Genomic DNA, 144179 nt, shown 5'->3' with positions numbered 1-144179 from the left:
GCTTAGAATAAAATAGGCATCACTTAATTCACCTCCCAGTTTAAGAAACAGGACATTACTCTTCAGAATTGCATCTCCCCACCCCCACCTCATAGGAGGAGCTGCTATCCCTATTATTGGGTTATTCATTGTCTTGCTTTTCTTTAGGGCTTTATCATAACTAGGTGTATCCCTACATAATCTCTTAATTTGTTTTGCCTTGAACTTTATATAAATGGGATCCTACTTTATGTATTTTTCTTAGACTTTCTTCTTTTGCTCAAACATTGTTTTTGAGAATTAACTATGTTGGTGCATATAGCTATAGTTCCTTCTTTGTCATCATTCTACAGTGTTCAATTGTCTGAATATACTATGAGCTATTTATAGTATCTGTTGTTCATTGACTAACAGGTTGGTGTCAGAACTTTTCAATAATGACCAATGTTGCTGTAAACTTCCATAAACATGTCTCTTGGTGCATACTTCTCTAGAGCAGTGGTTCTCATAGTGTGGGCCCTGGACCAGTAGCATTAGCTTGCTAGAAATACAAGTTCTTGGGCCCCATCTCAGACCTACTGAATCAGAAACTATAAGGGCAGGCCCAGCAACCTGTGTTTTAACCCGCCCTGACGGTGATTCTGATGCTCACTCAGGTTTGAGAACCACAGATCTAGTGTGATCGTGGCTTTGTCAGTTTCCTCTTGTAGTTCTGTCCATATTTAGTTTATATATTTTGAAGTTACATTATTGGGCTATATGAATTAGAATTGATGTATTTTCCTGGTGAATTGAAACTTTTATGAAAATGTAGTGATTCACTTTATTTCTAGCGATGCTTCCAGCTTAAAATCTATTTTGTCTGATATTAGAACAGTCTTGCTTTCTTTTGCTCTCTGCTTATTGTTTAGTTTTCCATCCTTTGACTTTTACTCTTTTTCTGTACTTAAGTTTTGGTTGAATGTGGACCTTGTAAACAATATATTACCTTTTCAAAATCCAGTCTAATAGTCTTGTAGTTCAGTTTAGTCCACCTATATTAATTACTGGTCTATTTTAATTCCTTTCTACCATCTTATTTTCACATTGTTTGCTCTCACTTTTCCTTTTTCCTTTTTTGCTTCTTTAGATTATTTGAGATTTACTTTTTCCTCATTCTACTTTTTCCTCTGCTTGTTTTATGCTTTTAGTGTTTTTCCTAGAAATAATTTTTAAATGCATATTTAATTTTTAAAGTCTGAATTTAATCAGCATTTCGACTCTGAACAATATAAGAAGCATATGACATTTTAATGTTGAATGGAACTCCTCCTGAAATGTGTTTTCTTAATCGAGGATTTTAATTTTTAAACTTATGTCTTAACTCCATAAACTAGATTTTATTGTTTTATTCCATTGTTCATGTTTATAAACCATGTATTGCTATTTTTGATGCTTACTATTATTCCTTGTAAATTAAGCCTTCTGGGATCCTTTTCTTCATGAAATCTCTCATGAAGTTCCTCTTTTAGAGACGCTCTGGTGGTGGCAAATTCTCTCAGTTTTTGTAATGAAGGGTTCTCTATTTTATCCTACATTTAAATGAAAGTTTCACTGGGTAAACAATTCTACCATGAGAGTTGTTTTATCTTCAGCAGTTTAAAAACAGTATTCTAATATCTTCCCATTTCTGTGTTGTTGAAAAGTCAACTACCTAATTGTTCTTTAGTAGTAAACCTGCCATTCCCTCAAACTGATATTCTTTCTTTACTTTTTTGTTATACTTCTAGTTTCTCTACAGTGTGCCTCAATGAAGATTTCTATGTAATTTTCCTAGGATTTGTTGGGATGTCTGAATCTAAGACTTGGTCTTTTTGTGGAGACAACAATTAATTTATACAATTTTCATGTAACTTAAATTCTGTTAAATTTTCCTATGATCTTTTCTAGCAGTCTGATTACACTGGATCATCTCACCCCTTGCTCAGTACCTCTAGGCCTCTCTTTTATATATTTTCACTCCCTTGCAAATCCTTCTATTTTCTTTTAACTTTATTTATATATGATAATTCCAATATCTCCTGCCTTTGTGGATCTGTTTCTGTAGTTTGTTGTTTTGCTGATTCTTCTTCATGGTGGCTTGTTTCTCCACCTTACTATGATTTGGGAAGTGGAGGTGGAGAGAATGATGATGGCTGATGTTCCTTGGAACTTGACCTGTAAGAATTCATTTGAAGCCTGGATTTAAGGAGAATTTGTGTTGCTTCTGCTAGGTATCTGGGACAATACCAGTTTGGGATCTTTTTAAACTCTGTATAGATATTGGCAATTATGATCTCAAACCCCTGTCATTAGGGGTAACATTTAAAAATATTTAAACATTTAAAAATGTTTTTCTATCCTTGTTTTTTATTTGCATTACACTACATTAGTTGATAGTGTCTTTTACTGCAAACCTTCTTATATCCTCTTGGAGAACACTTTTCAATCATCCCTACAAAATGAAAGGAATAAAGAACATCTAAAGGCTGGTTAATTATAACATTGGATTATTTTAAAATAAAACTTTGTTAGGATCTCAGGCAACACAATCCAATGTATCATGCTTTTAAAGTAAGTTTAGTGCATCGCCTAAGGCAATGATAGAATAAATTGATTTTAAAGAGGGCTTAGGCAGGCTCAAAATATGAATGAGGAAAACATGGAAGTTCCAAGTCAACATTAAATATTTACATGGAAGTTAAGATTCAGAGACTTAGAGATTCAGACCTGGTTTGCTTCCCAATGTGGATAGGCAGGGTGGAGCAGTATGGGCCCTGTGTAAAAGAGAATAATAAAGCTCCAAAATATGCTAGGGAAAACCCATAAGGGTAGAACAGTGTGTATAGTCTGCTGCCTTCCATGTAAAAATAGGAGGGGACGGATATGCATTTGCTTGTGTGTGTGCATGACATACCAAGGGAAGGATACCCAGGGAGTCCAAAATATTGCTTGCCTCTGGAGATAGGAACTGGATTGTGGTGGGGAGAGGTGGGGGACAGAGGTGATACAGACTTTTCTGCGTGTACCATTTTGAACCTCTTGAGTTTTGAGCCATGAAAATATATTATCTATTCAAATAAATGGATATACAGATGCATAGATAGATAAATATAGACAGGAAGTCAATGAGTAAATGACTGAGAGAGTGAGTGAACGTATCCCCTAACTGGATGCACCACGTACTGGCTGTTGTCTGAGCCCTCGGTGCCTTCACTTCCTCATCTGTAAAATGCAGATAATGGCGCCTACCTCACTGGGTTGTTCTGAGAATTAAATAAGACAAGATGTCAGAACAAAGTCTGGCACATAGTAAATACACACACAAAAATGCTAGTATCATTATTTGTTTTGCTATAATCCTTGTGATCTTGAGAACATGGGCTTGCGTTCATCTATACCTCAACCTCTAAGTAGGTTCTCCTACTTCTGTGAGGACTTTTAACTTCTCTTGCCCTCAGTTTCTATAACTGTAAAATATGAATAATAATAATATAACAAAAATGATAATGATTAACTCAAAAAAACACCTCACTGATATTTGTTGATATTAGAAAATAATTGTTAACGTTTTTTCAATGTGGTAATGGTATTGTGTTTATTTGGGGTCCTTATATTTTACAAATACATACTAAAATATTCATGGATGAAAATATCTTATTTTCTTCAAAAAAATACAGAAAGGAATATATGGTAGCATGGATAAAAAAGAGTGACCATGAATTAATGATTGCCATAACTGAGTCATGGGCACATGGGGATCATCAGACAACTCTCTCTGATTTTGTGTATGCTTGGATTTTTCCCTAATAAAAAGCTTTTTCCTAGGAGGCTGTCATTAAGTGAGAAAATACATCCTCCAGTAGCAGGAATGCAGTCATGACTCAGTGAATGGCTCTGGAAGCTGGGTGTAGAGCTGGTGGCTAACAGGAGTTGTAGCATCCTATCTATTTTTATTAGCCTCAGTTAGATGGTCAGGAACAAAAGCTTGCAGCAAACAGTGGATTAACTGATATATGTGAGGAAAACTGTCATATTTTTAAATTCTCCTGATGAAGATCCCAGCTTTCTGACATTTGGGGAAACACCAACCCACCCTCCCACCCCCGTTACAGAAATCTGCAGCATCCTGACACTTAACAGTCACAGCTCTCAGCCAAAAACCAGACCCTGGAAAACGGTAGGATTCTCTTTCCATTGTTAAACGGCAGTAACCATTTTACCTTTATTTTGAGCTCCAATTTTGAGCTTAAATTAAACAGTACCAGACAGGGTGGGTATTTTCTTCTTTTCATGCAAACATACCTTTACAATCAAATACCTTATTTTCAGCCATTTAACCCTGAAGAACAAAGTAAATTTCAGTGTGTGGTCAGTTTTAACATGGACACTCATTAGTATTGGAGGAGTGGGGATTTGGAAATACTGCCTTCAAAAAAAAAGTTTCCCCTTTAACTTATTTTTACCCTTCCCACCTCTGTCTCCATGGAAATGGGGTCAGAGGCCACAGGGAGCTCTCAGGGAGCCAGCAGCTGAGAATGAGAATTCTCACTTAGAGATTTCAGCTGAAAGCTATAAACTCCTTTACAAAGACCAGCTGAGTCTTGGCCACTATGGTCTCTGGTTTTTTACACTGATAAAGAAGGTGGGTTTTTTTTTTCTATGTGGAGGAGGAAGAGATGCTATTAAGTAAAAACCATTTTTGCATTTAAACTTGACTTCTTCTGTGCAGTAAATCAAAGATAGAGACATTCCTTAAGAAATTATTTTCAACTTAAAGGTTTTAAATGGTAGTGTACATTTGGAATTAAGCAATTATCACTAGTTTTATCTCTTTCCTTCTTTCAAGCTTATGATAGTACCGGATATTTGAAGAAAAACATATGTGAACTTATTCATTGCATGCTATCAATTGTAAATGATTCTGTCTAATGGAATATCACCATAGCACAATTCAAAATCACTTGAGTGAAAATAAAAATCTCAAGATTATGGGCAGTCAGTACCATTCCACAGAATGTTTTATGAATTAAAGTATAAACTACTATTGGCTCCTTATTTTTCCTGAACTGTTAACACTATTTCCTTCCTTCTTTCTTTTTATTTTTTTGTACTTTAAGCATTTAGTTTACTTTCTTATAAACCATTTGAAAATATCTGAGAAGGCTGGATACTCAAATATGCCAACTATTTTAAATTATTTTTATATATTACACATTATTCTGTTATTCAGTAGCAGCCAAGTAACTATTGAAACAATATGAAATGTAAATCTGGTTTTGAAAAAGCAGGTCCTGATGAAATTTGGAGCTAAAAAGTCTGTGTTTCAGGCTATTTTTTTTTTAATATTCTTTTTCTCTTCATGCCACACATCTTTATGGTTCAAATTTTATAGATTCGGCATTATTCCCAAGCACTTTTGCAAAATTTCATCATTACTCTGACATAGAACATTCAGTTATTACTTTTAATCATTAATCACACAACTGCTCTGAATTTTCCAGAATTTAGTTTCAGTAAACATCAGAACCACAGCACCTCTCTCGGGGGCTCTAATCAATCTCTCTCTCTCCTCTCTCTCCCCCCGACACACACACACTTTTATGTGGCCAGCAGTCTAAGGATGTTGCCTTTACTCCCTAGCATTTCCTTTGTATCTTAGCCCTCTTGCATGTCTGTGCTGAGCCCTCTCTCTGTCCTGGGTTGCGCCCTTATTCCACTTTCCTTTGCTCGCAGAGTGAACCAGAACACTGTGTTCTGAAGCTGCCCCGGCACACATGCTTCACGATGCTGCCAAGTTTGCAGCTGACCAATTGGCCTACTTTAGAGGGCTTGATTTATAAAATTTACAACCCTTAATTTCCACCACCCCATTCCTCCCTCCCACCCCTGAAAAGAGTGTGCCAAATGTACTGATAAATCAAGAGTCCTTTGGTTTTGTTGCAACAAAATGGGCAGTCATTTCTCTTCCCTTCATTGGCTCTCAGCCTTGCCATTCCCTCCTGAATAGATGGAAAATAGCGGTTGATGTGTTGTAGGAAGACATTTGATAGCGGCTGCCTCTGTATTAATAACTCATTTTAAAAGAAATGTACTAACAAAATGATACGCTCTTCAGTTTCTGGAACTCTGCACTTCTAAAGTAATTCCCATTCCAAAAACCAATTCAGGCAAGTTTGTCTTCTTCCAAATTGGGTCCTTGATTTTTCAGTGAGGTTGGGTCAGGCAGGTCTTTTGTATTTAGATATTTTGAATACTCCTTCTTGGCATTGGACTCTTCTAGGCTTTTTAAATAGATGCAAGACCAAATAGGAGAAGGTGAGGATTTAATGGAGTAAAGAAAAGCTGTGTGAATTGGTTTCTCATGATTTTAGTGATTTCTTATGTTCTTTCTCCTACCCACTTCTTCAGGAAAAAGAGCTCTGTCAGAGTAGATCCAGAAATTTACAAGGCCTGAAACTTCTCAAATATGGAGCCCTCTTTATGAAAGAGAATATGAAACTAGGTTCAAGGTATAGACCTATTTTGAATAAAAAAAAGAAACCATAACAAATTACAAATTCTAAAAAGCATCCCGGAAAATAGCATTATTATCACTATTATTAATTAACAATTTTTGTTACTGTTGCAACTTAACTGCTTGACCCACCTATATAATACATCTTTTCCCTATTTTTGGCTTTATACTCTTTGATCTTTCTTCACATGGTAAAAGTTTTATAGTACCATTTTGTGCAGAGAGTATAGAAAGGTAATTTTGTCTTTCTTCTGGCATAGTAGATAGAAATATTTTTTGTTGTTGTTATTGATGGTTTAGAAAAGTTTCCTTAAGCTTTAGAACTTGTTGGTCATGCCACAGCTCAAACAATTTCTTGCTGTGGAGGTGCCTTGTGTCCTAGGAAAAGCCCTCAGAGGCTGCAGGCCTTTGATATCACTGGAGTGGGCTTCAGCTGGCCATTTGGCCATTGCCTCAAAGGCTGGTCCAACTCAGCCAGTTCTGGCATCTGGTGAGTGGTCCTGGGCAGTGGGAGGGGGACTGCAGGTACAGTGGTGCTCCTGGTGGAGCCTTAGTCTGGCAGGCCCTCAGTAGAGAGGGGAGCAGCATCTTATTCAGAATCTTCCTGATGCCAGAGTTGGGTTCAGGATATTAGGGAGGTCCCACATAATGTAGAATGTCACTGGGGGCCAACCAAAATGAAGGGGTTACTGACAGCCCACTGACCTCACCCACAGATCAGGATATAGAGGCAACCTCCTTGCTGGGGCAGGGTCTTTGTTTCCATGAATCCCAAATCCCTGAGGAGGATACACAGAACCTTAGAAGGGGCCCATGAAAGCATGCAGCCATGAAGCTTAAAGTTCATTAGTTTTACTGAGAATCTAACTCTGTAGCTCAGCATACAGTGGGCGTTCATGTAACTGAAAATAACACTGAATTCCCTGGCCAAAGCGACCCCTAACTTAATATACTTAAAATTGTAGGGTCCACAGGCAGGTTTACAGCTGTATCCTTATCATTTAGAACAGTACCTAGCACATAGTTGGAGCTCAGTAAATATTTGCAAAATGAATGAGAAGTCTTTTTTTCTGAATATTTTTCCATTTACAAGAGGACCAAAATTAGTTACAAATGCCTTTTATTTTCCTGGGTAATGGGTTAAAACAGGCCAGCCAACTGGAAGTCACTGGGTATTGCTCACTTTTAATGTCTTCATCCACCCTTGAGATACTCTTTCTTACATCATCCAAGCTCCTCCCACCAAATGGGTGGCAGGGGGGAACTTTAATGCATAGTTTAAGCAACATGTCATTTTCTTTTCATTTTGAGTACATGCTCTATTGCTGCCCAGATAGTCAAATGTCAAGCCTTTTCGACTGGGATTCTTCCAGTTATGCTATAATGCCCTGAACTTTTTCGGAGTGAAAAAGCTGTTTACCCTTTAAGAAAGAAAATTAGTTAAAATATCGAGAGATTTTTTAAAAATATGAACATGTTTTCTTCTTGTTTCTTGAGAATTCTGAGGTGCTCCTTTTGACCTGTGGGGAGAAAATAACAGTCATCCTGTTTAATGTGGGGATTTTTGTGACCTTTTCATTCCTGAAGCCTGCAAGTCACAATGTAGCCATATCATTATCCAGATAGTGAGTAGTGACAAAAAGAACACATGAAACTCGTAGAAGACATAGAGTCTCATGGTGACGAGTGACCTCATGTATTCTACCTCTTTATTAGTGAAGAAACTGCTGCTCAGAAATGTTAAATGAATTGCCCAAAGCTATAGTCATGACTGGTATTAATCAGAAGTTCTATAAGGGCAGCATAATAAAGCTATTCCTCAAAATAAGTTTTGGAACTTTTCTTATCTTTTATATTCATTTCCCCATCAGCTCTTATCTCTTATACCATAACCCCAGTTAACTGTCTCTGCATCAGTAATGTTTGAAAACCCAGTGTTTTATAAGGCACACTGGGAAACCAAGTGAATCAGAGATGCTGCCTTGGAGGAAATTGACATTGGCATGGTGCTGAGCACCTAGTGAGCATTTGAAAAACACTTACTGAAATAAATTGAATACATTGAATTCTTGTTTCTAATTGCCTATACAATACTGTGAAAATTTATTCAACAAACACCTATTAGACCACTACTCTAAGTCATGCACTTTGCTCACAGGGGCCTGTGTTGATAATTAAGACATGAACCCTGCCTTCCAGGAGATCACTGTTCAATGAAGACAGATGCATACTGTATTAGTTTCTATGGCTGTGTAAGAAATTACACATTTAGCAGCTTAAAACAACACCCATTTATTAGCTCACAGTTCTATAGGTCAGAAGTCTGGGTAGAGCACAAGTGGGTTCTCTGCTCAGGGTCTCACAGGGCTAAAATCAAGGTGTCAGGTAGGCTACATTCTCATCTGGAGCTGGGATCCTACTCCAAGCTCATGTGCTTGTGACAGAAGTCAGTTTCTTGAGGTTGTGGGATTGAAGTTCTTTGCTGGCTATCAGCCGGGGGCTGTCTTCAGATCCTAGAGGCTGCCTGCATTCCTTGCCCTGTGGTCCCCTCCATTTCCAAGCAATACTGGATTATCTCCCTGGTATCAAATCCCTCCTACATTTTAAGTCTCTTTTGAACAGCCTCATCTCTTTTCAAAGCTGACCTGATCAGGTAGGTCAGTCCCACAAAGGGTAATCTTACTATCTTAAGGTCAACCAATTTGGCACATCGGTAAAATCCCTTTTGCCATATAGTGTTACATAATCATGGGAGTAACATCTCACATTCACAGGTCCTCCTCACATGCAATGGGAGGGAATTATACAGGGAGCTCATTGAGGGATCATCTTAGAATTCTTCCTACTGCACATAACAAAAGGTTACAATCCACCAAGGTGAGCGATATGTTGAAACTAGCTACAAAGAGCTATGAGAACCCAGAGGAGTGAACAAATAGCTCTGCCTAGTGAAATGGATAGAGTTAAGGTAAGAGAAAAGGTAAAGTTTAAGCTGATCATGGAGAATGCATAGGGGTGCAACAGATAGATAAAGGGCAGTCTCGTGTGTGTGTGTGTGTGTGTGTGTGTGTGTGTTTTATCTCTTTCTTGAGTCACAGCGCATGCCACCTCTGGGGACTCCGTCCCCTCACCCCCAACATACCAAGTCTGCTCATGGATTCATAAATAAGGTTTAAGAAATAGTTTGATTGATAGACTATCTAATTTATGAGCATTATATAATCTGGAACCTCTCACCTACCTTTTTCTTACCCATCAGAGATTTTTTTAAATATAAAATTTAAAGTCATTATTAAACAGTTGGGGAAATCGGAATGCTGATGTGATATTAAATGATATTAAAGAATTATTTTTAAGTGCCATAATGGTATCATGGATTTTTAAAAAAGAATCTTTATATCAGAAATACATATGGGCACATTTATAAATAAAATGATACAATGTCTTAGAAAAATAAAAATAGTAGTAAACTTTTATTTTGCCAAAGGTTTTAAGATTTTTGGAGATAGGCATGTGTGCATATACACACATGCACACACAGAGAAATATACACCTGATTCTTGGTGACTGACTTCTATTACCTTCTCCCATATTTTTCTCTTTTGCTTAGCCTACCGTTTTATACTAGGAATGTTCAGGCACTTATTAATTAAAGAGATTTTGGTTTTAAGCAACAGAATCTGACTCTACTTAATTCAAGGGAATTAAAAGGGGAAATTACTAGAAGAAGACTGGTTGTCCAATTGCAGTCGCTAGTCTCTAAAGATGGCCCACAATGAACCACACTTCCCAGAGTTTGTGACCTTACATAGGTCCACACTGAATCTGGGCTGCTGCTGTCACTCTTCTTCTTGTTGTTGTTGTTTGTTTGTATTGTTTTGTCCAGTTTTATTAAGATATAATTGACATTTAATATTGTATAAGTTTAAGGTATACAAAATAATGATGTATGTATAGACTGTAAAATGATTACTACAATAAGATTAGTTAAAATCCATCACCTTATGTAGTTATAATTTTTTACTTGTGATGAAAACTTTTAAGTTCTACTCTTTTAACAACTTTCAAATATACAATACAGTATTATTAAATATACTCACCATGCTATACATTACACCCCCAGAACTTATTTATCCTATAACTGGAAGTTTGTACATTTTGACCACTTTCAACTAATGTCCTTGAACCCCCAACCCCGCCCCTGGCAACCAGCAATCTGTTCTCTGTTTCTATGAGTTTGGTTTTTGTTAGAATCCACATATAAGTGAGATCATACAGTATTTATCTTTCTCTGTCAAACTTATTTCACTTAGCATAATGCCTTCGAGTTTCATCTATGGCGTCAAAAATGGCAGATTGTCCTTTTTATGGCTGAATAGTATTCCATTATGTATACATACCACAATTTCTTTTTTTTCCTTTTTAAAAAAATTGAGATATAATTGACATTTAACATTATATTGGTTTAGGGTGTACAATATAAAGATTCGATATATGTCTGTTATTGTACTATGATCACCAAAATAAGTCAACATCCATCAATACACACAGTTACAAACTATTTTCTTATGATGAAAACTTTTTTTTATTAGTTTCTGCTTTATAACAAAGTGAATCAGTCATACATATACATCTGTTCCCACATCCCTTCCTATGATGAAAACTTTTAAGATTTGCTCTCATAGCAATTTTCAAATATGTAATACAGTGCTATTAACTATAGTCACCATACATTACATCCTCAGGATTTATTTCTTTTATAATTGGAAGCTTGTATCTTTTGACCACCTTTACCCATTCTGCCTGCCCCAGTCACCCATCTCTGGCAACCACCAATCTATTCTCTGTATCTATGATTTTGGGTTTTGTTTGCTTGTTTTTAGATTCCACACATAAGTGGGTCAAACATATGGCATTTGTCTCTCTCTGTCTGTCTTATTTCACTTAGCATAATGCCCTCAATGTCTACCCATGTTGTCACAAATGAGAGGATTTCCTTTTTTATGGCTGAAATACATACTACATATATATATATATATATCCTGTTTTCTTTATCCATTCATTCTTCAATGGACACAAATTGTTTCTACATCTTGGCTATTGTAAATAATGATTCAATGAACATGGGGATGCATATACTTTTTGAGTTAGTATTTTCATTTTCTTTGGCTATATTTATTCCCAGAAGTGAAATTGCAGTATTAAATGGTAATTTTATTTTTAATTTTTTGAGGACCCTCCATAATGTTTTCCATAGTAGCTACACCAAGTTACATTCCCACCAACAGTGCACATGTGTTCCCTTTGCCTCACATTCTTACCAACTCTTGTTGGTAAGAGTTACTTCTTGTAACTCTTTTGTCTTGTTACTTCTTGTCTTTTGTATAATAGCCATCATAATAGGTGTGAGGTGTTATCTCATTGTGGTTTTGCTTTACATTTCCCTGATGATTAGTGATGTTGAGCATCTTTTCATGCACCTGTTGGCCATCTGTATGTCTTCTTTGGAGAAATGTCTGTTTAGATTCTCTGCCCATTTTTTTAAAATCAGATTGCTTGTTTTTGTTTTTTCTCTGTTGAGTTGTGTGCATTTCTTATATATTTTGGATATTAACCCCTTATCAAATATATGATTTGCAACGATTTTTTCCCATTCTGTTTTCATTTTGTTGATGGTTTCCTTTGCTGTGCAGAAGCTGTTTAGTTTGGTGTAGTCATATTTGTTTACTTTTGCTTTTATTGCCTTTGCTTTTAGTGTCAAATCCCCCCCAAAAAAGAAAAATCATTGCCAAGACCAATGTCATGGAACCTATGTTTCCTCCTAGGAATTTTATGATTTCAGGTCTCATGTTCAAATCTTTAATCCATTTTGAGTTGAATTTTAAATATGGTGTTGAATGGCTGTCAACACCATATTGACATCCACCATGTGGATGTCATCCACCATGTGGACCATGGTGGTCCACTTTTATTCTTTTGCATGTGGCTGTCCAGTTTTCCCAACACCATTTGTTGAAGAGACTGTCCTTTCCCAATTATGTATTCTTGGTTCCTTCATTGTAAATTAGTAGACTATATATGTGGAGGTTTACTTCTGGGCTCTCTAGTCTGTTCCATTCATCTTTGGGTCTGTTTTTATGTCAGTACTATACTGTTTTGACTACTGTAGCTTTGAAACGTAGTTGAAATCAGGAAGTGTAATGCCTCTAGCTTTGTTCTTTTTTCTCAAGATTGCTTTGGCTATTCAGGGTCTTGTCTGGTTCCATACAAATTTTTAGGATTGTTCTAGTTCTGTGAAAATGCCGTGTGAATTTGAATAAGGGTTGTATTGACTCTGTAGATTGCTTAAGGTAGTATGGACATTTTAACAATATTAATTCTTCCAACCCATGAGCATGGAAGATCTTTTCATTTATTTGTGCCTTCTTTGATTTCTTTCATCAATGTCTTAAAGGTTTCAATGTACAGGTCTTTTACCTCCTTGGTTAAATTTATACCTAGGTATTTTATTCTTTTTGATGCAATTGTAAATGGGATTGTTTTCTTAATTTCTCTTTCTGATAGTTCATTATTAGTATATAGAAATGCAACTGATTTTTGTATATTGATTTTGTATCTTGGAACTTAATTGAATTTGTTTATTAGTTCCAACAGTTTTTTGGTGGAGTCTTTAGGGCTTTCAATATATGATAGGATGTCATCTGCAAATAGTGACAGTTTTACTTCTTTGTGATTTGGGCTTAGTTTGTTTTTTCTTTTTCTATTTCCTGAGGTGTAAAGTTAGGTTGTTTATTTGAGAACTTTCTTGTTTCCTAGTGTGTTTACCATTATGAACTTTCCTCTTAGAACTGTTCTTTCTACAATCCACAAGTTTTGGTATGTTGTATTTCCATTTTCATTTGTTTCAAGATATTTTCTGATTTTTCTTTTGGTTTCTTTGCTGACCCGTTGGTCATTTAGAAGCATGTTGTTTATCTCCACATATTTGTGGATTTTCCAGTTTTCTTCTTTGAATTGATATCTAGTTTCATATCATTGTGGTTAGAAAAGATGTGTGATATGATTTCAAACTCATTAAATTTATTAAGATTTGTTTTGTGGCCTAACATATGATCTGTCCTGGAATATGTTTTGTGTGAGCTTGAGAAGAATGTATATTCTATTGTTTTGGATCAAATGTTCTGTATATGTGTGTTAAATCCATCCGATCAAACGTTATTTAAGGCCAATGTTTCCTTATAGAATTTCTGTCTGGATGCTGTATCCATTGACCAAAATGGACTATTAAAGTCCCCTAGTATTACTGTATTGTTATGTATTTCTCCCTTTAGGTCTTTCCATATTTGCTTTAAATATTTTGGTGCTCCTAGTTGGGTGCACAAATATTTACAAATATTATATACTCTTGTTGGATTGACCCCTTTTATGATGACTTCTGTGTCTCTTATTATAGTCTTTGTTTTAAAGCCTATTTTGTCTGATACAAGTATAGCTACCCTACTTTTCTTTTGGTTCCCATTTGTGTGAAGTATCTTTTTCATTCCTTTACTTTCAGTCTGTGTGTATTCTTACAGATGAAGTGCATCTCTTTTAGGCAGCATATAGATGGGTCATGTTTTTTATTTAATCCATTCAGCAACTCTGTGTCTTTTGATTGAAGAATTTGGTCCTTTTACATTTAAAGTAATTACTGATGGATATGGACTTATTGCCATTTTGTTCATTGTTTTCTGGCAGTTTTGTAATGCCTTTGCTCCTTCTTTTTCTCTTGCTCTCTTCCTTTGTGATTCAATGATTTTCTGTAGACTCTTTTTTCTGTGACTGTTTTCAATTAACAGAATGCAACAGACAGGATATTGTAATAGTTTAGGCCCTAAACCTTAAGAAGATATTTTTATATGGGGAGCCCTGACCACCATGCACTCAGTACTATCACTCAGCTGTTGGAGTAAGCCTCACCTGAAGCTTACATCCTAGTGAACCAGATGGACTTAACAGACATATACAGATAGTAAATTTCTTTTATTACTTAAACCTTTATAAGTTGTGTTTTCTGTTAGTTATGTCTGAAATGATCTTTGTATCAGGGCCATTACCAAACAAGAGAGAATTTTTATGAGCTAGGCAAATACCTCAAGAGGTATCTACAAAAAGGAATGTGACTCCCTTTCACTTAGATCAAGAGCTATCTCATAAGCACAGAAATTTGGAAAAATAGAGGAGGATATGAGGTCACATGGTGTCCCTATTTCCATCACAACTCTGGCTTCTGCGTGTCACCTGTTAGGAAGGGAGAATGATAGAAAAAGTAATTAAAACTAAAACTTACTGAGCCCCTACTATGTGCCAGACACTGGCCTTGGTTCTTTACATATCTTACTGAATCTTCACAAAAACCTTTTGAGTAGCTACTGTTAATACTGCAGATGTAGAAGGGGCAGCTCAGAGAAGGTAACTAACTTGGCAAACATCGTGCTCACATCGCTAAGTATCAGGCAGGTCTTCTCTCTGGCTCCAAAGCTCTTTGTCTTCCCCTCTCCTTTGATCAATCCCAGAGGCACCCTTTCATATCAGTTCTGTTATCACCACCATTATGCATAATTATCAGTGAGGATAAGGAAAGGAAGGCATAAAAGCAACTCTGGGCACATAAAGCCCTGAGGGTGGGATTGGGGGCACAAGATTTACCCTCAGCTTCACTCTGTTGGTTGTACAGGCTGTCAAGTCTCATGGCCATATGCGTTCCATGCAGTATCACTGAATGTTGGAGCAGTAAGAGAAACTTGTGTCATCTACTCTGATCTTTTCCTTTTACAGTTGATGAAGCTGAATCCAGGGAGCTGAAATGACCCGCCCTAAAGTCACACAGCTAGAAACAGTGCTTGAACTAGAAACAGAGTGTGCTTTTAGCTCCACCTCTCTGGTCCATAGCATAGTGTTATTTCAGATTTCCAATATTGGAGCCATACTGCCTGGGTTCAGTGCTTGGCCCTGCCACTTACTGAGTGGGTTGGGCAAGTTATTCCCTCACCTGTTAAATGGGGCAAAATAACAGCACCTCTCTTGGATATAAATAACATAAAACAGTGTCAAGAACATAGTGAGTGCTATGTGTTCCTTATCATTGACCAGCTCACAACACATGGTCTCAGTGGCACTGATTCTTTTCCCATCCTGGCCTCATCTTGAGCACCTCTCAGGAGCCTTGTTATACTCTGGTTACCTTCACTGTGAACTGACGTACAGTCTTTCAGTCATCTGCCTATATCTGCTTTAGAAAAGAACTTTTGATCACTGCACTATGAGGCCAGGGGGACAATAGGACAAGACCCGTAATTTTGGTCTTAATCCATCTAACCTTTAGTTTTCCCTTTTTGCTCTTCCTGAATGTTGGTGGAAATAGAAGGAGGAAGGCTCAGTGTTCTCCTCTTCCCACCCTCTCACTTTTGAAATCTGCTACCAGGAAAGGATCTGATAAGCTTATTCTTTAGTAACATACTGATAAGGCTTAACCAGTAACCTCTGCTTTTAGGGACATTTTGAAGTTTTACAACAGTTTAAAGCCTAAACCAAAGGATCTCTAATGTTAGGGTTTTGGTATCAGTCAGGAGTGGGACAGGTTTACATTTTGGTTTTGTGTTGCCGGTATGGGATTGGGGCGAAACAAAGGGGGGAAACCCATGTCTTTCCCATAAATCCAGGTTCCACCCTCCAGACTGGGAGTGAGCTAACCAGGTGGGCAGATGGGGAAGAAGTATTGCATTTTTTCTAGGACTTTCTGAGGTAGCCCAGCTAGGGTAGGAAATCAGAATTGCCTTCGGGGGAACCAAAGAGTGGTGGTGGAGGGTGGCTCCACCAAGAAACAGGGCCTTTACTGAGAACAAAAAGCATGCATCATATCTAAGAAGCCAGAATAGGACAGAGTGACCCACAAATAACCTCAGAAATGAGCCTGAGCCCAGAGGTCACACCCTTTTTTAATCTGAGTTGGCTCTGTGTCATGGGGCAGGAACAGATTCAAGACCCCAAGACACAGACACTCATTGCTGCCCACTCTTGCTGCTCTCAGGGTTGGTACGCTGTCCAAAGAGTTGTGGATGAAGGAAGCCATTGACCAATGTGACCAAGAGTTACTTGGTCTCTGGAAAAGCACCAGAATTCCAGCCAGGTCAGTCCATCAGCCCATGTGGCGTTCCCTTCTGCATTTCCTTCTCACAAAGTTCTCTGGAGATGAGAGGAGGAAGTGGATCCATAGAAACTGGAAGTCCAGGTGGACCTGTTCATCAAGACAAGAGCTAGGTCAGGTACCTAGTGATGGGCATGGGAGTGGGTGGGGTGTGGGCAGCAGCAGAAATGCATGCTTACCTGATTAGGGGTCCCAGGGGTTATTACAAGGCCTTATGCAGCAAGCACTAGCTACAGACTTAGCAGATAACATGTTTTCACACATATATGCCATTGGTGTTTCAAATGCATATGGAAGCTATAGTGTGGTAATGTGATTAATATCATCCCTAATTTATAATTATTTACTTTGTCAATGAATAGATAGCAAAATACAACTACTCTCATATGGGGGCCCATGAAATTATTTTGACTTTCAAAAGAGATTCTTGTTCTTGAAAAGATTGGAAACACTGGGTTATATCATTGCCTTTTCATTGCCACTGCCATGTGCTTCAATCATAGGTTTATGAATATGATACCTTTGCCCACCACCTTTACCACCAGAGAGTGTGTATTTGGTGTCCTCTTCTGAATACTGTATAAAGTAAATCAAACCAATATGTCTGTTAAAAACTTCCTTTAAAATATCCCTCAGTGTCTTTTCATTGAGGATTGTCATTTCTGTTCTTTTTTAGGGTGAATTTGCTTAATCCATCCTGCCTACAAGCTCCTTATATAGATTTGGGGGCAGATTCTTCTAGAGAAAATTGAACTCTGCTTTCTGAATCTTCCTGCTCACACACACACACACACACACACACACACACACACACAAATGTAGGCAAATGTGACCTACAGGCAAGATATACCAAAGTAATCTGGGACCTTGATAACATGTTAAAAACCTTGCTACTAAGATTACTAGTCAGATGACAGTTCAAGGTCAAAGGCATCCTGTTAACTTTGTTCAGTTTCCTTTCTACTAAAGTAAGTTGACTTTCAGACAATTTTTACTTATATTTCTAACATAATGTTTAACTGTTTCAAAGTTTTTTAATTTACAAAAACATACTGTAAAACATTTAAACCAGACAGAAGTATACAAAGAAAGAGTGTTCTCATTAGTCCAGACAGAGGTGATTAAAATTTGAAATGCTTAGGGAGATAATGATTGTGCTTACATCTGAGGTTATTTTATGGTTGTTTATATTTTCTTTTCTTTTATAAATACTGTCGACATCCAAACAAGTGCTTGTGTATAGAACATTGAAGAAGCGATGCTTCCTCCATCTCAAACTTCTTTCCTCCCTCATCACCTTTCTCCTCCTCCTCAGCAGCATCAAAGAATCAGCTGCCCTTTGTGTTTTGTTGGGAAATCCATGTTTAGAGTAGCTATTTGTTCCTATGTGCAGCCAGCAGACTTTGTTTCCTTGAGTTGAAACACCACCTCTGAGACCTGGTAAAATGTGCTTCACCTCACTAACTCCTCTGTGAAAGATGGGGGCGGGGGACTGTGGCGCTTAGGACATTGATCCTGAAAACACTCTGCCATATGTATGTTATTCAAAATAAAAACAACACTGGTCCCTACAATAAATGTCAGGACACCCAACAAATTTCTGAATATCCCATATGACTCCTTCCTTGCTTTCAGGAAATATTAAATCTGAAATTCTTTCAAGGCGTGTATGTATTTCTGTTTCCTCTGGCTATCTGATAACTCAATCACAAAAGGGCTAGTGCACTTTATACTCTCTGAGCTCTGAAAGTCCATGATTTGATAGTTAAAATTTGGAGAGTGGGAGCAGAGGTGAAGAGATTAATTAACATAATGGTAACAAATCAGGCTAAACAAGAAGAAATCACTTTGAGCAATGGGGGAAAACGAATAAGACTATTTTAAAAGTCAACGAGGCACCCCACTTAGGTGTGGGCTGTGCATAGTGACTTTGAAGGAACACACTATGGAAGAGGGGAAAAAAGGTAACTTTCCAGTGAGAGAATCTGACAAACACTACCTCAGCCAGGTGATCAAGGTCAGCATCAACAGTCATAGGTCATGTTGATAGTATATACCCTTGATATGGTGTGATGGAAATGGCACCTTTCATCTGAGGTCCTCTACCCCAAAACCCATTAAATTAGTCTAATCATGAGAAAAACATCAGACCTATCCCCAAAGAGGGGCATTCTCTTACCTCTTATTGGTACACCTCAAAACCGGCAAGGTCATCAAAACCATCAAAAGCCTGAGAAACTGTCATAGCCAAGAGGAGCTTTAGGAGACCTGACAACTAAATGTGATATGGTGTCCTGGAGGGATCCTGACATTGGAAAAGGACATTAGGTAAAAACCAAGGAAATCTGAATAAACTATGGACTTTAGTTAATAATCTTTCGATATTAGCTCATTGATTATAACAAAGGTGCATTAATTATTAGATGTTAATAATAGTGAAAACTGGGTGCAGGGTATAGGGGAACTCTCTCTGTACTATCGTCTCAATTTCTTCTGCAAACCTTACATTGTTCTAAAAACTGATATCTATTTTTTATTAAAAAATTCAGGAGCAATTATTTAAAATAAGGACAGTGACATTAAATTTTTTCTTTACAGGCTCACCAAGCCCATAGTGGGTTGGGGGAGGAGGGGAGGGTCTTATTCTTTCAGTACTGAGAAGGGATCCTTCTGCCATTCTGCCTAATGATTCTACCTCATCTGAATTTTCCTGAAATTCTCTGTGATGAAAAGAGTATATAAATTATTGACTTACTCTGTATTTCCATGGCCAACTTGCCTTTCCTAGGTCACAGCCACCTGGCACCTTGAATTTAAAATTTACAAGGCATAAGCTATGTTTCCCCCAGAAAGAGTAAAAGTTATTTTATAGTCATACCAAGATTGGATTCCTGGCTGTACCATTTATAAGCTGTGTAACACTATTGAACAAATCACTTAACCTTTCTGAAACTCAGTTTTCTCCTTTGTTTAAAAAAAAAAAAAAAAGAAAAACAGCAAGACCTTGCAGGATTATGGCAAGCAAGACAACATGCAGTACTTAATTCAGTACCCAGCACATAAAAGTTCTCAGTAAACGACAGTTAATAATAAACAGGGTCTGGGCTTCCCTGGTGGCGCAGTGGTTGAGAGTCCGCCTGCCGATGCAGGGGACGCGGGTTCGTGTCCCGGTCCGGGAAGATCCCACATGCCGCGGAGCGGCTGGGCCCGTGAGCCATGGCTGCTGAGCCTGCGCGTCCGGAGCCTGTGCTCTGCAATGGGAGAGGCCACAGCAGTGAGAGGCCCGCGTACCGCAAAAAGAAAAAAATAAATAAATAATAATAATAATAATAATAAACAGGGTCATCAATCCACATCAAGAGGCGAGCATCACCTTTGGTTGTACGGAAATATAACTCAGAGGTTTTCCCTTCCAATCCTCCTTCCCACCCCAGCAGGTCACTCTGCATCGAGCATCTAGAAGGCTCTCTGCCAGCAGCTGCAGTAGTTTGTTATCTAAGTGAGTCTTGGTCACTTAGCAAAGTCAGGGTCTTTGTTATTGTTTGCATCACCGCTACTGAGCAGAGAAAGACCAAGCCACAGGGTACATCTCTGCCTGCCAAGGTCCTGTGTTCCCGAAACAAAAACGCAAAAAAATGGCAGTTAGTGGCAGACACTGAGCCCAGGCTTGGGAGCCGGTGAGGAGGGGCCCCTCCTTCTCCTCTTCCTCAGCACCTGTCAGTGAGACAGGGTGGCCCAGCCCCGGCGGCAGCTCCAGCCCCTCGGCTCCCAGCAACGCCGCCCAGCTCACTCAGCGACTAGAAAGCGCCCATTGAGGGCTTGCAGCTGCCGGTGCCGGTTGCCCAAATACTACATAAAGCCTCAACTTCAGCTCCAGCGAAGAAGTCACTACTGTGTTCTTCCTGAGCCCCAGTCACGGCTATCAAACATTCAAAGTAAACTGGCGATGGTTAAACACGGCATGTGTTTACACCCCGAATCTTGAATCACAATGGGACGGCTTGAGCTGCCAAGGCCCGGCGAGGCCCGGCTTTATCCTGGACACTGGAGTCTGCTCTCTGACCCACCCGACAGCAGTAGAGTTGAGTAAATACCAGATCGCTTTGCTTTTCATAGATGTTTGCTCTCAAGGACTTCAATGGGATTCGTCTCCAGGCGGGGTTGAAGGGCACATACTTGCGGAATCAAGATGCTGTCTCACGTGAGTGGGCGTTCAGAAGCTTTGAGGCTTTGGAAGCCATCCCCAAAGAGAAGACCCAAGCTATATAAAATAAAATATATCCAAACAAATGAAAGGATAACTGGGATCCTTTGAAAAACTGCTTTGAAAGAAAAGTAGGGAGGGGAAATGAAAGCAGGATGGCAGTGTGGTTAATGGGGTTAGCTGCAGGATGGAAGTTTAGGACCTCATAGCACTGTTCTCTACTCCCGAGAAGTTAGACATTTTATTCATTAAAAAAATGCTACGATAAAAAAACCCTTTGCCTCTCTCCTTTATCCAGGCTACAATACAAAACAGATTTTCTTTTAAATGCCCCAGTTTATTCTGTGTTTTTAACTTTTTCAGATTTTTTTTTCTTTAAATAACATGTCAGGATTTTGGTTTTTTCTGGTTATAAAAAAGTACATTATCATTGTGGTAAATTGAGAAATGCAGAAAAGAAGTATAAAGAAGAAAATAGAAGCCCCATATCTTTGAATTAGAACTTGTTAGTATTTCCTTTCAGTCTTTATACACACACACACAGAGAGAGAGAGAGAGAGAGAAAGAGAAAAAAGTAATTTTTAACACACTTTAATGAAATCCAATTCTATTTAGCTTTATACTGTGCTTTTTTATTTTTATTTTTTATTTTTTTACTTCTAATGACCGTTCTCCATACCATTAGTTATTTTTAAAAGAATGACTCGTAATTACTTTGGAATGTTTTCACCCTATGTTTCTCAATGCCAGAAAATGTTCAAAACAGATTTTTATTTATACCATGCCATACTTAAAAAAAAAATAGAACAGGATTTTTATAGCTAGAGGTTATAAGGAAATTTATTTTGCACTAGATACATACCACTTTCTCCAGAATAATTTAAGAATAGCAGCTGGATTCAGCATAGTATTTGGCAAGTACAAATATAATAGTAAGATGAAGTTTTCTCACCTTCAGATGTGCTCCAAAAGGGAAATGAGAAAAAGGAATGGAAATAGAGCACAAGAGTGGGTTGTGGATGTGAGGAGTGAAGCCAGAAATGGGAGACGGTGACTCAGCTCACACACACACACACACACACACACACACACACACGACTTCTGCAGACCGTGCACCAGCTGATGGGACGTCTGTCTCTTATGAACTTTGGAATCAAAACTCAAAAGGATCCAAATAACAAAGATTAAGAGAAAAAGACATATTACATATTAGAAATGCAGAGCAAATGAAGTGACGGCAGGCAGATCCAGGGACTGGCTTTCCAGCATTGTCTGAGCACCTGCTACACATAGAGCCATACGTTGGATACGAATATGAAAGAATAAGCCACAGTCTTTGGCCCTGTGGAGCTCCCACCCTAATGGGGAAGACAGGATATAAGCAAGTCATTTCAGCTCCACATGAGAACTGCATGGACGGAAAATTAAGGCAACCCAGGGGGAGCCCGGGAGCAGAGGGATGAGGATGCACGTGCAATCAGAAGGTCTCAGAGAAGATGCAACCTTGGAGCCAAGCTGAGAAGGATGAGACCTTACAGACCTAGGAGGAAAGGAAAAATCATAGGGCAGTAGTCGAGTTAGCAAAGAAAAACAACTCTATTTTAAAATGTCTTTTTGTCACAGGCTTGGGACTCAGTGTTATTTGATAAAGACTTGCCCTTTTTTTCTGTAATATATGTACAGAATAAATAAATGATATTCTGAAGTATTCCTGAAAAGTTTTGCACAGGTCAAACTTTGATAATTTTAAGCATATTCCAAATAAACAAAGGGACAGCCATTTAAAGAAACCCTACTGAATTTGTTTATCTAGATAACCCCTTATTTGTCTGTTTTTTTTTTTTTTTTTTTTTTTTTTTTGCAGTACGCGGGCCTCTCACTGTTGTGGCCTCTCCCGTTGCGGAGCACAGGCTCCGGACGCGCAGGCTCAGCGGCCATGGCTCACGGACCTAGCCGCTCCGCGGCATGTGGGATCTTCCCGGACCGGGGCACGAACCCGTGTCCCCTGCATCGGCAGGCGGTCTCTCAACCACTGCACCACCAGGGAAGCCCCTGTCTGGGTTTTTTTTAATATGGGGTCTTACACACCACCTGCAGTTAGTGCAATCGTGAAGATAGATGTCTCCCCACTTGTTTCATTCATTAGTTCCAAACCCAAAAGGACCTTGAATGAATTTTATGTTTATCTTCTGACGCCCTTCTCCCACATACATACCCATTTTCTTACTCAACTTATATAGTGCATATTAAAATTCAGATGACAAGAGGCAGGTAACAGCACAGGCAAACGTGGCCAGGGTGAATGCCAGTTTTAAAGATTAACCTCTTTTGAAAAAACAAGTTGAGTTGATTTTGAAAACTACCGCATTTGCAAAGCTGATGTGGTATTTTTAATTCTCAGGCTTTTTTTTTTTCTTTTTTCAGTCAGTTTGCCACCTCCCCCAACCTACGCAGTGACAGTTAAGGTAGGTCAGGACTAGAATTACAACTTGGCAAGTAGAGAAGCCAAAATGAAGAGGCCAGGTTGGCTGTTAGCTGCTCTCCCAGGTAGGCCTTTAAGATTGTCACCCGTTAAATAGAGGTATTTTCTGCAGTGGCTGGAGGATGCATCCTCAGATAAGTTCTAGGTCCGCTGAGTTATGACGCAGTCATTTTTAGGAGGTGGATCATGCCCTGTACGTTAATCAGAGCCCTCAAATCTTGATGGTACTGAAAATAGCTATGAGTTTCTGGTGGGATGGTCAGTTGCCCCACGAACTAGCTGAAGCGAGAGGAGATAGGAGTCTGTTCCCGTCTGCCTGTGTTTTTCCTCTGACCCCCAGGCCAGAGTGTGTTTCACTGCAGTTAGAGTAAATAAAGACTCAGGAGGTGACTTTTTTTTTTTTCACACACACACAAAATTATTTGTCCTGAAGAAGAGCCCTGATAATATAAACGAGGACAACTGTGGTTGTTATTTAAGGTATCATCTTGGTTTCATTTTTCTTAAATTGAATTTTTGTTGTTCACAATATAATGTTCCATGGATACGTTTCTAGTTTGAGGAAACAAACTACTTTTCAAGGCTATACTTTAAAAAAAAATAAGACATTGTAGAACATTGCATGATTGTTTTATGTAGGTTTTAGGTCACTTGTACCACGCTTATCTTTCTCTCCTTGAGCATGCACTATATACTTCTTGGAAAAATTCTTGGAATATAAATGTTTCTATGTTAACTGATTCTGGAGGAATTAAGAATAATTTTGGTGATGATGTTGTTCTGGTTGCTATTGCTGCATTAACACATTACCCTGAAACCAGTAGCTTAAAACCACCCTTTTATTTTGGTCACAGTTTTGTGGGTTGGGAATTCAGAAAGAGCTCAGCGTAGGCAGGTCTTGCTGTGGATTTTTCATTCTGTTGCAGTCAGGTGTTGGCTGGGGCTCCTACCATCAAAGACTCCACTGTGCTCTCTCCTGAGTCCGTGGTTGCAGCATCCCCCTGGGAGCTCAACATGGTTAGTTAACAGAGCACCTACACCAGCATGGCAGTCTTGGGGTACTCAGACTTCCTAGATGGAGCACAACTTTCCCCACAGCCAGCGTCCCAAGAGAACCAGGCAGTAGCCTTTGCCAACCTAACCTCCGACATCACACAGCATCACTGTCACAAAACTCAGCTGGTTACAAGAGAGACACTAAGATTGGGCCCCTCCTGTTGGGAGGAATATCAAAGACACCTTCTTAAACTGCCAGATGTGTGTTTTTGTGTTTTTCTTTAAAAATAACAACTTAGAGTGTATTATCTTAAACTAGCAGCCTGGATCTTCCTCAAGACCCCACAAGTCTGTGAGTTCATTTTGTACTTCTGGAACCTAGCTCAGGCACTGTGTTGTAGTGAAAGCTCCAAAGTACTTGTTAAACTAAACAGAAGGCTGACAAGCTAAAGACCCCCCCCCAGTCCAAACCAAGGACTTCGTGGCTGCCAAATTTTTACCTTTGGTAAGCTGCAAGGCTTATCATGCTGATAAAACCACTCTATATGGAGATAACAGAAAAGCTGGGAGTTTTAAAGGTAAAGAAGTCTCAGAGATCCCGTGGTCCCATCCTCCTCCCTCCCAGCCCTCCTCACCCCACCCCAGTTTTTTCCAGCTGAAGCCCAGAGAAGTTAAGTGACATAACTGAGAGAGATTGAGTCTCTAGCCCTAAGTTCTAGTCATTGCTTCTTTTCCATTATAATACTTTTTGTCAGTCACTGTTTGGGGTTATGACTTTATCAAACTGCAGGGTCCCTGAGGTTTAGATCTTTCTTACATATGAAGGTGAATGAGACTGAGACTCTGCCCACCTGTTGACCTCAGCCTGAGTCCCTTTCCTCCTGGACCTTTCTATCCATTCCACCAGGCAGATAAAGAAAAGTCCCAGAAAGATTTCACCAGGAGGCCCCAGGACTCCAAGTGACTCTCTTCAGACGTAGGTCAGAAAACCTAACTTCCTGACACTTTCCTCCTCTCTTGCAATAAAATCTTGTAGTTTCTGTATCTGGGGAAGTGCTGAGTCTAGAAGGCTTCCTACAATTTACAAAAAGCTGTGAGGTAACTGAGATGCCCCTGAGACTGCCTAAAACCTGTCACAGGGACTGACTGTATTTCTAGGTAGTGACCACAAAGCGTACTGTGATAGTGTGAGACACCATCCTAGCTGTTTGGGGTCTTTGGAGGTAGAAAGTCAAGCCACTTATTTTGCATCACAAAGATGCAGTTTTGTCAGGAAGAACAGTATTTTTAGAATGACCACCCAGTTAATTCACACAAGTAAGGAAATCACATCTTCTCCTTTGAAGCGTCTACAGCTCCCCTTAGCAGGAGAAGGCTCCTGCCTTAGCCTCTGTCAGGGCCATGTTCGAGGCTTGTTCAATTTAATAACTTCCATAGTTATAGGGAAAGGCAAACAATAGAACTGGTGTCTCAGACTTGTTCTTAAACTAATTTCATGGGTCAGTCAGTATTCCTTTAATTCATTACATTGATCTTTGTGAAAGAGACTGGCTCATAGCTAGCACTCAGTACATGTTAACTCCCCTTTTCCACCCCCTCAGGACCGTACAGTGACTGACTCATGGTCACAGTGTTAGTGTTTCTCTAAAATCTTCTGAATCTTTGTTAGCAATGAAATGTCAATAATATTTGGCCTTCTGATCTTACTAAGGCAGAAAAATCTTCTGAGCTCCTTGTATTCGGGTTCCCCAGAGAACCAATAGAAAAAAAAAAATCTCTCTCTCTCTATATATGTACATAGGGAAAGAATTGGTGATTATGGAGGCTGACAAGTCCCAAGATCTGCAGTCAACAAGTTGGAGACCCAGGAAAGCCGATGGTTTAGTTCCAGTCTGAATCCAAAAGCCTAAGAGCAGGAGAACCAATAGTGTAGTTCCAGTCTAAAGTCCAGCAGGCTTTCGACTCAGGAAGAGGTAATATTTTAGTTTGAGTTCCAAGGGAGGAGAAAAAGTCCCAGCTCAAGGAGGAAATACCCTCTCATCTGTGGGAGGGTCAGCCTTTTCTTTCTATTCAGGTCCTCAAATGATTGTATGAGGTTCACCCACATTAGGGAGGGCAATCTGCTTTACTCAGTCTACCTACACACATGTTAATCTCATCTAGAAACACCCTCACTGACACATCCAAAATAATGTTTGACCAAATGTCTGGGTACCCCACGGCCCAGTCCAGTTGACACATGAAACGAACCATCACATTCCTCTTCCAAGGAGCGCTAGCCAAACTGAACTTAGAGATGAAATTTGTATGGTTGTAACACAAATGACTTTCCAGTTAAAATGGTTGTGTTGCCAAGGATGTGTAATGTATCCAATTCTCTGTGTCGTCAGGTGTTACTGTATGCTCAGAACATTTCATTCCAGGGCATGTGATTAAATGGGATGCCCCCCATCCCTGTCCCTGCGAACATATTTACAGGGATAATGCAAGGCCAGACGGAGGAGGATGTCCTATGTAAAGAGTTGCCGCTATCACTATCCCAGGAAGGGATGCTGATGCAAGCTCTCCATCTTCCCTTCAGAAGGTGAGAGACTTGCCTTTAGAGGTGTTACATGGCATGGAGATTATAGCACACTTCACAGACATTCGTGGACAGAAATGACATTTTAGTGCACGTAGTTGGAAGGCAAAATCATCTGCACAATTATGAGTGATCTAAGATTCAGACATTGTAAATGTGCTTTACTTTGGTCTTATTCAGAAACCAGAAGACTTTTCTCATTGGATAGTGGAAAGTTTGCACTGTAGTGGCTGTGGGTGTGGGTTGTAGTGGTTCAGAGCATGCAACTACTGGGACACCTACTACAGATCCGCCAACACAGAAGCAAAAATGGGGAACCTTGCAGAGTTTTAGAGTAGGAATAAAATTATAAAAACAGTAGCTGAAGAAGGCTTGTGTTAGCTAGAATTTGTGCTTGTGTTAGCTAGAATCTGTTGTCTTTGTAATGAATCTCTAAAGAGATTATATCTATATAATGTTATATACCCATTGTGAGGGACACACTCTCATCTTCCCCATGGTACAGTCTGAAAACAGAAACATAGAGAACATAAGTAACTTGTCCTAAAGTCACATAGCAAGTAAGTAGCAGAGCTCCCTGTAGGGGTTTGAAAAGAAAGAGTCCGGCTCCAAGTCTAATCACCAAACTAGATGTCCTGTGGTTGGATGGGTCCTCTCCTTGTAACTCAAAAAACCCCACATTCTGCCCTAGTGACCCCACATGGTTGCTGCCTTGTCCTGCCAAGCCCCACAGGGATTATTGGGCACATGTTCTCCTTTTTTGCTTTCAGGCCATGCCACTTAAGCCACGGGCAGAAGTTTATGGGGATGAAATGGAAGACCAGACCCGGTGGGGTCAGAGACCTTTCCTCCAGACCCTTCACCTGTCCTGAGTCTTTTACACCCCACTCCCTTCATCTGCCATCAACCACATGCCCCTTAAAGTTTTGTACTGCCCATTCCACTCAAGACTTGGGTTTCCCTCTGAAGTTTTTGTTAGTTTTGTAACAAAAATCTTGGTGCTGAATTTTAACTTCTGTAGCAGTAGGGCTGCCCTCAGGAAATATCACCCTCTCCTCCCTTGGTCCTCATAACAAAGAAGGAGGGAGTTCTCTTCCAGAGGTAGACTGGGGACTGGAGACGCAGTGGTGAGCAAAGCAAACATGGCCCCTGCTCACAGAGTTTATAGTCTAATGGGGAACACAAACATGATTCAAAGAATTACACATAAATGTAAAGCCTACTGTGACTGGTGCTATCAAGGAAGGGTTCAGAGTTCGATGGGCACAGAATGGGAAGTTGACCTACTTGGGGAGGTCAAGCAAGTCTTCCCTAAGAAGGTGATACAAAGTGCGGATCTGGAGGAAAAGGAGAGTGTGTCACAGGTAGAAGCTGCTCAGAGGCCCTAGACCCAGGCAGGAAGGAGTGTGGGGATTTTGAGGAACCAAGAAAAGACCAGCATGGCTGGAGAACAGAAGATGGGGATGTGGCAGATGATGAGGGCAGAGAAGGAAGCAGAGGCAAGACCATGGCCGGCCCATGTGAAGGATTTTGGCTTATATACCTTGACCAGTTCTTGCAGCTCTGGCTTTTCATTAGACTCACCTGGGGAGCATTTTAGAACTGCTGATAAGAGGATCCCACTCCAGAGCAATTAAATCTGGATTTCTGGAAGTGAGATCCAGGCATAAGTTTGTTTATTTGCTTGTATGTTTGTTTGTTGTAAAGCTTCCAGGTGATTTTACTGTGAAGCCAGGAATGAGAATCATTGCCCTACAGCAATGAGGAAACCATAAAATGTTTAAAAGAGGATATGTGTATTGTGTGTGTTTGGGGGGAGATGGATGTCATCATCAAATTTACATTTCAAAAAGCATCCTTTGTCTAGAACTGTGGAGTTAGGAGTTAAGAGGTTTCAGAAAGGAGACCAATTAAGTGACAACTAAATGATGCAACTTTGGATTAGGGTAGCGGCAATGGAAATGAAATGGATAAAGATGAGAGATTTCTACTTGGTTAAACCACTGGGACTGGTGGAATGGTGAAATGATGGACTTGGTACAGGAGAAAAGAGAGAGGATGATTACTGGGTTTGGCTTACACAACAGACTGGATAATTGGCTATTTTGTTGAGACAAGGTTAGAGTGAGGGTGGGGCTTCAATTTTAGCCTGTGGAGTATGCTTTCCTTCATCGCATGCTTTACTTCTCTTTTCTCCAGGTCATCAATATGTCACTCACTAGTCCTTGCTATTTATTATTCATTAAAACAAACAACAGAAACAACAACAACAAAAAACTATTGAGCGCTAACTAAGTTTGAGTCATTGGCCTGATTAATCTGCTTTCAAGTGTAACTCGAAGAAGCTTACTATTGAGTAAATAAGCTTTCCTAGTAAATACACATATTTTCCAAGCAAAATTCTATTTCATCTTCTTAAAAATTTTTAATGCTGTGTATTTCTTAATACATTTAGTGCCTGCCAAATGACAGAAGCCCCACTCCAATAAACTTAAGCAGAAAGAACATTTTATTATAAGGATATAAAGGTATCTCATGGATGCAAAGATGAATCTGCAGGAAAAGCTGAAATCGGGAACTCAGGACTTCATGGTAGCTCTCCTCAGTTCCTCTCTCTGCACATCTGCTTTGTTCTTCTTTCTCTCTCCTCATGACGTTTCTTGTCAATATAAAAGGAAACATGGCAACTGACAGCTTCTAAAGTTTAAGTGTTAGAGCTCAGACTAACTCTTTCAACATAAAAATCCAAAATCCTGAGGAAGGAACTCATTGGCTCAGCTGAGCCACATGTCCTCCTTTGGACCAATCAGCCATGGCCAGAAAGTAAAACTTGAGGAAAAAGGGATGGTCATCCCACATTGATTCATATACCCCACTGAACTGTGGTCGAAATGGATGCTCCTGTGATAACCCTTGGGAATTGCGTTGGGACCGGGTTGCAAATCCTGGAGAAGCAGGGGCTAGGCAAATAGTGCAAGTTTACCAATACATCCCAATGAGTAAATTAACATGTGTGAGCCATCAGCTCTAACTGAAAACAGTCCCAAGAAGGCTGATAATTTTACAAAATATTTCCTCTCTCTGGCCTGGTGTTACTATGGCATCTGAAGTTTCCAAAATTTCTAGAATTTCATATTAGATAGTGATGTATGCCAATAAATTTGCATTTGTATATGATTTGGACTATGAAGTTTTGAACGGATTCAACAAAGCAACACACTAGTTATGAAATTATGCTGATTTAAATGTCATTTGCATTTCTGTAGATAGAAAATTATATAACAATTTCTAGCTCTTTTGATTCTCATTAGTATTTGATTAACACTGACTCCCCAAGGCCCTAAAAGAAGGAGCAGGGGTCGTGATTTCAATTGCTTTTGGGAAAATATGTACTTTGTTCCCTTGGAAATGAAGGAGAACATGTTAAGTGACAAGTCATGAAGAAGCTGGTTTTGACAGTATTCTTTTGAAGCTCTAAGATAAAATGAGGGCTTTGCAAATGACTGGTGATGAAATTGAACAGAAATAAAGATCTCAGCTGAGCTTTCTTACGGATGGGTCTTGAAAAATACTAGGAAATAATCAGGTCAGTATTTCCATTCTGACTTCTCAGGGTGGAGCCCTCTTTGCAGACTCTATATACCTCACGTATTCATGACCTTTGGAATTTCCCTCAAGCCATTTACAATCCAGTTAGGACTAAATGAATACATGGTTAATAATGTTTATAAAATCATCTATTTTTGAGTGTCCAGTAGACAGTCTACACTAGTTTAGAGAGAAGTCAAGGGCTAGGAATCCAGTCAGGCTTGAGTGGCCCTGCCCTGGCTGGCCCTCAACAAAATTGTGAAGTAGCTGCCTATGTACACCTTTATCAGCACAGACTGGGTTTTCTCCCTGTTGGCCTCTCTGTACTTACCTTTAACTTCCTTCTCCATCTGCTGGATGGTCCCTCTGATTTGTTCCAGTCTTGCTCTTAACTCATCTTCAACTAATTCCTGCTAAGGCGCTAACTGAAAATTGAGGGGCTGTCTCAAACACAGCAGGACAGTGGGTTGGGGATTTGTATTCTGGACCTGCATCTGCTGTTATCAGTGTCATCTAGGGGTCATTTTTCTCATGTCCCCAGACCTCAGTTTCCTCTCCTTTAAGACAAATGGGAAAGAATTTGATAGATGCTAAACTATCTCCCAGATATTAAATTGTTAGTCTACATAACAACAGCCTTCAGATGTGTTTGTACTTCTAAAAGGTGTGAGAGGGACAGTCTCTCTCCTTCCCCAGTATAATTCAGAGCAAGGGTCAGCAAACCTTTTCTGTAAAGAGCCAGTAAATATTTTAGGCTCTGTGGGCCGTGCGGTCCCTGTTGCAACTACTAACTCTGCCAAGCGAGTGTGAAAGCCACACAGGTAATGGGAGTTATTTATGAAAATAGGTAATGGGCCGGAGTTGGCCTCTAAGGTAGAGTTTGTAAACCCTTGGTTTAGAAGATACTGTCTGGGACCAATTTGCTTCAGTTCAAAACTCAGCTCTACCAGCTACCTAGCCTTTTGGTGCCAGTTTCCTTATCTGTAAAGTGGGAGGAATGGCACTATGGAGACTAAATGAATTCATATATGTGCAGCACTTGGACCAGTGCTTGATTAGGTAATTAGTGTGGTTAACTATTATTCTTCTCCCTCTTTTCAACTTCATTTTGTGTTTCTGCACACTGTTTTTCTGTTCATGAGTATGGCACAACAACTTTTTCTGCAGGGAGATTGTACTAAGGCAAGAGGCACTTGCCTGCCAGGTGAGGACCTGTCCCCGTAGAGAAACTTCTGTCTTCTGAACTTTCTACTGGTGAACAGTCATCAATCTCTCCAAAGCTTCTCTTACTAGAGCAAAAGCATAGGAACTTGGCCTGCCTCAAACTAATGGCTCTTGTGCTCCCTTGTCGGATACTTCTTTGACTCTAAGACAAATGGTCTTGTAGCCTTCTGCAGGGTAGCTCTTGGTAAGCCAAGAAATTTCTGAACCCCCTTCCAAGAAAGGATGAATAAGGAAAAGCTGGGCAAAGCCACTTCTGTCAAAGTATGGAGCTTCATGATGGGTAGAATACTAGGTTTTTAGTATCACACAGGGATTGGTGAGGGAACATTCCCCACATGAGGGGAATATCAGGGCATGCTTTTAATGCGGTCCAACATGGCTTGCAGAAAGGAGGTGGTGGTGGGGGGGTGTGCCGACATTCACGGCCAGGTAAATGGTTTGGGAAACAGGTACATATTCTTTTTTCCCCTCGAATTCAGTGACTGAGAAAATAGCAGGAATTGCCATCTCTTTGCCATGGAACTGGGTGTTAGAGTCTTTTAGAGCATTTCAGGTTTAAAGAAGTTTTGTCCTTAGAGTGCATCATCAGCCTGCATGGTTCCTCCTGTTTTTCATGTGGCACAGTGCCTAAATGACGTACAAGATTATTAATCTTTTACAAAGCCATTGTTGACAGACCCGTAATCATGTATATGCGTCATAAATCTTGTCTTCCATAAGTCAGTGGTGCCTGTTATATTTGGCAAGTGCTTACCAGGCACTAGCTAAACTAGAATCGTACTGTGATGCCACGGGCTAGACCAGTGAGGCCTATGGCCAGATTTAGGAGACGTAGGTTCTTTTCATGATTCTGTCACTAACTGGCTGTGTGACTCGGAGCATCACCTAACTCTGTATCATAGAGACAGTTATCTAACTTCTCTGAGACTCAGCTTCCTTCTCTGAAAAAGACAGAGTTAAACTAGATGAGGCAGGCACTTGCCAACTCTGTGATTTAGGGTTACCCAAGGAGGGAGAGGAGGTGGTCTCAGAGGTCTGAAGTTCTCTGTTGATCAGCCTAGATCCTTTTGGGCCCTTTCGAAGTTTCTCCTGGATTGATAGTGATGATAGATTAGCTGATAATTGCAATAGTTAGACTGAGGGCTTCCCTGGTGGCGCAGTGGTTGAGAGTCCGTCTGCCGATGCGGGGGACATGGGTTCATGCCCCGGTCCGGGAAGATCCCACATGCCACGGAGCGGCTGGGCCCGTGAGCCATGGCCGCTGAGCCTGCGCGTCCAGAGCCTGTGCTCCGCAGCGGGAGAGGCCACAACAGTGAGAGGCCCGCGTACCGCAAAAAAAACAAAAAAAAAAGTTAGACTGAAAGTTGCCTAGAAGTGGCCGATCACAGATTCAGGGTAAGGAGCGCATTAACCGGAAGGGAGGTATCACTGAACAATGAGGCAGCACGTGCTGCAGTCCTAGCGTCAGAAAGCCCCAGCAGACATTTGATTCCACTGCTCTCAGTCTATGAAACCTGGGTCAAATCACATAGCCTTCCCGAGTCTGTTTCTTCATCTGTAAAATGGAAATCAGGATGCAGGCTCTGCCTACGACCCAGGGATGATGCATCAAATAAAAGAATTCATGTCCAAGTCCTCTTGAAGCATTAAAATCTGATACAAAAGCCATCATAAGCACGGCTCCCTTCTTACAACAGAAAACCTAAGATGTATTTTTCAAACATATTCATGGTTAAAGAAACTCATGCCCTACAAAACATCCTAAGTGAGGAGTAGTCATTCCTTCACAATGCATTTTGTTCATAACTGAAGAAAGGAAATCCTTGTTAACATTGTGATACAGTCACCCAACAAAAGATTCTAAGAATCTTAGAAAATTGGTACTGTCAGAAGATAACCTTACCTGATCTAAAGCGTTTTCTTTGCATACACAGCTTGGCAAGACCCAGAGAAAAGGCAGTGTGGTAGGGGCTAGTCTGGAGAGGTTGATGGTAATGGGTTTCCTTTATTCTGCGAGGCTGTCTGAATACTCGGGGCTCAGTTCTGTCAGAAACACTGACAGTTCTGGATCCCCTCCAGTGGAGGGAACAAAGGCTGGGGTTTCTTTTGAAAAATTCTTTCTGAGCAGTGAGATTGTCCAACACAGTTTCCTTGATAAAGGGCTCATTATCTATCGGTGTGACTTTGCCCTTAATTTTTATGTTGGCAGTGCCAACATGAGCATATTTAAGCCAATCCTTTTACCCAGACAGCTGTAACAACACCCTAACAATTTGTGCCAGTGCTCAAAGCTTGGGTGTAGAATATAATCAACTACGGGCGAAATTTCCAGTTAGTTGAATCACCAAGAAATATAATTTATCAGCTTGCTTTTCATCATAGTTACACTTTTTGTCATTTTTTAAATGCAAGCCTACTTTAAATTTAAAAAAATAGTAGAATGTTTCAGAATTGCTTCCTTAGCTTAACTGATACATGCTTATGGATCTAAGTGGGTTGATTTTGTTGGAGAAAGGTGGCTCCAGAACTTTGGGAAAAGGTGACTCTCTGAAAGAGAAATCCATATTAACAATGAACATATGATAAACCAGTCAGAGGGAGAGTCTGTCAATGGTGATGGAGAAAATCTTGTATCACCCAAGTCTAAATGAGGTGATTAAATTTTAGCCTCTAAAACTGGAAGGACTGGAATATGATGTTAGCTCCGGAAGCTGAGAGCTAACTAACCATATACTATAAGCTTTGTAAAAGATTTTTAATCAAAATGAGGAAGCTTCACGGAGCCTACACAAAGGGGAGTCAGAGAGTAAGAGTGAAATAGAACCAGGGGCAACGTTTGTGATGTGGGACTTGTAAACACTCTGCTCGCTAGGGAGGGGCACATTCCAGCGGGTGCCTGGGACACTTCAGTAAGGCTTTCCAAAGCCAGGATGAAACACCCCTCAAGCCTCCCCACCACCATGTACTCTGGATGTTTCTGAGGTTAGAACTCCATGTGTCAGAACTCCATTCCTTTTTAAGGCCGAATAATATTCCATTTCATATCGGTACCACATTTTGTTCATCCATTCATCTGTTCATGAATACTTGTGTAGTTTCCAGCGTTTGGCTATTGTGAACAATGCTGTTATGAACATTGCATACAAGTATCTATTTGCATCCCTTCTTATTGTGGTTTTAATTTGCATTTCCCTAATAACTAAAGTTGTTGAGCTTCTTCTATACATGAGCTTATTTGCCATCCGTTGATATTCTTGGGTAAAGTGTTCAAATCTTTTGTCTATTTTTAAAAACTGTTTTGTTTGCTTTTAAAGAAAATATTGTGTTGTGAGGGTTCCTGACATATTCTAAATACAAGTCCTTTGTTGGATATATATTTTGCAAATATTCTCTCTAAGATGTGTCTTTTTATTTTCATAACAGTGGCTTTTGAGGAGCAAACACTTCTGATTTTGATGAAATTCAATTTACTGGTTTTCTTCCTTTTATAGTTCATGCTTTTTGTGTCCTAATATTTAAGAAATCTTTTCTAAACCTATATTCTCTTTTAGAAGTTTTATAGTTTCAGCTTTTAAAGGTAGGTCTATGATCCATTTCCAGTCAAATTTTTTATATGGTAGGATACCAGGATCAAGGTTCATTTTTCCTTGCACATAGCTTTCCAGTTGCTCCCAGCCTGGTGATGTTTTAGCAGCACTCGTAGACTGGCAGCATTTGTGACCCTGTTGCTCCGTCCTCAAGTCTGGCTCTGACTTAGGCCCTCAGAGGTTCTATCTGAACAACACTTGCATTCTATTGCTTTAACAGTTGCACGTATAAGAATTTCATGTTGAGTTTCTTTGAACCCTCCAGACCATTCTCCTTTACTGAGTGCCCACTAGGTACCAGGAAGTCTATTATTTGCTGGAGTTATACAAAAATAAATGTGGCCCTGGCTTTCAAGAAAATAACTACACAAAATTTTGTTTGTGTGTCTCATATTTTATCAGCTGAGATTACTGTGTTGTAATTTTTTTTTAATCCAGCTTCTTATTACAGGGGACTTTGAGAGTAGAATTAACTGAAACTATCACTAAGGTGGTTCATTTACTTCCATTGCTTGCGGGTTGATTTATTTAGTTTTATTCCCAAAGTATGAGGACTGAAGAGCTGAAAGAGACAAGAATGCCCAGACCACAGATTATGACCAGAGAACTCTGAGTACAGGTGATTATGATCTGACGTGTTCTCTAGGGGGTACAGTCAGGAAGTTGCCTCTCCTTCTAATACCTCAACGTGGTTAACAGCATGTACAAGCTCAGAAATAACAGAATGAGAATTCTAAAACTGTTGGCTTTCTGAATTCTCCCTCTGCTAGGAAGCACTATTCCAGCCAATAATTTTTTTCATGCTTCTCTTAATATGTGTTTAACCTGGTTAGCTCACAAAGAGGGGAAAATTTTAAGCTAAGTAATACAAAGATTGATTTTTCTCCCATTTCAGTTATCAGGGCAGGAGATAGGGAAAATAAAAATATTGGACAAAATTCCAGAGTATTTTGCCCCAGGGTTGCTAGCACTGGTATCTCACCCGTTACCAATTCTCAGCCATTGAAGGCCTGCAATGTTTGGTGTTGTAGAGAACAGAAGACTCAAAATACATGATCCTTGAGATCAACAGTTTGACCTTCCAACAAGCCCGTTCTCTTCTTGGGTGTGCTTCCTGGTTTTTTTTTTTTTTTTTTTTTTTTTTTTTTGGCCCACTTAATTTTATGATGTACAGCATCCTAAAACTATAAACTACTGGTGGTCGTAACGCTTATGTGGCCTAACCCAGGTTTCAAAAAATGTTGAATGAATTGCCATCATTTAATAATTGGGAAATTGCCCATTAAAAATCTGGATTTCCAGCTTCTCTCTGAGAATTGGAAGGCCTGGCAAATCTGGGCTCACATTCCTGCGTGGCCACAGTCAGCTAAACTCTAGTACCAGCTGCTCCCTTTAAGACCAGCCATTTGGGCTCCAGTCTCTCCCCAGCTGGCTTTCCTGATGGCACCTTTCCTACCTGGATTCTTCAAGATGGTGGTTCTTGAACCTGGCTTCAAACTGTCAGGAATCACGTGAGGAACTTTAAAAGCTACTGATGCCTGTGTTGCAGCCCCCAAAGATTTTGATATAATCCATCTGTTGTGTAATCCAGGCGCTGGGATTTTTATAAGCTCCCCCAGGCAATTCCAAAATTGAGGACCCCTGTCTAAGAGCATCTCAAAGTTTAACTTGCATATGAATCACCTGGGGACCTTATTAAACTGCAGATTGCGATTCAGCGTGCATGTCTGGGATTCTGCGTATCTAGCAAGCTCCTAGACGGTGTCAGAGCTGCTGGTCTATGAGAAGTAAGGCTCGAAGGCATTTGTTTTTGTTTTATTTTGATTTTGAACCCTAAACTACAGACTTAGGTTTCAAGTCTAATGGAAGCTTATTCTAGCACTCACATTATTGAAGTAGCTGGAGTGATGGTGGCAAATGAGAATGTACTACTGGTCCTCTTTGGGAGGGTACATCTCAGCTTGCTGTAGCCACTGAAAACCTTTTGGTGTTGGGGGTCCTTGACTCCCATAGGTCTGCCTTCCAAACCACCTTTGCTGTCACCAACTATACATGACAACCCTCTCTCCCTTTGGCAAACTGTACCTCCTCTGACATTTTGAGCTCTTTGATGGTGGCACCGCTGTCATCCACCAGTTCCGCTGTTACTGATTGCACGGTAGTGTTTGAGCCTTTATTTGAGCATTTTATTGCAGTGGTTTCACTTTTTGTTCCCAGATGCCTTAGGCCTGGAGCAATGGTTCTGAAACCCTAGCATGCCCCTTGGAAGGTGTATTAAAACAGATCCATAGGCTCCATCCCCAGTATGTCTGATTCACTGAGGAGAGAATTTGCATTTCCAACAAATTCCCAAGAGGTAATGCCATGGCTGGTCCAAAGACCTAGAGGTGCCCTTGGTCTCACCACATGGCTTCTCATAACAGTTACATTTTTGGAGTCCAGATAAGATTTGATTAAAGGAAAAGGTTATTTTAAAAATTTTTGAATACTGCTGTTTTGGTGACTTTTGCTTTAATTATTTCATAGAAATTAATAGAAAATAAAAATAAATAAAAATTTGAATATTAGTGATATGGCGGGGAGGTATCAATTTAATAAGATGAAACAAAGACTAAACTTATTCAATTATGGAAAGAGAACCATATTGTCCCATCATGGAACACTCTTTGGACTTACACTATGTGTTCAAATATGACAGAAAAACATTAAAGAAAAAACAACATATACTGGAAATAAGTTGTTGAAGTCTGTCTAGAAAAGGAAGCTTGATTAAGGATTTCATACTATTTTTAGGTTTTGGGGGAATAGAACCCCATTATAGCAGTATATAAATGTCTTTCCAGGGATTCATCATGTATAAAAGGAGACAGCTGGTGAGGTTTCTTCAGACGCAAGCCTAAAGGCGATACAGCAAACGTCACAGCAGTTACATCTCAGCTTATTGGGCTGGATCAAAGTAACTCTATCACAGGGTGAGATACCTCATTTCATTTATAAAGCTCAGGCAAACAATATCTGAGGCCCTTCATTTCACAGGATGGGTGGGAATCATGTAGCTTAGTAAACTTCATATTTACTTTTAGATGAAGTGGATTCTTAAACAAGACAAGTATCTGTCTGCTTTTGTATCTCCACTTCAAGAAATATGCTGTCATAACAAAAATGCCAGGGCCTGAAGACTCTAACGTAGAACTAACTTGTCCGTTAGAATGTGAGTCACCTTTAAGAATGATTATAATTCCTTAGGACAGTCAATAAATTTCAGGATATTCTTTACTTCCAACGCCCAGAGGAATAAACCACCAAATTCAAAGTCTGACAAAAGTCTAAGTGCTTGGTTAAAAAAAAAAAAGTAATATTCTTGCAAGGAAATTGGGAAAAGGGCTCTAGGGCAAGTAGGCTGGGCGGGTGCAGGTCTCAAAACCGCAGAAAGAGGAATCTGGGAAGAGCTTTTTAAAAAGCGGACTCAACATGTTTTCACGGGCGAAAGAGGAACAGAGGGTGCTGGCATCCCATCCTACTGTCAGAGGAAGGTTCGAGTCAACGTCAGATTTTTCTTGAGCAAGTAAAATAATGACGACTGGCTGAAGAGTGTGCATTTGAAAATTAACAAATTTAAGGAACCGTACAAGTCACATGAGCTTCCTCCACCGACCCCATGAGCAACCAAGGGGCCACGGTCTGCCTGAGCGACCTACATTTGCTCTGTCATCTCAGGACTGCGAGGGATCAGCCAGCGTGCGCCCTCCTCATAAAACTCTGCCCTGCTGGCGGGCCGGGCCGGCTCCCGGCGGCGGCAGTGCCAGCCAGGCTCCTGGAGTTCTAGGCAGGCTGCGGGCGCTCGTCCCTCCGCTTCACCCTTTCACCCCTCCTTCACCCCCAGGCGCTACGCGGGGTGGCGAGGATTTTCCGCCCACTCCCGAGGCCGCGCTGGCGAGGCCATGAATTGCAGGGCCTCCCGGCTTTGGCGAGCCTGGAATCCGAGTCCTCCCCATCCCAGCCACTCCGCTGGGGCGCTGGGGGCTCGAAAGAGGCTGGGGTTTGTTTCAAGACACTGCGATTAGAGACGCAGCTTCTAAGTCTGAATTTGTCCTCGATCTTCCCCAGACCCCGCCGCCTCCGGTCTCGAAGACGCCCGGCAGCCGGCTCGGCCGCAGGCGGGCAGCAGCCTGGCCGGCCCGGAGGGCGCAAAGCCAGAGCGCTCGGCCCGGCAGCCCAGGGCATCCCCGCAGCTGGGGGCGGAAGGCGAGCCCGGCAGCAGGAAAAGGTTCGCAGGGCCGGAGCTCCACCCGCCTGGCCGCCGGGCTCGGGGGCCCGCAAAGTGAACGGCGGCGGCGGAGGGCGCGGGGCCAGCGGAGAGGGGCGGAGACGCGGGCGCCGGTTGGCGCGGGCTCGGGGGCGGGGCGCGCGGGGCGGGGCCGGAGGCGGGGCCGGCCGCCGGGCGCTGGAGCTGCCGGCGCACGGAAAGGAGTCGTGAGCAGCTGGAGCGGAGTTGGAGGAAGCGGCGGCCGCGGCCGGGGCGGCGGGGAGCGGGTCGGGAGACGGCGAGCTTGGGTCGGGAACGGCCGGCGGGTCGGAGCCTGGTCAGGGGCGCATCGGAGCCGTGCGCGCAAGAGGCTGCCGCTGCAGCCTGGGCCCCGCAGAGGAAGGAAGCCGGCCGGCGGGGGAGGTAGGCGGCAGCAGCGGGTCCGGGTGTGTGCTCGGGAGGGGGAGGCGGTGCGTGCGCGCGCGGCTACCGCCGCTCTCTTCCTGTCACCAGCAGCCGCTTCTCCTGCAGAGCCGAGCCGGGGGAAGCGAGCCGGCCGCCGTCCTCCCTGCCGCCGGCATCTCCCGCCCGCCGTGCAGCCGCGGGCCCTCCTCGCGGCCAGCGTCCTGCGTGCTCCCGGCCACCTCGCGGCTCCCGTTTCCCTAGTCCTCTTCCGAGCGGGTTGTGCGCGCCGCCGGGCGCATTCGTCCCTGGAGTTGCAGGCGAACTCGGGCTTCCGCCACCCCTTCGTCACCTCACGCTTCTGTGGGTCCCCACTGTCGCCTTGCTGCAGTTTTCCGGCGCCTTTCAGCAGAGGAGAGCGCCCTGACCGCTGCCTTTGCGTTAGCGGGAAGGAGCTATGCCTTCCCCCGCGCCCTCCGGCTGCACCCGGGTCGCTGCCCGGGCCCTTCCCCGGGGCGAGCGGGGCGGCGGGGGTCCCCGGAGCTAGCCCCCAGCCCCCGCCCTCCGAAGTTCGCCTCCCTCCTCTTCCGGGGTGGGGGAAGTGCGCCTCGGTGCGGCCGGTCGCTGGGACCCTAACTCGGCGTGTGGTGCCGACCGGGCCTGGGCAGGTTGTTGGAGGCAGACTTAATGGGGTCTTGGAACAGCCCGGAAATCCAGGTTTTTTGTAACGCGGGGCGAGGCTGGAGGGACCGGCCCAGCAATATGGAGCCGGCTAGAGAGAGCGAGAGAGCGTGCAAACCCGAGCTGAAAGATCGTGGGGGAATTGTCTGGAATCCACAGCTCTCACACTCACTTCCCAAGGGCAGAAACTGCCCCGCAGATCACAAGACAAAGAGAACAGGAAAGCTCAGGCCAACCGCTCCAGTGCAGAAATGTACTTTGGTAACCAGAATTCGATCATGAAATGTAAGGGTGTGAGCGGAATGGCTGTTACATGTTGAATGCAGAATGTGTGTGGACTGGATTTGGGGAAATTCTTCTGCTTCTCTAGGCGCAATTAAGATCAGAAAGGTCTCACTTACACCGTTAATCCCTGGTGGAGCTGCAGCACTGTTGGTATCTAAGTATGAGTTTACTCTGTTTGGGGGTTTTGTGACTTTAGAAGTGATAGGGATTTGGGGGGCTTTTTTTTTTTTTTTTTTCAGTTCTTTTCCTCTTTGTCAATGCGAAGTAAGAATGGATAAAGCAGTTCCGGGTTTTGAATGCAGCATAAGATTGTCATTTCAGTGTGATGGGGCTGGAGTTTTAGTTGTTAGGCGGGACATTCACAAAGTAAGTGACCCAGGGGTTATGTGGAATGGTTTTTGTTTGTTTGTTTTTTAATATTTCATTAGCTTGTCTTGCGTTTGGCAGCTTTAAAGATGGTTAGGTATTAGCTAGAAAAGGTCAAAGTAGGAAGACAAGTTTATTTCTGAGACAGGCTATCAGTAATGGGGCAAATCATCAGGAATTTGGTGACTTCTGCACAGAAGGCCACAAACATCTTTTATCGTTGGAAGAGAAAAAAAAAGCACCCTCGTAGCCATAATTTTTTGATAGATTACACTGTCTTGAAATAAACAGGTTTTAAAAAGCATAGATGATAGTTTTCTTAGAAACAAAAGTTCTTAAACTTTGGGAAGCAAGTGTTTTGGTCATTACAAAGAAAATACACTGAGTGATTTTTGGGGGGGATCCTTCTTCAGTTTGGGAAGGTGTGTTTGGTTCAGAATCAGGCTTAAACTGGAAAGGCTGGTGGAGGAGGCTCCCTGCCTTGCAGAAGTGTTGGGTTATGTCACTGCTGGCCTCTTCAGCTTTTATATGACAATTGCAATTAGAGAGTTGTACTTTTTCCATAGAGGTGTATAGATTTTTGTGTTTGGAAGAAAGTTTTATATATCTGATACTGGCTTTCAAAGTGTGATGTGCATTTGCTTTTTAACTTTCATCTTGATTTGGGACCTGTTCTTGTCAGTTGCATAGCAGATAACTTGCATTGTACACACTAGTATCTGCTGTTTTATCTGTTTTTGTAAAATGACGGTATCACTGTGTCTTTTCACCTCTGTGATGCTGATAGCCAACGTGAAAAAGCATTTCACTTACCATTGATTAATTATATTGTTTTTCCATAGCTGTTTCTTTAAATTTCACTTTATTAAGAACAGTAAATCCCCACAACATTAAGTTGGTTTTGGGAAACAGAAGTGGTACAATAAGTCATAGGTGATACGTATTTTGGTTATTGACAGTGATGATGGTAGTACGCATTTCTTTGCTGGAAATGTTAAGTGCGCCTAAGCTGGCTTTGAAGGGTTTTGGTATCTTCAGTGCAAGCCTGCTCCACTTACTCAAATTTTGTATTATTAAGAGTGTTGCCCATATATTTAATTAAAATTTTCCATGAATGCCCCGTAATTCTTAGGCTAATATGTTTGTCAGAATTTCCTTTTTCTCTTAGGTAGTTCAAGGGAGTATTCTAAAAAGGCATCCACTCTGAAAGATTGTCCACACACTCATTAAAACAGAAACAATTCTAGCTCAGCTCTCATTGTGTTTGCATTTTGTCATATGCAAAATGAGTTTTAGTGAATAAAGAGATGGTCAGTGAGCACATTGAAAATAAAATGATTTCATGGTCAGGTAGAATATAGAAAGCTGAGATCATGTTTGCATTTGGTGTTTTGCTTTTAATTCTCCCACAACTGGGGCATACACAATGCAGAAGAAAAAGGGAAGTGCCTTTTTCAGTATATTATACATTTAGACGGGCTCCCCACAGCTCTTCTGTCTTTTGGAGGACACAGGGATTTGCCAGTGAAGGCAAGAGAATGGAGCATCTTACTGAAGCCCCCAGAAAACAAGAAGTTGTTTATCAATGGAAGGAAGGGATTATCACTTCGTTTTTACCTTAGAAGGCATAATATCAATTATATAACGGCTTTTAATAAAAAACTTACGTTGTAATTAATTTTAAAAATATTCATCCTATTTATTGCTTTTTTCCCCCTGTCTCCTCCACCTACACCCTAATGTGATTACCTGCCATGGTTCTGCTAACTCTCTTATTGGAATTACTTGCGTAAGAGAGTGGCAATTAAAGGCCATTTCATGTACGTTATGCCAAAGCAGCTGAAAATAGACTATGTAATTACTCCTAAACTTGTCTGTTGGGGTGATGTTAGGGGTTTTGTCTGTTTATTTATTTGAAAGGATAGAATGAGTGTAGTGTACCTTTTGCTTTAAAAAAAAATCTACTATAAAAACATCTTTGGAGATTGTATCCTCCCAACATTGTTTTCCTTAAAGTAAATCCAATACGTACCCCCAGGCACCTGTAATCAAAATAGTTTTCATGTTAACGATCACCCAGAGAGTACTGTGAGTACTGCGATCACAGGAGTCTAGCAAAAATGAGGGGACTCCAGCAGTGGGTGGAAACAGTGAAGAAAGCAAGGCGCCTGGGCCGGGCTGGAGTGCTTTGCCCCTCTCCTTTTTGGCTGGACCCCCAGCGGCCCAGCCCCGGCGCTCAGCCCCAGGATCTAGGGCTGTAACAGGAGGACGCTGCTGCCTTCCGTCCCTGGAGGACTGCATGAGTGCTGTCACCTTTTCTCTTTGAGGGCAGCTAAGGAGCAGCCACCAAACCCTGCTGGAGAGCAGTGTTATCCCCTAACTCCACCCCCTGTCTCATACCACCCTCTCACACAGCCCTGGCGCCTCCCAGGTCTCCTTTGCCCTGACCTCTATAGAGCCACCCTCTGCCTCAGGACTAGATGGGCAAAGTCCACAAGCAGCCCTTATCTGTCTATCTATTTACTCTGAAAAGGAGTTAAAGAAACAGTGGAGAGGTTTATTTTGGCTAGCTTGAGGATTCTTTCAGTAGAGTTTGCAGCATTTAGAGGCAGGGCAAAAGAAAATTCTTGGCAAATGTTCTGGTTTTAAAATGAATTGTATAAGTGGTAGTAAGTGGCAATCAATATTAATAGTAATGATGGTAGTAACAATAATGCAACTATAGCTGTGGTTTACTAGCCATGGGACTTAAAGCAAATTATTTAACTTCTCTGTGCTTATTTTCCCATCTGTAAAATGGAGATGATAAGCATACCCAGGATGGTCGTAAGGATTCAATGAGTTGACATATGCAAAACTGGAAGAAGTGTGCCTGGCCCCTAATAAGCACTATGTTGGTGTTAATTAAGCTCTAATTATCAAGCATGGAGTGCAGTCTTTGTATAAATAATTTCCTTTAATCTTCATAATAAATAGTGGCACAGAGAGGTTTAAGTAACTTGCCCAAGTTTAAAAATTTAGGCACCAATGGGGACAAGCATCTTTGAGTGTGAAACCCAGTGCTAATACTCACCTTCTTGCTAAGAATTTTACACAGCAGCATTGTATTTTCACAAGAGGGGGACTCGAGATTGTCTGCTGTAGTCCTCCCATTCCATGGCCGCCTCCTCAGGGCTTCTTCCCCGGGATGATGCAGAGAACTAGAATAGTCCATCCCATGGCCCTTTCTGGGTGATGGGATGTGTTTCTCAGGCTCTGGAAGCCACAGCCTCCCTGTGGTGACCACTGAGCCTGAGAACTGCCTCCAGCTGGGCCTGTGTCTCTGCCCCTCGGCAGTGCTCCGCTATCCCATCACTTTGCTTTCTGGAGAGCCCTGTGTCCTTGTTGTTTGACCGGGGCTTGTCCTGTCCCCCCACCCCCATACCCCCAACCCCCAGAGGGCTTGCGGGCAGGACTTGTGCCCTAGGTGCCCTGCTTCCCCACAGTGCAGACCCAGCCCTGAGCGTGGCAGCCTGGGACACATTCTGGTTGGTTTGAAAAATGAATGGAGATACTTGAGGACTGTGGCTTGGGGCTTCCTCCGAGCCCATCATTTTATTTTGTTTTAACTGAGGTAAAATTTACGTCCCATAAAATTTTACCTTGAGCCCATCATTTTAGCTTGAAATTCATTATGTTAGTAGGAAATTTTAACTGTTTAGTTTGATTTTCATGATTTCCAGGACATTATTTGAAAGGTAAAAAGAGTTTTAAATAATGAATTGTGCATTTTGTTTTTTAAAAAGGCTGTGTGAATTTAGTTAGGGAGCTTGCACTCCTCAGAGCTACCACACGGAAGACGGAGAGGTGAATTAGAGGTCTGGGGGGCCAGGAACCTCTCCGTAGCTTTGCAGCTGGATTGAAAGTCCATTTTGTGCTGGGACCCAGGGCCAAACTGCTGGTTTCATGGCAGGATAGAATCACACACTCAGGTTATATTCTTGATTTATTTAAAGTGATTTGAAAATATCCTTTATTCCTGCCTCCCCACCAAGTTTGCTAAATCCCCGTCCTTTGTGAAAGGGGAATGAGTAAGTCAACAAAGTCAGAGGACTTTTCAAAGAATTTTGTTTGGTTCTTTGCCCAAATGCCTGCGGGTTAGAGGGTTTAAATTGAAAATTTACTTTCAAGCAGTTGTACATTAAAAAGTCAGGGATTGCTCCTTGTCGGGCATCAGAAACAACTTTATTCTGAGGAACAGAATGGGAATTGGTTGGTGTTTTAGCAGAGAGAGAAAAATCTGCCTTCCGAGTAATGGTATTGCAGGCAGTCTGTAAAAGGCTTGAAAACCAGGAGCAAAATTTTTCCCGTGAAGGACCTTTTGAACTGTTGCATAGGATGTTCTGTATGAGTAAGTTCATTTGTTCTTTGTTCCTAGGACTCCTTTATACCTTTTGTTACAGTAACTTAGGTTATGCACTGTCTTGGAGCATATGTCATAAAACTGCCTTGGTTATTTGAAAACATTAGATTATCCACATATAAAGATCTTAACTGTGGAAATAATTCTGTTGAAGCTGGCTGGAAACGTTTCAATGAACAGGTGTATGTAGCCAAAGAGGTTGGAGGGGTAAGCTTGTGAATCTGGGCACCATGTAGTTTCGGCCCCACACTGATCACAGGAGAGTGATCTAGGCACGACCAGTGCCCCAGTCTGCTGAGTCTTCTGCTCTGTGGGTGAGAGAGAAATTTGAGGGTGAGAGAAAAGAGAACTTGCCAGTTCTCTAAATGTGATAGCCCTGGTGACTGTGGACGATGCGTCACATACCCCACCCCCCGCCACCAAGGAGGAGCTGAGCTGTTAGAAATTGTGCAGTGAGGGGCCTGGGGTAGCAGCAGGGGGCAAAGATGCCAAGAAGCATGTAGGTAACAGAAGCTGAAGCTTGTAGAGCAGAAATGGGCAGGCTTCCAGAAGAGGGCAGCCTTCCAGAAGTGATGTGCCCAGTATTTGATTCACTAGTTCATGGACTTCTTTGGCAAGGATGCATCTTAATGAAGTCTCTTTGGAAGAAAATCTGTGTGGTCCAAGTTGCTGAGTCTCAGACTGAGGGCACTCCTGCTGAGTTATAATGGCTTCTTTTTGTGCAGGTGTTTCTGTGAAAGAGCCACAAACACTATCGGTAAGGCCACTGTCACAGAGAGCAAAGGCCACTGTCACAGAGAGCAACAAGCAGACCTTCAAGATAAATCTAAGAGGTCAGAGTGTGCAAGCAAGAAATCTGCACCATTGACCCCATGGATATATCTGGGCCGTCCTGGGGCATCCGAGCAAGCTGAGTTTGGGCAGTGGGTTTTTTTTTTTTTTTTTTGCGGTACGCGGGCCTCTCACTGTTGCGGCCTCTCCCGTTGCGGAGCACAGGCTCCGGATGCGCAGGCCCAGCGGCCATGGCTCACAGGCCCAGCCGCTCCGCGGCATGTGGGATCCTCCCGGACCGGGGCACAAACCCGTGTCCCCTGCATCGGCAGGCAGACTCTCAACCACTGCGCCACCAGGGAAGCCCTGGGCAGTAGGTTTTAAGGTGTTAAAAGTGGTGGCTCTGGAGCCAGACTGCCTGGATCTGAACTCTAGTTACACCTCGCCCTTGGTGAGTGTTATCATGGCCAAGATATCGCAGCCAAGACACTAAACTCTCCGCACCTCGGTTTCCTCCTATGTAAAGTGAGAATGTTGATAGTACCCATCTCATGGTTACCTTGAGTATTGAACATGTTAATACACCCATAGCTCCCACTGAATATTCGATGGTGATGATTGAATGGGTTAATACACCTATAGCTTCCAGTATTTAGTGACGACGACAGTGGCAGCCATTAAAATGGGCATGGCCGTCAGGAGAAAGTGTACAGTGTGCAGCAGGGGAGGGCCGCCCTCCTCTAGCCAAGGCCTCTCTGCATCTCCCCATGGGATGCGCTCCACTCACCACCCCATGGCTAGTCAGCGCTCCCTCTTTTTTTTTTTTTTGCGGTACGCGGACCTCTCACTGTTGTGGCCTCTCCCGTTGCGGAGCACAGGCTCCGGACGCGCAGGCTCAGCGGCCATGGCTCACAGGACCAGCCGCTCCGCGGCATGTGGGATCTTCCCAGACCGGGGCACGAACCCGTGTCCCCTGCATCGGCAGGCGGATTCTCAACCACTGCGCCACCAGGGAAGCCCAGCGCTCCCTCTTAATTGGCACTGAATCATGGCTGACCTTGGACTGTTTGGATTGGTCTTCCTGGCCTTGACGGTGGAGTCCCGGAAGATGAGTGGTGTGTGCTGCCTATGGTCCAAGAGTCCTAGAAGATCTGGGCTTCTCTTGGTCAGTTGAGGGCCCAGAGTTCTGCATAGGATTCTTCTGCACAGAAAGTAAGGTGGATCTTACAAACGGTGAGGGAGGGGGACTTTGTAGAGACAGGTAGATCTTTGGCATCTATGGCGGGAATTGTTACTCTAAAGTCTGGTCTTGCTAAAATCTTTGGGTTCCTCAGCGTTCTTTATCTCCTTGCAGGGATTTAGCCTCAGGCCAATGTAAACACAGTTTTTAGGTTTGTTAAACCTTGAGCAGACCTGGATCTTTTCTTACTGCAGTGTCCCCTGGTGAGGGACATGCATAGCTACATAGGTGTGCCGTGAGCAGGGCTTGGCGGTTGCTGAGAGCCGTGTAGCCGGGAGAGGAGGAATTGAGGGGGACAGAGTAGGAGGGAGAGAGGGGAATTATTATATTCCCCGTTCTGTTAAGAATCTCACCAAACTGGCCTCCTGGGCTGTTGAAATAGAGGAAGCCATAGGCAGCAGCTGGCGGAAAGATCTACCCAGCCTACTAGTTGAGGATTTTTTTTTTTTTTCAGAAAAACATACATTGCCAGGAAAAGCTAACAAAAATTTCAAGGCAGATTTGGAGGAATTAAATTATTCTCAGGCATATTGCCTGGTTTCCAGGCATTTAGGGATATGTAAATTTTCATGTTCTGTGTCTCATTTGTAACAGAGTACATTAGTACTAAAAATGGGATTTGCTAGTTCTACATTTTCTTGTGAATTTATGCAGTGAATATTTAATTTGATTCTGGATCTAGCAAAAGGAGAGGCTGTCTTCAAACATAACATAGTTTATTTTTCTCATATGCTCTGCTGGCTGCTTTAATTTTTTTTCCTCTGCCAACTGAAATACAAAGTAGAATACTACTGCAAATTAATATTCTTGCTACACAAAGATCTCCAGTGTTTGTTTTTCCTTCTTTTAATATGTAACTCTCCTAAGAGCGTTATTGTATTACAGCTAAGAGGCTTTAGCCATGTAAAGTTGAATACTTTACACTTCTGAATGCCAGCATAACAATTAATCTGTGATTAGATTTGCTTCTTAAGATGCCTACACCGCAGAGTGCCTATAATAATAAACTTCTAAAGGGCTCCATTCTTGAAAACTTATAAAAGCTCTCTTTGACATGGCACACCGAAATTGTGAGGCTATTGTTTTTATTGCTTTATTGTTCAGCCAGCTTAACTGAAACCTTTAGTTTGCTTTTCCTCTTTCTAACAAAGATAACGTGGAGAAATGAACGGAGCACATAGTGTGTCCCTGTGCACATTGTTCCCTACTGTTCTAGCAGCTATCCAAGCTGCCTTACTGCCTCTAACTTAAAGAGCCTCTGACTCTCTAAGCCCTCTGCCTCTACTAGTTAAAAAAAAAAAAGAAAAAACTTGCATTTCCGTTTCCCCCTCCACTGAGCTATCTTCATAGTGTGATCTGCAGCAGCCATCTCTACTTTCTCTTTATTCCTTAACTCCTTAAACTCTGGTTACTCTCCTCAATACGACTAGACTAGAGTGGGCTTTCTCAAGTCCGTGATGATTCCACTATGGACAAAAGCCCCAGATGACCTAGCGCTGCCTGTTTCCCACTTCCAGAGACCTCTGCAGGATTTAATCTTAGAGATCACCTTTTCCTACCTGAACCCTCTTATCCCTTGTTTCCAGGACATTGCATTGTCTTCAGACCTTGACTTTCCCTCCTCATTGGCATTCATTGAACCTTGATGTTTGGTCCTTGGATCTTTTTTTTTTTTTACTTTTAATATTTTTCCTCTGAGTTCCTTCATTCCATTGAGCTTGGCCTTGCCTTATTTGTGGCTGATTACCAAACCTCAGGTGTGTTTCCTCTCCTGAATCACAGACCAGGTTTTCAAGGATCCACGCTTGCATTTGGATACCCAGCATCACCATTAGCCCATCAGGCCTCCTGGCTTCCCTTTGCCCGATATTGGTAGCAACATTCTTCTTGTGAACTCAGGATCAGGCACCTTTTGCTTCTCTCTTTCTTTCTTTTTCTTCTTCTTTTTTAAAAAATATATATCATTTTTATTGCTTTTTAAGAAAGGAATCAATGTAAAATTAAAACAGTAATCAACTTTGGGATAAAGGAGAAAGTGCGAGAGGGAGAAGTTTTTCCTTTTTATTTTGGTCTTGTATTTTCTGTACAATTTGTACTTTCTATTTTACTTTTTTGCTAGGAAGGTACCAACAAAATGACCTATGCTCTGCTATTATGTACTAAGTTTTGTGTCTTTATTTCTTTGGCTTAAAAATACTAATATGTTGCTAAACAGACACACAAGTCAATGTATCTCTCTGATTATCTCATGTCATGCAGAAATGAATTCTAAAATAACTGGTGGAGTGGCTGATCTTTAAGGTCCAGCTGTCAGCTAGCACCTTGAACCTTGGCTCAGCCCTCCAGCCTGGGAAGAGCCCCTTCCTCTTGGCTTCTCTGCCATCCTCTGTTTCTCATATGCTGCAGTCTGTCCGTCTGCCCAACCAGGATCCAGTACCCAGTACCGTGTGCTTCTCTCTTTCTTGATCCATTTTTCAGCATTGCCATGTCCCACACATGCTTCTTTCTCCCTTACTTCAGTCCTCCCCTTTCCGTACCTTCTGCTGCCACTTTGGTTCATGCCTTCATGGCCACTTGCCCAGATGGCTGCAAAACACCTTTCACGGCTTTCCTCTTCTGTCCCTATGCCAGTCCCTTCCACGCACCAGGATTAGATTGAGGTTCTTCAAGTGCCGCTCTGGTCTTGTTGTTCCCCTCCCTCCAAGCCTTTTTCCAGCTCCCTGTTGTAGATTGCACCACTCATAAACTCGACACGGGCATGTGTGATGTCTGTTATTCAACCCCTGCTTATCTTTCTAACCCGGATGTGATGTTCCTTCTTTGGCTTCACACATACTGGTCTGCCTGTTCTAGCTCTTCCGAGAATACGACATGTGTTTCGTCACATCTGTACCTAAGATCATGCCACGCGTTCTCTTCTGTCCTCAGATGCCTGCAGTGAGATGTGGTCTCTCCCTTGTTTGAACTCCCTAGCATTCAGTCTCTGCTCTCTTATGACATTTACCTAGTGTTAGAGTTCCTTGTGTCCTGTCTTATCTCTGAGATGTTGCCACATGCCAGCATCCCTCCCACCCTGCCGAGTGTTCTTAGAAGGCGGGGACTGCCTGCCTCACTAATCTTTGTTGTGTATACCATGTCAAGCAAAAGCATACTGGCCTGTGTATGTCTGCCAGGTTGATGAAGTACTTGTTGAATGGAAGTCGAAATTCAGATTCACGCAGATGGCCAAGTGTGCCGTTGATTCATAAGTCTTGTTTTCCCTTTGCTAGGTGCAGCTCGCATGTGGTGTGTGCCATAGTCAAATCAGATGACAGATGGACAGTGTGACGAGAGTGTCAGAAAGGATCGGGCCTCGAAGGGAGAGTCAGCCCCGAGTCAATGTGTTGATGAGTTGCTGAAAAGGAAGCCGGTGGGAAGACTGCGGCCACAGAGGAAGTGAGCCCTGACTTCAGTCACACCCTTGATGGAGGACAGATGGACGGCCGGATGGCCAATCACCTCTCCTCTTAAACCTTTGGAGAGTTATCCTTTATCCCCTGCTGGACGTGTATTAGGAATCTTAATACACTCTCTGAATTCATTTTCCATAGAAACGTCAGGTTAGACTGCAGTGTGCAGCCAGCCTCAGCCATCGCATGGTCGCAGGTCTGCAACCATGAGTGCCGAGGGGTACCAGTACAGGGCGCTGTACGACTATAAAAAGGAGCGGGAAGAAGACATTGACTTGCACTTGGGGGACGTACTGACTGTGAATAAAGGGTCCTTAGTAGCTCTTGGATTCAGTGATGGACAAGAAGCCAGGCCTGAAGAAATCGGCTGGTTAAATGGCTATAACGAGACCACGGGGGAGAGAGGAGACTTTCCGGGAACTTACGTAGAATACATTGGAAGGAAAAAGATCTCACCGCCCACACCAAAGCCCCGGCCACCTCGACCCCTTCCTGTTGCACCAGGTTCTTCAAAAACTGAAGCAGACAGTGAGCAACAAGGTCAGTATTGATGAGTGATTGCTTCATGATTCCTTTTTTTTTTTAAAAAAGAAAAGTCTCACATTCGTTGAGCTGGGCTGAAACGCTCTGGGCAGAAGTTGTTTTGGCAACCTTACCTGAATTTATGTATGGTGCATAAAAGTTTGGTCAATCATTGTGTTTGTGGGGTGGAGAGTTGTTATAAAACTAGGGTGATGATATCTGAGAACCTTTTCAGTTAGTGTCTCAAAACACTATTATTAGAGTTGCCATGGAATTAAACACCTTTTGCGTTCTTATTCTTGTAACTGGTATTATATACCTAAATAATCATTTTGGGAAAGTAGAGGGTAAGTCTAATGTAAGTATATTTAACATTAATTTGATCTGCATGGAAAATGGAGAGAGTAATAAAATGACCACAGAACTCAACGGAGAAGAAACCATTGTTTTTGTAACCTGGTGTCTACCTCTTGGTTTCCTCTCCAGGAATACTGGCTGAAGCTGAAACTCTATCCTGTAGTTAGTGTAGATGCACAGGGAGTCCTCTTCCTGCCTGGGTAGTGTCATCTGTAACATTAATGCCAACAGTGTGCTTGGCCTTCATGAGAAAAAAAAAAAAAATCACTGAATATTTTTCTCAAATGGAAAACACCTTGATCCAAAACCCACTCATTGTTCGTTGGAGATGGTCCCCACTTCAGCTCTGAGCACAGCTGTTCCTTAAGGTATTTCTTCTGTTCAGTTTCACACAGAGACAAGCCTTTTACTCCGCTTTGCTGTTAACAGCCTTGTCAAATCATTCATTTCTTCACTGGTAGATCTCAAGCATTGTTCCCCCTGTATAATCTTTTTCCCAGAGAATGAGAAAGCCATGGAAAGATGTGTTTCAAATGGGTGGACTCAACTGCGGTGGTTATGTGTCAAGTAAAACTGACTGTGGGTATCACAGTGTATTTCTGGAAGAGATCCTGTTCCTATTGTGTCTTCTTTAATGTTGACTTATTTTAGCACAAATGAATGAGGTACCAGGAATGAAGAAGCAGAATGCAAGGGTAAATGGAATTGGGAATATTTTATAAATGTCGAAGAACTCACTAAGGATACTTGAAGGGAAGAGCTTTTCTCTTCCCATCCCAACCCAAAAGGGATATTTGTTTTATAAACATTATACTGTACTTTAGAAATAATGTTCAAATGATATGTTTTACTCGACAGTTCAAAAGCAAAAGTTAGGTTTTTTCCTAGATGAATCAAAAAAACTTGACTCTGAAAGTTTTTTGTATATATGTAATATATATACAATTTTGTCATTTTATATATATATATATATATATATATATATATATATAATTATATATAATTTTGCCAACCATTGTGTTTCTTGCATACTTTCACTTAGCTGAGGGGAGGTATATACATAATTGTTTTTTTCCTACCAAACTACATATTTTTAATTTGACTTTTGATTTTTTAAGTTAGATACACTTCCTGGCATGTAGTCTAATTCAAAAGGAAAAATGATATCATTTCTCCTGGCATACAAAAGATTACAGACTTATAAAAATATCTGCGTCAGGTTAGAAAAGATTATTTAAAAGGGGTACCTTGTCAAGATTAGGGACAAAAAGATTTTGTAAAAATAGCTTCTGAACAAAAATTGCATTTGATATTTTCATTTGGATATAGTATACGGAAAAGCAAGTCTTTCCTTAAAAATGATTCTCTCTTTGTAGGATCTAAACTATTTTGTAACGCTTCCTTTCTCACGTAATGTGGTAACAACTGAGATTTTTTTTTTTAAATATTGGCTTGTACACTGTAGATGGGTGAATTGTATGATATGTGAATTATATCTCAGTAAAGTAGGTGTTTTTAAATTTATTTATTTATTTATTTTGGGCTGTGTTGGGTCTTCATTTCTGAGCAAGGGCTTTCTCTAGTTGTGGCAAGTGGGGGCCACTCTTCGTCGCAGTGCGCGGGCCTCTCACTATTGCGGCCTCTCTTGTTGCGGAGCACAGGCTCCAGACGCGCAGGCTCAGTAGTTGTAGCTCATAGGCTTAGTTGCTCCGCGGCATGTGGGATCCTCCCAGACCAGGGCTCGAACCCGTGTCCCCTGCATTAGCAGGCAGATTCTCAGCCACTGCGCCACCAGGGAAGCCCCAACAACTGAGATTTTTAACAGCTTTTTCTTTTTTTTTTTTTTTTTTAAATACATAGAAAGAGTAAAATGAAATATTTTAGCAGAGTTTAAGAAAGAGACCCATGGTAATGTGCATTAAAGTATTAGAGCAGGCCTGAATATAAATGAGAAATTAGGAGCAATTGAAAGGTTGAAAAGACAATATGGGGGGTTGGGTGGGGAGTTGAGGTACTAAATATTAGATTTTCTAGAAATGTTAATCTTGCATTCTCATTTAAATATGATTCCTATGAAATGAGGATTCCACAGCTCCTGCTAATTGCATGTGAAATTGCTATGGAAAGTAGTTGTAAGGACAGACTTAGTTGTTGGAACCTGTGGGGCTTTAATTTCTTTTGCCTGAGGGTGTGTTTGTTTGAAAAGTGTTTGCAGGGACAAATTATATGAAGGTGAGAAAGGATAGTACTTTTCTCTTCTTACTGTAATTGAATTCTTTTGCCTTTTTTTCCTTTTTACTCCCTCACCTTACTTAGCCTGTTTTTCATGTTTGACTGTATTTTATCAAGAAGGTTACCCCGGTGACATGCAGGTCTCTTTTGTGGAGGGAGTGTTATGGGGACAGTGGGCGCGCCCCCGAGATGAGCGTGGGATAAACCTACCTTTATGCCCCTCTCACCACCTTCCCTCTTTGTATTTCAAAGAACGTTGTCTTTAAACTCTGCCCACAAGTAGCATCTGGGTGAGGAGTTCCCCCTGATGACAGAACCCACTTTTTGCTTTTCTTGCATGTCCCTGGAAAGAAAGCTGTGATGTCTCACATTTTGGGGAAAAGAGAGTCAAAAACCCATTTGAAGATCTGATCCCCAGCTCCTCTCAGGAAAATGTACCTTCCACCAATCCAGTTTGCATACAGTTTTCTTAGGAAGCCCTGGCCTAGTTTGGATTGAATTTGTATATTGGATAATCTTGTATTTCTTGGAGTTTAAATCATTCAGTAAATATGAACTGAGCCCCTATCTTGTGCTAGAAAGCAGGGATGAGAGATGAAGTCAGGACCCGAGAGAGACAGCGTGCCCTCTGATGCCCTTTCTGGTTCCTCTCCCACCTCGGGCCTCTGCTTGGACAGCTCTTCCTCAGCCATCCTCTTAGCTGACCCACTCTCCACTCTTTGCTTAAAGCTTTCTTCTCAAGGAGGCTGGCTCTGCTCATCTCGTTTCACGTACAACCTGCCCTTCTGCTTTTGCAAAGCATTTATTATCTAACCTACTCTAGAATTTACTTACCACATTGTTCGTTTATTATCTGTTCGCTCTGGTAGATTGTAAGCCCTGTGAGGGCAGGGGTCTTGGATGTCTCTCCATTATCCCAAGTACCTAGAAGAGCATCGTAGGTGCTTAGCAAGTGGACAGATGCTTGCTGTGGAAACGCATCATCCAGCTGTTTCACATCCCACGTGACTCTGGAAGTGAGCCACGTGCTTGGTATGTCACGTGCAGGCACACGGCTGTAACAGCCCATTCTGTTTTTAAACGTCACGGTTTATTGTTATTCACATCATTCACATCTGAGGAATCTTGACCTGGCCTTGACCATTGCGTGCTGTGTCTCCAAAGCTGTTATTTTTTACCCCATTTCCTAGGACGGGTAGTTCTGCGGGTGGGAAAGCATGTTGAGCTGAGGGTGTACTCTGTCAGCCACTTAAGCAAAGTTAATAGAACACATGTCAAGATCAGCAAGTGTCCTCGGGCACAGATTTTATGCTGTCCCTCCCCCTCTTTTATCTCCTTTTTGCATGGAAGCTAAAATCACAGATATGAGCATCACATTTCATTTTCCCACAACCCAGTAAAGCCCCATTTTACCTTCTTTGGAGAGAACCTCTTCCCCGTCTGGTGCAGGTGAACGGTGTGATGGGGGTGCACAATGGGTGGTACATGCTCCTTAGGGGAGGCGAACTCTTTTTTTTTTTTTTTTTTTTTTTTGTGGTACGCGGGCCTCTCACTGTTGTGGCCTCTCCCGTTGCGGAGCACAGGCTCCGGATGCACAGGCTCAGCAGCCATGGCTCACGGGCCCAGCCGCTCCGCGGCATATGGGATCCTCCCAGACCGGGGCACGAACCCGTATCCCCTGCATCGGCAGGCGGACTCTCAACCACTGCGCCACCAGGGAGGCCCGGGAGGCGAACTCTTGAAAGACCATCTTCCTGCTCTTTCTGCATTCAGCGGTGCTTCCATATTTCCCGACACAAGGAAATGAGTTGATGGAAGTGGGGATTTAGGGATAACAGAATCAAACGGTATTCCTTTCATAAGTAAGCTGTCCAGTGGGGCTATTTCTTGAGACAGTATTTTGGGATCCTTTGATTAAAGTCACACTGATCCAGAATATTTAGACTAGTGAGATTCCATGACCACGTCAGTTTGTATAGGATGTTGAAATCTGCTAGCTTGAGAGATCACTTAGGAATCTGAGCTCATCCCCACTTCCATCCCCCATCTGCACACCCCTCCCCCAGCTCCCACTCTGGACTCTGACAGTGGGTCCCAGCTGGTCCTACATATAAAACATAAAGCACACATTTGGTGTGGGCTGTTTTAAACTTTGATTAAAATTCCTTCTAAACAGAAGAAGAGAAAAGCCTGCAGCTTGTGTTTGGTTTCATGGTCTCCCCAGCCACGTGATTTTTCCATTTTTCACACTCAGCATTTGAGTGTCCCTCCACGGTTGTCACCCCTGTCTAGAAAGCAAGGCTGTAATACATCACATAAATTGACTACACTGTACAGAGGTCACAGAGGATGGTGACCCGATCCCAAATTATACACGTTTGCTGAGCCCCCTGGTCGGAACGTACTGCTGTTACTCACAGAAATAGTACCTGTGAAAGTAGTTTGCTTTGCTTCACGAATTCCTGCCTTTATGAATTCTCTTTTAGTTCAGAAGCTGCCTTGTCATAACTTTCCTCACCTTTCCTCCTGCTTAAGTGAGACTTTGCTGTGAAGCGGGAGGACTGTGGTTAACCGCCCCCAGTGATGGGGTGAGACCTCTGACTTTGGTGCTGACTCCCTGTTTTTCATTGATCACTGTGTTTGGGGGAGCAAGCAGGCCTGGTTGCAGGATATTTGAAGATCAGGGCCTTGGAGTCCTGTCTTTAATTTCTGACCCACCAGAAAAATTAATCAGAACAGTAGAGATTTTTACCCAGGTGTAAACATATACCTGTTTTTTGTTTGTTTGTTTGGGGGGTTTTGTTTGTTTGTTTTTCTTTTTGGCCACACAGGGAGGCTTTCAGGGTCTTAGTTCCCTGACCAGGGATTGAACCCGGGCCCTGGCAGTGAAAGAGCTGAGTCCTAACCACTGGACTGCCGGGAAATTCCCAACATGTAAGTGTTTGCCCTTTGTGTTTTAGTAGGAAGTGACATCTGAAAGATGGCATCAATATAATTGATTAAAGAGAAGGCCTGAAGAAAACAAATGTGGTAATCATTTTTGATAAAATCAGGTGAACCTAACCAATTCTCTTATGACAAACTGTATCACTCAGGCATTTAGTTACATATTATAACAGAGTTCTCCCTCTCAGGAGCACCAGCGTTTCTATTCTTCTTACTAAACTCTTGATTTTTAAGACGTTTTCCCTGTTAATTTTAAATTTAATTATTTTGTTTCTCCAGAAATGTGAAGGAGAAAGTAACCCTAATAAACAATTTCCATATCCACAGTTATTTGAAAAGGAAATTGAGAAGAAGAGAAAGTGTTCTCGCCTTTGCTGCTTTTTAGCAGGAAGGTTCTGCCCTGAGCTGGCCCAGCCATGTTAGAAATTTACAGGGCTCCCAGAGGTGGGATGGGCAGGAAGGTCCCCTTGTCTCCCAGAGAGGAGAGGACTCCTCCCTCCCTCCTCCAGTCTGTTATTAGACAGGAAGGATTTGATTCTCGCCTTCCTGGAACTGCGGTGACAGCTAAGTTCAGGGTTACAGATAAGACATTATTTGAGGAAAAGCTTTTCTGCCAGGCTACCATGGCATGTGTCATTTAGAATCACAGCTGTAGTATGCAAATTATATATATTTTTTTTACTTAAGTGAGATATATGTTCAGAGGCTTTATTTAAGGCTGCTGGCTCTAGAGATTTCATTCTGTGTTCTTTTTTCCAAAATGGGTAAAGGGTCCAATGTCCATGTCTGTATAACCTAAATAAAGCCCTCACACTTCTGATTCGAGCAGGAGCTATGTAAGTGGAGTGATCCTACTTTGTTTACTAGCAACCAAGGTAATGTTGATGTTCTAATACAGTTTTCTTTGTCATGAAAGTAGAATTCTGTATGTTAAAAATGTTTCTAGGGGCTTCCCTGGTGGCGCAGTGGTTGAGAGTCCGCCTGCCGATGCAGGGGACGCGGGTTCGTGCCCCGGTCTGGGAGGATCCCACATGCCGCGGAGCGGCTGGGCCCGTGAGCCGTGGCCGCTGAGCCTGTGCTCCGGAGCCTGTGCTCCGCAAGGGGAGAGGCCACAACAGTGAGAGGCCCGCCTACCGCAAAAAAAAAAAAAAAAAAAAATGTTTCTGTTTTTAACTTTTTAGCTTAGTTGTCAATAGATCCTTTGATAACTTTGAAGTCGGTCTTTCCTTGTTTGTAGGTGAATGCATCTTTGTCTAAAACAGGCAAAATTCTGATTAACAAACACTTCTCCACTAAGTCAGAGTTTGAGAAAATAAATGTTCAAAATTCTGAAATCCAACAACAAATGGCACCTTAAATGCTAAGTAGCTTCCAAAAAGGGGAGAATCTGGTACCTCTGGCAAATAAGAATACCAAGTATTAGATGCCATTTACATATCCATGTTTTTCTTAGTAAAAGAAAGCAGATGTTAGCAGTACAGCTGGCTGTTGCATATTTGTGTCTTTGTTGCTAACAAATTTCCATGAGGAAGGATGTAAAATTGGTTTGAAGGCTAAAATAGGAGAAAATAACTTGGTATTTTAACTAGAAATGAGAAGGATAATTGCATGATGGATTATATCTTAGTTTTTGAGGTCTTGATTGAGTTTATAGCATTCAGTATCAAAACAGTGTTTTCAGTTTCAATAAAATAATCTAAATAGAGGAGGTCAAAGCGAATTAGAAATTGACTGTATTTTAATTACTTGGGTACAGTTTCCCTAAAATATCAAGTTTAACGAAATATTGTCAGAATACTTTCTAAATGCATCATTCCTGCTTACTAATTTATGTAAAAGACCATGATATTTTGCTTCTGCTACAATAATTCCATACACTGTACATTTAAAAAATGTTCTGATGAAATATAACTTTGCAATTAAAAACAAAACAAACAAGCATCAGATCTTTCTGTTTAATTTTGCATGGAGAGCTTTGTCCTAGTGGCTTTATGCCACCTAAAGTATGGCTGTCATTTTCAGGAATACCTTCTCTGTTCTGTTTCTTGCTTGGAGGTGTTTGTATACATCTATTTATCTCTTCTCAGTTGGTAGCTTGTATTGTGCAATGCCTATAGATTCTCCTGTCCTATCACAATTTGATGCATATTGAAGTTCCCACTGTGAGTTTATTACACTGTATTGTAGAAGACTATTTGTAATTTGATGATCAAATCTGATATCCAAGATGGCAAAGATGTAGGCATAAGTGAAATATAAATCCCTGTGGTATATTATTTGAATCAGAAATTCCACTCTGCTTTGCTTTCTGTAAATTCCATAACCCTTCTAATCCCAGTGTTCTCTACTTTTAAAACAAGAAGTAGATGCTATGTCTTCTGAATTCTGGCTGTATTTTTATTTTAACCTCTTACTGACACTTGATCAGTAAAAGTTTCTCCATTCCTACTCATAAGAATTGTTGGAGAAACAAAACCCAGAAAGGGTAAGTTCTCACTAGTAGTGTTTCCCCAGTAGTGCAACCCAGAAGCTAGAAGGGAAAATAATGAAGGAACTCAGAGAAATAAGCAAAGATGGTTGGGCAGATGTGCTTATATGACCTCACTGTAAGATCTGATTGGAGGTTGGTCCTTGGGATGATACAGGATTGTTGCTAATGAAAGCGCCAAATTGGTACCAAGTTTTTGCAAATCTACGTACTGTAGGATTTTAAGATCTGTTTCACCAAGTGTGAGAATTTATGCTCTAACTCTCTTGGTGGGCACTCAGCAGTTGCTGACATCAAAATTGATTTGCGATTCTTCCCGTTTTACACATTGCAGTTTATCAGCGAATTCAAAGACATTGATGGAATGCCTCCCTTGGACTGTGTCTGTGTGGCATAGCTACATTTGTTGACATGATATGTGCTCAGAGTTCCTAGGGATTTTTCTAGTGGGTTTTTTGTTAAATTTTCCAAGGCAGATAGAAGGTGATGTTTTTAACATTTGCCTATTCAGGTTATAAAGATTTGTTTATTCAGACCTCTTCAAATTTATGTGATAGCAGTGTTAAAGTGTGTACCCAAGAGAGAACACATTAGCATAGGCATTATGTGAGTCTTCATTGTAAAGCCAGAGGGACTGTTGGGTGGTCAGTGTTATATTCCAAACTTTACCCTAAGGAGCAAAACTGCCATAGTGCCTTCAGACTGCACGAGGTACCACCGTCACAGCGAGAGACAGTCAGCGTTGGTTCCAACTTGCTACTGGGTTTTGGAAAATGCAATTTTCAAAATGACTTGAGGTTGTTCATAAGATAATCTATTGTGAATCCACATTAAACACGGCTGGCTTTATTTTTTATCCTGTTTAAAAATTTTCTAATGTTTAAGAATGTTGCTTCTTTATCAGTAAATAGTTCATTAGAAATATCTTTCTATTCCTGTTCTTAACTATAGAAACGTAGTTGAATATTTATATCATTATTAATTTATAATTTCCGAGTATTTTACAACATTGCTTACTTAGGTCTTACCATGTTTTTTCGGGGAGCAAAAAGTAAAATTTCCATTTTCAAAGGAGACAGGTTCAAAGAAGTTTGAGCAAGATGTAACTTTATTGCTAAATAATCGTGATTATCTACAAAGTACCAAGGAGTGAGATGTAATGAATTTGGTTAGAACATATCAAAGTATATACTAGAGTCATTGTCCCATGTTTCCCCATGGGTCTATTTATTTAAATATTGAAAATGACTTTTTCCAAATATACCCTAAAAATTTGCTGACTTACTATTTGCCAAGCATTCTGCTCAGCATTTTAAAGACATTTTTCATTTGATCCCTACAGCCACCCTGCAAATATGGCATTATAACCATTTTCCAGATTAAGAAACTAAAGCTCAAATGATTGTGTAAATATTTAAAAAGGAGGGGGCTCCCTAGGAGGAGCATTCGGAGGGTTCAGGAACACTCCAGCAGGCAGTCGTGTGGGTCTTGTTCAGCAGTCCTTTGTGAAGTTATCGGTAGCTGAAGGAACCAGCTATTTTCTGCTTTTTGGGTGGTCTGTAATTATGTGTTTTATCTGTTAAGTTTCATTGGCTGTTACATTCATACCATCACACAAATTATCTTGTTTTACCTACAACTTACAGCATTTTCTTATGTCTGCTAAATATATGAAAGAGTTGAGTTACAAAGAGACTGATAAGGCCATGAACCTGAGACAAAGTTTGGGGTTATATGTGTGTATGTGCAGTTTTTCTCATATACACCTTGATCAGATACTCAAAAGTTATGTACCATTGATAAGTGATTTTCCTTCCATTTCTTTTATCTTTGAAGAAGTTAAGTGTCTGCTTCAAATGTTTCCCTGAGCTTCACATTTTCTTACTTCTGATTTATAATTAAATCATTTTGGTTAAAATTGAGCAGGTTATTACTTGCTTCTTAAAAGCCAAAAGCTGAGGATATCCAGCATAGAAATTATGTGTTTTGGCAGGTGGACAGCAGCTGCTTAAAATCCCTAAGTATAAGAAATCTGAAGTGGATTCACATGAATCTGAAGTCTTGTACCTGAGTTCTGTCAAAATTAGCAGTAAACGCCATTTTTAAAGTTTGGCTAAATGACTAAATTCCTTTGAATGTCAAACTTTATTTCTCAGGAAAGTTAGTCACTGCCAAGTTTATAACATAAACATCATGTTTCTGTTACCTGAATTCCAAGGACAAGGGGGTAGATGAGGGCAAGTGAAAGGCACAGGTGAATTTAATCCTAGGTGTTTAACTTAAAAGGACACTGTGACATTGCATAGAGAGAGTCTCTCCAAGGACACGAGTGCCAGTAAAAATTCTTGGATGCTTTTATTTCTTATTGTTTTTTTTTCCCCCCAGTTAGAAAAGAAACTTATTTAAAAGTTTCCTGATTTAAAAAGGTCTTTGCCTGGTAGCCCTGACACACTTCTCACTAGAGTTTCTAAGAAGGTAGAGAAAAGTCCTTACATTCTAAACAGTTATAAAAACTAGAACTAGCAGGAGAAATGTCTACTGTAAACCAAATGGAACTGGGTTTAAAAACACAGGCAGAAAAAGGTAACATTAAAAAAAAGAAAGATATACTCAAAAAAAAAAAAAAAAAACAAACACAGGCAGAATAAGTTTTGACCACCTAAGAATAGGTAGGCAGAGACATGTCCTCCCCAACTCTGCCTGTAATTCAGAAAGAGCCTAGCAGCTCTCCCTGAATGCTCTTCCCTTCCTCTTTCTAATCTCCCCAACAGTGCCTTTTTATTCAGTGGAAGGTCATAACTCAGAAAATAACCAGGCAGAGCTGGGAGGGTGGGGTAGGGGCTTTATTAATACTGTTACCTCTTGAGAATCTTACTCCACAAAAGTAAAGTGTTGGAGGTGGGGTAGAGTTAGACCTGTATTTCCTGAGGGTTTCAATATTGTTTGAGTCCTCCACCATTCAGAGCCTCAGAAAGCCTGGCAGTAAAGGTAGGAGAAGGTTTGCTTTCAGCAAAACTGTATTGAAATGAAAATCACATTGGAAATTGGCCTGGGAACTGTTCATCTCAACCTGCCTACCAACTCTTTTTTTTTTTTTTTTTTGTGGTACGCGGGCCTCTCACTGCTGTGGCCTTTCCCACTGCGGAGCACAGGCTCCGGATGCGCAGGCCCAGCGGCCATGGCCCATGGGCCCAGCTGCTCCGCGGCATGTGGGATCCTCCCGGACCGGGGGCACGAACCCGCGTCCCCTGCATCCCCTGCAACGGCAGGCGGATTCCCAACCACTGCGCCACCAGGGAAGCCCTGCCTACCAACTCTTGGTCTGAAGCCAGCACCCACGTGGATCAAGAGTAGCTCAGAGCAAACACCAGGTCCGGGCAGATATCTCCCTGTATAGTGATCAATAAACAGGGGAAAAAAAAAAATAGCTGAGCCTACTGAAAAACATTGCTCTGTAAAGGAAAGGAGAGATTGTATCAAAGATTTGAAGGAAGAATAGACCTCCAGCAATGGCCCAAATGAAACAGGGGCAGAAAGTAGATGATTATGAGCGGAAAAGAACTGGATGGGGTGAAATGGGAGTGAAACCATTAAAAAAAAAAAAGATTGTAAAGAAATTAAGAATGCAGTATAGCACATTAAAATCCATAGGAGAGGCAATAAAGAGTAGAATTAACACAGCTGAAAATAAAATTAATGTTGTGGAGGAGAAACTCAGAGCTCTTCCAGAATCGAAAGAGAAAAGAGATAAAAATGAAGGAGAAGATTGTAGATACATAGTAAGAAGGTATAACATGGGGATTTTCAGTGTTGATAAATGAGTAATAAGTCATATCAAATGAAAAAGAACAAACATTATAAAAATAAGCATGCATGCATTTTGTGCAGATTTGAAAGCGTGGTCCACATTGTTTAGATGAAATCAATGAAAGGCCACCTCTAGATATGTTTTGGCAATTTTTTTTTAAATTATAAGAATGCTGTTAAACATCTTTCCAGAATATCTGGTTAACTATCAAGGAGCAAAATTCAGGCTTCCTTCTCTTTTGTAGCAGTAAATGCCAAGAGATGGTGGATGCAGAGTTTTGAGGAAGAAAGAAGGTGACTCAAGACCTTAATGTGTTGCTTCCTTATATATCATGTGGAAGGAATTGAGAGGCGTTCTCTGACAAGCAAGCGCTCAGTGAGATATATTCAACTTCTCATGTCACATGGGCGAACTTCAAAATTGCCATTTCATTGTTAAGCTTTATAATTAGAAAGGCATAGGTTAAAAATGAATTCATTTTGATTAACTTAAAGAATAATTGCCAGAAGAATAAAACTGTAAGTTATATATTTTCCAAATACCTAGAAATACAAGGCATATTCCAAAAAACAGACAACAGAGCGTAAAATTATTATTGACGTGGGGTATGTCAATACTATTGCTATGTATGAAAATTTACAGAAATACATATATTAACATATATATACAGACATAAATATAAAACTGAATTTATACCTACCTATATTTGTGCGTTCAACAAATACTAGTTTTGTGTCAGATGCTATGCTAACATTTTGCTACATTAACTTGTTACTTTTCATTAGAACTGTATGACATTGGCCTTACTGTTATTATACCTGTTGTAAAGATAAAGAGATTAAAGCTTAATTAGATGATGGCCCATGGTCACACAGCTCAGGCAGGAGCTGGGGGTTTGACCCCAACCATGTGACTTTTGACCCAGAATTCTTAAGCAACAGTGTGATACAGTGGAAGGGCCCTTGGGTGGTCATGTTCGTGCTATGCGACACTACTGTATTTCTGGTCACAGTCTGTTAGCCAGGAGGGCAAATCGTCCCCTGGCTTGCCAGTGACCTATGAAGGGGACTGATATGCAAAAAAAAATGAGTTAAACAACCAGATTTTCCCACTCTCAGGCAATAGACCCAAGAAAATCTAAAGAGAACAAAACAGATGCGTGAGTTACTCTTGCTTCCAGCAAAAGAACCTCATCAGAACAGGCTGGGAAGAGGTGATTAGTTTTAAGGGACAGTTCCTTCCCTCGGCAGGTTGGAAGATATGGGGTTTATTAAGTGGTTAAAATATTAACCTTCGAGTTAGCCCTCACTTGGCTAGTGCTTCTCAAAATGCCTATATATATATATATATATATATGAAAACAAATTTATAATATGGTATGACATTAATATAAAGTCATTTATATAAGTTATATAAATGATTATATATTAAATACATTATTATATAAAGTTATATAATTTATATAAAAATGTTTATATATAATAACATTTATATAGATAATGTTTATGTAAACATCTATCTGCTAGTACGGTATATAAGGCAATATAGAAAAGTCATCATTGAGTTAACTGTGGAAATAGAATTGATTTGCTACTTCACTAAAGGAGGCTTGAAAGGATTGAAAGCTAGCTCTAACTTGCTCCTTTACTAGCCATCATTGTTTGTAGTTACATGGTAACTGTCATTTGTGGTCTAATCTTTCCCTGAAGGGGAACTTGAGAAACCTGGTTGGCTTTAACATTTAGAGGAAGTTTAAACATATTGGAACATAAAATTTACAGTTGTTTAGGTTAAAACTCCGTTTCTTGTCAGACCACATCTATCCAGCTCTTCTGTGATTAGAATCATCTAACTTTGGCCTGAATTAAGGAAGATTTTCACAAGATGCACAAAATATTTACTCTTGTTTTCTTTACCAGCTTCCTGAGCCTGTGCAGCGGACTGAGACCTCTTCTTATCTAAAGGCAGTGTGGTCACATAGCCAATTGTCACCAGTTAACTATTTTCATCCCCTGAACTGCTTTTGGTGAATTCCAACCTAGTTATTACATCCCTTTAATATTTTCAGTAATTTATATTCTTTAACTATAAGAGTGAAAATATTTCTGAGTTTATTTTGCGGGGGATGGGGGGTGATTAGTTATAGTCTAGCTGTGAGGCTAGTTGCCTTTCATATACTCTAGAAGAGAAGGATGAGGTCAGTTTCACAATGATCTTTTTCCAAAATACAAGACCACTGTCACTCCCACCTCTCAGGCAACCCCTGCTCAATCTGTTTTCTAGAACAATTTAAAATATAGCCAACGCTTTTGCTTCAGCGTCTCTTGATTCACTGGATCCCTAAGGGACCATCTTTTGCCAGTGTCAGATGCTGTGTTTATTTCACATTTTGAAATGTTCTAAATTTTATATCTTAGCAAATATAGTAGTCTTCAGATTATGCTGTCTCAGATGTATAATTTCCTAAGAAAAGGAAATGGAGAGGGTGGGGGTTAATAGTTAGAGTAATTAAACCTTTTTAAAATGAAGGGGAAAAAAATCTTTTGTTTATAGGAGGTGAAGAGACCATTACTGATTGATGTTAGCCTTTTCCCAGAAATCCATCTCACAGAGTTGATATTGAGTGTTTTAGGCAAAGGTGGTGTAGGCTCTGATGAACTTTGTTACCTTATTCTGGACCTTTTATTTATGGGCCTGTAGCTGAATGATTACATGAATTTTTGATTGCTAAAAAGGTTGTATTTGCAATTTTTAAAATATTACTGTTTTTAGTTCATTGAATCTGAATGCTGCCTTTTTCTTTTCTTAAATACATGTCAGATGAAATGTTTTACCTCTGAGATGAAAATTTTGAAGTTTATTCTTTATTGATATGTTTGCTGGCACGCATGAGCATTTGCTCTGTGCTTTACCTCCATTATCTTATTTAGTGCTATTTATAGGTTGAGGCTTAGAAAAAGCAACCTGCCCAGGGACAAATACTAGTAGATGGTGGACAGCTGAGACTTGCATGCAGACTCTCTGACTTGAGGACGTGTGTTTGCCAACACCACACTGTACCACCCTCAGAGTGAAATGGGGGAGGACGGAACCTCTAGTTAGGATTAACTTCTCCAGAGGTCGTGTCATGTTAAAGCCACCACAGGTTCTGAAAGCAATTAAATAAGTATTAGGAAATAGTGGCCTATAAATTGTAGGCTTTTTAAGTACAGTCTCACATCTTTGTAATTTTTGCCCCATAATTCAGTTACCCTCAAACTAATTGAAAAATCTTAGAGGTATTAAAAATGCTTGATTGACCAATATTTTGTTTCTGTTAAGATCATGTGCTTGAACCATATGTCAAACCAGAGACTTATATTAGACAATTTGTATGAAATCATCAACCTCTCTAACAGTTTTCTTGCAATAAAGAGGGAAGAATATGCAATGTATGAGTTAAAACAGTGACCTCATACCATTCATGCAAAAGTATTGTGCTGGCAGAGCAGTATCAGTGTTTGAACCTAGAGTTGGACTCCTCGATAGCAGTGCCAGTCCAGAAGAATGTTTGTGTTTTAATGGATCATTTAAATGAAAGTTTAATCTTTCCTCAGAGAAGAGAGCAGCTCTGACTGAGAGCATTTGAAGCTAGAACATGGATCAGGGGGCTGAGCCTTTCCATTTGGCCTCTGGTTGAGTCTTGCTCAGGGAACACAGCAGTCAAACTTCAGTTCATGTCACTCATGGTGTAGGAAGCCAAAGGAAAAGTCCTTGGTGCTAGGTGGTTTTGTTAAGTCATCGAGATGGATTTAATGGTTTTATTTGAAGAATTACTTCCAGTGAACCACAGCTGGGGACTCAGAAAGAGAGGTCTTCCAATGGTAGACAGGCCCTCAAATGCTTTCCCAATGTCCACTACTGCAATATGGCTTAGCCCTAAGGCAGAAAAATCCTCCCCTCTTAGAAGTGAGGGTATCCTCTGTAGCTGTGATTGGGGAAAATTCACTCCCATGAAATGGGAGGTATGCTGGGTTGACCAGATAGCCCAAAGCTGAGCCATAGCCAAGGATTTCTCAAATTCACAAGGCCTCTTTCTTGAGCTTGTCTTCATTCAAACTTAACCCTCAGTTTCTGGGTAAGCTGCAATACATCTGTAGGGAAAGCCCCTGGTTTGGGTTTAGTCAAGCTTGCCAGAGAAAACTGGATCTAAGCGGGAATAAAATTTACTGACCCCCGTTCTCAGAGGTTAACATTTTCATTTATGTCTTACATGACTCATTTTAAATTACAGTGCTCTACAGATATAGAAAGAAGCCTTCCTCTTCCCACCCTCCTCCAGACACCACATAATGGAAAAAGCAAGAATTTTCTGCATGAGCAAGGCTTTTTTTTTTTTTTTTTAAACAAAAAGCCAGTCTCTGATGGGACTTTTTTTCCTGCCAGAATTCCCACTGGTCCACTGTCGCAATATTTACAAAAGGCCACGATGAAAGAGGAAGGCCCATTTGAGCCCTTTGCCTCTGTGTTATGTGAAACGTAACTTTTATTTCTGTTCTTGGTATCAGAAGAATTGTTATTTTTGAACTTCTCTGATAGGCTTGTAAACCTACTAGGTCCTCTTAACTCGTGAAGTATAATTTTGATTAAGAAAAGATTTGTCTCTCTGCTCTAACTAGACACATAAAACTTTGAAAGGTTTTGATGTTCTGTTTCCTGTTTTTTTAAAAAAAAATGTATCCTCTCTTATGAACTCCAACTAGATGAGAGGATTTTCCTCAGAGAAAATTCAGCTCTGGGAACACCATCCACGAAGGTCGTAACCTAGAACATTTTTGAAGGGAAGTTTCAGTGAATTAAAAGAGGGCGGGGTTAGGAAGCAGAAAGTTCTGTTCTACCATAGCTGTAGCTAAATAAATCATTTCACTCTGGAGCCTGGGCAGTTCTGTAATTTATAGCCAATTGTCAACAGAGGTCACTGATTACAGTTCATCATGGAGGAGAGAGGTGGTCTGGGTCCCCACTAGGAATTCATATTAATAGTTGTACCTTTCTTTCTTCCCCAGAATGTTCACTGAAGAACATTCTGTTAACCACGGATCCTCAGTGATCTTTTATTTCTACATAAAAACCTTTAACATGGAAATAAGTCGACTTGATTTTTTTCTTTTTTCTTTTAGTTAGGTAGAAGATAAATGAATCAGCTCAAAGCACAATTAAAAAGTGTGTATTGGCTTGGGTGCAGGACTGAGGGATGGAAAGTTCTGTTCTTTCATTCAGTGGGACTCTACAACCAACTTTGGTAAACACATGTATCCCATTGTGCAGCCTTTCTTTTGCTTTAGGGGCAGTTTGATCTGCTGACCAAAAAGAAGCTACATTAAGACTAGCTCCCAGCCCAGGGCTTTAGCAAGTGCTCAATTAATTTCGGTGGCCCAGGGAGAGAAGCCAGTTAGTTTTGGGATCCAGATTCTAAAGAGTCTGCCATTGAACAACCTCATAGACCGGTGACAAGAGACTATTTAATTGAAACTTCATAAAATGGTTCCTTAAACTTAATGGACAATTGAGTAACTTCAGTTTCCTCTCTTTACTCTTGTTTACTTCCTGCTCTTCTAGAAGGTATTCTGGTCTCTTACAATGAGAAGATTAAACAGCTGTAGCTTAACTTCAAGCATTAATTTGGAGTGTTCTGTGGCTGCATTAATTATATCTTTACTAAGATTGCATTCCTGTGGATTTGGCAGAAGCATATAAGCAGCAGTGTGGCTTATCCAGGGCAAACCCAGATCCTGTTAACCACTGAGCCTTGATGGTCTTTTATTATTTCTACATAAAAACCTGTAACACTGGAATAATTCGCCTAGATTTTTTTCCTTCTAGTTAGGTAGAAAAACAAAAGAATCGGCACGGAGCACAGTTGTGAGGAGTGTTTGCATGGGTGCAGGACTGAGGGATGGAAAATTCTGTTTTTCAGTCAATGGGACTTAGCAGGAAGCATGTGTTGAAAGTTTCTCACCTAAACGGGTCATAATTACAGACTTTAGGATTTATTTTTTTGAATTAGAACATGAAGCTCACTCAGCGGTCCTTATGAAAACTTTCCCTCTAACTGCATATTTTATGTCAAATCATAAATTAAATTTCTGTGGTACAAAGAAGAGTTTTTTGCTGTAACCGTATTGTAGCTCATGCTGAATATATCAATGCTACTTTTCACTGAGTAGTTGACTAGTCGGATCCATTGTTAGTTTTAAGTTTTCTTGTTTTCTAAGAATAGTCTTAAGACTGTATGTTTTAGAAAGATGCGCTTGTTCAGAACTTCTCAGATCTAACCTGGCAATCAGTGGGACTAGAGGTAAGAAATAATAGCTTTAACTGAACATCATCTAAAATTCTGTAATATTCCATTGCATGACACATCCCATGTGTCTTATTTCTAAGAATTCAAAGTAGTGTGCAGTTTTATTAACCACCCTGCATCCCTGTAGCACAAGGAATTATTTTTGTTATTGAGCGGACAAAACAGGGGTGAAGTGACTCACAGTTAATTGCCGGATTAAATCAGGCATCCAAGTCACTCTGCTTCGGGTAGATTCTCAGAGACTCAGCTGCTGTCTTCAAAAGGAAGAAATACATTGCAGCATCCGAAAAGAACATAGCGTGCAATATGTGACGGGTCTTGTTAACTATCTCTTGTTTTCTGATCAAAGTAGCCTCTGGGTTGGAGGAAAATTTTGAACTACTGTAGTGCAAATCCTTATTATATTTCATCATTATTTATTGCGTGGTAAATGAATGTATTTAACAGTGCTAGTTTAGGAATTCTTGGTAAGTTTAGGAATTCTAGTCGTTTTTCTTTTTTTTTTTTTAATTTTAAGATGGTTGAATTTTGCATATGCTAAGTTTTGGCCTTTGTGGGTGTGTGTAAGATGCACAGGAGAATGAGTGAGTTAGTGATGTTACAGGAGCACCAAAGCCACCATCACACTTTTGTTCAGTGTCCTTTTTCATTGTTCTTGCTTACGTGGAGCCTTTGTGCACAGGCTGGGCATCTCGGGGCTTTGAACAATGCCCTTGGCCAACCGTTAGTCCTAATTGCTGTGACTAATTTGCTGTGTGACCTAAAGACAGTAACATACTTAACTTTGGTTTTATCATCTGTAAAACAGAATTAATGACACTCTACCAAGCCAAGGATTTCAGTGAGGCATCATCATCACAAGCAAGCCCCTAAAATACTAATTAGAGTATTAAAAAGGAAATATTCTCGGTGAAAACCAAATACTCATGGATGCCAGTCAAAAACATAAAAAACACATTTGCCACACACACATACAAAATTGTTTCTTAGACTTAAGTGATATGTTTAGACCTGAAGGAAATGAAAGGAACTGAGATTGTTTAGCTGCAGGAAATAAAGACCTGGGGCCGATTTAAACAGTTCAAAATTATTTGAAGAAGTGTTTTGTCTCCATAGTAATGAACTCTTTTTTAGCTTCTCTGAGGTTATCCAAAGAAGAAATGAGGTTCAATTACAGCAGAGTTACATAAGCTAGATAGCAACAGTAGTGCTACCAATTCTTTGTAAGACATAAACTTGAACTCACTTCAGTTTCAATGAAAAGAGCAGTGAATTTGCCAAAGAGCTGTGTACGCGTTGCCTCAAAAAGCAAAAAAAAAAAAAAAAACCCACAAAAACACTGGAATAGTGCTTTGAAGATGTTTTCTAGTTAACTCCTGCATTCTTTCTACATTTGTATGTCTTCATTACCTGTACTGTTTGGTTGAGAGCTGATACAGTCTTTAATATGCCATCTGGGTATACTGTGTACTTTCTCTTTGCTGTACTTGGAGGTAATAATACTGCCAAAACCATACTGGGTCAGAAAAAAAAGAAAAGAAAAAGTCATGTTTTTGGTGTGTTTTTCTGTGAGGAGGTTTTCAGGACGTCTTTTTCTCTTATGAAGCCAAAATTACAGTACCTTAGTAAATTACAACTCTTTCACTTTTATAATTGCTGATCATTTAACAAATAGCTCATTAGTTAAAAAAAAAAAACAAAAAAAATTCTGAGCCTTGACAGGAGGAAGGGAAAACAATCTTTCTCAACTGAATCTTGCCTAAATAGTCTTAGCAATAAAGATTGCCACCTATTGGTTAAAGAAAAGAACTAAAACTAAAAAAAGGTTTGCCACTCTTACAGGTAGTGAGTGTGATCAAAACAATTATTTCGATGGTGCTCTGGGCTGAGGTATTTGAAAATGTGTGATTTGATGAGAATCTTTATTCTGTGCTTTGAACTTCGCATCACCAATAGCATCAAATTATAGCAGATATTTCAGGAGAGGAGGTATGCTGCTCTCAGGATCCCTTTTGAAAGCATATTTTTTGAGACTGTCAGAATTCCATTGTAATAGAATATTAAGTGGATAAGTGCATTTTTAATTGGACAAATGTTGGAAGCTTGATTTTGAAAACATTTTTCTAACTCTATTGTTAGTTTGGACTTCCCTTCAGTCCAGGCTTTGAAATCCAGCATTTCCTGTCCAACCGAAATGGGATGGGCTTGGTGACATGGGCCTTTCGTGCCTCTTGGTGGCAGGATCTGTTTTTCCCAGATGACGAGCGCTGTATAGACGATGGTCTCTCCAGTGTCATCAAACATCCTTTTAAGGTACATTTGATAATAATAAAAAAAAAAAAGTTCACATTTTGTTGTTGAAGAGTCTCAAGTGGTTACACACTGGGAAAATGTTCGTTTTAATAATTTTTCCCCAATATTATGTGTATATAAATTCAATTTTTTAGGAATACTTGTGTTTAATTATAAAACAACAGTGCAGCAATTTTTTATTGTTAATAGTATACCATCTTAAATCCACCTTCCCTCTGTGTGTCCTCAATATCTACACATCCTTCACATCGTGAGACTATTAAAATTTACATAGGTAAGTGTTTTATCAGTGATTGTGTGTGTACATATGTATATGTAGGTATATATCCTAACAAATTCAGGATTAAGGCCATCATTGCTCCTGTGTTCTCTCTCTATTTTTTGCTCTTGTGTCTGTCTGTATTTGAAACTTTAAGCGGTTTTATCTTAGGTACTTCCCAAATAATCATTTGATGCCCTTTGTTGGCATTATATATTTGGTTAATTAATCTGACAAAGCCTGTTTACCACCAACACCGCCCTCCCGCCTCCCCCCAACACGCCTGGGAACTAAGTACTCTAACAGCTAAAGAAGAGGTGGTACAAGGAAAATTGGAAGAACCATATGTTATTTGCTTTAATTTGTACATAATACACCTATATATGTGTGAAATATATATATATAAACTGTTACAAAGCAACATATTGATGAATTTTAATGAGTAGGCACAATAAAAACAGAAACCAAACAGAAGAGTGGTTGGAGTGAGGCCATAATAAATCAAGGAATGTCTTTTGAAGGAGGTAAAACATATTTATATTTTCCAGCTGATTCCTGTGGACATCAATAGTAGGCTTATACCTGGTGTTGCTGTATAATTTGAAGAGCTGAGATAGAGGAGAAAAAGGTAGCTTTGTGAACATTGTCAAAGAATTTAAGACCTGAGTGTTTTTATGTAGGAAAGTTGAAATGCATTGTTACAGTCAGTTTGTGTAATTTCCTTCTGTAAAGACCTGCCCATTTACCAGTAATGATACCTTCTTTCTCTTCTATTTTTGTCCCTTCCTTTAGGAAAAGGAATATATGCTTACTCATTATTTAAAATTCAGAGTCATTTTCCTGTTCCAGTTGGTGGGGTTCCTACCATTAAAGTAGAGTGGAATTAGGCACACGTGAAACTCTTCCCTCCTTAACTTGTGCTGTTTCCAGCTATCCAACTTTTATCCCTTTTAAAACTCTACTCTTTCAACCATCAATTCTGTATAGTGGTTACCTCTCCTTGGTCTTTTTTGTAGTTTATTCCCATGAAAGCAGATGTACTGGGCTTTTTCAATGCTGCCCAAATGATCTGCCTTGGCACCAAGAGGTCCTGTCACAGAATCCAGTACTTAAACACACACAATCAAACTAATTAAATTCAAATTCATTTATAAAGAATATTGTATTAGGCAGTTGGACTTCATGACTAAAGTTTCTTTCTCCAAAGGATGTGTTAGTCCAACAGGCCATTCTTAGGAATTCTGCTTCCGCTATAGCTCCTGTTACTGCACTACTACGATACTGATTTAACCTCCCATAAAGCTGCATTTTAATAGGTGTTTATAGGCATCACTTACCAAGCGTTTCAAGTATTCTTTGAATGGAAACTGCTGGGGAAAAAAGTTAACACAGATACTTTCTCAATCAGGCCACCATTTGAACATTCTACATAGAAGGCAGTTGGTAGACGATTTGGTGAGTAAATGAATATAGTCATTTATATTCAGATGGTATTTGTTTACCAATTAATAATATTTATTATTCAGATGGGTAAATGAATACCCAGCTCAGGCCAGTGACTTTCAGTTGTTCCCCCAGAGAACTGGAGGGGATTCCCTGGGTGCCTCTGTTCACAGTCATTTATTACGCGCTTATTATTTTATGCCGAGGACTGGGCTGAATGCTGCGTCACCATAATGAATAAAGCAACCTCACCGCCTGCAGTGAAGCTCCAAAACCTAGTAGAGGGAAGCAAAAAGCATGAGCTTAGTGCCACCCCCGCTGTGTGAACAGTGAACCTCGGAAATGGAAGGAGGTGCCTTCCTTCACCTCTGCCACAAACTCCTCTCCTGCATCACTGCCCTTCTCTCTGGGATATAGGTTGCTTGGGCTGCAGTGCCCCCTCCTCAGATTGTACAAGCAAGAGAAGGGAGTGGGTAGCCTCTCACAGAGTCTGGGGTCTCAGTGACAGTCCCCAGCATGGGAAGAACCCACGTGTTTCTTCCTGGCATTGCCAGGTCTCCTCTGACCCTTGCTTCCCACCCGTTGTAATTCCCCCTGCTCCGTCTCCGCCTGCGCCCCTAACAACATTGACAAAGAGGGGAGGACTGGATTATTCCTATTGCTCTTGAAATACTTAGATACAGAAATTATTATAAGTGGGTTAGGTTTCCATGTTTATTTACTAAAATTTCAATTACCCATGATGCCACTGAAATATGCTCATTTGTAGTTATCACCAATGTAGCTATTGAAAATAACTTGTGAAATAGACTTTGGTGGTCTAATCTGGGGACCTAACCACCTTTTATAACATTTCTGGGGGAAAATGTGTTCCAAGTTTTGCACAACCAACTTACAAATGAGCTTGGGAAACACAATCCATATGTAAGTCGGAGACTTCCTGTATTGACATTCAGCCGCGCTGGGAGAGTTTGGTTTTGCTAGTGCTTGTGTGTCCCCAGCCTTCTGTTGCTAAAAGCAATGCTGCTGGGGATTTTGAATTGACTCTCTGGGATTCTTGAGGTTACACAATTCAAAACCTGCTTACCAGTGCCACCGAGCTAAAGGAAACCTGATTCATATCCGAAAAGGTCCTTTAAATCAGAAGTGTGTGTGTTTACCTTTTATGTATATACCTGCTGCTCCATCAGCTTGTTGCCCTGTGACTCTCCAAGGGACTAGGGAAGCAAGGGGAATGATTAATTTCCTGACACAATAATCACCTCTTGGGTATTAAAGATTTATCTTCAGAACCTCTCGGCATACAATGGGCTACTGCTATTGCTTTCAGATAAGGATCCCATTTAAACTATCCTAGGGTTTGTATTGTTTGTTTGGTTAGGTTTTTTGCCAGGGAGGTTCTTTAAGGTAGGTGATTCTTTAAGGTAGGTTAAAATTCCTGGATTCTAGATTTGATTTTAAAATAGCTATTTAATAAAGTATGGTGGAAAAGTATTCTTGATAAAACCTTTTTGGTAGCCCTGCTGTGCATGAGATGACCCAGAGGTTCTTGGTTCAGCAGATGAAAGGCATAAACAGTGTTTCTGAGTTGATTTTTCAAGGTACCCTGCTATGTTTAAAAAAATTTTTTTTGTAATGAATATGTCTTTCTGAGCCCTACTGGTCCTCGAGGTTTTTACTTATTTGGCTGAACTTAGCGGGCTGGACATTTGTGAGCCGTTGACTGACACTCACAGGAAGTGCATCAGAGTCAGTCTGTAGGTTGAGGTTGGGGTGTGTGGAAAGGCGAGTTCCGGGAGCCCTGGATTCATCCATTCGCCGATTTTGGATGGGAGAACCAGCTGCCAAAAGTAGGAGGCCTTTCTTATGGGCTAGAACAAGCTTTCTTTCAAATCTTCCAGCCTTTTCATTGGTCCGTTTTTCAGACTTTCCAAGTTTGAAAATCGAGTCTTTTCTATCCAGAGAAGGGCACGAAGTTGACAGCATTGATAGAGAGAGAGAGAGAGAGAGAGAGGAGGAAACTCAGTGTCCTCCAAGGAGGGCCTGAGATCCATTGGTCTGCCGGGACCCACCCTGCTGGGGGGTTGGTGGAGCCTTGGCTGTGTGCAGAAGGAATGGCTGACCATGGAGATGTTCCGGTTGGATCATGCGTTTGGGCTTGGAAAGCCCTGCCTCAAGTTCACCGGCAGGAATGAGGCAGAATTCACGATGTGGTGTCTTAAGACCTTAAAGTTTGCCAAGTGTTTGAGCAATGCCTCCCGTCTCCCGTGGATGGGAAGAGCTGTGCCTTGTCCCACAGTAAGTCCAGCAGAGATGAAAAAGGTCGGCCCCTTGCATCTCTCATTTGTTGTTTAGACTAAGACCTAGACCTTGTTAGACCACTCTTGGCACCCTGTCCTGAACCTGAGGATCCTCAGAATTACAGGCCCAATTTCAGGCCGACTTGAGGAGTTGGTGTCTGATGACAGGCAAGTACCTACATGTGTCTTTCATTATTCCGTTGCCTTAGGAGATGCTGTTTAAGTTGGCAGATAGACTTATTGAAAGCAAAGCTTGTCGCTGGTGAGATTACTGACTTCACCAAAAAAAAAAAGAGGGATCAAATGCCAAGGGAGAGGGAGGGGAGTGTGTAGCATTTAAAAGTGTGGTGAAGCCATCAAGTTAACAAGAAAAAGTAGAATAAAATGTGGTTTCAATTTGTTGTACTGGGCTTGGGATGATAATGTTTCAATAGTAAACTGTAGGGGGAGAGAGAGAGAGACAGAGAGTGTTTTCTGAATTTCAAAATCCTAGAAGTTATTTAGAAGGTTTAATTTGTTTCAGTCCCCAGTTCTATACTGTAGTAAATCAGTCTTTTTTGCAGGACTTGCTGATGATGAGAACAAAGGTTAGCAATTCCTAGGACGGAGGCCCCCAGCCTTTTTGTGGAGAGGAGCTACTTTTTATTTCCTGAAGCCTTGGGTTACGGGGCAGAGCGTGTTAGGAGTGGTGAATGACCCATCCTAACTCTTAGCAGTTCTTACCTATGTGACATCCCGCCGCCATCCAGTGGCACCTGCCAGACAGCACGGTAGCTGTAAAAGCGACCTCGTTTTGCTCTCCCTTCCTGAGCGTCCATCTTTCTGCTGCTTCTGGTTTGGGGTCTTTCCCCCAGATAATACCCGACACAGTATTTGATGGGAACACTGGACTATATGTCTCGCTTCAGTAATTCAGGGTGAATGTGCATTTACTTACCTTGTCCCTTCTTCCTAGCAATACTAATTATTTATCTGCCTTGCTGTTTTTCCTCCCCAAATTACTGATAATGTGCATACTTTTTCCTTGAATGTTTTTGCTTCCTTGGCTAAAGAATTATGGCTGGTGGTATTTCTGCTTGTTATAGTTTTAATTCAAAGTGGGTCTTCACTTATATCTTTGTGTTTATGCTTTGAGCTGTGGTTTCCCAGTTCCCAAGTATGTTTCATGACACTTATCCTACATTTCAGACAAAGTTTTATGTGTCCCATAGGATTCGAGCTGGACTCGGAGAAAGAGCCAGCTAGCAAATGGAATTATTCTGTCTTGTGAAAGGTTCCAGCCCTTTTAAAACTCGACTCAGAGAGATAGAAAACAAATATTCTTGGGAAGAAACTGGGTTTGTTAGTACTTGGAGAGAAATTTTCGGAAAGGAAAGAACATTTCCCCTGGCCTCAGGAGCACATTCAATGTGAAATATTACTGTTTTTAAAAGAGTTAAATTTATCTTTGGGTCATTTATCTGACTTGAAAATAAATGGATCTAGTCCTTACTAAAAAAAAAAAAAAAAAAGATTCAGAATCCTGTCTTAAATAAAATGATAGTTCAGTAAATTAGGTGAGATGTTCTCAACATCTGCTCTTCACTGAAAACAGCTGGGACTTACGGAGGTGTTTTCAGAGATCTTCAGGAGTTGGGGGATGGACGAAATGTGGCAGAAGTTAGTTCCAACTGCACGCATTTGCCTTGTCCGAGCTCTTTATGGTAAATGAAGCGCGTGCTTCATACTTACTTGTAGTGTAGTCAGATTCTGTCAGCAATTGACTAAGCAGGTGGAAGGTTTATTTAGTCAGAGGAATGACTGAAAACAATGAAGTGTAAACCCATTGATAGCCATTCCAAAAAAGAGCTATTAATGTCTTCTTTTTATTTTCCCACGAATCCCTTTTTTGGTTTGTTTTCGTGACCCTTCTAGAATCTTGAGTGATTTTGAAACATTTGCCATTTGGTCATAAATGTGGCGAGTGAATGGGAGCCTGCACACTTGGATGTGATATAAAGCAGTTGACCCACCAGCGTTGGGGCGGGATTCTGAGGATGGTTCTGTGAATGCCCTTTCTTCTGGCACCGTCAGCAAGTAGGAAGTGGACCAGGAGAGATTTGCTCTTGACAGAAGAATGATCTGCGTCCTAACTCTAAACGTACACTGTTTAGATGTTGTGGTGTTTGGTATGGTCGGTTCCCTTCTCTTGTCCTCTCCCCTTTTTAATTAGGGTGGAAAATGGAAAGTTTACTCAACAGAATTTTGAGTGGAATTTTAGATTTGAAAAGGACTATAGGGATCATCTAGTCCAAATTGGAAAAAAAAAAAAAAAAAGAAAATCCAAAGAGGATGAAAGATGTTGTGTTGGGATACTGGAATCTCTTCATAAAGCAGGAATCATCATAAGGTGTTTTCATCTTAGACCTGTATCCAAAAGGGTATCTTTACAAAGACTTTGCTTTAGTGAAGTCTTCAATTTAAAAAAATGGCCCTGGGTCAGGAATTCTAAGGACAGGGTTATGGGTATGTTTCCTGAACATGAGTTTAATATTTAAGTCATTCTTACCTTGGTGCTGGTCTGAATAGACTGATAATTGTTTGAGTTAGTCACCATCTGTAACTTACTTTGTACAATTTTAATGTGATTTAAGGGAAGACACCCTTGGAAGTACTTAGCTATGGTTCATACCTATAATCAATCATGTTTCTTTTTGGTCTTAAAACTTCATATAATACAGAAAAGTAGATTGCATAAGTACAGTCTTTGTTTTTCAACAAGGCAAATGAAGCAGTATCTTAAATTAAATCAGGGTTTCCTGAGGTTCCGGAATCTTACTCCTAAATTTTCCACTGGGTAACCTCCAAATCCTTCTCTTGCCTCTGTCCCTAGTTGACACGAGTCAGGCCAGGATTTGTACCACGAATGGATATGATGCTGCTCTGAGGCTGTACTTGCTGGGGAGAGAAATCCTTCAAGGGAAATAAACCTAGAATGGAATGTTAGTCGCTGGGTGGCTCCAGAAGCATTTTAGAGCTTAACTTCTGAGCTTCTAAAGGGGGGTGAAATTTAACAGCATCTAATTTTCTAAAATTACCAAAGGAGAATGGTATCGGCCTCTGATTTGCAAAGTACTCACTTTATAGTACTCTCAACATTTTTGTCGGGTAAAAGCTTTTTCCGTGCCACAGATGTGGAAGGAATAGCCCACTCTTGCTGATAAAGGGAAGCTAGTGTTGAACGGGAACAAACAGTGAATTCAGGGCTTTTCCAGAGTCTTTGGAGGTATTCATTCTTGACCCAGCTATGTGCGAATAGCATCTTTATCCGGGTCAGCCTCTGATTCAGCTTCATCATCTACTTAAGCAATGGAGTAAACAAATGTCACTTGTTAGCTACTTCTTCCTGACCCTAACGGATCAAGCATTAATTTGAAGCCATGCTCCATGAAATAGTCCTTGGGGGAAATGGGTTAGTGATTTTATAATGATATTAGGGTTTGGGGAAAACACCTAAGCTTGCTTATAATGATTGTATGTATCTTCATTTTGATTCTCAGCCTCACTACTTTCATAGTATTCTTTTAGGATCCCAGCCTGACTTGTCCACACTGCGCTGCTTCTTATAACTTGGAAACTGAGGGCGAGAGAGAAACATGCTGGCTGTCAGTGTGAAACAGCTACTCCCCTTCTAGCATTGGTGTCTGTGGTCTTTAATCACTCTTATAATGAAGAGATTATAATACACATGTTCATCAGAGTTCTTATGTCGACTGGAACATTATTTATGCTTTGCACAATTCCCAAGAGTGGTGCTTGGGACTTTGGTCTACAAGACATTTTGCATTAAAATGCAGATAACGTCTTCAAAAACCACAAAGACGTGGGCTTTGCCGGCTTGGTAACTGAGTGCCTTTGTGCTGTGGTTTTATTCTTTTTTCTGAAGTACCTGGTTGCAAGTAGTGGGACACTGAACTCATAGGGATGTATTCACTGAAATCTTTAAAACCAAGTAGCTGTTTATTCCATATAGCACATCGTTCAAAACAACTTTGATGACCCCAACTGGATGTTTTTCTGGTCTTAAATGATAACACCCTGAACTTATTTATTAACCCGGCCTTTCTCTGCCTTTCTTTGCCTTTCTTGACCACTCCCCTCTGCTTTTCTCTTTATCTGGTTTCTCTCTCTCGAGGATCAAAAAAACAAAAAAGAAAAAAGAGAAAAAACATATAAAATCATTTTGTAATCTTTTAAGGGATCTAGAAATCGAAGGCATTATTGTCACACTTCTTTTACTGTTGTGGTGTGAAGTGGATTGTTGTTGAAGCACTAACAGCGAGCATGGTTGGGTGTCTTAAATGATCATCTGGTCTCAGCTTTGCAAAATCCACCATGAACTGGAGCATTTTAATGATCTTAATTAGACCCATTCTCATGGTCCATTCATAGCAAAGTACTAAAGGACCATATATGTGGGTGTATGTTTTCAGAGAAGACTATGCCTGGAATTCTATAGAAGAATTCTGCAAGCAGACCCTATTCAAATTAGCCGTGTCCCTCTGATGTGACACACGAAGCTTTGTCTGTCATTTCCATTTCAGTGTGATTGTTTATCAGACCCTTCCCTTATAAGAGACTGGTTTTTGAGCGGGGGTGGGGGGTGGGGGGGAGTGGGGGAGTGAAGGGGGTGGATGACAAGAGAGACCACGGGGCACTGAGTGGTCTCATGGCTTGGGGAGGAGGCTTAACAAGAGAGTGGGATAATGGAGGAAGGAAAATATTGCCAAGTTGGGAAGAAGGTTTAGGAAGGGAAGATGGAGACATTCAGGACAAGCCTCCTGGTTTTCAACTGTGTCGAGGCCTTGCCCTGTTGAAGAAGGTCAGTGCATCCACCAGGCCACTTGTAGCTTGATGCCCGACCAGGTTGGGGTTGCACTTGTCCTGTGGTAGAGAGCGGCCTCCTCAGGGCGTATCTACACCAGGGAGAAGCAGATGTGGTACGTCGTAGGCCACTGCATAGTTCACAGTCTGAGCTGGGAGCCCCAGAAAGAGATGAGGGCTGCAGGGCCCAGCCAAGCCCGGCTCACCTCCACATCCTGTCTCATCTTTCTCCTCTTCAGTATTTTGAATTATAAGAGCAAGTAAAGGGGTTCATAACTCAAGGAAATGTGATAGATGACAGTAGAAGCTGTCCCCAAAGTTCCGTCTACTTGCACATTTCACCCCTTCTCATCTACCATGCAGACATTACCATGACGGAGTAACCCAATAATACAGGCCTGACCTTTAGTAATTTAATGTTGGTCCTTTCACGCCTTTGGCTTACTGTCTGTGAAAGACCCTAAAAGGGTAGGATGGGGAAGGGGGCTTTCACTGCTCTGTGAAGTTATGATGCTTTTACTTGCATCCTGCAAAACAGCTCCTTCCTTTGTTAGACTATTTTTGCAGAACAGGTTAATTGACATTTTCAAACATTCACTGTATGTGGTGTTACTTAGGGTTTTGCTTGTTTGGTTGGTTTTTTATTTTTTCTAACACCATAACATCTTTTTATTGTTCATCAGTAATCTCTGAGTTATTTATACACCATCTTCAGGTGCTGGGTAAGGAAAGATCTCTTACTTATGGTTGCTAAAATCGTGGTGATACGTTACTTTAGGGTTTATATTCAGTATTGTTAACAGAAATAGATAACACAGCTGCTCAATTATTTTCAAACAGCAAGTTCGGTTCATAACATTGTTCAGAGAGCACTTGAAAAGATCTTAGAAATGATCTTAGAAAAGATCTTAAGCCACTCTGTATAGTTTATGTCTAAGAAAACTGAGGTCCAGAAAGAGTCAACTTAGAGGAGTCCAGCATTCATTCATTAAAAGGTTTTTTGTGTCAGGCACTTGACAAATCACAGGGTCCAGTGACTGACATCCTTGCTCTAGATCCCTGCCTAGAGACACCACCCAGTGGAAAAGAGGCAGAGGTGTCATTTGAACCCGAGTCAAGCTAATCCTAAAGTGATTGCTCTTTCATTGACATTAAGTAAACTGCCTAAGGTCTCTTAATTAAGCACCTCAAATGGATCGTAATCTGTCCTAAGTTTCATCTTCCAGTTGTCCTCTTAGAACAAAAATTCTTGAACATTTGGGGTGAAACGGACCTCTTTATAAATGCATTCAGTCAGTTGATCACATCCTCTGTGTCCTGGTACAATGAGTTTGGAGCACATTCCAGGAGTGACCTCCCAAAGCCTATATTCTCTTGGTGATCTTTAGCCACTTGCTTGAAATATGGGTTTACATCTGAAGTGAAGCTCCTCTGGCTGTATGGACCCAGTTTTACAAACCGCACACTTCCTCCTGAGAGCCAGTTTCCTGGGTATCACCATAAAGTAGCACATTCTACCAGAGTTTCACCTGCAGAGTCAAACCCTAAAACCATTCACATTGACACCTCAAAAGCCATGCTACCTTGACAAACTCTCTGTGTCAACTGCCTTACAAAGGGCAAACTCTTGCAAACCTCTCCTTAGAAGTTCAGGCATCGTGCCCCTCGCTGCCTTCAGGCCTGGAGGCCTTATCCCAGAAGGAGCCCAGAGGTCTCAGCGGGATGGTCACTGCAAATTTCTGTTCTTTTCTCGTCCCCTTTCCTGAATAAGAAGTTTTGATTCAGTGCCTTTTAGCTCTTTCTAATGTTATCACATCATCTGAGTTAGGAGCTTCTTGCCACGTCCAGCCTCTGCCACCCATAAAACATTTCACATTTGGAGAAAACAATAGCAGCTTGACTTTTTAAAGGAAACAGCTTCTCTTCTGGGATCAAACTGAAAGCAGATATCTGAGCTGTGAAACTTTTTTTTTTTTTTTTTAAGAAGTATCTGGAGCTGGATTGAAGCGTTATGTTCCATGTACTTGGACAAAGTCAAGTTTTAGGACTAGATTTAGTACTAGAAGCAAGCAGCATGGGCACCTGCTTCAGGAGAGACAGCCTTTGACAGCACAGGCTTCCTCTTAAGTTTTTCCACCCTTGTCCACAGCCCTGTGTTTTAGCAGAAGTTTGAAGTCCAGAACACACTTACTGTTAAAACCCACACAGTTGACAAATAGTCTCCAAGGTTTTATCAGAATGGATACATTAAATTATATGTTCTGGAAAGAGTGGTTGTATTAGGAACTTTGAACATAAAGATGCTGGGCTGTAAAAAATACCCACATTGGACCATCTTATCAGAAAGAACACTCCCTAAGGTGCCTGCCTGTGCCTGTGAGAGTAGGTAGACATTTTGACCTCCGCCCTTTTATTCTGACTTCTGTTCATTTATCCTGTAGCAAATATCAGGCATGTTAACGATCCCAAATTTTATAAATGAAATTATTGCAGCTCACGCTGTCAGGACGTGAACCTAAGCAGACCTCATATTTTCTGAGTTAATAGCCGGACTGTAGCAGCCTTTCCTTGATAATGGAAGCTTCTGTCAGCTGCAGTCAGCAGCCTGTCTCTAACAGGAGGTACCCAGACACATTGAATGCAATTTTTTTTTTTTTTTTTTTTTTTTTTTTGCGGTACGCGGGCCTCTCACTGTTGCGGCCTCTCCCATTGCGGAGCACAGGCTCCAGATGCGCAGGCTCAGGGGCCATGGCTCACGGGCCCAGCCGCTCTGTGGCATGTGGGATCCTCCCGGACCGGGGCACGAACCCGTGTCCCCTGCATCGGCAGGCGGACTCTAAACCACTGCACCACCAGGGAAGCCCTGAATGCAAATTTTAAGGGTAACCAGTAACAGATGGAGAGCCACCAGACGAAGCAGTTTTACTAATCATGGCAGTTCTGAAGAACCGACTTATAGGTCTGCCTAATGTCCTGACTCCAGGCCAGGCACTGTGATGGACACCAGGCCTCTGCTGCCTAGTCTTCCAGAAGGTTCTTCGTGTATAATGAACCCTGCAGGTGCCCCAGCTCCCAGTCAGCCTGGACTCAGTGCCTTCACAGTATGGTTAAAGCTGGTTGTACTCATTACACACTAAAAGTAAAGAACTCAGAACTCTTATTTGATCTCTTGGGATTTAAGGAATATGGTTCTTTTTTGTATATCTTTTTAGTGTTGATCCCAAAGCTAACATCTTCTGCAGATAACCGAATTCACACTGAGACAAACTGAAGGCTGTCCTTCTAGGGCTGTGCTGCCCAGTACAGTGTCCACCAGCCAAATGTCACAGTCACATTTGAGAAATGTGGCTGGTCTAAATTGAGATGTGCTGTGAGTGTAAAAAAAAAGAAATGAAAAATGTCAAATAGCTCATTAATAACTTTTATACTGATCATATTTTGAAGCGATAGTGCTTTGGATATATATTATTAAATAAAAGATTAAACTTTCCTCTGTTTCTTTTTGCTGGTAACGTGGCTATTAGAAAATTTTAATGTATATGGCTTACATTTGGACCCCACCATCAAAGGTACTGAAAGCCCTCTTTCTCTGAATTTCTGGTATAAACTCAACTATTTTGCATATTCTGTTAGATTTCTTTTCATGTATATCTGTGTCTTTTCTTCCAAAATGAACTGTTACCTGGTCAAAGACAGGACCTTGGAAATGGTCCATCTCATACTGTGATTTTCAGCGATGGAGAGGGTTAGTGTTCACCATGCCTGGGGAGTTCTCTCCTTTGTGGGACAGTGCACGTATGCTCAACATCCTGTAGAATATCATAGAATTCAAAAAATGTGGTTAATAGGGACATGGGCCAGTCAGGGAGTGCTGTTCTCTCTCTCTCTCTTTTTAATATTTATTTATTTGGCTACGCTGGGTCTTAGTTGTGGCATGCGGGATCTAATTCTCTCACTAGGGATTGAACCTGGGTCCCCTGCATTGGGAGTGCAGAGTCTTAACCACTGGACCAAAAGGAAAGTCCTTAGGGAATGCTGTTCTTGAGCTCTCTGCATTTCAGGTCTGTCCTTTGACTGGAGAACTCTAGTCAGCTTTGTTTTTTCCCTAACTCTGTGGTCTGGCTCTTGGCCATCCCAGTTTCCAGAGTAGTGCACGGGGCTGCACCAAGGAAAGGTGCAGTCTTTAAAGAAAACACGTGCCCTGTGGCACTCAGAGGGAATGACACACAATTAGTACAGAAGGATCCCTTGCAAGGAAGGTGCCGTTTTGTTCTCTAAACCCCTCTCAGTTAAGTCCTGGCTCTGACTGGAGCAGCTGTGTGAGCCTGGACAAAGCACTTAAACTCTCTGAGCCTCAGTTTTCTCCTGTGTAAAATGGGGATGCTGATAGAACCTTCCTCATAATCTAATAATTTCAGTAAAGCAATTTAGCACAGTACCTGACACATCACAAATGTTACCCGTTATTATTATTACTATGGTGGTAATGAGAGCCTCAGCTACTAAGGGCAATCTTGAATGTTTTATTCCTGGTCTTGTGCGATTTGGGATTATTCCTACTGCCACATTTTTGAGAATGAATTATTTTTCAGATGACTGAATGGCCAGTCCCAGTCCCAAGTCCAGAGGTTGTACTGGACTTGGGACTGCTCTCTTCCCCAAACCCAAAGATCTAGGGTTTGGGGAACAGAGCAGTTTCCTCTGAGTATCTAATTCACCCCTTTACCTCTTTTATCACTGATACTTGTACTCACTGACTGCATAGCGTAGATCACCAGCTCATTTTGCATGGGCCCGCCCATCTCTTAGAACCCAGCTGGGCATTGGGTGGAAATCTCAAGATGTTGAAAGGAACTGCATTTATAAGCAACTTGATTCAGAAACTCAGAAGACGGTGAACAGGAGAAAACTCCCTGTAGGAGAAATCACAGGTGAAGTAGAAAGAGCAGGGCCCTTGGATTCAGACAAATGTGGGTCGTGATATCTGCCCTGGCAAACACTAGTCAAGCGATCTTGTCATAGCCATCCAACCTGTCCCGAGTCTTTCCCACGTACACGATGAGACCCATGGACTTTGCAAGGCTGTTACCATGACTCAAGGAAATGACCTAAGGCACTAGAGCAGCATCTAGGCCAGTGACTGCTCAGCCCTCCCGCCTTCCTCACTTGGCCGGACCCTCACTCTCCATTTCCTGATCTGCCCTCCCCCCGCCCCCCTAGACCATGGTATATAGAAGCCAATTAGCGTTACATTCCCTGACTTGTAGCAGCCATGGCTTTGGAGTACATTGAAGAACATGTGGTTACTTGTCTTCCGTTAGATCCATGTACGGAAATGTGAGAAAGGTTTTAGTTCTTTTGAATTTACTGTTCATTCTGGCAAAGTGAAAGTTTATATCTCACTTTAAAACACTTAAAAAAAAGTTTCCCCTTCCCTGTTAGAAATTATAAACTATCCTAATGAAATATAACTAGATTTTGCCATTTTCCCACTTAATTTATTTAATTTATCCGCCCCCCCCATATTTGAAGTAAGTTGTTGCTTGATGCCAACACCAGCCATCCCCAGGTGCCTGTGATTTTTGCCAGCTTTGCAACAATATGGTGGCTAAAGGGAATATAGAGTTATTTTTAGAGTAATTCATGATTAAATGCAATTTAGTATTTTATATTGGCCATGTGATCTCCTTGACGTTAATCTTCAAATCATGAAATTTTAAGAAGTAGAAATTATTTTAGAACTTCTTATCTAAACTTGACCACTTCAAGACCCAGAGATATTAAATGTTTTCCCCAAAGTTCCCCAATCTGTTATTGCCAGATCTAGAACTCATGTCCTTACCTATCATCTATTTCTTTTTCTACTATGACACAGTGGCTTTTCAATTGTTTTTCATATGATACAAAAATAATCCTGCATAGGTATGGCATTTAATAGCACTTTTTTTTTTTTTTGCGGTACGCGGGCCTCTCACTGTTGTGGCCTCTCCCGTTGCGGAGCACAGGCTCCGGACGCGCAGGCTCAGCGGCATGGCTCACAGGCCCAGCCTCTCCGCGGCATTTGGGATCTTCCCGGACCGGGGCACGAACCCACGTCCCCTGCATCGGCAGGCGGACTCTCAAGCACTGCGCCACCAGGGAAGCCCAGCGCTTTTTTTTTTTTTTTTAAACAGAAGTCACAGAAAGGATGCAGTGTGTTAAAAGACCCTCATTTTTAGTTTCTCCAATAGATTATGTTCAAGTAATAGCCAAAAAGTATTTTACAGACTAAAATGAAAGTCTTTAGTCTTTAAAAGGCTAATGCAAAAAGTGACCAATGGGGGGAAAGCTAATACAGCTTTTTGGATTAATTTGCTTAACTTCACCTAGCCCCTTTTTAAAAATTACCCAAGCTCCTGTTGAAGCCAGCAAAAAACATCTGTTGACTTATTTATAGCCACAATTTCTAAGAAGCATATTCTATAGCAGATGAAAAAGTAGTTGACAGCTCATAATTCATAAAGTTACTGAGGCCTAATCTAACAGAACAAAATGTACAAAACTCGCTCCCGTGGTTCAGGCCCTATCACTTCCCTTTTAACTGAAGACAGAAGTGGTGCAACAAAGTGAAGCATAGGTTGCTCTGGTGGTTAAGAAAGAGGTGACTGGGTCCTTTTTTCATTAACAACATCACAGGTATTGCAATATCTCCATTGTAGGAAACCAGCGTTTTTCTGACCATTCCCACTTTTCACTGGAAGTTTGAACAGGGTGCGACCTACAGATTGTTACCAACGTATTTTCTATCAAGAATCTAAAGGGTTGATGAAAATGACTGATTGAATACTTATGTATCTGGGGCAAGCTTAACTTTTTTCTTCATTCCTTTTCTTTGACCACTTGTTATATTTGACATAGCCGCTATGATATAGTCAGCCCTGCTGAATTTTAAGCCATTATAAAAATACACCCACTCCTCAGATGTCACCTATCTATATTTTTTAGCTCACTTGTGATCATCTTTTTGGGAACATAGATATCTTTCTAAAATCAATATGTTTTATATTTTGCTTCTGGTCTGTCTGTAGAACCTCCTGTCTATCACAGTTTTTTTTTTTTTTTTAAAGGGTAGATTAGTCTGGTACACATAAGTCTTATAGCATAGTACTATTTATTACCCTGTGCCTTTTTTTGAGAACGTAATGATATGATCCAACTGCTGCCCAAATTGACCCATCTAAAATTGTTATGTTTAAAAAGAAAATCATATCCAGAACAAGTCCGTGGATTTCTTTAGCTGAGAGGTGAATAGCCTCTTGTTCATTTCACCATTGATTTTTGTACATTGTGAGGTGAGAGAATTTATTAGCCCACAAGAATTACTCACATTTGTCTGAGGTAGTGAAAGTATTGCTCTGTTTTTTAAAAATTCTGATTCCTTACACAATTGTTAATGGTTGTGTTTACTTTTGTCTCACAGTTGCTACCCTTTATTGTATATGTGGATAGGTTAGTTTTCTATCAGTGATTTTTTAAAAAACATTTAATCAAAAAGTATGATTAAATACTATCTTCCCTTCTTAGTTTTCTGTGCTTGCTGATAGGGAATTTTCTATTCAGTTATTTTCAGGCCCGTTGTCTTTCTCGCCTTTATTTTCTTTTTCTTTCCAATCCTATAGACAGGTCATCTTTTTCCTTTTCTCTACCTCTTTGATCATGAGCATTTTAACTCCCTTCATATACTTATTAAGCATATCGTATTAATATTTCATTTTGGAATCTTTGAAATATAAGTTACTATATGTATATATATAATTTTGGTAAATTTTTTGCTGGGCCCTTTCTGCATCTGATGATTAACGAAAATAAGTCCATTTGTACCTTGCTGAAAGTGATGTTAGCCAGCTATATTTAGCTAAACAAAACCCATTACATCCTTGGGGAAGAATGTGCTTAGTTTAGCCTTATGAGAAAATATTTAATAAATGCTGTCCTGAAAATATTTAGCCTGGCTGAGTGGACTGGCAAGAGTTTAATCCTGATAAAGCCGAGGTGATGGCGAGAAGCTGGCCCTCCAGTCCAAGCTCAGGTTGAACAAACGCACCTCTTGTCATTAAGGGTTGTAGCTGTGGGTGTCTCCTGTTGCCAAGTGCTTCACCATCAGTATCCTGCAAAGATTTTCCACCCCCTTCTCATGGCTCCAGCATGGCGTCATGCAGCAGGTCTGCCTAAGGAGGAAATGAGGTTCATGGAGTGGTTTTATGGCCAGCTTGGAAGTTGATCTGTTCTTTAAAATCCTAGCTTTACCACTGACTGCTGGCATGTCTTTGACCAACTTGCTAAACTTAGCCTCAGTTTCCTCCTCTGTAAAATGGGGACAAGTATAATACCACACAAGGTTCTGCACACGAAATGAGATAAAGCACATAAAGCATTGAGCAGTTTCCAATTGAACTTATTATTCAATACTATCAGTAGTATTGGGAACTAATACTACAAGTAGATGGGAACTATCAGTAGTAGTAGTAGTAGTAGTAATGTGTTAGGTCAGCCTTTCTAATATATCCTTGCCTTCCCACCACCATCCCCCTACCCCCTAAATTTAAAGAGCTGAGTTTTCTTGAATGTGGCAAAGTAGGAAAAGCTCTGATGTGGACATCAGAACTGAGTTCTAGCCCTTGGCCTGAACTTCTGTGGGACCTTGGGCAAGTTGTGACCCACGCGATCTCACCCCACACAATGGTACACAGATGCACAGAGCAGTAGTAATAAGGTCACACTACTTGGTCTGCGTTTTGCTGGTGATCTTTAAATGAAGGCTTCCATCAGCCAGAACCTTGGAAGAGAAGAAAAATGCTAATCTCTCTCTTTTGGTATCTAATTGGGTATAATAGCAGATCTAATTAGATTTGATAGCCAGACCCTCTGAGTTAGGCAGCCTCACTTGCCTGACACATGTTTAGATGTTGGGCCACGGGATCTGGTATAAGATCAGCCCATGAAGCCAGGACATTTAGGCAACAAGTTATCAGTGTGGAGGTTAATCGTTGGGAGTCTGTCTCCCACAGAGATCTGGATTTCCTCTCTCTGATTGGTGGGTTCACTCTTAATCCTTGCTACTCAAAGTGTGGTCTGAGGACCAGCAGCCTGGGCATCACCTGGGAGCTTGCTGCAAATGCAAAATCCTGAACCTCACCCTGATCTACTGAATCAGGTTATTAATCCACATTAAAGTTTAGGAAGCACTGCCCTAAACATCTGCTCTTGGGAGTATTCTGTCTGACACAGAGGATGTTTACTAAATGCTGGTAGAATTTGTATTTGGCATTAATTTTTTTCTAGATTTACAGCATCTTTCCTCTCTTTGGGTATAACATGTTGATGTGTTAGGTAGCTCGGATTGCCATGACAAAATACCATATCCTGGGTGGCTTAAACAACAAAAATTGGTTTCTCAGTTCCGTTCATGTGGCTGAAGGTCTGAGGTCTAGGTGCCAGCATGGTTGAGTTCTGGTGGGGGCCCTTACCTGGCTTGCAGACAGTGCCTCATTTTGTGTTCTCATGTGGCAGAGAGAGAAAGAGGAAGCTCTCTGGTGTCTCTTCTTATAAGGGCACTAATCCCATCGTGATGGCCCCCACCCTCATGATGTCTACTTAATTACCTCCCAAAGGTCGCATCTCCAAATGGCCTCACATTGGGAGTTAAGGCTTCAACATGTGAATTTGGAGGGATGCAGTTCAGTCCACGGCACCTGATTTCTACACCTTACTTTGAGATGCATCCAAAAAAGTAAGATGGGCTGATGGAAAGATATGTAATAAATATAGTAAATATTTAAATATAGTAAATGTTAATTATAGAATCTAGGATGAGGATATATGGACATTCACTATACAGTTCTTTCTGGTATGTTTACAGTTGTCAGAGAAAAAGCCCTGCTCTTTCTTTAGTTACTGGAACAGAATCTGGTGGTTCTTTTCTCTGATTTCCATCTGGGCCTTCTTAAAACTGGCTCACTGGACAGCTTTGCCTCTTCGGCAGTGCCCGCCTCTGCCCTCTCTCCTTGGTCAGCCAATGTCCTGCTTCTTCACTCTTAGTTAGTGAGGTTCCAGCCTCCACCGAAATGCTTCTTTCTGGTCTCTGGTTTCCCCAGTAGTGTCCTTCTGTCCAGTTTCTCTCTTACCTCCTCCCTCTCCTGATCAGAGGATCCTTCAATTCTTGTGAGATTGGGGTTTCTCAAGTTACATTGGAAGAGCCTGCTATATTGTTTTTAAGCATTTCTACCATTTTCTGCCTTTGACCGTGAAATCTGTTGTCAGATAAAAGTTGGAAAGAAGTGAGTGCCATGTTCTGCCCCTAGGGAGAGAGCATGGCTCACCTGGGGCCCCAACCTCCCTCTTGTTGCTCATGGGGCTCCCATTGTTTTCTCTTTATGACCTTAATTATCTGCAGTTCAAGATGTTTTCTAGTGACGGGCAATGTACTGACTTGTTTATTTGGGGGGAAGCTCAAAAGCTCGTATTATGAGGGTCATTTTACTTGAACACACCAGAAAGTACTGTGGCTGCCCACTTGTAGGATGGAGTATCTGTGTGTCATGTGACACCCTTGCCACAGTTACCCTTAAATTAGCCTTGGTGTGAAATTCGGGGAAACTTATCACAGGTTTCTCTCCTTGACTGGGACTTGTAGACTCTGGTGGAGAGAAACAGGTCCAAGCTGAACTCAGGGACACTATTCATGAGCTTTGTGACCAAATGACTTAATTTCTCTCAGTCTCCCCACCTTTAAATTGAGGGTGATAAGGAACTGCTATGAAAAATAAGTGAAAGCGTGTCTGTAAAATACTGAGTGTGGAGGTGTGAGTCCTAATTGATGTTCAGTAATAGTCATTCACCCAAGAAACTCAAGGGCCCATTGGGTATGTGTCACATGATTTTCCCTTCTTTCCTTCCTTTTTGGGGCCTCTCAGTCACACGTCATACAAAATCTTTCTAAGCCAACAGACCAAAGGATCAACTTCCCTTATAAGCCATTAGCCTCCGAAATCCCGGGGACTCAACTATAAATTATTTTCCTGGTGGGGAGAGGAGGGTGTTCCCTTCTCTTCCCCATTTATCTCCTGCCCAGAATCTTAATTTGCTGTACGCTGTAAATTGTAATCTTTAAATCAGACTCCAATTTAGGTGATAAGAATCACAATTAGGCTAGCCTGTCAAAGATTAAGTGTAATCTTGCATTTCAATCTCCAAGCAGAGGCTTTAGCCGAGGCCATCAGAAGCGAGGCTGTAATGTCTGCTTATGTTTAATAAAGTCTTTGCCTGCTGTTTGTTTCCTGTATAGTCTCTTGTCTAGAAATGAATTAAATGGGCAGAGGATCTCAGATCCCTTTCATTTGTTTTTAAGCTGTGAAGCAGAAGAGATAAACGGGAGAAGATAAACTTAAAGATATTAAAGACTAATTAGTTTAGGGTGTCTGAAAAGATTTGCAAACTTCTTGTTTAAATCTGTTGACAACTCTTATTAATTGCCTCTGACTAGTTATCCCTGAGAATAGTGTAGTTATGGCTGAAGATTTACTTTCACATCTACTCTTTCTACTCCCATTTTCAGTTGCCCCTATTTTTTTTCCTTCCTTCTCCTGCAAAAGAAAAATCCTTGTTTCCACCAAGTTCAATATCCTTCCAACTTCATCTTTCCCTTACATTCAGAAAACTGGAGTATAATAACTCAGATAGTCCTTATAGGAGAAAGTGCAATGTATTGAAAATCATGTGATAATTTAGATATGACTTCTGAAAAGATATTGAGTGTTTTTGTATGTAGAAAGGCAAAATGCAGATGTCTACCCTAATTAAATGTTTCCTGTTTTCCACCTTAAAAAAGTATTGAGAATTCTTTCTGTCTTATAATAATTTCTGGTGTTAAAATTTGCCATTGCAATTGGGTATTTTAAAAATCTGTAAATAATAATGAAAAATATTACACGAATAAGTCTCAATTAATAATAGCTACCCATTAGTTTGTGCTTGCTACATTCTAGGCACTGTGCTTACCCATGTTTGTTTATACAGTATTCATTTAATCCTTGTTACACTTAAAATTATTCCCATTTTACAGATGAAGAAACTGGGATTCAAGTTAATTAGCATGCCCACGATTACACTCAGTAAGTGGCAAAACCAAGATTAAAACCCAGGTCTCTTTGGCTTTAAACCTGTGTTTTTAATAATTTCTCTACTGCTGATTAAACAGGTGTGTTCCAGAATTAAGGAACTCATAATTGGTGGTGGTGGGGTTTTTTTCTTTTCTTTTTTTTTTTTTCCTTTGTTTCAGTTTTTAACTGCATTATCTTAGCCAGCATTCGTTATGGCTTTGCCCATAGAACTTAAGAAGTTTAAACCTTCAGAGTATTAACCATTATAAGCATAAAATATGAACATGCTTATAAGGTTAATTTAAGAAAAGTATAGGGATTTGTTAGATTTTTGCCCATCAGAATGTACATTTTTTTTTACATCTTTATTGGAGTATAATTGCTTTACAGTGGTGTGCCAGTTTCTGCTTCACAACAAAGTGAATCAGTTATACATATACATATGTTCCCATATCTCTTCCCTCTTGCATCTCCCATCCCCCCCCATCCCACCCCTTTAGGTGGTCACAAAGCACCAAGCTGATCTCCCTGTGCTATGCAGCTGCTTCCCACTAGCTATCCATTGCACGCTTGGTAGTGTATATATGTCCATGCCACCCTCCCGCCCTGTCACAGCTTACCCCTCCCCCTCCCCATATCCCCAAGTCCATTCCCCAGTAGGTCCACGTCTCCATTCCTGTCCTACCCCCAGGTTCTTCGTGACATTTTTTTCTTTTTTTTCCTTAAATTCCATATATATGTGTTAGCATACGGTATTTGTCTTTCTCTTTCTGACTTCACTCTGTATGACACACTCTAGGTCCATCCACCTCATTACAAAGAGCTCAATTTCGTTTCTTTTTATGGCTGAGTAATATTCCATTGTATATATATGCCACATCTTCTTTACCCATTCATCCAATGATGGACACTTAGGTTGTTTCCATCTCCGGGCTATTGTAAATAGAGCTGCAATGAACATTTTGTACATGACTCTTTTTGAATTATGGTTTTCTCAGGGTATATGCCAGTAGTGGGATTGCTGGGTCATATGGTAGTTCTATTTGTAGTTTTTTAAGGAACCTCCATACTGTTCTCCATAGTGGCTGTACCAATTCACATTCCCACCAGCAGTGCAAAAGTGTTCCCTTTTCTCCACACCCTCTCCAGCATTTATTGTTTCTAGATTTTTTGATGATGACCATTCTGACAGGTGTGAGATGATATCTCATTGTAGTTTTGATTTGCATTTCTCTAATGATTAATGATGTTGAGCATTCTTTCATGTGTTTGTTGGCAGTCTGTATATCTTCTTTGGAGAAATGTCTATTTAGGTCTTCTGCCCATTTTTGGATTGGGTTGTTTGTTTTTTTGTTATTGAGCTGCATGACCTGCTTATAAATTTTGGAGATTAATCCTTTGTCAGTTGCTTCATTTGCAAATATTTTCTCCCATTCTGAGGGTTGTCTTTTGGTCTTGTTTATGGTTTCCTTTGCTGTGCAAAAGCTTTGAAGTTTCATTAGGTCCCGTGTGTTTATTTTTGTTTTTATTTCCATTTCTCTAGGAGGTGGATCAAAAAGGATCTTGCTGTGATTTATGTCATAGAGTGTTCTGCCTATGTTTTCCTCTAAGAGTTTGATAGTTTCTGGCCTTACATTTAGGTCTTTAATCCATTTTGAGCTTATTTTTGTGTATGGTGTTAGGGAGTGATCTAATCTCCTACTTTTACATGCACCTGTCCAGTTTTCCCAGCACCACTTATTGAAGAGGCTGTCTTTTCTCCACTGTACATTCCTGCCTCCTTTATCAAAGATAAGGTGACTATATGTGCATGGGTTTATCTCTGGGCTTTCTATCCTGTTCCATTGATCTATCTTTCTGTTTTTGTGCCAGTACCATACTGTCTTGATTACTGTAGCTTTGTAGTATAGTCTGAAGTCAGGGAGCCTGATTCCTCCAGCTCCGTTTTTCGTTCTCAAGATTGCTTTGGCTATTCGGGGTCTTTTGTGTTTCCATACAAATTGTGAAATTTTTTGTTTAGTTATGTGAAAAATGCCACTGGTAGTTTGATAGGGATTGGATTGAATCTGTAGATTGCTTTGGGTAGTAGAGTCATTTTCACAATGTTGATTCTTCCAATCCAAGAACATGGTATATCTCTCCATCTATTTGTATCATCTTTAATTTCTTTCATCAGTATCTTATAATTTTCTGCATACAGGTCTTTTGTCTCCTTAGTTAGGTTTATTCCTAGATATTTTATTCTTTTTGTTGCAAGGGTAAATGGGAGTGTTCTCTTGATTTCACTTTCAGATTTTTCATCATTAGTGTATAGGAATGCCAGAGATTTCTGTGCATTAATTTTGTATCCTGCTACTTTACCAAATTCATTGATTAGCTCTAGTAGTTTTCTGGTAGCATCTTTAGGATTCTCTATGTATAGTATCATGTCATCTGCAAACAGTGACAACTTTACTTCTTCTTTTCCAATTTGGATTCCTTTTATTTCCTTTTCTTCTCTGATTGATGTGGCTAAAACTTCCAAAACTATGTTGAATAAGAGTGGTGAGAGTGGGCAACCTTGTCTTGTTCCTGACCTTAGTGGAAATGGTTTCAGTTTTTCACCATTGAGGATGATGTTGGCTGTGGGTTTGTCATATATGGCCTTTATTATGTTGAGGAAAGTTTCCTCTATGCCTACTTTCTGCAGGGTTTTTATCATAAATGGGTGTTGAATTTTGTCGAAAGCTTTCTCTGCATCTATTGAGATGATCATATGGTTTTTCTCCTTCAATTTGTTAATATGGTGTATCACGTTGATTGATTTGCGTATATTGAAAAATCCTTGCATTCCTGGAATAAACCCCACTTGATCGTGGTGTACGATCCTTTTAAGGGGCTGTTGGATTCTGTCAGAATGTACATTTTTCATTTGAAAGAATGAGAGAGACTGTTTTAGGCAGGACTAAAGTTTTGATTCAGCTGCAATTTAACAGACAAGCATCTTGATTTAATATAGATCCACACTTTGCATATACTTTCTTTTCTGTGTATTTGTATTACATTTTAAAAGGTAAGTGGCAGCTTTTTATGTACGTCCAAGCTGCTTCCATCAGTAATGGAATACTTGGCTTGGGCAGTCTCTGGAGTCCCAGAATTTCAGCTTAAACTTTCCATCCGTCCCTTCCAGGCACTAACTCTAAAATATCCTTTTTTATGGAGAAGGCCTCCAAAAGGTGTAGCTGTGTGCTGGTTTCATCTTGCACTTTGTAGCGGTATTGGCACCATTTAACGTGAGGCATGCCACTATCTCCCACACACCACTGGTGCCCAGGGACTGTTCAGGCCTGTCCATGTTAGTGATTTGGGAAGGGCCTAAGTCGGGAGAGAAGGCTCTCTTCTGTGTGACTCGTTGTCACCAGGGCAAAGGGGGAAAATAGAACTAGTGGAAAATGCAGCACCTATGATGTGTCATCAAAAATTCTTTCTACAGGGCTTCTGTGGTGGCGCAGTGGTTGGGAGTCCGCCTGCCAGTGCTGGGGACGCGGGTTTGTGCCCTGGTCCGGGAGGATCCCGCATGCCGCGGAGCGGCTGAGCCCGTGAGCCATGACCACTGAGCCTGCTCGTCCGGAGCCTGTGCTCCGCGGGGGGAGAGGCCAAGGCAGTGAGAGGCCCGCGTACCAAAAAAAAAAAAAAAAAAAAAAAATTCTTTCTACAACCTGGGACACCGACTTCATTGGTGTTCCTGTTAAAGACTGATATCCTCTCTTTTTTTGAAACAATACACGTCTTGGCTTCACCACTGCTTTTAGACCCTTTTGCTGTTCTTTCTTATCTTCTTTCTCCTTAAGTAATACTGATTTCTTTTGATGAAAAGTGATTCAGCTAAGTGAAAAACTGGTGTTGGCTTGTCATAGAGGAATCTAAAATTCACCCAGTTTTAAGAGTAGACTTGGCTCTCCAGACGTGTACACTGGCTACAGCAGGATTCAAAACCCAAAAAACATTCCTCATTCAGATATAAAAATCTGTCTGAAAGGTGAAATCAAATGAGAACTTACATGTAAACTTGATGAGGATCATGCTCTGCTAATTTGTGTTTTGTTTAATAGCCACCATGTACGATCTCTACATTGTGTGTGTGTGTGTGTGTGTTTAGTTCCATTATGTTTTAGTTTATTGAACTGTATGATGTGGTACTTTATCATGGACTTTTCAAAGAACAACTTGCCAAATTTGGTACTTCCTAGCAATTGTCATTTCCTGTTGGAATTTTTTTAAATGGGATCTAACGGAAGCGTAAATATTGACCTTGTGTATTTAATAAAATTAAAGGAATAGTTGATTTTAGGATTGTTGAAATAATATTTTGCTTTAGAATGCTTTTTAGACTTTCACTGTTAATTGATCCTATTGCCCGAAATAGAAAATGTGAACTTTAAAAGCTTACTGGGTGAAGCTTCCACATCCCATATGTTTAAATATTTTAAAGGGGAAATGGATTGAATCATAGATATTGTACTAGAGAATAGGAAATCCTTGAATTGTTATTTTAAAAAACCTTGTCTCTTTGTAAAATTTACCTTTCAAAACTCCCATTGAAAAACTTTGATCAGTTATGATGCTTTATACAATTGGGTAATAAGCTTTTTTCAATATTAACAAAATTCAGTGGTAAATTCACTCGATGTGTTACAAAGGAGTACCTGTACTTCCTAATATATATGTCTAGTTTTTTTCTTTTTAAAGTATTCTGGGGTGTACTTTGAGAAAAATGTTGTTATAGATACCTGATAGCCATCACAATGCTTTTTAGAAACTTCATGTAGTACTTGTATGAGTGAAACAAATGATATTTTGCAGCTCAGGATATGCTGCATGGAAAGTAAACTACCATGTTTTGCCAAAGAAACATTGAAAGGACTAAGGAAAGGCTTTTTTTTTTTCCTCCTTCTTCAAGCTGAAGTGAAGAAATAAGAGTGGCAGAAACAATTTTATATGTAGTATTTGCCAACCCAGTAATATAACAGCTCTTGGGTGCATATTTCAATCACAATTAGGTGAAATCTTTAATTATCACTTAATTTAACTTTCATATTTGCCTGCAGAAATAATTGTGTTGATAAGATTCTGAAAGGAGATAAACCTTTTTTAAGTAATTCCATTTTTAGTTGCCAACTTTAAGGGGTTTTTTTTCTTCTTTTAATTTAAAAAAATGCCTGTGTAATTTATGAGGGAAGGAAAAGAAGAACGATGCATGTTAGTTGGATGAGTGTCGTGTGGATATGTGGCTTCATGCATTTACTGTTTAATCTTTAGCTTTTTGCATTTGGCTGTGCTGAGATCTCTAAGTTTGAGAGAGCTAAGAAGAGAAGCTACAGTGAGTCCTAATTAATATTTCTCTACAACATGTCTCTACCTTTATGTTTTCCTTCTGTTACATGTGCCGATAGGATGATATTTCATTTTGCTCAGTGTAGAAGGCATCTATGAGGGAGGCTATTTTTGTGAGCTGATAATCTAAGGCAAAGGGAAGTAGTCTATACTTTATCAGAGGAATGAGATGCTATGCTCTTTCATTTTATAGTATTCCTTTTTTTATTTTACAGTGCTTTTAACCAAAAAAAAAACTATGAAACTTTCAAGATATTTGTATTTTTTTATTAAAGTATAGTTGATTTACAATATTGTGTTAGTTCCAGGTATACAGCACAGCGATTCAGTTTCATATATATATTCTTCAGATTCTCTTCCCTTATAGGTTATTGCAAAATATTGAGTCTAGTTCCCTGTGCTCTACAGTAGGTCCTTGTTGGTTATCTATTATATATATAGTAGTATGTATGTGTTAATCCCAACCTCCTAATTTATCCCTCCCCCCACCCCAAGATATTTGTATTTTTAAGTGCTTTTCAGGTATACTCATATTTTAACAGATTTGGGTGACGGATTTTTTCAGGCAGGGGGTGGGGGTCACCCGCATGGATTTGCTTATCATATATAGCATGTCCTAAAACTTACTACTAACCCAAAACAGATGACTAGCTCCATTTCTGGATATTCTGATTCTGGGGGTTTGTAGTCATACCCAGCATTCTGTCTGCCTGGCAAGTTCTCCAGATGATCCATAGGCACAGGCCAGCGGGGGAAGCACCCGTGAGATGAAGTGTCCATTCAGCTCTCTGCATCGTGACTGTCTGGCAAGTCAGTGGCATATCTGTCCTGCTTTCATGAAGTGCGAAATGTGTTCAAGTGCTGTTGCAGTAGGACAAAGTGGCCCAGGAAACTGAGTGATAAATTTTGTGTGCCCTGCGTTCAGATGTTGATAAGCCCCGTGTCCAGATGCCATGTCCTCTGAGACAGCTTTTAGTGGGGTCTTTGTAGCATGAAGTCAACTCAGGAATCTTTCATCTGTTGTTGACAAAACTTGCCCTTGCTCAGGCTATAGGACTGCACTCTTCAACAGTGTGGTCACTAGCTACATACAGCTATCTCATTTTAAATCACAAACATTAAAAATTCACTTCCTCTATTGCAATAGCTACATTTCAAGTGCTCAGGAGCACTTGTTAGGTAGCACAGCTAATAGAACATTTCCGTCATCACAGAAAGTCCTTCTGGAGAGTGCTGCTATAGGATTTTCTTCCATAACTTAGCTCCTCTCCTTTTATCCTGGGTACTTGGAATAGCTAATAGCGTTAGGTGGCAAGGTCACATTACTGTCTATCTCAGGAAACAGTGCCACCTAAAAGGGTCTTCTACTACAGGGCCTGGGTTTCCAAAATGACGTAAATCATACTTAATTCTCTAAGGTCAAAATTTAGCATAATCTTACTTGACTATTGTCTTGTGAATCTGTTGTTTTTCTATGCTGACTCACTGTTAGAAAGATGGGCTTCATTAGAAATGTGCTTATTTAACATGATATATGGCTTATAATAAAAATCACACCACTAAAATCTCATTGAAACAAAATTGTCAGTATTTAGTCTTTCTTATTAGATTATATTAACTATTCCTAGGTGAGAGTATATACACAGCATTGAACCTTAAGTGTCTACAAATTATTTATTGATGGCTGATAAACAGACTGCACATGTAGGTATTTTCATGAAGACTGTCGTTTTACCTATATTTTGCACTTTGAAAAATTTGAGATGAGTATATTTAGCTCCCTCTTCTGGTATATTATGAGAAAAATATTTGTACTTTCGTATATTTTTGGAGTGAAAATACAGTTATCAGTGTTATGTTGAAGGGCATTATTTGTGTCATCCAATTAGACTTTTTTTTTCCTTTGTATCATTTGGTAAAACATGTCAATAAAAGCGTGGAAACAAGTTCATGAAAGCACCACATTTCTTAAGATATTAACTGACCAAAACATATGTAAGCAAATAAAGGCTTTTCAAGAGCAGGTCCATGGGGATTTAATTTGAGTCTCAAGTGGCCAGGGATCATTTGTACTGGCTTCGGATCTGATATTAAGCCCACCCCACCATTTGTGGGGCTTGGGGCAAAAATACAAAAGGAAGGCCAAGCAGCCTGTATCTAAATATTTTAAAGTTATAAATCATATATTGATTGTTAACAGACTGTTCAGTAAGATATGTTCCATTCTCCTACCTGGGAAGTTACTTCTTCACAATGACCAGGAAGCCAGATTTGAATTTAGAGTTCTTGGGTTCTCAGTTCTGCCTGAGAGTGTGGTGATATGGGGAGAGCTGGTTCCCAGCCCACCCCTGGCTTGGCCCTGCGCTGCCAGGACCTTTGCGCATCCAGACTCCGTTCCATCCTGATCCCCACTCCCCACAGCCGTCGCCCACGCCCCAGGTCCAAAGGGGCACCCCTGCGGGGAGGTCTGCCCTGGGGAGGATGGACCTGGGGAAGAGGCCCGAGAGGCCACTGGGGCAAGGGATTCCAAGCTTCTGGGAAGTGTTCTGAGTGTGTCCTAGGAGAGAAGCAGTGGGCATGTCCCCTTGGCCCCCCAAACTCATCACACCGTGGGAAGAGGCACAGCTGGGGGGTGGCCCGCAAGGAGCCTTCTAAACACAGGACCCAGTACGGGCTCTCTCTCGTTGCGGCCTGAGGTTGCTGCCATCCCAGTGGAACTACATGACTTTGTGTTCTAGTCATCTTCACTGATGTTCACTGCATGGGATTACTCCCAATTAAACATAACCGCGCAATTGTGTTTATTTGCAGCTTCGACTCTTCCAGACCTTGCAGAGCAGTTCGCCCCTCCTGACGTTGCTCCACCGCTTCTTATCAAGCTAGTGGAAGCCATTGAAAAGAAAGGTAATCCAACTGGTAGAGGGAATCGGTTAACGGGTTATGGCCTGATTTCGTGGGTGTTATCATTTATATTTGTCTCGTGGACATTCATTAAATACACTCCTTGCTACCTGTGCTGGACCCACAAGCTGTTTGTTGCAGTGACCTGGGGAGATAATCTTGGTCTGACTTCTGACTCTACACTAAAATGTAGTTATTGTATGGAAACTGTTAACTTCTCCCTATTTTAATAAAGAGAATTAACTTGCTCCTCAGTAGCCAGGTGATGTGGCCAAAATTATTGACATGCCAGATAAGATGAATAGTAGGAGTTGACTTCCAGGAATATTTGGTACACATCTAGAATAGACACTGGATGGAAACTGGAATGTCTCTCTGGCCGCAGGCTCACACATTCTCCAGAGAGCTGTGTTTTGCATACTCAGTATGTTTTGTGTCCTAGGTCTGGAATGTTCAACTCTATACAGAACACAGAGCTCCAGCAACCCAGCAGAATTACGACAGCTTCTTGATTGTGGTGAGTGTCACAGAGCTAGAAATACACATGGGAAAGACGATTCTTACCTTTCTGTTTCAGGTAAAGCACAAAACATGTGAGCTTAAGTGTGCAACGTTCTCAGTTTGAAGGGAGCTCAGAAATATGCACACTTCCCTCTGCCCTGTTACGGTAAGAGGGCAGACCTCTGGTGTTTGTCTCCTGAGTTGGGGTGTGTGTGCCTGCCTGCCTGCAGGTACTTGGCTGTCATCACAGCCATGAGCCTCTGGGTGCTGTAGAAACTGCAGAGGAGAGAAGCATCTTGGGATTTCTCTGCCTCTGCTTATCTACCATCTTTCTCTGACCCTGCCATTGGCTACATCTAATTCATCTGGACCAGTTAAAAAATTAGTTATAAGTCTATGCCATTTAACAAAGGTCTCTTCTGACCTTTCCCTTTTTCCCTTTCTCTCTCTTTTTCCTTTTCTTTTTCCTTTCTTTCTGTCTTCCTTCCTTGCTTGCTTGCCTTTTCATGCCATATTTACATCAAGTAACATCATGATATTGTTATCATTTGTAATGTGCTGGTAAACCAACTCAGGGGGGGAAGCCCTGGTTTGTAGCACTTACCCACTTCTGTGGTGTAAGTCTTCTCACCGTGGTTAATTTCAAGCTACCAATGTGCTATCACTGAACTCTTGGGAAGAATTGTGAGCCAGTACAAGTCGGCTCAAGCACACCATTGGTTAAATGACATCAATTAATTTAACCAAGTGGTGGCTTTATTATTTGTCCCTTCCCTCCTTTGCCATACAGAATAAAACTGTACAAATGTAAGTTTACTGGCCATCATTCTAGCAAGTCATCTTCTACATCAACTTCTAGAATCTCTCAGATCCTTCATTCCCTCCCAGTACTTTTCTTTTTATTACTAATTTTTTGTCTCACACTATTTTAACTGAATTTGGGTGTTTGAACCAAAAGGAGTGAAACCCAGTTTTGGACGAAGCACTTTCAGACGTGCAGTTATGCAAAGAATGCCCACATGACATTTAATAAACAAAAAAATTAGAAGTGTGAGGCAGCTTCAAAACGAGACAGCTTATAAAAATTTCTAGAAAAGATGTTTCTGGGAAAAAAGAAGGAGATTAGATCTTTATCAGTCGATAGTTTTACTTGAAATGCACCGCCCAAATGTTTGAAGCTTAAAAAAAAAATTTTTTTTTAACTTTCATTTTTCCTTTGTACATGGAAATCAGTCTTACACACACACAGGGCACATCCTCCTACACACATCCAGAGTAGGTCATTAGAGGTTGACTGGCAGAAAAGTCAAGGTGGAAAGACTTGCTTTTCTTTATCTCTTAACAGCTTTAACAGGGTGTTAAGGAAACACCAAATTTTGTCCTAGCCAATTGAAATTGAGATACGTGTTTTGGTCAGAAAATTGGTCAAATCGAACTTGTTAAAAGCCACAGGAAGTGTTTTGACTTCAGAGACTGATGAAATGGGAGTTATTTGCGAAAGAGCGGTTACGTTTTTAAATGTGACCCAAAACAAAATGATGCAGTTGGGCTTTAAAAAAAGCTTCACACCACCTGTAAGATGGAATAAATAACCCAAATTCACTTCAACAAGATATTTTGACAGACAGCTTTCTTTCCGCATTTGAGATGAAAACACACATAGAAAACTGGTTTCCCTTGAATTTTGTGCTATAAAAGTGAATTTTGTGGCAAAACAAAAAGAGTAAACATTATCTCAATTTAGGAGTGAGGATCCTCCAGGACTGTTTCCAGCCTGAGGATTTTTCAGTCTATAAAAAATCGTAATATCCTGGAGGAAGCTCAAAGATAAGTCACTTACACTAAAAACAAAAAGTATGGCTGTGAACCAACCCCATGAATTACCAATGTCTGAAAAGGACAGGCGTGGGTGGAGGACAACAGCCTACATTTATTAGCACCTACTAAGTTATTTTATTTCATCCACACATCAGTCTTGTGATATAAATATTAGTAACTGCTGATGGTAAAGCCGTGACTTGCATCCAAATTGTTCTGACTCTAAAAGCCCTTATTCTTGTTTTTCCCCCACTATATTCCCCTAAAATAAAATATTTCTTTCTTGTTTTTTTTAAATTTTAATGGTGTGAATTATTTTCTTTCTCTCTTTCTCTCTCTCTTTTGGTTTCTCTTAACCTGAATTAGGCTTTTCCTTTAAAAGTTCTCATTACAAGAAAAACCTATGTGTGTGACTCTGCGTGGTGATGGATATTAACTAGACTTACTGTGGAGATGGTTTAACAATGGTATATACAAATATCAAATCATTATGTGGTACACCTGAAACTGATATAATGCTGTATGTCAAGATACCTCAATTTTAATTTATTTTTATTTTTTTTAAAGAAACGGTAGAGATTTTTTTTTTTGGCTGTGCCACACGGCATGTGGGATCTTAGTTTCCCGACCAGGGATCGATCCCACACCCCTCTGCACCAGAAGCACAGAGTCTTAACCACTGGACCTCCAGGGAAGTCCCAAGATACCTCAATTTTTAAAATCAGCCTTCTGCAGCCTCAGCACTGTGGACATTTTAGGATGGATAATTCTTTGTTGTCAGGGGGCCGTTCTGTGCGTTGTAGGGTTTCAGCAGCACTCCTGGCCTCCACCCACTAGATGCCAGTGGGATTTTCCCCCGGTTGTGACAATCGGAAATGTCTCCGGGTGTTGAGAGATGTCTCCTAAGGGTGGAGGTGGAGCAGCAAAATTGAGGACCCCAGTTGAGAACCCTTTACTTAGATAGAGATCAGTCGGGGAGGGGACTCCATTCCAGTGGGAGAAGGGGTGAAGTGTTGGAGAGTCTACTGGTTGCCCGTCAGGAGTAGACTCAGAAAAGCAGGGTAGAAGAGGGTGGAAACGCCCCAACCCAGACCTAAAGATGGGGTGGCTCTCTCTGAACTAACTTCCACTGTCATCACATGACAGATGTGTCTAGCTCTTGGAAGAGCACATTAGCATAGCTTTAATGCAGAAAAGGAGACTGCTAGAATAGAAGTCAGAAACCCCAAGGAGCTTTAGAAGTTGTCTATAAATAAATAGAACATACTACATCGGCTCTAGTGGAATTTGACATAAGGTGAGCTGATCCAAAGAGTTGAAATAAGGTTATTTCATTCAAAGGTTATAAAGGCTCTTTGGAATACACCTCATGTGTTGGAGAAGGGCTTCAGTGAATGAACGTCACTCTCAGGGCTTTGTGTAGCTCAGCTCACAAACATTCAACAAGCACATTCTCTGCTGAGCACTGAGGGATGTGAGAAGAGCAGGTGAGAGCCACAGTCCGTGCCCTGGAGGGACTGTCAGTCTAGGAGAGACACTCGCAATCACCATAGTGGGAAGTGTCAGGTGTCATAGAGAGATGACTCCTGCAGGGGGGACGTGTGGAACCTTTCGCATCTTAATGTTTATACCTCATCACCAAATGGTGTTTTAGGATGAGCAGATTAAGTAATAAGAATTGGCTGGGCAAAGTGATATTAAATGAAGTATACAGGGGGCAAATTTGGGGGGAGGGGGCAGCAGCTTGCTGTAGAGTGGGTGGCTATGGAATGCTCCAACAGAGATGCACGCACAGTTTTGTGTGACAGTCACACTAGTAGTTGCATTACTTGCCACATGGACCCTTTATGCAGAGACCCAGTCTTGCCCTTCCCCACACTTATTAGAGATGTCGTATGCCTCTGGTTGGTTCTTTGTGGGACATTTAAGTGATTTAAGCCCTTGCTTCTCCACCTTTTCATTCTTTTCCTCAAACTAACCTATCCACATTTGCTACCAGCTCAGGACTTTCCTGAGCTTTATGGTATTGTGCGATTATCTTTCATAAGTTCTGCCTAGTTAGTGGGACAGGTCTGGCTGATGATGATGCATCCAAGGAGCTTTGTTAACCCAGCCTAAGTGCTTTATAATGTCACACCTGGTTCATGGGCATCCAGGATGCCCCTTCTCCTTCTCATGCTGAATACCTGCGAGTAAACTTTGATTCTCTCTCATCCTCTCCTAGGCCACAACCCAGTCCTGTCAGTCTCCTAGTTAGGTGATTTCTTGATAATGTCTCACACGTTTCTAACGGTCCTGAAATCCAGATTACCACGAGCGGTATCGGCACTTCCAGCAGCGCTCCTTTCCGACTCATTTTGAACGCCACGATTAATACAGCTGTTTAGAAATGCAGTATTTTGCTCGTCAGGGCCCCTGTTCTCCGCTGAGTACATGCACGAGTCCCCAGATAATTTCCCTCAAGTCCTCTTTCCTGTCAGTAGTGTGCCTCCTTCAGCAGTGACCGGGGTCCGTCCTGCCTGCAGCACCCCTCTTTCCACCGGGCAGTGTGCCTCATTCTATACCCCAAGTACTCAGAGAGCGGCTGTGCTTCATACCACCCCAGTGTTGAATTGCCTGACCTGTTTTCCAGATGAAGGACTTACTGGACAGCCTGCCTGTCTTATCTTTCTTCTGAGATAGTTCAGTGCCCCCCAGTTATATTAGTAATATCTTAATCAGAATACCCTGTCAGAACTAGGGAGAAACATGCTAAAGATGTTCACGTCACTTTTATGGCCCTTCTTGAGATTGACTGCTAAAATTCTGTCATAGCTTACTGTTTAATCAATCAGTCTGTACTTTATTGGGTTAAATTTATATTAGTTCTGATATGCAGTATTGAGCAATTCAAATTTTAGGAAATCTATGGATTTGCACGTCATGTTTTCTTGTTGCAATTTTAGGAAGTATTTACTGTGTGATTCACCATCCCTAGAACAGAACCCTTCTCAATCAGGGCAGAGCCACCGTCCAGAACGTACTTGCAAACGTTGTGGGGGGCTGCATTTGTTTGCCGTGGCTGCCATAACAACATTTCACAGACTGGGTGGCTTAAAAAACAGAAACCTATTTTCTCACAGTTCTGGAGGCTAGAAGTCCCAGATCAAGGCAGGTTGGGTTTCTTCTGAGGCCTCTCTCCTTGGCTTACAGATGGCCGCTTCCTTGCTGTGTCCTGTGTACGTGCACCCTCGGTGTCTCTTTGTCCAAATTTCCTCCTCTTATAATACCAGTCAAATTGATTAGGGCCCACTCTAATGGCCCCATTTTAATTTAAACACCGCTTTAAAGGCCCTGTCTCCAAATGTATTCATATTCCGAGGTGCTGGGAGTTGGGGCTTCAACATATGAATTGTAGGGGAAACAGTTCAGCCCACGACAGGAGCACTGTTTTTTGTTGCCCCCGAAGTCTGGGAATGTGTTCCTGGCATCATCGTGGGCAGGGGCCTTCACGCTAAATGCTTACAGGGTGGGGGACAGACCTACACAAGGGAAAAATGTTCTATTCGAAATGCCAGGAGCAACCCCTGCCAGAAACACTGCTCATAAATACGCAAGCATCTTACATTTGTCCTCATACTGCTTCCTTTCATGTGTCACACTGAAGTCGCACATTCAGAAAATCGGCCCACGGGCTCCCCTGGTGGCGCAGTGGTCGAGAGTCCACCTGCTGATGCAGGGGACATGGGTTCGTGCCCCGGTCCGGGAAGATCCCACATGCTGCGGAGCGGCTGGGCCCGTGAGCCATGGCCGCTGAGCCTGCGCGTCCAGAGCCTGTGCTCCGCAGCGGGAGAGGCCACAACAGTGAGAGGCCCGCGTACCGCAAAAAAAAAAAAAAAGAAAGAAAATCGGTCCAACCAATGCATAAAATGTCTGAAAAAGTTTTTTTTGCATATTTCTACCATAGATGCTGCCTCCGTGGACTTGGAAATGATCGATGTGCACGTTTTAGCAGACGCTTTCAAACGCTATCTCCTGGACTTACCAAATCCTGTCATTCCAGTAGCCGTTTACAATGAAATGGTTTCTTTAGCCCCAGGTGTGTTGTGTCTTCTGCGAACCTCCCTGAACGTGTATTGAGATGTGGATGTACTTGTCAACTCAAGGGATGCAGATAAAGAGAGATTTCTTAGAAAATGTTAGGAGGGGTCTGCCCCCAACCCCATCAGCACAAATGCCCTCCCTTAACCAGGGCATCTGATAGAAGAGCCAGATTCTAGTTTGCTTAGGAAGGCTGTCCACATGTTGAAATGGCTAATTGTTAACCTTTTATCAGTATTTTAAGGTTCACTATGTCAGCGAATGCCTCAGCCTGCCAAGTGCCAGCACTGGATTCAGGGAACCGGACTAGGACCCAGTGACTGGGGATGTTCCCATCACCTTCCTCCAGTGGCCATTAGAAAATGAGTTGAGGGAAGAGGACTCTCCGTTTTAGGATCTAATGCTCAGTTAAAGTGCTTTGGGGACAGGAAATTGTGGTTTGAAATCTTCAAAGTTAAAACCTGTGATACTTATCTGCTGCTCCTCCGAATTAGCCAATCACACTTGAAGCCGCTCCGTGGACGGCAGCACACCGAGAACTTCTTGTGGTTTTGTACACCAAGAGTTTCTTGCATTTCCACTTGACTTGAGATTTTGACTTTCTCATAATGCCTTTTCTAATGAGAAGAGCAAATGTATTGTCTGCTGTTTCTGATGCCTTCCTTTTAAGTGATCCCTCGGTAGCTAGAACAGAAATTGTCTACGTGTTTATTCACTAATAGCTAGAAACAGTCTCTTATTCCTTTTGCTTTCTTTCTTTCTTTCTTTCTTTAACCTGTAGAAGTGCAAAGCTCTGAAGAATACATCCAGCTGTTGAAGAAGCTCATTAGGTCGCCCAGCATACCTCATCAGTATTGGCTCACGCTGCAGTATTTGCTAAAACATTTCTTCAAGCTCTCTCAAACATCCAGCAAAAATCTTTTGAATGCAAGAGTACTCTCTGAACTCTTCAGCCCCCTGCTTTTCAGATTCCCAGCAGCCAGGTAAGTGTTAGAAGAGCAACCTGGATTTTGGGGTGATGAGGGTAGTCCTAAGTTTATGGGTCATTAAGCTGCTTCTGAAGATACCAGTTCACAAATGCTTGTACATAGTTCCATCAGATACATTCACTTGAATATGCAGAAATGAAAATAAGTTTGTTGTTTAGGGAAAAAGGTGTCTAATCGATCTCTTTTTTTTTTTTTTTTTTTTTTTTTGTAGTTCTGAGAATACTGAACACCTCGTAAAAGTTATAGAAATTTTAATCTCCACCGAATGGAATGAACGCCAGCCTGCACCAGGTAATGCCTTCGGAACATTTAAAATTCCCTCACTGTTCATTTTTTAGAGCCTGAAAAATGGTGGTTTTTAGTCTCCTCGGAAGTGCCATAAGTTTCTCGTGGAATTGAGATCCATAATAACATGTTACCTTATGACTTAAGGGGAAAATAGCTGGGCAGCAGCGCATATGGTCAGTGTTATCTAGCTTTTGATATCTGTGGATTTTACATGGTCTTGGCTTCAGGTGAGGGTTGCTGGGAGACCTCCCCGACCCCCTTAACTTGATGCTTCTGGTTGTTGCATAAATTATGGCGTTGATTTTCGTTGCTGACATTTTTGTTTTTCTTTCTCGTACTTACAAAGCAGGGGATTTATAATTACTATATAATTTAAAGTATTTTGGAATGTGTTTTTTGGAAGCAGGTAGGCTGAGAAATGTCTTGTCAAAATAAACATTTTTAATAATGCAAGTAGTATGAAACTAGGGGTCTACTGCAACAAGTTCGAGCAAGCCAGACACTTCTGTGAAAGCAGGCTGGCATTCAATTAGCCGTTTAACAAAGCGGGAAATGTAGACCGAGTTAGCAGTGGATTTCATTTAAACTGATGTGTTTTTCCTCTACTGTGGAAAGTCTAATCAACCCTACTTTGCTGTATACTGGTTAAAAGTGAGCTGGTCGTTTAGAAAGTGATGAGGGCCCTAGAAGTGAAGTGGAGTTTCAGGACCAGTAGAAGGTGTTGCTTGTAGTCTGAATTTATGTCTTGAATTTAATTAAAACATCATGAATTTATTATTTATTATGAGTAACTCATGCAAATTACCAAACTTATCTCTGTATGAGCAAACGTGGGGACCCAGATATCAGTCATGCAATGGCGGACTATGTTGTGCTTTTTATTAAGGTGTTCCGTAGCTAGGCTTCGTTGTTTGCATCTGGAAGGGGCAGACAGAGAGGTGAGGGCCTAGACTTAAAACCCACCTGTAGGGATGGGATAAAGGATGGGATGGGTAACCACTCATGATACAGGTATTGGGAAGGGCTTCTGTCGACAGATCCAAAATACGGGATCCACAGGTAAGAGTGGCAGCATAAATACTACGTAAGGCAAGCCTGGTTCATTCCAAGTGTTCCAAATCCCAGAAAGCAGGATATGTAACAGGGATACCCTGGATTGTAAACCGCATCAGAGAAACCTGTCAACAAGTATGGCCCAGGACTGGAGTCCCAGAGGGTGACCAAAAGGTGTTGTATCGTGTGACTGCTTGGGTCACTCGATAATGGATTTGGGAGCTCTGTGTTGGTGTTCAAAGGCTGCCTTTGGGCTCAGTAGGAAACGATGCAGTGATAGATTAGAAGAACCCTGTGGGGAGGGGAGAGGGGCAGGTGTGAACGTGGCACTGGAGCTGTTTATTGACTGCCCACTCCTAGACTGATCACTTGGGTGGGAAGGAAGAGGACCAGCAAGAACAGAACAGGACCCCCGGCCAAAGGATCAAGCCACGATCTTTCACTTCCTCCTGACCCGTGTGGAGGTCCATCTCAGAGAGAGGGAGAGCTGGGCCCTGCGTGCAGGGAAGGCGGGGGAGATGCCCAGTCTTCTCAGTGGCCAGCTCTCTGGAGAGGGGAGACGTGGAAGCTAAAAGCCAGACAGGGCTTGATACATACCCACACGCGAATTTATCTCATGGAGTTTTCGAGAATGTCTGCTACACGGGGTGTAGTAGAATCAGTGGTGGAGTTTAATGCTTCTGCTTCTGGTGTAAACTGGTTAAACGTCTTTCTCAGTTTCAGCCTAATTCCACCTAAGAAAAACTTCATCTGCATCTGTTTTGATAATGCACACTTAAGACTGCTTGCTATGTCATAGACCCTACCTACATCCTTCCACTAAGAAATTGGTATATCAGTTTCAAAGGCAGATGGATTAGTTCCATCAGCTCTGTTGAAGAGCGATCCATAAAGCCTTGAACGTTGCTAGACTATCCCAGAACACATGTAGCCTCTTCCAAAAAATTGCATCCAAGTAATTTTTAAATCCTAGTTGGAGGCATTTCCGCCTTTGTGTGATCTCTGTCAACTATTCTGGAAATCGTATGGGACTTTTGGAATTAAAAGGTTGCTTCAGCGTCTCTCACTGGTGAAAACAGACTACCCACCCCAGGACAGTGTCCTCATTAACACCTTTGTATTCAGGAATGGCTCTAGTGCAGATGATTAGCAGGGCACCCTGGGTTAGAGAAATGACTTCTTTGGCCTGGTAGGAATGGGATGTTTTCATGGAGTCTTTAATCATTACCCCTGCACGTGCTCATCCCAGCGGGCTGGGAAGCACCGGCGCATCTCCGAGGAACACTCGTACATCATCCATTTGCAGTAACTTTGTCATGAATAGAAATGAGTGCTTGAATGATATTTGGGGGGTGGAGGACAAGCAAGACTATTATGGGGCCAATAGATACCTTTTCTAGTTGTTATCAGTTGGAACTTGAGATGATAGGCAGGACTAATGATGTGTGAGGCAGCGTGTCAGTTGCAATAAGACCCGTTAGCACACAGCGTCTCATTAAATTCTGGGCGGGAGGGTGTGTACTGTAAGTATAAAAAGAATTTGAGAGATGTGGTTGGTGACTTTTTAGTAGACAGGAAAAGCTCATAGGAAAAAAAAAGGACTTGAAGTGGGCTTCGAAGAATAGGTACAATTTGAAAAGGGGAAGGAGAAATAACATCTCAGTTCAAGGAGTTTCAAAGATTTCTTCAAAATAAATTGGCAAGGACAAAAATAACAGCTTGATATTTTTACCGGATTTGAAAAAGCAGTAAATATTTTAGGGGACAGCGTCATAAAAAGCATCACTTGAGAGCTGAATGCATTGTCCAGCTCTCCGTTTGCACGTGAAGAAACTGAAGACCACAGAGCTTGACGGTTTCACCTGGTGCCACCCCAACCAGTGTGAGCCGGAATGGGTCCGCCGGGGTTGGGGGCACCCGGCCCAGACACCAGGCTGCTGCTCTGTCTGCTACCTGGGCTTTTGGAACCTTCGTGGGCAACGGGACTGCCTGTAGGGTCCAGTCAAAAAGTCCTCCGAAGTTTCCAGCCAGCAGTAGCCCAAGAATAGGTGATATTTGCACCTATGGGTCACATATAGTAAAGGGCCCCAGTGCAACTGTTGTAGCTTTGGGGGTCAGGCTCCAAGTCGCTCCGTCGTGTGTCATGCGGTAGAAAGAACAGTGCAAGTCATGTCTGGGTTTGAATCCCAACTCTCGCTGCTTACTTACCGAGTTCATCACCAGGTCATTCAGCCTTTCCAGTGTTCCAGTCTGTGAAATGGGAATAACGCCTCTCTCCTGGGATGGTTATGAGCATCAAATGAGTTGAGGGGTACTGAAGCTCACGACCCTGTAGTATGTCCTTGGTGTCGTCGTGTCAGCTCTGGTGTTTAAGGCCCTGCCGGAGCTGGCCTCATTCAGGGCTCCATGTCCTCAAGCTGCCTTCCTGGTTAGTGCCGTCTGAATCCTACCAGGCCGTTCTCCCCACTGGTCCCACGTTCCCATGTTCCCGACCGGCGGAGCCTGGCCTCAGGATGCCTGGAGGGGACTTAACGCAGATCTGAAAAGGACACTCAGTGGGCAGTTGCTGCCCCGTGGGCGCATTGCTTGGAGGGAGGCGGATGCCTTTGTCTGACGCCCTTTGCTCCCTGTGCGACTCAGGGAGTGGAGGCGCCTGGATCCCAGCCCCAGCGCCGCCGCCCCCCGACCCCGCACCTTGCCCAGGCGCCTTGACGCAGTGCACACAGTGCACAGCCGTCCCCAGTGGTCCCGAACAGTGCCATCCTCTTCATCTGCACCCAGGGAGCTCCTCCCCTGCTTGATGTGCAGGGTTTTGACCCATTCACTGCATTTATGTCCTTAAGCGCCCCGTCCTCTTATACGTAACTGTTCTGTAGTTCTGGTAGTTTCATCAGCTTAGCTACATTTCTCAAGGACAAAGGCTTCTCCTTTTCAGCTCTTCTTAGCGTAGAACTGGGCACAGCATAATAATCATCCAAATGAAATCTCAAAGAACTCTCTAACACACCAGCTCATTTAATGCATCCAGCACACCTGTGAAGGAAGGCTTCTCCCCCTGTAGGGAGGGAAACTAAGGTTTGAAAGGCTAAGCACAGAGTAAGCACTCCGAACTTGGTTGACAGTTTGCTGTTCTCTTTGTTACTAAAAGTCTTAAAACGGGTTAAAGCTGAACAGCAGGTTTTCTTGAATCACTTCGTGTTACGTTTACCCTACTGATCCTTAGGTCGCTAAAGTAGATTTCTATAGGGCAACTAAGGTAAAAACGGACCATTTAACACTGAGTGCCTTTGAATGAAACCCATTATAAGTGTATTTACATATTTCAGATTTCATGGATATATTCAGAAATATTAATGTAGCATAATTGAAGTCTAATATTGCACCCTCAAGCCCAGAGGGAAAATAAATGACTCTTTCTCCCCGCTGCCCGTCTACACCTGTCAGAGTTAATTTTTAACCGCTGGTGCATTTGCAAAACATTCATCCTGAAGAGCCCGATTCATGAATCTTGTTTTAAATGCTCTGGGCTTGGTTTGCAACCAAGACTAAAGCAAGCACTAAGGTAGAAGGAAATGACTTTCAAAGAGTTTTACTTTTCTCTGATTTAGTTTTTATTGGGTTTAAAATGTGGTCTGACATCAGAAGGTTGTTTCAAAGGTGAGAAGTGAAAGTTTGAAAAATCTGCACGTGTTTACAGGGGCAGGAGTAAGCAGGCAAGGTGTGTACCAGGTTTTGCCGAAAAACAGGAAGTTTTATTTGTGCTCTGAACAGGAGCACGTATTGGAGGCTATAGCCCAGTTTTATTTGCGCTCTGAACAGGAGCACGTATTGGAGGGTATAGTTCAGTTTTACTTTTGTTTTCACAGTGCAGCCTTCTCTTTCCCTCAAGGGACATCTGAGAGGGAAATTGTGGAGAAGGGATCCTTTTTTCTGCTAAGCAATGGGTGCACCTTTTCAGATACTTTGTAGAATGTATCACTTTTATGCATCTGTAAACCTGAGTTTATTTATAAATTCAAATGGACATTTTTCTTCGTGCAGGGTCATTAAGAGCCCTGGATGTGGACTAAAGAATTGGCATCATCCTGAAGGGCCCTTCTGGCCTAAGTTGTCTTAAGTTAAAATTATGAAAGGAGGCATTAATTTAATCCCTAAAAGAAGATTTTGGCTCATTTATTTTTTTTCTCAAATGGGCTTTTTTTCAAATGGGCTTTTGTTCATAAATCGTGGCCCTTGACAAAAAACCATTTAAGAAGCTGTGCAGGATGAAAGCTGCTCGTGGAGCATTTGCTACTTGCTGGTGATGGGCACGTATGAGATACAGTGTTCAGTCTGTAACTTTCGCACTATTTTAATGATTAAGGGACATTTTCCTGACTAGATCACACCTGCTGAGAAGTGACACGTGGCCTCATTTTGCTTCTGAAATGAGTGTTGCAAAACTTTGAGAGAGAGGAAAGTAGTAAGACTTAGTGTTTTGAAGAATCTAGAAGGTAAAGATAGTTTTCAATTATGTAAGTTTTCCAGTATGGTAGACTAGGCTTTGGGTTTCAGAAATTAAAATACAAGTTTTCTTACAAGAGCTTATTAGCAGGCATGTGAAAAATATTTCCAAGGTTGTTATGACATCTGTGCATTTAATTTATTAGTGATTTCTTAGTGAATCATATAGATTAAGTGACAGTTGGGCAATTATATTTATTTTGTGTGAACTTCTGGACATAGGGGGAGATGTATGAAATACACAGAAAGTTGATTGTTTTCTGTGGAGCAGAAGTTACTGATTCTGTTCTACCAGCAGAGGGCTCCCTTTTTAAGCTAATGAAGAGCATGTGTTTTGCAGATCACTAAATTGACTAAAATTGGGAAAAGACGGCTCACACTTTGAGTAATATAATAGAACTTCTAGGGTAAATGATTGTACATATTGTGAGAAATTTGAAGCAAAGTTTTCAAATCTATTTTAAGACTTTCTCTAAGTAGAGAGTGTGCCACTTCCCAGTAGATAATTTTCTTCTGAAACGGGAAATAGACTGTCAGACTAGAGAACACTTTAACCTTAGAAGGTTTTGACATGACATATCCTGTGAATCCAGACAGGTATGCTTAAGTGACTGATGTTTCCAAGGTTCCCAGCTTTAGAAAGACTATTTTTTAAAGTAGGGCAAGATTATGCAGCTCAGGAGGCAAGGGTATTCTGTGAACTAACCCTGTGTCTGTGATCAGCTGGCAGGAGCTGAGTCTATTCACTTACAGACCCATTTTTTCCCAATTGGAAAAGTAGGTGTTCCGTATTACCTCAATTGCACCAAAGGAGAGCTTGTAAAATCGCTTTCATTGTGAGTGTAGCAGCACTTCCCAGATATTGCAAGTAATTCTGAAGCTGGTTCCTGCCTGTGTGGACTCTTGTGTCAGCACCTAGATCTTCCTTTGTCACTGCATGTGACCTTTGAGTCACCTAGTCATACAGAGTCTGAGGGTATTATAGACAGAACCTGTGTTTCTTCAAAGATAATTAGAAAGCAGCTTTTTTTTAAAAAAATTAAACTAAAAATAGAAAACAGAAGAAGTTTTGTTGTAGGTGTGAAATTTTTTGCATGGGGCTTAAAAGAAACTAACTTCAGTTTCACTTGTTAATTTTTACTTTCTCTGGCAGAGGGAAGTAGAGAGCAGGGCAAGTGAGTGGAGAAAAAGGAGTTTAGGACCAAACATCAGAAGTCTGGGTTCTGGTCCTAGTGCTATATAGTATTATGCAAACCACTTCATTCTGGGTGAGAAGCGTACGTGTGTGTGTGTGTGTGTGTGTGTGTGTGTGTGTCTGTAGCATGAGGGAATTGAAGTGATCTCTAAATTTTTTTTCTGGTTTTAAAGCTAGTGATTTTGTGATTTTACATTGAGTTAAGGTTCTTGGGATAACAGTAAAGCCGTCTATGCTGATGTGAGTGGAAATTTTCTTTGGCCAAATTTTAGTTCTTTAAATAGTAGCCAACAGTCCTAAGTTTGGTTCCTTGCAACTTTTTCGAATAAAGGGGGAAAAAATTCCTCTAGAAAGGTGTGCCATTCTCCTTGCCCTCCTGTCCTTTGCTCCATGTAGCATCTGCACCAACCTCATGCAGACAGACCTTTTATGGCCATTTTAACAGGAGTTGAAATTGACTTCATACAAACAGCTGCAGAGTAGAGTTTTTATCTTGGAGTGTATTTTTAATACAATAGAGCTTAGTGTACCCATGCCGAGGCGCAATACTCTTCCCTAGGAGCCTCCTCCTGGGAAACGTTTGTAAACCTGTTCCCTGCAGGGTGGCTCCGCCGGGCTCTCCTGTGACACCTGCGGGGCTGTCTGTGCTGGTATGTGGGAGGAGGTGGACGCGAGCAAGGCACGGTGTTCTGGGCAGCTCTGAGAGGTTCAGGCCTTTACAAGCAAGGCTTTGATTCTATTTTTTGCTGAACTAGCTCAGCCACTTCCTGTGTTTGGCAGCGCCTAGTGCCTCGCTGCACTGTGGCCACTTGAGCCCCGCGAGCCTGCGAGCCGCGCGCCGCCGCAGCCTGTTCGAGAGCCTATTTTAGGTCCCCTGACAATGGCCTTCTCACTTCCTCGGCGAGGAGGAGGAGGAGGACCCGGGCTGGCACTGGCCACTTGTTAACGATGATGACAACTTCGACTTGGACTTGGGCTCCCCTCCCCCACCCGAAATCCCTAGCTCAGCAAATATTTGAACCTGCCCAAGTTAATCATGAAGCCGCGATCGTTATCTGAGAGGGACGTGCGAGCGCCTGGGCTCCTTCCCTCCCCGGCGCAGCCTCGGCCCCGGCGCGCAGCCGGCTTCGGCTTCTGCACGGGCGGCGGGCGCTGAGCTGCGCTGCTGCCGGCGGCGCGTGCGAGCCTCGGGGTCCTGCGCCGCACAGGCTGGAGGAATCGCTTTTTGGATTTTTTTTTTTTTTTCCATTGTCGGATACAGGCATTTCTAAGGGAAACCGGTGAAATGCATAACCTGCAAAGTAAGTTGCCTTTCGTTTGGGCACTGCTCTGCCCCTTGGCTGTTTCACTGTTTTGGGGGACTTCTCTGAAAGGTTCATTTCTGCAGTTTGTCTTCGTGTGTGTGTGTGTGTGTGTGTGTGTGTGTGTGTGTGTGTGTGTGTGTGTGTGTGTGTGTGTCAGGGAGAGAGGGAGAGATAGTAAGCGCTGCCTGGGGAGGGCAGATGAGAGATTAGGGGAGACACTCCCCCATTTCCTCGAGGGGCACAATGTGAGGGAGAGATGGGGCTTCGGCTGGAAATGGGGAAGGAGGAAATTACCAAGTGCTGGTCTGGAAGTTGGGGCCTGGCCAGGCCTGGGAGAGACGTGGAAAGTCACCTGTCTCCCTGCCCTCCTCCCGGGGTCTACCACATGGGTTCCAGCAGCAGGACCGGTTTGCACCAAGTGCTCCCAAAGGCATGGGGGACAGGTTCCCTCCGGGCTGTCGCGCTGTCCACAGCTGCTGGGAGGACTTGGGTCAACATTTTTATTAAATTAAGATTTTTTTTTTTTCTGAATCTTTTCTGAGGACATATCCCCACCACCACCATTTTTCTTTGCATTTAGGGTTACTTCAACCTTTAGGCAAAGAGAGCCTGGGAGTGGGAGAGGGTGGGAAGGTATAGGTTGAATCTGCCTTCTCCTTAGTGGGAAACTGAATTAAACTGGAAGAGAGACACGTGAACAGTGCTCAGAGGCTGTCTTGCCTTTGCTCTATTTCTATATATTTTATGATTCCAAATTTGACAGAACATCTAAGAATAAATTTCCAGGGCTTCTGTGTTCTTTAAATTGTCGCAGAAATATGTGACATGCACATGTACGTAGATCACACAGCCCACTCTAGTTTTTTAAATTAACTACATTTACATGGGTGGGGGGAACCTTTTCTCCCTTCCTCCCCTCTCACTGTAGGAGAACTAACATTAATTTAGATTTATAGGGGAATTGGTTTCTTCACATTAAATAAATACTGCTAAGAAGGAATAATAACATTTCTTCCCAAAGGGAGGCATTTGAGATGGAGGGGACAAAAGCCCCCCCTCCGCACACACACACACAAGTGATTACATCACCCCCCCCCAAGCAGTATTTAGCCCAGTAAATCTGAAGATGGGCTCATCAGTGAGAAATACTTAGCAAAGATAGCTCTGCCTGTACTGTGCATTCTGATGTATGGCCTCTCTTTTTTTTGGATTTTTCATTCCATATTCTATAGTTTTAACTGCAGTGTTTGAGATTTTTGCCTCTACATTTTTTTCATTTTGCTTTCTATAATGTAGCACGTTTGTGACGGTGTATAAGTTCTGAGTTTGCAGTGAATTATGGAGGACTGAAATTAAATATCCAGAGTTCTTGATCCTTCCTGCTTTTAATATATATCGGAGGCATTTTAGGACTGTAAAATATATCTTGAGTATACTATTTGGACGCCTTTGTAAGATTTTTAAACCAAGAAATGACCGGGCTATCTATAAACCCAGATGCACTAGGGGGAAAAAAAAAAAAGCTACGTGCCGCAGCGTATCAGCTTTTGTCAACCTGCCAAGAGCGGAGCGTACCATGCTGCACGGAGCAATAAAAAAGGAATTAGAAAACTCACTGCTAGAGAAGAACAGTCAGATTAAGCACCTTTTTGAAACGAAGAGCGTGTATACATTGCAGTTCTGTTAAATGTAGGATCTTCGTGAGATTGGGGCTGTGTTAAGGCTGGTAGAGAAGAGAAATGATGAAGCAGGAGTGGTCTGGTGACATTTTTCTGACTTGATTGGCTGGGGTGTGTGATGTCATAGGTTACAGTGCAGCCCCTTATAGGTTTTGAAATGAATTCCAAGACACCATTACAAAGAAAGCCGGACTCTTTTCTTATAACTGAGCTCAGCCAAGGAAACTCTCGCACAAATGTACAACACTGTTTGGAATATGGAAGACCTGGATTTAGAATATGCTAAGCCAGATATAAATTGTGGCACAGACTTGATGTTTTATATAGAAATGGATCCACCAGGTAATACTGCAGTATTCTTGTAGAAAGCTGGTTAATGTTGTGGCATTTAATTTTTTTGACAACTACGGTTAACAGCTCCTCTTTGGATGTCTGTTTTTATTCATTTGTTCTAATTTAATGAGTTTGCTCGTAGCGTGAAAATGAAACAAATGGTTTGACTGCCTGTGGAAGCAAGTCAGGCTGTGTGGGGTAAATGCTTATTCTTAGTTGAATGGATATAAATTGGATTCCAGTTTTTCACTGGTGTCTTTTGTTACTCGAGCTCATTTGCTGTTTGGGTTATATTGTTGTATGTCGTTCCTTTAATTAAAAGGATGCAACCTTGGTGCTGCTTTCTCTGTTGACAGTGGATGAGGACAGTGTGGCACTTTGCAGTGATAACACTCGGTACTTTAGAAAGCATGTACCAGTGCTGCTATCAAATGTAGCAGTGATTGCAACTCAGTTCTAGGTGCCCTGAAACTATTCTGAATCAAATGTTGAGACTCTGTCTGCTCTCTCTTCTATTAAGATACTGCAATGAGAGAAGTTGGCTTCCCATTACTGAGTCTCGGTCTTTATAAAATATACCTGCTAGACTCCTGAAATAATTTTTGCTTAAAATAATAACAGTGCTTGAAAACTTATGACTTAGAATTTAGCTAGACATCCTAGACTTATTTTGCTTTCTCAATTATTTTCGCCTTCCTCCCAATTAAGAAATTCAGAAACACTGCAGTCTTTCTTTATTTGTCACCAGTTGGTACATGAATACTGATTTGACATTGAGGAAGAGGGATATGGTTTTTAATCACTCTTGGCATAATATAGAGCACAGTTATCCAATAGAATATTATCATGAATACTAAAGAGATTGAGGTCACAGAGGAGTTTCTTAAAGTGGCTTTTGGCAGAACAGTGCCTGAAATACTAAGATTAGAGAAACCCAATTCCGCCTCTTAAAACACATTCCTGTAGATGAGCTTTTTTATTACCACAGCAGCATTTGTGGAGGACAGAAACCAAATTTGTCTTTTATAATTAAATAAGAGGAAATTAAAACCAAGCCATGTGATTCCTCCTGCTATTCTCTTTGTGGTCTCTTACTTTAGATAGATTTGACCAGATATGAAACTTTAATTCAACTCAAACCTGAAAGTAGAAAATGTTGTGACTGACTCTGGATTTACTTTGAAATTCATTCACATGGCCAGCCCATTTTTTTATTTGTTGGTCTCTAAGCTCTTCTCTTTTTTTCAATTATGGTCTGTAGTCAAAAAGATTTCTGATTTTTTTTTTTTTTTAAGAAAAGGTTCACAGACTCCTGCATTATTGCTGTGTTTCACAGTTGAAAATGTTACTTAAAGGAACTTGGGTCGACTTCTAAAGGTTTATTTGTAGTTGGGACTGCAAAAACTTTTTCTTTCTCCTTCATCTGCAGCACTGCCTCCTAAACCACCAAAACCCACTACTGTAGCGAACAACGGTATGAATAACAATATGTCCTTACAAGATGCTGAATGGTACTGGGGAGATATTTCGAGGTAAGGCTACAGAGACTCTTTGAGTTTTTCACCAGAGCTAGGGAGTTTTAGATGAAGAGAAAGAAAAGCAAAAACGCACCAGCTTGCTAAGTTCCATTTTTAGGCTATCATCCAACATAAGCATGAAGCACAGTTGGTTCCCTTCCAAAGACGACCACAGAAGTCACTGAGCTCTGGGGAATTGTGGGTGCTGGATGCCACAGGAAATTAAATACCCGAGAAGTTTCATTACTGACAGAGCTGTCAGGGGGGCAGCAGGGTGAAGTGGCACTGCCTCAAGGCAGAGTGTAAAGTCACTCTCTTTATTAGACAAAAACTCTAAGAATTAATGTTATCAGCTTAAAGTGGCATTTCTAGTCTAAGCTTTTTTTCTTTTTTTTTTTTTTTGAGGGGGATGAAGAGTTGGGAGGAAACCTTTTGGGGGTCACGACTTTCTGTGCTGATTTGTCAGAGTGACTTGTGTGTTAATTCTTAAGCTCTGAAAATACAGTTAAGAAAATGTAACACGAGAATCACCAAATCCACTAGGTGAGCATTGTCTCATGTTCTTTTCACTTCAGGGAAGAAGTGAATGAAAAACTTCGAGATACAGCTGATGGGACCTTTTTGGTACGAGACGCGTCTACTAAAATGCATGGTGATTATACTCTTACACTAAGGTAAGTTAGGGCGTGTGGCTAAAATTGGCGTGTTAAAGGTGATGGGAGAACATGCTTTTTTTTTTAAAAGAGAATTTTAATGCCATTATTTTTATATTGCATTTGCAGGAAAGGAGGAAATAACAAATTAATCAAAATATTTCACCGAGATGGGAAATATGGCTTCTCTGACCCATTAACCTTCAACTCTGTGGTTGAACTAATAAACCACTACCGGAATGAATCTCTAGCTCAGTATAATCCCAAACTGGATGTGAAATTACTTTATCCAGTATCCAAATACCAACAGGTAATCACATACTCATGTTAATATTTTAAAAAGATACTTAATGTTTAGAAAATATTTTGAAGCAGATGAATTGCATGTAATCACGCTTGAAAAACGTTCAAACTGTAACTTTGTGATCACAAGTGTATAGTGGCTCAATAAAATACTTTCACAAAATAAATGACCATTGTTTGAGGATTTTTCCCATGTCAGATAAGTACCTTATCAACTGAATTTATATTTTTTCCATTTTCTTCTAATCCTTCCAGGATCAAGTTGTCAAAGAAGATAATATTGAAGCTGTAGGGAAAAAATTACATGAATATAACACTCAATTTCAAGAAAAAAGTCGGGAATATGACAGATTATATGAAGATTATACCCGTACTTCCCAGGTGAGTTTTCTGTGAAAATCACATTAAAATTGTAGAGCTCTTAGTTACTAGAAGCTAATGCGTGTTATATTCAGCTTCAGAAAAACAATTTAAAAGGTTGAGTTTTTGCCATTAATAAAGTGGGGAGATCATTGATTTGTGAATCGTTGATTATTCTAATAATTACTTACTATAAACCTTTTAAATGAAGCCTGTGTACGTATCAGAATAATAAATTAAGTTGGATTGGCATAACTGCAGATTGAAGAATTCTTTTTAGAGTGAAAGCTAATAATACTGGAAGTTCCACAGACTTGTCTAATCTCTGAAATGGGGATTTAACCCTGATATGCCTTTACTATGAAAGGGTTGAGGCTACATTTACTGCCTTGTTTTCCTAGAGGCTTTAATCTCCTCTAGGCCATCACGTATCTGGGACCGCCAGAGGGAGCAGGATGGCATAAACTGCTGATAAAGTGGAATTGTTTTTTAAAAAGATGAAAACTGTAGAAAACTGTCAAGCAGTCATCTTCCATAGACTGGGAAAATTCTCCAAAGGAAATGTGTGCTTCTGTGATACTATTTTAAGGGGTTTTATGAATTTGAGTCCCACCTTGCTAACAAAATACTCGCCTGCCAGATAGCAGCACCGATCAAATGTCCTGGTAGTGTCTTGCCGTAAGAAATTGCCTTTTCTGTGAAAGGAATGACCTTGTCTTATTAAAATTGTGTTGCAGGAAATCCAAATGAAAAGAACAGCTATTGAGGCATTTAATGAAACCATAAAAATATTTGAAGAACAGTGCCAAACCCAGGAGCGGTACAGCAAAGAATACATAGAAAAGTTTAAACGTGAAGGCAATGAGAAAGAAATCCAAAGGTTGGTGACCCAGGAGGGTTTCCACTGCGCATGTGCTAGAGATCACCACAATTCTCTTAAACTGTTTAAAGGTGACCTCGCTTTCTGTGAAACGACAGGGAGAGAAAGCATTCTTTACCTGAGGAAAACTGCTGGGAATCAGTACTGCAACCTTGGGGGAACTTTCAGGATGCTCCAGGTAATTATGGATGCATTTCTCTTGCCTGCAGGATTATGCATAATTATGAAAAGTTAAAGTCTCGAATCAGTGAAATTGTCGACAGCAGAAGGAGATTGGAGGAGGACTTGAAGAAGCAGGCTGCCGAGTATCGTGAGATTGACAAACGGATGAACAGCATTAAACCAGACCTCATTCAACTGAGAAAGACAAGAGACCAATACTTGATGTATGTACTGCAAGTGGAACCCTGCACGTGCATGATTGGTAATTGCAAAAATCAAGGCTAGGCTCTTAATGCATTTTCCTTTTAAACCTCTTTTCCAGGTGGTTGACTCAGAAAGGTGTTCGGCAGAAGAAGCTGAACGAGTGGCTGGGCAATGAAAACACTGAAGAGTAAGTAGTTAGCACAGATGGGAGGTAGCAAGGGTGTTTTCTCATTTAAGGAAAATGCACAACTTGCTTCGTTTGCAGAGCAAGTGAGGAATGGAACGTCTCGTAGGAGAAAATATCATCAGTCTCATTACCCAGAATTTTAAAAAAGGAAAGTTTAGCAAAGGAGAATGCAGATTTCCTTTTCCCCCATAGGGCTTTGAAGTGACATTGTGTCCGTGATGATGTCCTGGAACCGTCTAGAAAATCCCAACATATTTTGGGACCAATGTGGGCGGGGGGGTGGGGGGGTGTTGGGGGAGACAACCCTGTTTAGCATATTTTTAAAGCTTAAGTATATGTTTCGATTCAATTATTTGAAAACTGGTGTTCCTCCTAGTCAATCAATTTCCTGATCTAAACTGGACAAACGGGATTGTTTAATACCTTGCTCTCTGCCGCAGGTAGCTGAGCATAGCTACTGACTGACTTGAAAACAGGAAGAGTATCACTTAGTGCTACTAAAACTCTTTGTTCGGGGTGGGGGGTTGAAGGCTAAACTCAATGAGGAAACTCAGGCCAGAGAAGCTGGTTGAGTCAGACCCGCAATCGCTGGCCTGACTTGCTTGAAGGAACTAGATCGAAGTGAGGAGAGGGCCCTTTCTCAGAGCGGCAGGCTGCTGGCTGCCACGTACTGCATTTAGAAACCTTCTCTTCTACCTTTTTAGCCAATATTCGCTGGTGGAAGATGATGAGGATTTGCCCCACCACGACGAGAAGACATGGAATGTTGGAAGCAGCAACCGAAACAAAGCCGAAAACCTGTTGCGAGGGAAACGAGATGGCACTTTTCTTGTCCGGGAAAGCAGTAAACAGGGCTGCTACGCGTGCTCCGTAGTGTATGTACCTCCAGCCAATTATTTGTCTCGTCAGACATCTCAGGGAGGTGTTTCATTCATTCACCCAGCCAACCGTGCGGGCAAGGATTTGGAGAAGTTCTACTCTTTAAGAGTGTTACAGTAGTACAACGGTGGAGGAGAGGAAATAAGACCTAATATTTTCAAGTCTAGGCTGGAATAGCTGTCGAGTAGAAAGAAACCTGCTGTTTAGGTGGGAGACTAGGGCTTGGGAGAAGTCCTGTTTTTCATCTTTCAAATGGAAATAGCCACACTTGCTGCTTTCTGGGGGGCTTCCGTATAGTTAGAATCTGAGGTGATCCACATGGAAGCACCACCCACAGGTAAAGTCCCCATCAGGGACAGGTTAAAACAGTAAGAGAAAGGACCATGGTCACTGTCCCTGAGATAAAGTACACCCAAGAGAAGACATTTCCATCCTAGGGCCTATTTTCCTTTGTTTATGTAATAGTTTGGGGGTACTTTGAAGAGTGAGATTGGATCACTGACATTATTTCAGAGATGTGAATGTCCTCTAGGAGAGACAGGGTCTCCAAGTATTTTATAGCCCATCACCTCCCTCCACGTAAGCAGAGAAATATTGCTACAGGAAAGAAGTGAGAACTTAGAGTGAGGACAAGGGAACAGGAGAATAGATGGAGAGGTATGTGGACGATTCCAGGCCTGCCTGAAAGGAAGAATCCTGTTAATAATTGTAATGGTGCCACGCTGGTTGGGCGGCAGCGCTCATAGTAATGGCTGAAGTCACCACCCGTTGCCTGCTCACCGCGTTCTAGGCATCCAGCAAGCCCCTCCCGTACATCGCCTCATTTCTCAAAGCTCCCCTCTTACAGATAGATTACTACTGTCTCCCTTTGAAGCCATGCTAAAGATGACAATCCAGTGGCTCAGTGAAGCTGGGTTACCTCCTGAAGTTACTCAGCCAGTAAGGGACAACTCCATGAGTCTAGGGCTCCCCCAGGACTGGTCCCCATGTGGAGGCTGGCCTGCCTCGGGGATTTTCACGATGCTTTTACCAAAAACGCCTCATCCTGGCCCAGCTCACCCAGGCCCTTGTGCTCTCTCTCCGTGTGCAGGGTGGACGGTGAGGTCAAGCACTGCGTCATCAACAAGACGGCCACGGGCTACGGCTTCGCAGAGCCCTACAACCTGTACAGCTCCCTGAAGGAACTGGTGCTCCACTACCAACACACGTCCCTCGTGCAGCACAACGACTCCCTCAACGTCACGCTAGCCTACCCGGTGTACGCGCAGCAGCGGCGATGAAGGGCCGCCCTCCCGCCTGCTTCTCACCTTCAGCTCCCCGAGGCCTCCAGCAAGCACAGGGCTCCCCTGCAGCCCGACCTGGGAACTGAGCTGCGGACACCCAGCCGCCCATCTTCAGACGTGACTCGAGCTTTCGACCACAAGGCAGTAGGGGAAGACACATACGCGGCGGGCTCGCACTGGGCGACGACCACCATTCCTCGTCTGGAGTGCTTAATTAGCCTTCCTTTCTTTTTGGTTTTGTTTTTTGGATTAATTTAAAGTCACAACCACACACGACACCAAGAGAAAAAGAAATGCAAAAATCTCTGCGTGCAGGGACAAAGAGGCCTTTAACCATGGTGCTTGTTCGTGCTTTCAGAAGCTTTACCAGCTCAAGAGTTGGGACCTTGGAGACCGGAGCGGGGACGGGCTGACGAGCCCTGGCCTGGGGGGTCGCTCGGTCCAGCCTGGGTGTTGCCGTGCACGGTGGCCCCAGACACATCGCACTGTGGATTATTTCATTTTCTAACGAAATGAACCGATATGTAGCAGAAAGGCACTTCCGCTCACAGGGGACAGTTTGGGGAACGTCCGCTCATGTACGTTCAGAGGAAATTCTGTTGTAGCAAAGTGCCAGAAAGTGTTTTCGTTAAAACTCTACAAACCAAGAAAACCCACCAACAGAAAAATGGAGCTTGGAAAATAGGACTTCAAAGTGACATTTAGTATATAAAATATGTACATAATATTGAATGACTAACTATCAAATAGATGGATTTGTATCAATACCAAATAGCTTCTGTTTTGTTGTGCTGAAGGCTAAATTCACAGTGCTATGCAATTCTTAATTTTCATGGTTGTTACCTGTTTTAAACGTACCTTCAGAATAAGCTTCCCCTGCCCCAATTTTTGTTGCTTGAAAACACTGTCCCTGATTTTTTTCTTTTTGTTAATATTCATTTTGTTACTCGTTACCTTTTTTTTTAAAAAGAAGAAATGTACAGGATGCCAGTTTAAAAAAAAAAATGGCTTCAGATTTAAAACTATGAAATATTTTACAGTTTTTCTTGTACAGAGTACTTGGCTGTTAGCCCAAGGTTAAAAAGTTCATAACAGATTTTTTTGGACTAAATGTTTTGTTGGGCAGTGCCTGATAAGCTTCAAAGCTGCTTTATTCAATAAAAAAAAAGAGAAAGATATATGAATATGACAAAGTATGGCTGAGTTCAACAATGTTGTTTCAAGACTTAAGATACGGTACCTGGCAATGTTTGTTTCATAAAGAATTGTGAACTTCTTGAATCTAGGGAGGGGAATGTAGCAAAGGGATGTACAGGTGGGGGGGAGGGGTGGCAGGATGGCATGCACTTTCTCTTTCTTGTGATTACAGAGAAGTGGATCACTGCACAGTGAAGTCTTTTCTCACTTTGATCTGCTACTTACTATACCCTCATGACAATTACAAACCTATGGGAATGCTAGGTCTTAGGAAGGAAGGCAGGCAGGCAGGGTCCTGCAGCAGTGTTCACCCTTGTTGGAAACACTGATTTCAAAGTATCATTGCTGCATTTAGAAAACCTGTCTCTCTTTAACATTAGACTACCCGTTAACAACCAACCAACATCCACTGTAGAAAAAGCATGATCTGAAAGGATATTTTAATCTGGTTATCTGCTATTTTCCTAGCTTTCCATTCAACTTAGATCAGAAAGCAAATAGACATGGTCATAATCGCTCCTGCCCCGATTGTAGGGAGCTTGTTCAAGTCATGGCCATTGTAGGAATCATAGTAACAGTCCCCATTCACCCAAACAATTGTATGTGTTACACTTCACCGTGGGGAAAAGGAAGGACTTGTTAGAGTATTCTTTCCAACTGAAGGCAACAGCAAGAGAGCTCTCTCCCCTATTTACATATGCAAAAGCCTTTGGGTTCAGTGGGAACTGTACCTGTGTTGGGAGGAATAATGGGGAGATTAAAATGGAGTCTTAACAACTTCAGTTTTCCTTGCTCAATATTAGATTCACCACAGCTTTATTTCTCTTTCCTTCAACTACTGGGGGTAAGGGGGTTTCGTTTTGTTCTTTAATGTTGTTCCTTTTAAAATTCTTTTGAAAGACTCAGTCTAGTGGCTGACTCAATCAACTGTAGAATGTTGTTTTTTTTTTTTTCCTTTTTACATGAAGCTACTCATATCAATAGCAATAGTCAGTCTTACAGCCGGACTGTCAGCCCTCAAACTTGACTGTACTGACCTGACCATCTCCCTCGCATCGCCAGACAATTGATGATTCCCCCTGGTTTTATTCTCTGAGTGTCTCCTTTACACCTATCCTTCCATGTCATACCGAAGCCCAACCATTAGTTACTAGTAGTTTATCAACTAGGTTTGGTGGTTTTTTTAGTAGCACATCCATGTATGCTATTAAGGAACTTGAATTTTTAAAATATAAGATCTGAGATGGAATATTGCATGAAAAAGCTACCATTCTGTCTATGTTTTTGCTTCACCACTTCACAAGATGGCATGGTATTTAGGCACTTGCCTTATTTCTGCATCTCATGAGCAGAAATGCAATAGGTTTTTCTTTGACCAGCAAAGGCAGGATTCACTGTTTCCTGTCACCGTGAGTCACAACTTACCTATGATGCTACGCCTGTGCCCAGTACCCTTCTGACAGCGTGTGGCATGCCATCACATCTGTCCTTGTAGACATTTGACCAGCAGGGCTCCGAGTCCAATCATTCATCTCCTAACCACACTGAGCGGCTTATGATTAGGGATGGATACAGCAGAGGCCCTCCTGATACATGCTTACATCCATGCATTGATTTTCCCCACCCAACGCAGCATCCTGAAGATAAAAGCCAGAAGCTAAGCTGAAGAGAGGCTGTGATGGGGCTCTAGAATTGGGAGCATTGGGATCTGATATAATACATGAGGGAAAAATCATAACCATGTTGAAAAGGCAAAAAGCCTGTGTCTGCAACACCTGACGACTTCACGGCCCTCGATATATGTATATATGTATATGTGCATGGACTGTGTTTCCAGTACACCTTTCAGCCAAAACAGATCCACAGTCATTGAGTTCAAGTACATAACAAGCCAATGTCTAGTACAATTCTTGTATGTGTGTATGGGTTTTTTTTCCCTTTGAAGTTGCTTTGTTTTGTCTTATAAAGGTGAAAAGTGTTTGCAAGTGAAGTGAGAAGAAGTTCATAATTCTTTGGCTTGTTTCTGTTGTTTAAAAGTTACTCCTTTTGGGTAGCTGGTCTATGTGACTCGCTGAACTTGGAAATCCTCGTTTTCAGTGTGTCAAGTCAAAATGTGTTTATGTGAGCTGTCACTGTGGGGGAACAATTGCTTTGTCATATAGCTGGTTATGAACTAGTAACGTGTTTGGGAAGTCCTACTGATGTTCCTTTTTGGGAGAAAAATTCTGCTGGTTCTAACAACTGTGCTTTTGCTATGCATGGTATCCAAGTCAGTTGGAGAGCAGACCCTGAAATTTGAGTTCAGGGTCATTTAAGAAAGGGGCAGTTTATAGCACAATGCCTCACATGGGACAAAGTTCTGAAATGCCAAATTCTTATTTTTTAGAAATCTAGTTATATAAATTACTAGTATAAATTACTAGTATTATGAACAAATTTGGGTTCATTGGAAACACTAACCAACTTAACTTTGAACTTGTCACCATGAGATAGCATTAGCTGCCCAGGATGCTGCTATTTAAAAAAAAGAAAAAAAAAAGGCAAAACAAACAAAAAAAACTCATTTATATGTGTGTATTTTTTAAAGCTACGATCTCTTCGATGTTTTTACAAATCTGTTTCTATGACATTGTTAAAATAAAGTTGGTCTTTTGACGAGAGGGAGGATGTCATGGTCAGTTGTAATTTTGCCTTTACAAGGCACCTGGGGTGGGGGGGCGGGGGGACTGTGCCTCCTTGACATTTGTTCAAGCTATAGATTCAATGGAGCTATGTCTTGTTGTTTTAAGTTGCTTTAATGCATTGTATTAGGTCTTCAAACAGAATAAAGTTTGTTTTGAAACTTAGGTTATGGTTTGAAATTTCAGTGATCACCGAAGACATATGTTGCCTTGCTCTTTCGGTTAATAATGTTGCTTCTCCTTCTGTAGTCTCCCACCCACCCCCTTTCACTGTCATTACATTATCTCATTTTTGTCAAGTGAGAAGAACACATGAATCATGGCTCAGTGTCATTTACATCATTTCACTATATCCTTAATGATGAAAAGAAGTAGCTCTAGGTGATGTCATTGCAAGGCATGTTCTTGCTCCAAAAAAATGTGATATCCACTGTCCCTCAATCCCTCCCCTTCACCATCCAGCCCCAAACCTTCAGAACTGTTCTCTACAAACTATGGTTAGTGAAGGTATCTGGCTTTGTCTCTCTGTTCTACAGGCTGCGTGTTTGAAACAGGCACAGTGCAGGGACACTGTGAGGCACTGTGCAGCAGGCAGAGGAGTGACATGGGGTTCTAGACAGGGAACAAAGATTCACTACAGATTCTGGTTTCACACTCTAGTCAATATATGCAAACCATTCTTAATCTAAAATAACTTTCCCACCTGTTTTGATTGCTGAATAAATTTATAATGAGGCCACTTCACATGTACATGGCACTCAACACCTAAGCACAGTGAGGGTCCTAGACACGAAGGCATGGTCTAGTGATGGCGATGAGAGGGGCACATAAGTAATTACAGTCATGGCAACAATGACTAATATACCGTGTAGAGGAGTAACTCTTGAGATTCATTTCCTGCTTTTCCCCTGCTCTGTTCTGTATCACAGAGAATTATATACTCAGGGTCTCTTGCCCTCTGGCTTCTAGGTAGTGAATCTCCCCTGTGGCTCCAGTTCCTGCCAGAAAGACTCTTTGGAATCTGAGCAGCCCTACAATGCTCCTCTCTCCCTCTCTGTTCCTCTGGCAACAGTACCTCCTCCCATTTTTATTCTAAGCCAAGGGGTAGTTGCAGCTTTCTGTTGTTGCTAAACCTCTGGTTCTGTTGTTGCTAAACCTCTGGTCCTTCCATCACCTGAGTAACCAATCCTCTTTATTCAGTTCTTTCTTTAAGTGCTAGAGTCATTTCTTTTTTCCTGACTGGTCTCTGATTAATAAACCAAGTGATTATTGTTCATTTAAACTCTTTTTATGTGTTATCTGATTTAATCCTTCCACAATTGTGAGTTAGAAGACAATATCTCCGTTCTACAAATGGGGAAACTGAAGCACTGAGGCTAAGCGACTTATCCAAGATCATGCAGCCATTAGAACACAGGATAGAGCACCTAGGCCGTCTGACTCAAGCCAGAGCTCTCCACCCCTAAGCAAGTGCTGGAAAAGGCACTAGGAAGGTCAGAGAAAAGTTCACTAGTTGCTCTTACTGCTGGGGGATCTAACCATGTGGCTCTCAATTGGTGGACAGTATACAAGTGGCACATAACAAATAGCAGGAAATGGCATGGGTTTGCTTTAGACCACCTAGGTTCTCAAAGTGTGGTCTCCAGGCTAACAGCATTACCATCAGGACCACTTGGAAACCTGTTATAAAGGCCTACTCGAGGGCCCCATCTACTAACTCAGAGTGAGACCATCTGTTGCAGCAAGTTCTCTGGGCGATTTTAAATGTATGCTAAAATTTGAGAATCACTAGTATCACCAGATTGTTGAAATAGTACTTCTAGTATTTTAATTAAAAGCCACTACTATTAATGAGTGATATATATTTTACTTTATGACATAATTTGTGTTCACAGTATAGATTCTATACAGGAAAGATAATGGACCCATTTACAGCTTAGGAAGGCCTAGCTGGGTCTTAGCTCTTTCTTTAACCAGCGATGGGAATTTGAGCAACTCCGTTTACCTATCTAGACCTCCAACTCCATACCTGTGAAGTAAGGTGATGAGTCCAGAAAGTCTTCAGGACTCCTAGAGCATATACTGTGGTCTGGTATACTGAATGAAACAACTCAATCCCCCAGTTCTCCACTTCTAATTTGGCCAAAATGATAACCCACAACGTGACTTGTGACTACAGACCACTGAACTTGTAGTACCGGCCCTTTATCAGTGACAATGGTCAAGCATTAGCCAAATTAGAGTCCCCTTATCTTGCTGATGTCTTAAAGGTACACTTCAGGTGAATCAAAATGGTAAGCCAAGTTCTCGATAATGTGATGAGGAGTACGTTGGAAATGACACTTTGTCCACCTATCTAAAGCACGAGGCACGGAGTCAGAGAACTTGGCCTACCAAATCCTCTGGGACATGGTGGGAGTGAGGTAAGTATAGTACATTAAGATTTTAGGTACTTCCCTGGTGGTGCAGTGGTTAAGAATCCTCCTGCCAATGCAGGGGACACGGGTTTGAGCCCTGGTCCAGGAGGATCCCACATGCCACAGAGCAACTAAGCCTGTGCACCACAACTACTGAGCCTGCGTTCTAGAGCCTACGAGCCACAGCTACTGAGCCTGCGTGCCACAACTACTGAAGCCCGCATGCCTAGAGCCTGTGCTCCGCAACAAGAGAAACCACCACAACAAGAAGTCCGCACACCACAACAAAGAGTAGCCCCCGCTCGCTGCAACTAGAGAAAGCCTGCGTGCAGGAACAAAGACCCAATGCAGTCAAAAATAAATTAGTTAATTAAAAAAAGACGTGATACTGCTTGATAGTGTGTCAAGTCAAAAATTTTTTTTCTGAACTTGTCCCTTAAAAAAATATATCTAAGAATAAGAATCCTGTAAAGACTTAAATGTAAGAACTGAAACCATAAAACTCCTAGAAGAAAACATAGGGAAAAAGCTCTTTGGCTTCCCTGGTGGCACAGTGGTTGAGAGTCTGCCTGCCGATGCGGGGGACACGGGTTCATGCCCTGGTCCGGGAAGATCCCACATGCCGCAGAGCGTCTAGGCCCGTGAGCCATGGCTGCTGAGCCTGCGCGGCCGGAGCCTGTGCTCTGCAACGGGAGAGGCCACAACAGTGAGAGGCCCACATATCGCAAAAATAAATAAATAAATAAATAAACAGGAGGGACTGAATCAAACTAAACAGCTTCTGCACAGCAAAAGAAACAATCTACAAAATGAAAATATAATGAACAGAATGGGAAAAAAATATTTGCAAACCACATGTTTGATAAGGGGTTAATATCCAAAATAAAAGACACTGATGAAACTCAATAGCAAAAAACACACAAATAATCCAAAATGAGCAAAGGACCTGAATGGGCTTTCTTTTTAAAGATACTGAAAAGGCCAACAGGTACATGAAAAAGATGCTAAATATCACTAATCAGGGAAATGCAAAATGAGCTAACACCACAGAATGGCTATTATTGATAAGTGACATGACCCAAATGGTGACATAGGTCATTCCTGACTTCACTCCCCCTCACAAGAGGAACAGTTAACAACAATTCATGGACAGGACACAACTAAGAGAATCCTAGAACAAGGGAGTGAGGCTAAAGCACCCCCCTGTGTTTCAGTAGTAGTCCCAACCAGCAGCTTTGCTCATCTGTAGAACCAAGTCGATGGCCCAATCTGACTAGGGTACTTGGCAGGGTACAGGTCTATTTGATTCAAGTCCCCAGTGGAGGAGTTTTGCTGGCCCTGGAACCTGGTCTGACCACTCCCAGGCAGAAAACCTGAGTCACAGCCCTACCAGCAGCAGGACATGGCTCCCATCCCCATCTGACAGGAAGGGCTGGTGAGAACATCTGGAAGCTGTGTAACCCAGCAACACTTGAGCTGAGAGGCAGGTGGACAGAGCTGATCGCCCCCAGAGTAAAGCGAGTGGCCCTGTTCAGCCAGGGAACTTGGGGCATGGGTCTACTTGAGTCAAGACCACAAACAAAGAGTCTTAGTGGTTTTGGAGCTGCTTTTCTCACTGTGCCCAGGCAGGGAAATGAATTCATAGCCCCGCGCATTGCTGAATACAGCCTTCAGCCTGCCTGACCAGGGAACCTAACCAGAGCACACAGGAAGCTGCACAGCCCATCCAACAGTCCTGCTTACATTGGAACTTCAACAGAGCATAGCCCATGCTTTCCCTGTCTGCAGAGCAAAACTGGTGGCCTCACCTGACCAGAATATTCAGTGCACACTGTTGCCTGATTCAGGTCCCCAAACGATGAGTTGTGCAGGCTCTGGGTCCCATCCTGCCATTCTAACAGGGCAGGGAAGCTAATTCATAGCCCCACCTACTCTTGAGTATATTACTCAGTCCCTGCCATCTAGTAAGCCTGGCCAGAGAATCAAGGCAACTGTGGAGCCCCTCCTATAGCCTCACATGGGCAAGGAACCAAGCCAGCAGTCCTTTCCAGCTGTTCTCAGCTAGTGGCATACACCCCCACCCCTGACCTCAGCTTGAACAGCTGCCTCACCCCAAAATAAACCCTAATAGCAGGCTCAACCTGCCCAAGGACACTACTAGGAGACATGTCCAGAAACCCAAACTGAACTAACTAGTGAAGAACTGTCTCTGCCAAAGTAAACATGCAAAGTCTGGAAGAGGAGACCACATATTCAAATGCACAGATACCAATTTAAGGAATCAAGGATCACAAAAATGTCAGGTAAATATCATACCACCAAAGGAAACTAATAAAGGGCTAATAGCTAACCCTAAAGAAATGGAAATCTATGAACTGTCAAAAATTTCAGAATAATCCTCTTAAAGAAGTTTAGTGAACTACAAGAACACAAAGCCAAACAACTAAATGAAATTAGGACATCTGCATGACTAAAACATGAAGTTCAATAAAGAAACAGAAACCATTAAAAAAAACAAACAAAAAAAACAGACATCCTAGAGCTGAAAAATAAAATAACTGAACTGAGAATTCAACAGAGAGCTCCAAAAATAAACTCAACCCCACAGAAGAAAAAATCAGTGATCTAGAAGATAAGATGTTTGAAATTAATCAGTCAGAGGAGCAAAAAGACAAAAAAAAAAAAAAAATGACAGAGAAGAAAGCCTACAGGACTTATGGGACACAATAAAAAGAAACAATATTCATACTGTGGGAATTCCAGAAGGAGAAGAGAAAGAGAAAGGGACAAAGTAAAACTAAAGCAATAATGACGGAAAGTTCCCAAAACAGAAATATATATCCAGATCCAAAAGGCCCAAAGGACCCCAAATACATTGAACCTGCACAGAGACACATTATAATTAAATTATGAAAAGACAAAGAATTTTATGAGCAGCAAGAGAAAAAAGAGAAATTACATAAAAGGGAATCCCCATAAGACTATCAACAGTGTTATCAACAGAAACTTCTCAGGCCAGGAGAAAATGGGATAACATATCCAAAACACTGAAAGAAAATAACTGTCAACCAAGAATTCTACACCTGGTGAAGCCATCCTTCAGAAACAAAGGAGGAATAAAGACTTTCCCAAACAGACAAAAGTTAAGGAAGTTCATTACCACCAGACCTGACTTCCAAGATGTGATAAGGGGAGTTCTTTGAGTGGATAGGAGAATGCTAATTAATATCATAAAAACAGGATTGGGAGACAACATGGCAGAGTACAAAGATGTGAGCTCACTTCCTTGCATGAAAACACCAAAATCACAACTAACTGCTGAACAAACATCGACCAAAAAACACTGGAACCTACTAAAAAAGATATCCTACATCCAGAGAGGAAGCCACAATGACATGGTAGGAGGGACACAATTGCAATAAAATCAAATCCCATACCCACCAGGTAGGCAACCCACAAACTGGAAAATAATTATATCACAGAGGTTCTCCCACAGGAGTGAAAGTTCTGAGCCCCACATCAGGCTCCCCAGCATAGGGGTCTGGCAGGATAAGGAGACCCCAGAGCATGGCTCTGCCCACCAGAGGGACAAGACCCAGCTCCACCCACCAGTGGGCAGAAACCAGTCCCTCCCACCAGGAAGCCTGCACAAGTCCTTAGACCAGCCTCATCCATCAGGGGGTAGACAGCAGAAGCAAGAACTACAACCCAGCTACTTGCGGAATGAAAACCACGATCACAGAAAGTTAGACAAAATGAGATGGCAGAGGAACATGCCTCGGATGAAGGAACAAGATAAAACTGCAGAAGAACAACTAAATGGAGTGGAGATAAGCAATCTGCCCAAAAAAGACTTCAGAGTAATGAGAATAAAGATGATCCAAGAGCTAAGAAAAAGAATGGAGGCACAGACCAAGAAGAAACAAGACATATTTAACAAAGAGCTAGAAGATCTAAAGAACAAACAAACAGAGATGAACAATAAATAACTGAAATGAAAAACAAACTAGAAGGAATCAATAGCAGACCAACAGAGGCAGAAGAATAGATAAGCGAGTTGGAAGACAGAATGTTAGAAATCACTGCTGAGGAACAGAATAAAGAAAAAAGAATGAAAAAGAAATGAGGACAGTCTAAGAGACCTCTGGGACAACATTAAATACACCAACATTCGCATTATAGGGGTCCCAGAAGGAGAAGAGAAAGAGAAAGGACCTGAGAAAATATTTGAAGAGACAATAACTGAAAAATTCCCTAACATGGGAAAGAAAACAGTCACCCAATTCCAGGAAGCACAAAGAGTCCCAGGAAGGACAAACCCAAGGAGGAACACACCTAGAGACCCAGTAGTTAAACTGACAAAAATTAAAGACAAAGAGAAGATATTAAAAGCAACAAGGAATGGACCTCCCTGGTGGTGCAGTGGTTAAGAATCCACCTGCCAAGGCAGGGGACACAGATTTGAACCCTGGTCTGGGAAGATCCCACATGCCACGGAGCAACTAAGCCCGTACACCACAACTACTGAGCCTGCGCTCTAGAGCCCATGTGCCACAACTACTGAAGCCCTCACGCCTAGAGCCCATGCTCCACAAGAGAAGCCACTGCAATGAGAAGCCCATGCACCGCGATGAAGAGCAGCTAGCCCCCACTCACCACAACTAGAGAAAGCCTGCATGCAGCAATGAAGACCCAATGCAGCCACAAAAATTAATTAATTATTTTTTTAAAAGCAACAAGGAAAAAGCAACAAAAACATACAAGGGAACTCCCATAAGGTTATCACCTGACTTCTTAGCAGAAACTCTGCAAGCCAGAAGGCAGTGGCACAATATATTTAAAGTGATGAAAGGGAAGAAGGTACAACCAACAATACTCTACCCAGCAAGTCTCTCATTCAGATTTGACAGGGAAATCAAAAGCTTTACAGACAAGCAAAAGCTAAGAGAATTCAGCACCACCAGACCAGCTTTGCAACAAATGCTAAAGGAACTTCTCCAGGAAAAGAAAAGGCCACAACTAGAAACAAGAAAATTACAAATGGAAAAGCTCACCAGTAAAGGCAAACATACAATAAACACAGGAAATCATCCACACACAAATATGATATGAAAATGAGAAATTATGAGAAGACTGTACAAATTCAGGACATTGGAAATGCATTTGAAATTAAAAAACCAGCAACTTAAAACAATCTTGTATATATACAGACTGCTATATCAAAACCTCATGGTAACTGCAAACAGAAAATCCACAGTAGATACACACACAAAAAAGAAAAAGGAATTAAAACACCGACATTAAATTTAGTCATCAAGTCACAAGAGAACAAAAGAGGAAGGGGAGAAAAAAGACGTACAAAAACAAACCCAAAACAATTAACAAAATGGCAATCAGAACATACATATCGATAATTACATTAAATATAACTAGACTAAATGCTCCAACCAAAAGACATAGACGGGATGAATAGATACAAAAACAAGACCAATATATATGCTGTCTACAAGAGACCCACTTCAGATCTAGAAACACATACAGACTGAAAGTGAGGGGATGGAAAAAGGCATTCCATGCAAATGGAAATTAAAAGAAAGCTGGAGTAGCAATACTTATATCAGACATAATAGACTTTAAAATAGAGACTGTTAGAAGCGACAAAGAAGGACACTACATAATGATCAAGGGATCAATCCAAGAAGAAGATATGACAGTTGTAAATATATATGCACCCAACATAGGAGCACCTCAATACATAAGGCAAATACTAACAGCCATAAAAGGAGAAAATAACAGTAACACAATAATAGTGGGGGACTTTAACACCCTACTTTCATCAATAAACAGACCATGCAGACAGCAAATTAATACAAGCAGTTCTAAGAGGGAAGTTTATAGCAATACAATCTTACCTCAGGAAACAAGAAAAATCTCAAATAAACAACCTAACATTACACCTAAAGCAATCAGAGAAAGAAGAACAAACAAAACCCAAAGTGAGCAGAAGGAAAGAAAGCATAAAGATCAGAGCAGAAATAAATGAAATAGATGTGAAGACAATAAAAATGATCAATAAAACTAAAAGCTGTTTCTTTGAAAAGATAAGCAAAATTGATAAACCTTTGGTCAGACACATCAGGAAAAAAGGGGAGAGGACTCAAATCAATAAAGTTAGAAATGAAAAAGAAGTTACAACTGACACTGTAGAAATACAAAGGATCATAAGAGACTACTACAAGCAACTATATGCCAATAAAATGGACAACCTAGAAGAAATAGACAAATTCTTAGATAGGTACAAACTCCCAAGACTGAACCAGGAAGAAATAGAAAATATGAACAGACCAATCACAAGTACTGAAATTGAAACTGTGATTTAAAAACTCCCAACAAACAAAATCCAGGACCAGATGGCTTCCTAAGCAAATTCTATCAAACATTTAGGGAAGAGTTAACGCCTATCCTTCTGAAACTATTCCAAAACATTGCAGAGAAAGGAACACTCCCACTCATTCTATGAGGCCACCATCACCCTGGTACCAAAACCAGACCAAGATACCACAAAAAAAGAAAATTACAGGCCAATATCACTGATGAACATAGATGCAAAAATCCTCAACAAAATATTAGCGAGGGATGCAAAGATTTTTCAATATCTGCAAATCTATCAGTGTGATACACCACATTAACAAATTGAAGAATAAAAACCATATGATCACCTCAATAGATGCAGAAAAATCTTTGACAAAATTCAACACCCATTTATGATAAGAACTCTCCAGAAAGTGGGCATAGAGGGAACATAACTCAACATAATAAACACCATATATGACAAACCTACAGCAACGGTGAAAAGCTGAAAGCATTTCCTCTAACTTCAGGAACAAGACAAGGATGTCCACTCTCGCCACTTTTATTCAACATAGCTGTACGCAGGCCTCTCACTGTTGTGGCCTCTCCCGTCGTGGAGCACAGGCTCCAGATGCACAGGCTCAGCAGCCATGGCTCACGGGCCCAGCCACTCCGCGGCATGTGGGATCCTCCCAGACCGGGGCACGAACCCGTGTCCCCTGCATTGGCAGGCAGACTCTCAACCACTGAGCCACCAGGGAAGCCCTTCAACATAGTTTTGAAAGTCCATAGTTTTGAAGTGACCAACAAGGGATTAATCTCCAAAATATACAAACAGTTCATGCAGCTCAATGTCAGAGACAAACAACCCAAACAAAATATGGGCAAAAGATCTATATAGACATTTCTGCAAGGAAGACATACAGATGGCCAAAAAGCATATGAAAATATGTTCAACATCACTAATTATTAGAGAAATGCAAATCAAATCTACAATGAGGTATCACCTCACACCAGTCAGGAGGGCCATCATCAAAATGTCTACAAACAATAAATGCTGCAGAGGCTGTGGAGAAAAGAGAACCCTCCTACAATGTTGGTGGGAATGTAAATTGGTACAACCATTGCGAAGAACAGTACGGAGCTTCCTTAAAAAGTAATAATAGAGCTACCATATGATCCAACAATCCCACTCCTGGGCACATATCTGGAGAAAACCAGGGTTCGAAAGGATACATGCACCCCAATGTTCGTTGCAGCACTATTTACAATAGCCAAAACATGAAAGCAACCTAGATGTCCATCAACAGAGGAATGGATAAAGAAGATTTGGTATATATATACTATGAAATATTTTCAGCCATTAAAAAGAATGAAATAATGCCATTTGTAGCAACATGGATGGACCTACTGATTACCACACTAAGTGAAGTAAGCCAGACAGGAAAAGACAAATATCATGATATTCCTTATATGTGGAATCTAAAAAAATTATACAAATGAACTTATCTACAAAACAGAAATAGACCCACAGACATAAAAAAAAACTTATTGCTACCAAAGAGGAAAGGAGTGGGGGGGCTAAATTAGGAGTTTGGGATTAACACATACACACTACTATATATAAAATAGATAACCAACAAGGACCTACTATATAGCACAAGGAACTCTACTCAATATTTTTTAATAACTTAAGGGAAAGAAATCTGAAAAAAATGGATATATATGAATGTATAATTGAATCACTTTGCTGTATACCTGAAACTAACTCAGCATTGTAAATCAACTATACTTCCATAGGAAATTTAAAAAACACAAATGAGATATCACTTCATACCTATTAGAACAGCCATCCTCAGAAACAAAAGTGAGAACAAATGCTGTCAAGAACATGCACTGTTGGTGGGATTATAAACTGGTGCAGCCACTATGGAAAACAGGATGTAGGATCCTCAAAAAATTAAAACTAGATCTACCATATGATCCAGCAATTCCAGTTCTGGGAATATATCCAAACTAAATGAAAATACAAACTCAAAAAGATATCTGCACCCACACGTCATAGCAGCATTATTCACAATAGCCAAGACAGAGAAACCACCTGTGTCCATTGATGGCATTGACGGATGAATGGATAAAGAAGTTACACACATACATACACACACACACACACACACACACACACACAATGGAATATTTTCATCCACTAAAAAAAAAAAAAAAAGGAAATCCTGGCATTTGTGACAACAGGGATGGACCTGGAGGGCATTATACTAAGTGAAGCAAATCAGACAGAGAGAGACAAATCCTGTATGATCTCACTTATATGTGGAATCTTATAGTAAAAAAAGAAAAAAACAAACTCACAGAAAAATATCAGATTCGTGGTTACCAGAGGTGAAGGGTAGGGGGAGGCAGAATTGGAGGAAGGTGGTCAAAATGTACAAACTTCCAGTAATAGATGAATAAAATGATTAATGTACAACATGATGACTATGTACAACATGATGACTATAGCTAACACTGCTGTAAGATATGTATGAAAGTTAAGAGCATAAATCCCAAGAGTTCTCATCACCTGGGAAAAAATTTTTTTTCATTTCCTTTTTATTTTATCTATATGATGATGGATACTAACTAAACTTATTGCAGTAATCATTTCACATTATATGTAAGTCAGGCCATTATGCTGTACACTTTAAACTTATACAGTGAGGTATGTCTGTTACATCTTGATAAAACTGGGGGAAAAAAGAATGGCCATTACTGAGCTTCCCTGGTGGTACAGTGGTTAAGAATCTGCCTGCCAATTCAGGGGACATGGGTTCGAGCCCTGGCCTGGGAAGATCCCACATGCCGCGGTGCACCACAACTACTGAGCCCACATGCCACAACTACTGAAGCCCGTGCGCCTACAGTCCATGCTCCACAACGAGAGAAGCAACCGGAATGAGAAGCCCACACACCACAATGAGGAGTAGCCCCTGCTCACTGCAACTAGAGAAAGCCTGCACGCAGCAACAAAGACCCAACACAGCCAAAACTGAAATAAATAAATAAATTTATAGGGAAAAAAATGGCCATTATCAAAAAGGTAAGAAACAACAAAAGCTGGGGAGGATAAGGAGAAAAGGGAAGCCTGGTGCATTGTTGGTGGGAACGAAAACTGGTGCAGCCACTACAGAGAGCAGTATGGAAGTTCCTCAAAAAATTCAAAATAGAACTACCATATGGTCTAGCAGTCGTACTTCTGGGAATACATCCAGAGGAAACAAAAACACTGTGTCAAAGAGATGTCTGCAACCCCGCTGTCACAGTACACACACACACACACACACTGGAATATTATTCAGCCATAAAAAAAGAAGGAAATCCTGCCATCTGTCATAACATTGATGGACTTTGAGGGCATGATGCTAAGTGAAATAAGTCAGAGAAAAACCCTGTATGAGCTCATGTATATATGGAATCTAAACAAACAATAAACGAAAAACAAAAGAAAAAGCAAAACTCATAGAACAATAGATCATATTTGTGGTTACAAGAAAGGGGGTGGTGGGGATTAAAGGCGGTCAAAGGTACAAGCTTCCAGTTATAAGGTAAGTAAGGATGAGGGATGTAATGTACAACATGATGGCTATAGCTAACACTGTGTGGTATATCTGAATGCTGTTAACAGAGTAAACCCTAAGCACTGTCATCACAAAAACCATATTTTTCTTTTTCTTTTTGTATCTGTATGAGATGATGGATGTTAACTTACTGTGGTAATTATTTCACAATATATATAAGTCAAATTATTATGCTGTATACTGTAAACTTATACACTGCTGTATGTCAATTATATCTCAATAAAATTAGAAAAAATAGCAAGAATCCTGTTGTGCTATTTTAAATAGATACATAATTGATTGTTAACCACCCAAGCTTCAGATAATCTTCTCAAAAGATAGCAGTTTTTCTACCTCCAGCTTGGTACTGATGTCATAAATCAGCTCAACAGAAAACTGCTGAGACACTTTTGGGAGAAAGTAAAAGGGAGGGGCAGAGGATAAACCAGTAACCACCAACATGCTTATCTGCATTTACTTTCCAGAAGGAAATTCAGAAATTCCCTGCTCTGTGTAGCACTCAATCACAGCTGTCTGAAGCATGACCTCAGGTTTAACTTTCTCTTAAATAAAAATTTCTGAAGCTGTACCTGGCTTGACACGTGTAAAGGTTTGGTCTGTCAGACAAGACTAGGACAGTCAACCTCCAACCACCACCATTTATCACATTAAGAGCAAAGTTACAGGATAGGTCCATTCATCACCAAGACTGCGCATTAGAATTATGGTTTTGACTGGGAAATACACCATACGTTCTATGACTAACCTACTGGAATCAATTTATTTATGGAGCTCTCATTTCAGAGCTCAGTGATTTATAGTCCAAGCCCTCACAAACCAAAAAATATGGATAACTTCACCACAATGGAGAAAACGTGCTGGTCACTTTAATTCATAGTTTACTGTCATCTTGAGAGAGGCCCTGTGCCACATGACCTGGGGCTTTAAATAGTTTCCTTAACAGAGGTGATGCTCCGTTTCCCCCAGACCAGTGAGGATGAGCTGTCTATAATGGCTTATTGATTCATTTGACGAAGGCTTATTAAGCACCTATTAGGTGCGCAATATTACACGTCCCTCAGGCAGTCCAATAATAAAGAAGACAGGTGGCTGCCTTCAAAGACCTCGGTCTGCTGGGTAAGGCAAACTCTTAAACAACCGCCATCTATCGTGATAAGAGATACAGCAGAGAGGAATGAACAGTAAGCCTCCGGAGGCCAGAGGGAGAACGAGTTAGGTAAAGCTTCAGAGAGGAGATATCTTAAAATGTTACCTAGTTTAGAAAAACCAACCCTCCTCCTGGCTGCTCCCCGTCTTAGCTCGGACTACCATCACAAAAATACCATAGCTTATAGACAAGAAAAAACAGAAACGTATTTCTTACCATTCTAGAGGCTGGGAAGTTGAGGAGTGAGGCGCTGGTAAGGCAGACTTCACTCTAAGGCTTCTTTTGGCATATAGGCTGCAGCTGTCTGCTCACGTCCCTCTGTGCGTGCGTGCAGCGCATGCGTGCATGGGGGCGGGGGCAGGCACTCAGGTGTGTCTTCTTAGAAGGGCATTAATCCCATCTTGAGGGTCCCACACTCGTTACTTCATCTAACCTTAATTACCTCCCAAAGGCCTCACCGCCAAATACCAACACACTGGGGGATAGGCCTTCAGCATATGAATTTGGAGGAAAAGAAACATTACTCTGACAACTCTCCTCCGCAGCCTTCATGAGAGCTACTACTGTCAAGGCTAGGCCACTGCACCTCTTGAATACAATCACCTTTCAGACATAGTTTGTTTTCACTTTTTTTTTTTAAGTACTGTCATAGGCATTACCTCCATTGCAAGTTCTCCAGAACTGAACGTCTGCATCTGTGGTTCCTGTGCTGCAGGTGGTTTCAACAGCTGACATCACACCCTCTGCTGCAGGCAGGCTGCTGTCCTCCCCATGCATGACCAGAAGCCAGGGTGTCATTTGGCTCTGCCTTGGCATTGGATGTGAACTGCCAGCAGTCGCACCTATTCCTTTTATTCTGAATTAGGAATTCTCAGCCCAAGCTGCATGTTAGGAACCCTGACCCACTGAATTGGCGTGGAGGGGGTGAGGATTAAATAAGACAATATACAGAATGCACCTGTAACATGGCTGCATCTAATAAATGGAAGCAGTAATTATGGTTGTTGGAAAGATTTCCCTATCCAATAAGATTAGGTTCTCAAGAAACTATATTTATAACTTTTGATTTTCTGTAGTTCTTAGCGTAGGACTGA

General features: G+C 41.4%; 1 protein-coding gene across 4 annotated transcripts; it reads left to right on the top strand.

Moving 5' to 3' along the window:
- Positions 1-51410: 51410 nt before the first annotated feature.
- On the top strand, positions 51411-125657 carry PIK3R1 (phosphoinositide-3-kinase regulatory subunit 1; the record flags this gene model as incomplete). Of its 4 annotated transcripts, none has more annotated exons than XM_079702294.1 (15): positions 51411-51744; positions 101400-101492; positions 101932-102006; positions 107755-107886; positions 108670-108871; positions 109089-109168; positions 120662-120764; positions 121325-121423; positions 121532-121712; positions 121961-122086; positions 122803-122945; positions 123155-123331; positions 123430-123498; positions 124203-124373; positions 125468-125657. In XM_079702294.1, the coding sequence occupies 15 exons, from the start codon at positions 51411-51413 to the stop codon at positions 125655-125657; spliced, it is 2175 nt and encodes a 724-aa protein (XP_079558420.1). The 4 variants fall into 4 exon arrangements, with proteins under 4 accessions (XP_079558420.1, XP_079558419.1, XP_079558422.1 ...); XM_079702293.1 differs by having other exon boundaries at positions 101932-102066; XM_079702296.1 differs by lacking the exons at positions 51411-51744; positions 101400-101492; positions 101932-102006; ... (1 more) ...; positions 108670-108871; positions 109089-109168 and adding an exon at positions 117202-117217.
- Between the last annotated feature and the right edge of the window lie 18522 nt (positions 125658-144179).

This window comes from Hyperoodon ampullatus (assembly GCF_949752795.1).
Source record: "Hyperoodon ampullatus genome assembly, chromosome: 4".
NCBI lineage: Eukaryota > Metazoa > Chordata > Mammalia > Artiodactyla > Ziphiidae > Hyperoodon > Hyperoodon ampullatus.
Note: the sequence above shows the minus strand (reverse complement) of the source record. Positions and strands in the feature narration are given on the sequence as shown.